General features: G+C 35.5%; 4 protein-coding genes and 1 long non-coding RNA gene across 6 annotated transcripts in view; 2 read left to right on the top strand and 3 right to left on the bottom strand.

Annotated features, from left to right (window-relative positions):
* Positions 1 to 30,087: 30,087 nt before the first annotated feature.
* Positions 30,088 to 58,035, top strand: LOC125645879 (von Willebrand factor D and EGF domain-containing protein-like). The gene is made up of 18 exons (XM_048871821.2): positions 30,088 to 30,290; positions 37,698 to 37,759; positions 38,078 to 39,034; positions 40,268 to 40,527; positions 41,572 to 41,658; positions 41,872 to 42,255; positions 44,093 to 44,245; positions 46,753 to 46,962; positions 47,809 to 48,017; positions 48,518 to 48,580; positions 48,809 to 49,076; positions 49,185 to 49,337; positions 50,396 to 50,579; positions 51,130 to 51,314; positions 52,813 to 53,070; positions 54,249 to 54,273; positions 54,573 to 54,669; positions 55,814 to 58,035. Exons 2-18 carry the CDS (start codon positions 37,708 to 37,710, stop codon positions 55,893 to 55,895), a joined length of 3,627 nt encoding a protein of 1,208 aa, XP_048727778.1. The 5' UTR covers positions 30,088 to 30,290; positions 37,698 to 37,707; the 3' UTR covers positions 55,896 to 58,035.
* LOC130046830 (uncharacterized) lies at positions 52,056 to 53,200 on the bottom strand. The gene is made up of 2 exons (XR_008795840.1): positions 53,092 to 53,200; positions 52,056 to 52,320 (listed from the first exon to the last, which is right to left on the bottom strand). It is a non-coding gene; the product is annotated as an uncharacterized LOC130046830 (long non-coding RNA).
* A 7,381-nt stretch (positions 58,036 to 65,416) lies between the features above and the next one.
* Positions 65,417 to 70,483, top strand: LOC125647976 (uncharacterized). The gene is made up of 2 exons (XM_048874857.2): positions 65,417 to 65,614; positions 68,222 to 70,483. Exons 1-2 carry the CDS (start codon positions 65,611 to 65,613, stop codon positions 69,166 to 69,168), a joined length of 951 nt encoding a protein of 316 aa, XP_048730814.2. The 5' UTR covers positions 65,417 to 65,610; the 3' UTR covers positions 69,169 to 70,483.
* Positions 70,484 to 74,232: 3,749 nt separating this feature from the next.
* LOC125645887 (kelch domain-containing protein 10-like) lies at positions 74,233 to 98,196 on the bottom strand. 2 transcript variants are annotated; one of them, XM_048871830.2, is made up of 13 exons: positions 97,240 to 97,723; positions 95,806 to 95,974; positions 95,367 to 95,552; positions 91,783 to 95,123; positions 89,058 to 89,188; positions 87,830 to 87,914; positions 86,455 to 86,609; positions 85,716 to 85,858; positions 84,412 to 84,496; positions 82,967 to 83,033; positions 82,115 to 82,162; positions 80,296 to 80,435; positions 74,233 to 78,259 (listed from the first exon to the last, which is right to left on the bottom strand). In XM_048871830.2, exons 4-13 carry the CDS (start codon positions 91,868 to 91,870, stop codon positions 78,056 to 78,058), a joined length of 1,146 nt encoding a protein of 381 aa, XP_048727787.2. In that variant the 5' UTR covers positions 91,871 to 95,123; positions 95,367 to 95,552; positions 95,806 to 95,974; positions 97,240 to 97,723; the 3' UTR covers positions 74,233 to 78,055. The 2 variants fall into 2 exon arrangements, with proteins under 2 accessions (XP_048727787.2, XP_055995815.1); XM_056139840.1 differs by lacking the exon at positions 74,233 to 78,259 and having other exon boundaries at positions 79,886 to 80,435; positions 97,240 to 98,196.
* Positions 98,197 to 116,449: 18,253 nt separating this feature from the next.
* The window catches only part of LOC125647934 (uncharacterized), a 17,226-nt gene continuing 9,613 nt past the window's right edge, over positions 116,450 to 124,062 (bottom strand). The window contains exons 3-4 of the mRNA XM_048874804.2: positions 121,445 to 121,627; positions 116,450 to 118,155 (exon numbers count right to left, since the gene is read on the bottom strand). Of these exons, the coding sequence (XP_048730761.1) occupies positions 117,950 to 118,155; positions 121,445 to 121,627 (389 nt within the window). The 3' untranslated portion in view covers positions 116,450 to 117,949. The remainder of the gene's footprint in view (positions 118,156 to 121,444; positions 121,628 to 124,062) is intronic.

The following is a 124,062-nucleotide window of genomic DNA, read 5'->3' as shown; positions in this document are numbered from 1 at the left end:
ATTTTAACTGTAGTTTTACGAAGTAATATAAAACTGAGTTTTCATTTGCGAAACCGAATAGTGAGGCACGGGTCATGTGTGTTCTCAAGTTTCCACAGATACATGTACATGTGAATTAGTTCGGTCATATTTAAATTTATAATGAGCGCATAGTTGCGCTGCGTTCTCAGGCAAATGGTCATTGAGTATTGGGTTAAATTACGTTATCATCAAAGAAGGATAACTGTTACAAAAAACATGCGCTCCGTTCAAATTGAAGACATATCTGGGGGTATAATTAAAGATATTGCCAATATATAAAGTGACGTAGTAATGGTAAATCTTTCCGCCATAGATTTATTCCTTTCTAAACCCTTTCAATTGAAAAGAGAGTGAAGAATAGTTTCCTTACCAGATCAAAACAAAAAGAACTTATTTGGGTAATAGAATAATAAAGTGGCCATGATCATGTTCAAAGTATGAAAGGATGTGTTGATCAGTATTGCATAAAACAGCTAGTCAATAAGACTTTTTTTCATGATAAATATCACATGACAATTGTACCGGTCACATTTGTCCTCTTCTGCGAAAAATATTGTCTTTGGGTATGGCAATTAGATTTTGGAACACAGTTCGCAGTTCACTATTCGTAATTCAATAGCGAATTGCATTTTAGAACGCAGTTCACAATTCAAATTTCTATATGCAAAAAACAACACCACACTGGAATTAAAAGGAAGGGGTGCCAGTTACCAAACCCAAACACTGTAAAGAAATGCTGATGGTAATCTCTTTAGTTACGGAGATCCGCCCCTCCAAGTTTTATGCATAACGCATTACACTTAGTGAATAAACATCGGGTTCGGAATTATCGAAGACCCCTACCCCGGGGACTGAGATTTTTGTGGTAGGGTATTAGTGGTCCTCTCCCACCACTGTGAAGAAATGGTGATGTTACTCCCCATAGCTACGGAGATCCGCCCCTCCAATTTTTATGCATAAGGCATTACACTTAGTGAATAAACATCGGGTTCGGAATCATCGAAGACCCCTACCAAGGGGACTGAAATTTTAGTGGTAGGGTATTAGTGGTCCTCTCCCACCATTGTGAAGAAATGGTGATGTTACTTTATCTAGTTACGGAGATCCACCCCTCCAAGTGTTATGCATATCGCATTATACTTGGTGAATAAACATCTGGTTTTGAATCATCGAAGACCCCTACCCAGGGGACTGACATTTTTATGGTAGCATATTAGTGGTTCTCTCCAACTACTGTGAAGAAATGGTGATGTTACTCTCTCGAGTTATGGAGATATGCCCCTCCAAGTTTTATGCATAATGCATTACACTTAGTGAATATACATCGGGTTTGGAATCATCGAAGACCCCTACCCAAACTAGAGAGAGTAACATCACCATTTCTTCACAGTGGTTGGAGAGGACCACTAATACCCTACCACAAAATTTCAGTCTCCTGGGTAGGGGTCTTCGATGATTCCGAACCCGATGTTTAATCACCAAGTGTAATGCGTTATGCATAAAAATTGGAGGGGCGGATCTCTGTAATTAGAGAGATTATTATCAACATTTCTTCACAGTGTTTGGGGTTGGTAACTGGCACCCCATACTTATAATTCCAGTGTGGTGTTGTTTTATGCATATAGAAATTTGAATTGCGAACTGCATTCTGGAATGCAGTTCACTATTGAATTGCGAATAGTGAACTGCGAACTGCGTTCCAAAATCTGAAAGCCCTTTGGGTATTAGGTTAGATGACGTTATCATCCAAGAAGAATAACTGTTATAAGAAACATGCGCTCTTTTCAAATGGAATACATGTCTGGGGTAAAACTAAAGATAATATCTACTTTAAGGCGTGTACTAATTTACCAGAGTCAATGATATACCCTCTCTGTGTCTCTTCAGGTTTCTCTGTGTATTGTTATTGTTCTGTGGTCCAGGAATGCCAGCCGTATCAGTATTGGATGAACAACAACAGACTCCGTAACAAAATCCCCCTCTCCGGGTCACTGTTGTTCTATGTACTAGTGTATGTACCTTATATATGTACTTCACAACACGCATTTCAATGACAAGTCTACATTTGCACCGTAAATTCATAACTCATTACCAGCAACACAATTAGTTTTATATACTAGTACCTTATATACTTCACAACGTGCATTTCAAGGGTAAGAATGTCAAAATAGTTCATCTGTGAACCTAGTTCGGTGCTTGGGTACTTGAGGTATTTCATTCCCGCTCGTCCCCTCTGATACTTTGTGATGAGAATAAGCTAAAGGTCCTTTAACAGTACCTGTATAGCATCTAAACACGTGACGAGAAACACCACAAGGACGGTGCCATATCAATTTCACACAGATATAATCATTTTAAGATATAACAGTTGTAATTTAATAGCAGAATCGTGGTTTATGGCATGTCGTTGTCTCTAAAAAGCATCGGTTTTATATAATGAGCGATGGAACCGCATCTCCATTACTGTTTGTCATTCAGATCTTGCTAATGTCTCCCGGGTACGGGTGTCTCCCGGGTACGGAATGTAAACGCATTTAATTTTACAGCAACTAGTTAAGTACAATAACGGTGGTCATAAAACGATGCGTTACGCAATTTCGAGAGATAGTTTTGAAGAAAAAAAACCAGGACTTTTCATGTCGTTTTCTGCCGAGCCCGTACTAACTACCTTGATAAATACATGCATGAAATTATTAGCATGTTACACCTTGTTGAGGGTTTCATAAAATAACCAACAAAAAGATAAAATAACCGCATGATTCAACATGAATCGCCTTTTAAATCCATTTTCCAAAAATCAACGAATTATGTCTGTAAATTGCACCAGTGACGTCATATAGCATCTGCTCAGTTTAATTATAAACTGTTGAGGAACGTTTCCTTCCTGCAGGAGCAGTACAGATGTCTGCCAGAACCAGTATGTAAAAAGAACAACAACCCCTTGCAACCGGACCTCTGTCAAAACCAAGAAATATGCCTTACTCTTAATTTTGTATTATTTATAGGAGTAACGAGATTGGTCAACGTTCGTTATATTCACCTTTTTTTTTATTTACAAGTAGTTGCACATTTCGATGACAGGAATCATGAAAGGACTTGGCAATAGTGGTTACTGACCACGATCCAAGTTGGTCTGATACAAAGAGAAAGCAAGATGAAAAATTCTGGAAGCACTGACTGAAGTTGGTTGACCCTCAATATATTAACAAACCTACTGACTTCACCAGGATGAATATAAGCTTAACCTTTACCAGGTTCTACAGTCTAGTCACTCGGTCGATCGTGCCTTCAACATATACGGCAGCTTTTTCTCCTGATTTGCTTGCATGTGTCTTGAAACGCTGAAATTAGTTTTACATGCTAGATTACCGGATGTCATTCTGGTTTACAGGATTACATTTCAGCTTGGTATAACCGTGTATCAGCTATATGACCGAATAATCAACCAATTCATTATCAGTACAACCAGAACTCCCTATATTCACCACAACACTCTCATCTTCACCACAACCCTCTCATCTTCACCAAACCTCATCTTCACTAGAACCCTATCATCTTCACCACAACCATCTCATCTTCACCAGAATTCTCTCATCTTCACCAAAACTCGCATCTTCACCAAAACTTTTTCATCTTCACCAGAACCCTCTTAGGGAAAGCTCCGACCCACGAAGAAATTCTAATGATCTCACGATCTGAAGAATTATTTTTTCATTGATGAAATAAAGACAAGTGAATTATTTTGCTTTTCAATCTGATTTCCGATCCTATTCTCGTTCCTAATTCTGTTTTGTCCTATTCCATTACACCAAGAAACTTTTGAAAACGACACAAAGTTTATTGTGCCCCGAATGTCAGGTTACACAGGTTTCAATATGAAGAGCGTATGTGCATACTGTTCCCTATCTATCACTTTAATTCCGTATCTTAGTTTCTCCATCTTTCTGCCTTATATAAATAACACGACAAATTAAAGAAATTGATATATAAATCTTGACAGTTTGAGAGTAATCTGATATTATCAGTTTCAAATCGACGATTACTTTATGACGCATGGCAACACACCATTGAGATATATCGTTACATTGTAATTGTCGTCATAAATATCCGAATAGTGTTTGGAAACTACACATTTAGTTGATAAGCGAGACTATTAAGTGATTTTCTATTTTAAGAGTAATTTTTACTCTTAATGCATTTTGAAGGACAGACAAAGCATTGCGTTGATATCATAATAGATCCCTTATAGTAATGGTGATCACAAATCATCAAAAATATTTTATTATTGCTAACCTGAGTAGATCTAGAAGGCTGTAAAAGTGAATTTTTTTTATTAGTTTACTTCGGGTGTTAGCTTATTTTTCTGTTAATGTAAAAAAAAAAAAAACCCAGATATTCTTAAAGGCATAGTTGATAGTGAAAACACAATTTGTTAAATATCCCGTTCGTTTCGCCTTAATGGCCATATCTCGCTTTTTCTGGAGTTTTGAGCCTAAGCGACACGTGGTTTGTAAATAATTAGAATTTCTTGCATTCACTTAAGTATCCAATGTATTGAAACGGGGAAAAGGCTTTTGGAATAAAAGTTTGATTGAGAGATGCCCCATTTGATGATCGTTTGGGTGCTATTGGGATGCTAGAAGCTGGGGTGTCTTAAAGCAATGTGGCAAGGCAGTTTGGAGTTCATATTAACACTGTATATACGTAAATATACGTTTGAGACGTTATCAGCAAACTGGTACAGTTCAGGACGCCTGCGTGTGACGTCATTTTAGCAAGACTACGTATAAATTATACATGTACAGACGTCACATGAGCGTTATCGATTCCAGTCGATACCTGGGTATAAAATTGCACGTGTATCGAGTCATTCTTTAATAAGATATTGAATGTCAAACATGGCTAGTGATGCAAAGGTATGCTTTTCATCTTAAGTTTAGTACCGCGCTATAACTCGGTACTTGTATTTAAAAGGTAAAACAGGCAAGGATATACACGGCGAGTTAGCCGATGTTTATGGGTCTTCTGCGCCATATTATGCTCAGGTTAAATTCTGTGTAGGGGAATTCGAACGCCGTAGAACGTCTTTAGAGTATGAAGCCAGGTCTGGACGCTCATTGGATGCCACGGACGAAGAAATATGTAAGACAGTTCGGAATCTGGTATACCCTGAATTCAGATGGAAGAAATAGCACAGGCATTACAGTCCCTGAAACGTTCTTCTTTCCCACTTGAACGGTGAACGAACGGTGAACGAACGCAGAGCGAACGGTGAACGAACGCAGCGCGAACGGTGAACGGAATTTGGTGAACGGTGAGCGAACACAGAGCGCAAAGTGAACGATGAACGAACGCTGAGCGCACGCTGAACGCAAAATGATCTATTTACTCGGAATGTTTCGGATTTTTCCTTGGGATTTTACTTATTTCATAATCAAGTAATAAAATACATGTACATGTATATTTCATCAATTAATAAAAAAAATAGATAAGCCGGAATCGTGATACAGCATATTTTACAGTTCTGGATATATTCAATGTAATATATTTTTGTACAAGTACCGAGTATACATGTATATATTTCACGAAATTATCGCAAATTGTACATTAATACTCGCAACAGTCATACACAAACAAAAGCAAATTTCGTATGTACATTGTGTATAACATTACATGTACAGATACATGTACATTTAATGCATGGGTATAATATATAAACAATGCATGTGAAAAGGAAAACACTATAGTCTACACGTGTAGTGACATCCAGAATTAACAGGTGTTCATGTAGGGCTTCAAACTTTCCGAGCTGTAATTAACAAACACCCCCGAAAGGAGTCAAGATAGATGCAGTAAACAAACAATACGGACGGTATAACCCGTGTCAACACCTCAACACTCCTAACAGTATTAAATATTCCTACTTACATTTTGTGTCATTCATTTGTCGCAGCTACATCGACCCGAGGAAATAATAAGTACAAAACTTTCTAGTTTTATTATTGATGTGACCATAGATTGCAGTTAGAACGTGCAATATTTGTATATATTTGATGTAGATTAAACTGTTTATTATACTGAACTACCCGTAGAATGTTTAAAGGCTAATGCAGAATCGTACCAGATAAACAATCACATCTTTGCACAAATGTTACAAGTTTCAAATTTGGCAAGAGTAGTCAATATCAATTTATTGACAATGTCTTTCATAGATATAGGCGTAAAAATAGCTATATCAGTTTGACATTCTGACACGTACATACGGTACAATGTACATTATGTAGCATCGTTTGTTTGTTTTTATTTTTCAAAGTAGGGGGGGGGGGGGGGTGACTTGTTTAAAACTCTTGTCAAGCAATGCAAAATAATTATAATAATTTGTGCCCGAACTTGTAAATGCTAAATCGTGAACACAGGGGAAGAGGTTTTCATTACCTGAAACTGCCTTATTTTTGTACTTGGGTTAAATTCATAACGACAAGCTCTTATATTCGTCTCTCATTTAGAATTGTTTTTAACAAAAGCTCAGATGAACCTTTCGGCATTTACAGTGGATAATCCTTACATTTTTTACTTCAAAATTAAATTTCTGATATAGTAAGAAAGTATCCTTCCACTCTTACGCACACGTTCAATTTTCATTTTCGCCTTGCTATCAAGATTGGTCCTTTTACTTTGGTGTTCCGAATGACAAAGAAAAAACTCAACGATGAACGAACGGTGAGCGCACGCTGAACGCTTTGTGAACGGTGAACGAACGGTGAACGCAAAACTGTGAACGGAGAGCGCACGGTGAACGCACGCTGAACGAACGGTGAACGCACGCTGAACGAACGGTGAGCGAACGGAAAAATGGTAAAGTAGAACGTTTCAGGGATTGTAGGCATTTCATATGGTAGCGTTTCAACAATCTTGCATAATCGTTTAGGTATGCGCAAGCTAACAGCCCGTAGGGTGCCAAATCCCTTAGCGATGAGCAAATGGCAACAAGAGCATCAGAATGCAGCGCCTTGTTGAATTGTTTAGGTCAAAACATGATTTTCTCTTGCGTTTAGTGACTAGATGAGACTTGGGTCCATTATTATGAGCCAGAGAATAAAGCTCGGAGTCGTCAGTGGGTAGGGCCTGGGTCCCCAAGGTCAAAAAAGCAACCATCTGCTGACAAGTGATGACCACAGTATTTTGGGACGCAAAAGGCGTTATTATGTTGGACTTTTTACCCAAGAGAAGTACTGTACAATAACTGCAGTGTACTATGCAAACTTGCTAGATCAGCTGAGAACCGCCATCCGTGAAAAACGCCGAGGTAAACTCTCTAAAGGTGTTTTGCTGCAACAGGACAACGCGAGTCCACACTTGCAAAGTTGCAATGGATGCTGTAGAGCGAAATGGGTATGAATTAATACCACGTCCTACCTATTCGCCTGACCTAGCTCCTATCGACTTCTTCCTATTCCCAAACTTGAAAAAGGATATTCGTGAACGTCATTTCCGGTCTGACGAAGAAGTCGTGACGCCAGTTGAGGAGTGGGTCAATGGAAAGGATCCTGACTTTTTCAGTTCTGGGCTGATGGCACTTGAACACCGTTGGTCTAAGAGCATCACACTCAGTGGCAGATCTAGACGGGGTTACGGGGGTTGCATCCCACCTTTGGATTCTCTAAGAGAGAGAGAGAGAGAGAGAGAGAGAGAGAGAGAGAGAGAGAGAGAGTTATTAAATCCTAGGCGATGGAAATTGTTTATTGTTTATACAAATGTGCGTCAACATTTCTATCAGGTGATGATAAATCATTTTATCTTTCATATAAATTGTATCTGTAATATTACATTTTAGTTTTTAAAAAATGAATTACTGGGAGTAAATCGGAATGCATCTTAAAACAGGATTCGTTTTAAAATCAAGAGTGACAGATCTACGTCTGATAATTATACAATAACATTAATCCAAATTTGAATTTAGAAATACAAATTGATAGCATTCCTGTTAAGTTGTCGTTTAACTATGTTAACGTACGTTATAACAACTCTCATTTCAGTGGCGGATTTAAGGAGGAGTGAGGGGCGCAGTCGCCCCCCCCCCCCCCTAAATTTTTCAAAATTAAGATAAATCGTGGTATCTTGTTTACACAAATGTACTAAACGATAAAAGAAGCAATAATTTCTTCCACTCCCGGAGAAATGAACGACAAACTCTTTTTGATTTCTTGAATTACTTCATTGGAAGAACTTAATTTTTTCCAAAAACCCTTAAAATTTGTGTCATTTTACTAATTTCACCTTATTAAGAATGATAGAAAATAGCAAAAATGACTTAAATAAGAGACATAGTTTAAGCCCTATAAAATCTGTAAAATCTAGGACCTTCCGGGGACTTAGCCCTGGACCCACTGGGAGCCTCAAGGTGACCCCCAAACCCCCTGCCTCATAAAGTGGCGCCTCCCGTAACCGCAATTCCTGGATCCGCCCCTGCATTTCCTCTTCACCCCCTTTGAAAAATTTCTAGACCCGCGCCTGACACTAGAGGGCAATTTCATCGAAAAAGAAGAGGTGGATCTCAACTGGAAATAAGTTAGGCTGGTTACTTATTGACTCGCCCTCGTATTATGATGATATAAGAGACATAGATACCATAATGTTATAAGAGACGTATAACTCATATTACAGACACTAAAACTACATATAGTACATGCAAACATAATAATCGTAGACACAGATTTATACAACGCAAACTAGATGAGATGTGTGAGGATAAGAAGTTCATGCCAACAAAATATAATCAGAAACAGAAGGACTAAGAAATGCCAAAGAGATGTTATTTAAGCTGCAAATTTAAATATAAAAGCTGCATATATATATAGAGTAACTTAAACTAGCATACTAATCAAAAGCAAATTAATAACCTTAAAAGCATTAAGAAAATTGTAATATTCGGCGGAGGGAACGTTATGGTCTGAGGTGGAATTACAACACATGGGAGGACCCCTTTGGTGCTAGTGGGGCCATATAATTTAACCGGCATACGTTACCGTGACGGATTATACGTCAGTACGTTATTTCATTCACTCACAACAACCAGCCTACCGTCATTCAGCAGCAGGACAACACACGACCGCACGCGTTGTTAGTGACCATCTACAGCAGCAAAACGTGAATGTGCTACCCTGGCCTCTGACCTATATCTTACGGGGCCCGTCTATCCTCCATGAATGATGAAAACAACATAATTCAACGTGATGCTTGAGACTATTGCTGCATATACCGGCATGCCTTCCGTCTGGATGTTCAAAATAAAATCTTGACACTGATAAAGATGATCGCAGTTTTCTTCCCTGATTCATTAGATAACTTCTTTAATTTCGATCACTCTACACAATGATATTATTGCGTCAGAATGGGGATACAGGAAAGAAAAGGCTTAATGTTTTTTGGTTTTTTTTACTGTTGAATGTTTACCTCACAAACTACCTTAGAAGACTTGTTATGTTTCCTTTATACAGTCCCTCTGTCCGTTGGCGTTCTTCCATCCAGTTTTGTGTCTGGGCCATATCAGAAGTTCACACTTTGTACATGTTTAACATCATTCTACGTTATGTTCCTGAGCCGGTGGTAACGGTCAATGTTACTTTTGTTGACACATAACGATTGATTGTATCTTGTTTAACGTCCCGATATAGGGCTTCAAATTTAGGCCTATACTTTAGAGTTCTTTAGCGTGCCACACCTACTGTGACACGGAACATCCGTTTTTAAGGTCACCTCCGAGGACCCGTGACATGTACACATGATGGAACTGTCACTACCTGTTTTTAACGACTTAGGTCTGTCGCGGCCGGGATTCGAACCCCGACCTTCCGCATACGGGGCAAACGCTCTACCTCTAGACCACCGTGGCGGTATCGGACATAACGAAACACGGAAGACAATTTCAAAGGGAGCAAAAATTAAAATTATTTCAATGCCTGCTGTAATATTACTTTAGTCATTCTCACAAATCTAGAAATAAACAGAGCGAATAATTTTAGCTTTTTGAATTAAAATAAGGAAATTTACACTCATTCATTTTGAAGCAAAATAGGGTAAAGATAGATACTGAAAGAATTGGGTGTACTTAACCTAGTCAACGTTGATATTGTCACTCAAGCTGCAAATGTACATTAAATTGGTCTAGTGATTCATTGGTCGTTCTTTCATAAAATAAGATGGAATTAATTATATGTCAATGTTGCTGCTGCGTAATTACCCTGCATGACGTTGTTCGATCGTTGTTTTCTGTAAAAGATACTGATCTCTGATACAATACGGAAATTTAAAACTTTGAACTTTGGAACTCTTCAAAAAACAGGGGGGAATTTATGAAAAGTATGCTTCACTTGAGCAACGCTTGTATACCAACTTAAGACGATTCATATCTGATATTTTAATTATCTGTATGATTTAAACATCATTTTTCAGAATGTTGTAAGCGAATATTAAAGTACCAAGATATGAGTCATATTGAATTTCTGATGTTTGGTGGTGGAAGGTAGCACAGCCATTTCAGAATGCAGCGTATTTTGTCTACCGTATGTGTGGGTAACTTTTCAGTTAGATTTTTTTCTGATCATTATAACAACCGACCACTATTGGTTGTTACGATAAGAAATCTAACAAACTGAATAGTTACCCACATACGGTAGACATTATCATATCATTAAAAAATTATACCTTAAGCATCAGTCTCAAGACATGTTTCAACCGGGGGTGGGGGGTCACAACGTACTTACCCAGTTAGTATCACGTGTATAATGCGAAGATCGATTAATTGGTCAATCACATTCATACATGTAGTAGTAGAGTAGTACAGATGAATAGAAGTGGAAATGTGAGGTGAAACAGATAAATCGAACTCGTCTGACTGTCTGACTCCCTCCTTTCAAAAACGAAGCTACGATCTTGTCTGATCTCACTATACATGTACATGATAGTTATGTGTGCTTGTTTGGTGAAAGCTCGTCAAAGTTAACACAGAAAACGAGATATATTTGGACACAGTAAATATTAAGAGAAGAAATAATGGTTTCAATATTCCGTATTCCAATGCAAATCCTGATTGTCTATATTGACGTTTTTCAGCGGAACGACTGGATAGTCATTTACTTCGGCTAGAGTGGTTTAGTCCATTGCCTTCACATCGTGACATCCTTAAGAGGTTCAGTCCATTGCCCTCACATCGTGACATCCTTAAGAGGTTTGGTCCATTGCCTTCACATCGTGACATCCTTAAGAGGTTTGGTCCATTGCCTTCACATCGTGACATCCTTAAGAGGTTCAGTCCATTGCCTTCACATCGTGACATCCTTAAGAGGTTTAGTCCATTGTTTTCACATCGTGACATCCTTGTTCCCAACTGCTCCTTTTAGTCTTTGTAGCGTTTTTCTCTTGTTCTTCGCTAACTTGCGCACCGCCTGGTGAAGATGATTTTTAGAATAAATAATAATGATAATTATTATCACTAATCTCATCATCATTATTAGTCATGCAAAGCAGGTAATTTTAATAAGATGATGCATAACTACGGAGTGCGTCGTCCGTCGTGCGTTAACAATTGAAAAGTTTTAAATTCTTCTTAATAACTACCATTCCAATTCTTTTCAAATTTGGTATGAAGCATCACTGGGACAAGGGGGACGTCATTTGTAAATTTCAGGACTCCAGCACCCCGGGGCCTTAGAGGCGGGAAAAAAACTGCCCAAAATTGACCAATTTTTAAAAATCCTCTTCTTTAGAAGCGCACATGTGTAAGGAAAACTAAATGCAAGTAATGTAGAACAGGAAAGTCTCTACCACAATTATAAATTTCATGATCCCCGGGGTAGGGGTTCTGACCCCAGGGCGGGGCCAAACTTGGCATATAGTGTTTATGTGTAAAATACTTAAATAACACCTTTTTTAGTGCTATTGATACTAAATTGAACGTAAATAGATATTTAGAAAGAACAGGTAGTTCTTTACAAAATCGCAAATTTGATGATCTCAGCGGTAGGGGTTTCTGGTATCATGGTGGGCCAAAATGGTCAGTTATTAAATGTGTGAACAATAGACATTTTTAACTTCTTAATAACTATCATGCCAATTCCTTTCAAACTTGGTATGAAACATTTAAAACAAGGGGAACATAAATTGTAAATTTCAGGATTCCTACACCCCTGGGGCCTTAGGGACGGAACAAAAACTGCCCAAAATTTACCAATTTTCAAAAATCTTCTCAAGGACTGCGCACATGTAATAAAAACTAAATGCATTGTGATGTAGAGCAAGAAAACCTCTACCAAAATTTAAATTTCATGATCCCCGGGGTAGAAGTTCTGACCCGAGGGTGATACCAAATTAGGTATATAGTGTTTATGTGTAAAACACTTAAATAACATCTTCTTCAGTGCTATTTATACTAAATAGAAACTAAATGGATAGAGCAGGTATTCTTTTACCAAAATTGTAAATTTGATGATCCCTAGAGTAGGGGTTCTGACGCCAGGGTGGGGCCAAACTTAGTATATAATAGTATTAATGTGTAAGTTTGCTGATACTGTATAAAATCTAAATGTATACTTAGGAATAGCAGAAAAGGATGTACAAAAAATGATGAATTTCACAACCCAAGGTTTTGACTTTAAGATGCATCCAAATTAGTCATATTTTTTTTATGTTTTAATGTTAATATACCTATTATGTAAAGCCTTTCATCAGTGTATGCACTTTTGAGGGCAGTAAAGTTTGAAGAACACATCTTGTTTTATACTGTTGCTGAACATTAGGATTTAGCTTAGATTTCAAACTGGAATTTTTTACTAGATTCCATAGCCCTTGGTAGTAGTGATACTAGTACTCAGTTAACCAATAAGGCCTGTGGGCCTCTTGTTGATAAATATCTCACAGACATTTTACGCCGAACATTACAATCTCTCAGACCAGGTGTTATATTGTGTTAGGGGCCGGGATGAATTTCTGATATGTCTATTTCAATATTCATATTTACGTAATGTTTTCTAAAGTTTGAAATGATCACAATTTACTATTCATAAAAGCATGTGTATGAGATTTGTCCATTTGTTCGGCTAAACCTGGATTCAGATTTTTTTTTTAAACATTAGATTATTCAGTCATAAATCGTATCTCTCTCTTTCGAATATCTTTAAGATACTCCAAACAGTTTTATAAACCAATTTCAGACTGAAACACGTCTCATAAACATATATATCTGTTGTTACTGGAAAATGTAATTCCCAATTTGACAGATCAATTAACTTTAATGTTTGAATTACAAATTTAATATGCAATAAAAAATGAGAGGGTGTATTAATGTTGTTTTGTTTGTTTGCTTTTAACTTATCTTCATTGATCTATTTGAAATAGCGACGATATGTAAATGAAATAGACAGAAAGGGAGGAGTAACAGTTCTTTACCCAAGTCCACTCCCTCCATACACAGTGGGAAAACAGCCATTAAATAGACGCGTATCTTCCCTGTTGAACCTGATTGGTTACTTTGACTACGTGATCGCTAGGGTCGATAATGAGCCGTGTTTGTAGGTGTCTGATAATTAGGTTTTATTAAAGTCACGCTGGAATGCGATTAATCTTAAAATGCGGATTTGTTTATGTGGAGAGCCTTAAGGAGAAAAATAATGCATTGGTGTATTTATTGTTTTGGTTATACACACAGCATGCTGTAACAAGCAGAATCACAGAATGTATTATTGAAACAAGTTCACATTCGACAGTTATTAGATTTGATATCGCTTGACATAAACAATTTTCATACTTATTATACATTTAGTATACGGGTTGAATACATCTTGTAAAGTTACGTTGTGTCACATGTTAAATTCTATTTTCCAATTTTTAATGCAATGCTTAACTAGGATAATTCTAACTAACACTGTTTGATTGTGTTCAGAATTACCTTGTAAATTGAAAAATGCAAAGTGTAACTACTGTCAATGGAATTTCCAGTAATTGAGGAATTCTTCTCATTCTCATCACAATGTTTTGCACTGGAATCTTTGTTATTCTTTATATATATATATATATATATATATATATATATATATATATATATATATATACATACACATGTATTCCAAAGCGCCTTCAGTCTACGGCTCTTCGGCGGAATTTAAAAAACAACAATTTTATATATATATATATATATATATATATATATATATATATATATATATATATATATATCCAATAATAAAAGTCAAGAAACACAAAACTCGAATAACATTTCACTGTTAGCGCTTTCGGCTTTAATGCCTCTTCAGACAGTCTGAAGAGGCATTAAAGCCGAAAGCGCTAACAGTGAAATGTTATTCGAGTTTTGTGTTTCTTGACTTTTATTATTGGATGTATTTACTGTATCAAATACCGAATTCTTTATTTACAAACTATATATATATATATATATATATATATATATATATATATATCAAATCGCCCGCTAGAAGTTTAAATATTCTAAACTACACTCGTAGTTAAAAAAAAAACCCCACGGATATTATAATATGACACAATTAAGAAACAAATTTGATCTGAATACTGACTTTAAAACAGCATTATGTAAAGGCATTTTCAAGAGAGTTTTCAAATAATATAAATGTATGAATTATTCATACATTGTATTTTTAGTAAAGTTACTAAGGTAATTTACATTGAAGTGGCTTATATTGATTTATGAAATGTTGAAGTATCATCATGATGGTATGCAGATGAAGCAAACATGAATATCATTTGATTTTAAAGGACACATCGCATGTTTTTAAACTTTTTAATTTTTTCAGCAAAATTAATTCATTTCATGCCTAAAACCACTTTACATGTGTTTTAAATGAAACAGTTTGCGTAGTTTTCGAGTTTGAAAGCGATGAAATTCAAATCTTGCGATATGCATATTTTCTTCGATATTTTACGCGCCATTATCTGTGACGTCATATGCGACCTCGAGCGAGAAGATTTGAAAACAGTTGATAGCTATTTCATAAACAGATTAGATTTAATTGACAAACAAACAATTATCACATTAACAGCTTGTAAATAACACTGCATTCGGGTGTTTTGTGCCGTTTAAGGACGTACTTGCTGTTAGTAGAGAGGATTTGGACTGTGTTTTTTTCAATTTTCGAAGGAAAGTATGAGGGACAAGACGTGAATATTTTTTGTCGGTACAACGACTTTGCCATAAAAACCCCAGTAGAATTTGTCCCTGTACTTTTTCAAACAAGCACTTGGACAAAGACGTAGATAAACTGCGAGAAAATTGTTCTATCGAAGCTACGCACTGTTACATATAGGCCTACGGCATATGCTTTCCGTTCTGCTATCGAATTCAATACACACTCGCACCAACTGACCTTCACATTGTAACAACATATAGGCAGAACTAGCAGTGTATACTAACTGATAGTTTTAAAAAAGAAATTTAAAGATAAAAGATAATTGAACTTTCAATTATAAATAATAAAATATAATATTTCCCGACTTTGAATTGAATTATAATGCTTTCATTTTTTTTAAGGAACGCGTACGTGTTTACAACAACAGCATGCCGCGCTCCCACTTCCTAAGTAACAACGTGTTGATAACAAAAAATAATGATTAGGCCTAATAAAATTGCTTTAATAAAATAATTTAAAAGTATTGTGATTTTCACGATAAGTTTGATCATTATTATTATTTTTTTTTTCCGAAATGCACCCGTGACAGTAGGCCTAGTTGTCAATGATACATAATCGTATCATAATTTAGGCCTATCTAACTTCTCCAAAAATAAATTTAATAATTATTGCACTGTTTATTTTAGAAAAGCAACAACGCTAATTACAGTTGTTTACAGAAATGGCATTACCAAATTGTGTTTAGACAGTGATCCCATGTAAACATTATTTACTCGCAAATTTATGCAGATTTCATACTCGCTTTTCTCGCTACATTTGGGTCGCTATTTGTATGCACTAGTGGCTAAAAGATATAAGACTCGGGAAATTTGTCAACATCGAAATAAAAGTTATCCATGGTAAATAAATTAGGCCCCTAAAACCCGAGTTTTTAAAAATATCTAACACTACTTTTACAACAAGTTGATCGACGAAGGTCGCATATGACGTCACTGTACCACGTGACTACCTATCTCATTAACTAGGCTTTTTGAAATCGGGGCTTAGATTTAAGTCCGTATTGTGGCTAATTATCGCAATACTTCAGCGAACGAACTATTACAATTAATTTCTATAAGCATAAGGAAGACAAAATGCCTATAATTCTGTATACTTTGAAAACACGAGATGTGCCCTTTAAGTTTCAATAAATTGCAGAAACCAAACATACTTCAAAAATGTGCTTGATGTGTCTTAAAGTTTATGAATATAATGCAATCTATGTCACATGATGATGGCGATATCATTTACTGGACTGGTTATACTGTGCATGTCCGCAACTCTGCATGATTTGAACGTCGTGGATTTTAAACAAAACAATAAACCAAAATATACATAAATACCGTATAAATAATTGTATATGTAGCTATAGAATATATATATAAAAAAAACTTTTTAATATATTCAGTTATCTACCGATAATTAATATCTGGAAACTCATGATGAGTTGCTTCTGTTTTATATACACTGCAATTAAGGAGAGTACTTTACTTGTGAAAACTTCGTATAAAATAACTGAAAACGTACAACATCTAAATCTGAACTCTGGATGAGCTCAGGTATTCTGCTATAGCAGACTGGCCTCTGTGTTTTGACAAGAGGCTGAATTTTCTTACAAACAGCACTACACGTACCATAATAGCGAGCGAAGCTCGCGTCGCGACGAGCTCACTCCAATGATTACGCAATTGAGTCACGTGGTTTGCTCTTCATCAGCTGAAAACAAACTCCACGTCGAGGCCTCATTACGTCACCTACGAATAAATGTAAGCAAACGAACTCTGGCGGAAGTTTGCAGCTGAAAAATGATGGGGACTACCCATAATGCTTCCGGAAAAATTTCACCGTCACTGCGGTATACTTCACTGACAACCCCGTAGATAAAACAAATAAATAGTTTGGAAAGTACCACAAATGATTTTAAATTCGAAACAAGCTTTCCCATACCTTCGTACGTTTTGTTGTGGATAATTTGATTGGTTTGAAAGGAAAAATATCGCAGCTAATGATGACGTCACGATGCACTGTTTACATCAGTGGTTATATTTCCCGCGTTTAATGAAATGCCTAAAGTCGTGTTGTAAGATGTCATGGGTCTTCTCTCGTCTCAATGGTCACAGCGTATACATATTATTATAACAGCTACTGAATAATAGTCAATATATGAAAGGTGAAGACAATGAACAGTGGTCAATCTTTTGCAGCTTGAATTTTTTTTCTAAATGTAGTTGATTTTGTACGTTACACAAGACAGTACAGCAGTAAGTAAAATGTTGTAAAACAATACTATTTAAAACCTTGATAAGTGCATTTGGTGGCATAAAATAACTCATTCTCTTAAGTACAGCAATTTTCTTACAATTTTCTTTGAAATAATCCCCACGTGTGCATCCCATGATAAAGTATTATCTATATAAACACCCAATAGTTTAGCCTGCTTCACAAATTCAATTTGTACACCATTAAAATCTATATTTAACATTCGACATTTCCGTAACCTTTGAGACGTGCCAATAAGCATACATTGTGATTTTTGAAGATTTATACCGAGATTATTTTTAAGCATCCATTCTGTACCCAAGTTAATGTGATTCAACAAGAGGTACTGTGAGCAATGCTCACAAAGAATACACCCCGCTTACCTCAATCTCCCAAAGGGTGTTGTTAATAGGTATAAATTACCTCTTTCCTGAGTATAAAAATATGGTATGCCTTTGTAGAAGAAAATGGAAGATATAGTCCGAACACAAATCCATGGCATAAACCTATAATTTTGACCTTGAAATCAAATGTCAAGGTCATAAAGAGGGCATGAATGTACATGACACATAGTCTCATGGTGATACATGTACACCCATGTCTTATGGTGTGATTATGTCAAAAACCTATAATCAATTTTGACCTTGAGGTCAAAGTTCAAGGTAATATAGAGGTCATGAGGGTACCTGACACATCGTCTCATGGTGATACACTCATGTGTCAAATATAGTATGCCTATGTCAAAGAACAAAGAAGTCATGGCCCTGACACGAATCCAGTGTGAAAACCTTTAATTTTGACCTTGAGATCAAGGTCATGAAGGTACATGACACATTGTCTTATGATGATACACTCATGTGTCAAATATGGTATGCCTATTTCAAAGAACAAAGAAGTTATGGCACAGACACGAATCCATTATAAAAAAAAAAAACCCTTTAATTTTGACCTTAAGGTCAAGGGTCAAGGTCATATAGAGGTCATGAAGGTGCTCGACACATCGTCTCATAGTGATCCACCTATGTGCCAAATATGGTATGCCCAAGTCAAAGAACAAAGAAGTTATGACCCGGACACGAATCTGCACAGACAGACAGACAGACGGACGGACGGACAAACAGAGTGACTCCTATATACCCCCCTGAACTTCGTTCGGGGGGTATAATGACATCAACAGATTTATCACTCACGTCCTGTGAAGTGTCGTCTGCATACATTGTAACTGAAGAGTGTTTAAAACATTTTGGATAATCTTTAATGTGCAAAATAAAAATAATGGTCCTAAAATTTACCCCTGAGGAACTCCTAAGGATATATTTTTTCTCTAGATAACACACCTCTCCAACTGACACATTGCTTACGATTTGTAAGATATGATTGAAACCATTTAAAAGTATTGTGACAAATTCCAAAAGACATAAGTTTATGTAAAAGTACTTCATGGTTGACTGTATCAAAGGCCTTATACAAGTCAATAAACAAACCCCTGTAAGCTTTCCATCGTCCATGTTTTTAACCATTTATCAGTAAGACCATTCAACTCTGTCTCATATGAATGGCTTGGCCTAAATCCAGATTGACTATCTGTAATTAATTTGTTTGTGGATAAATATTCATAAAAGGAATTGAAGACATGTCGTACAATAATCTTACTGACAACTGGTAAAATACAAACTGGTCTGTAATTATTTACCAAATGTCCATCACCTGCTTCGTACAACGGGACTACCATAGCTCTTTTCCAAGCATCCACAAATGGGCATGAGGATATGGCTTTGTTAAAAATAAAATGTATAATATCACCAATATGATTAAATGACAATTTTAAGAGTTTTACAGACAAACCATCAACACCTGTGGCTTTCGAAGATGCCATTTTGATAATTTCATTTGCAATCAATTCAATTGTAATTTCTGGAATTTTAAATGAACTGGCGGTTTTAGATGTTCCACATCCGGTAAAGAAGAATCAAAATGCTTTCCTATTCCATGTCCTACATTACAAAAGAAATCATTAAAACAGTTAGCCATTGATTCAAAAGAGGTAATGGCACCGTTGTCAGTTTGTAAATGTGTATATACTGTCAAATTCTGCTTCAATGGTTAAAATTGTATCTATTTGGACCACATATCCTTTGATCGAGTGGTACATTGATCAACTGCCTCCTCCACAAAGCCCCGTTTCGCTTCCCTGATCTTAAGATCGGATTAATAATTTTATTTTTCTTAAACTTATGGCAAGATACTGTTGTAACAAAATACACAGCTTTACAGAGATAAGACCACCGATGATCTGAAAGTCTGAATTGGGCACGTGACTGTCATTTGAAACGGCCGAGTGACTGTTGTTTGTAAATACCGATTTAGAATCAAATAAATCTGGCTGAAACAGGTGAAATAATATATGACATGTGGTACAGTCTCATAAATACAATGTACGTATAAGCGATGATTTAAGAGCGATTTTACAAGGAGGAAAATATTGTCTAAATTCGGACCATATAACTCTAATATTCATTTTCAATAAAATATCTGAGTACGAATCCGATGTGGAGGACTCTAAAGTGTCGTATATCTCGAGTTCACAGGGATATATCGAATCAACATATGAATGAAAATTATTATTGTTAATAGATAAAACTGTCGATATATAAATGTCGAGTTGAAGACCACAACTAGAATTTTTTTCTTCTCATGTAGAAACTTTAGAACAAACTCTGCTTCATAAGAATATAAAAACAAGTCAGCTAACAAAGGAGCACAATTCGTGACCATGGGAATTCCAATAGACTGTTGGAAGACCTGATCACCAAAGACTATGAAAATATTGTCATTGAGGAATTCCAGCACATTTTTTTTTTCAACTTCAGAGTAATTGTGCGAGGAATCAGAGTGGTGTTTAATAATAAAAAAAAATGTTTGATGACTGATCACCAGATACGAATATTTTCTTTTTTCCATTTTTGTTGACGAAGCAACTGTACATGATGTCAAACAGTCTAGTTTAAAATTTATCGTGAGAAATGGTTGTGTAAAGTGTTGAAAAGTAATACGTTTTGATGTTGTTGATTTGAGAAAAGCTTTTTTTTTTATTATTATTATTATTTTTTTTTTTTTAGAGTTTTTGGAATCCACGTATAATTTACACCACATCTGGCATATGTTGTGGCACAGTACGTTTGAAATTTCTCCTTCACAGCTGAATATTAAATTCTGGCGAAAAAAGAAACTGTGCATTATTAAATTTTATTAGCATAATTTTTCTATATTTATTGTTTATATTCATAAAATCTAAACAATCGATAACGGTGATGTTTTTTAACAATATCGGATAGTACCCGACTCAAATGTCACGTTTGATGCACTGTTGCCTTACGTCAACAGACTATTAGGTCCACATCATATTCGTACAAAATTTTACTCTGTTCCATTGAGAGTTTTACATACGTTATTTGAAGAAGCTACAGCTAGTCTATACTTGGATTTTTCAACACCAATATAGACTGAACTATATGATTATGGATGTTGCCTATCACAGGCTCTTTAAACCAGTACGGGTCATGGATGATATTCCTTCCAAATTATGCCGCCAGTTCCTTAAGCTCAAATTTACAAACAAAGGAATAGATGCCGTCAACATAAGGGTCAGTCGTGTATTCCAACTTATTTCAAATAAATTGTAAAACCTGCAGCTATACCTCTACTATTACATCCATTTTTTTAAAATTATAAACAAACTTTGCAGTGCCTAGATATAGACCATCTTACACGTAATCCACCGACGTGTTCTTGTTCTTCATCTTCTTTCAACTATAGTCCAGCTGGGCATGTCATTACTAGTGATGTTGATATAGTTGAAAATGGGGACCCCAAATTACTTATTCTAAAAGGTACTAAATACAGAGAACCTCAGTCTTTTAATTGGCGATAGAACTTCATCTCTATTATGAATTCTGTCGAAGATTATGCCAGACGATGGGCTAAATATGAAAAAAAGAACTTGATACATTGTCAGAATGGGTTAAAAGCATAATAGGAATATTAAAATCCCGCATTAAATATCTTAAAACAAAAGTACGTATCATCTATCCTTCTGTGTTTAGAAAACCAGAAGTGATAAAAGAATTAGATAGGTTACATGAGAGATATGTTTTGGTTCCAGCTGGCAAAGCTTGTAACAACATTGTCTTTGTTTGTAATGCTAATTATTACAACTGTATTTTAAACGAACTTGGCATTAATTCCACTTTTGGTAATCGTAATTATACTCCAACAGCCCTTTCAAAAGATGAATTTCTTCAAAACCATGCTTCAGTTTTAGACACATTTAATATCCCAGTCAATGGGTCGAATGAATATGAGTTACCGTACCTATACTGGATTCACAAACTACATACAAACCCTTACAAACAAAGATGCATTGCTGGCTCCAGTGAGTGCTCTACCAAACCCTATCTTTGCTCCTCACGAAAATATTAACAGTTGTGAAGGAGAAGCTTCAAACTTACTGTGCGACTATATATGCCAGACGTGGTGTTAATCAAATGTGGATTCTGAAAAATTCTAAAGAACTTTTAGTAAACTTGAAATCGCAAAACTTTTCTCAAATCAATAACATCAAAACCTATGACATTTCAACACTATGCACGACCATACGCATACTAAATTAAAGACTAGACTTTTTGACATCATAGACAGTTGCTTCTTAAACAAAAATGGAAAAAGGAAATATTCATATCTAGTGATCAGTCATCCAAAAACTCACTTTGTTAAAGATTACTCTGATTCCACGCACAAGTACTCTGAACCTGAAATTAAAAATATGCTAGAGTTTCTCATTGACAATATCTTCGTGGTCTTTGGTGATCAGATCTTCCAACAGTTTGTTAGGATTCCCATGGGCACGAATTGTGCTCCTTTGTTAGCTGACTTGTCTCTATGTTCATATGAAGCAGAATCTATTCAAAAACCTCTACGTGCTGCAATATCACAATTTATTTTTTTTATGAAACCCAAAAATTTATTTCGTATAAAATGGTAAAAAGAACAGGTTCGATGCCCAATCGAATCGATTGAGCCTTCTGTTTTCTTAACTTCTCTCTCTTTCTCTCTCAAATCCCAAATCCCTTCAGTTTATGCTTTGTTTCTTTCTTTTTTTCTTTTCTTTTCCTTCTCTTGATATATTATTAATGTGTATCTGATGTACCGGTATGTGCACAAAAAAACCCAAAAATTTAAAAAAGAACTTCTACGTGAGAAGAAAACATCTCTTGCTGTGGCCTTCAATTCGACATTTAGATATATCGACGACGTTTTGTCTATTAACAATAATAACTTTCATTCATATGTCGATTCGATATATCCCTGTGAACTCGAAATGAAAGACACCACAGAGTCGTCCACGTCTGCTTCATACTTAGATATTTTATTGAAAGTAGACATTAACGGCAAACTGACAACTCAACTGTGTGACAAACGGGATGATTTCAGCTTATCCATCGTCAACCTCCCATATTTATGTAGTAATATTCTATCATCACCTGCATATGGTGTTTATATCTCTCAACTGATTCAATTTGCAAGAGCTTGTTCTGTGTATAGTAAGTTTTTAAATCGAGGCAAGCTACTACAAACAAGTTGATGGTACAGGGGTTTCAACAGTCTCGATTGAAGTCACCATTTCGCAAATTCTATGGTCATTATAACGATCTACTTCGTCAATACAACCTATCATTGGGTCTAATGCTGTCTGACGTGTTTCATACCGATTGTTAGCTCGTTCTTGGCACACTGATTTTGACTACGGATAAATCCGTTTACCTGATCAGGATATAGGGCTCACGGCAGGTGTGACCGGTCAACAGGGGATGCTTACTCCTCCTAGGCACCTGATCCCACCTCTGGTGTGTCCAGGGGTCCGTGTTTGTCCAATTATCTATATTGTATTGCTTATAGGAGTTATGAGATTGATTACTGTTCGTTATCTTCACCTTTCACCAAAGCGTAGTGAATTATATACTATAATATAGTAAATGTGTACACTAAAGTGTAATGAATTTGTGTATTATAATATAGTAAATCTGTACACTAAAGTGCAGTGACTTTATGTATTATAATATAGTAAATCTGTACACTAAAGTGCAGTGAATTTGTGTATTATAATATAGTAAATCTGTACACTAAAGTGCAGTAACTTTGTGTATTATAATATAGTAAATATGTACACTCAAGTGCAGTGAATTTGTGTATTATAATATAGTAGATTTGTACATTAAAGTGTAGTGATATTGTGAATTATAATATAGTAAATTTGTAACCAAAGCGTAATGAATTTGTGTATTATAATATAGTAAATGTGTACACTAAAGCGTAATGAATTTGTGTATTATAATATAGTAAATGTGTACACTAAAGCGTAATGAATTTATGTATTATAATATAGTAAAACTGTACACTTTAAAAGTGTAGTGAATTTGTGTACTGTAATATAGTAAGTGTGTACACAAAAGTGTAGTATTGTTTGATTGTATCTTGTTTAATGTTCCTCTCGAGAATTTTTCACTCATATGGAGACGTCACCAATATCGGTGAAGAGCTTCAAATTACTTCAATGTTCGGCGCTTATGGTCATTGAGCAGTGAGGGTTCTATAGCGTGCCCCACCTATTTTGACACGAGACATCCGTTTTTAAGGTCATCTCCGAGGACCCGAGTCATTCACACCTGAAGCTAAACGTTTGGCGATGGAAATGTCACTACCTGTTTTAACAACTTAGGTTGTCGCGGCCGGGATTCGAACCCCAACCTTCCGCATGCGGGGCGAACACTCTACCACTAGACAACAGCGGCGACACCTAAAGGGTGGTAAATCTGTATACTAAAGTGTAGCAAATTTGTATACTAAATTATAGTAAATTGGACAAATATACACGAAACACGACAGGCAACCAAAAGAATATGGCAGTGAAACTTCTCCAAACCGGCCCCTCAGAAGACCGGTTCTCCCTGAATATCGGCCGATTTTCAAAGTCCCGGCAGGAATCCTAACATTTCCTTTCAAAGAAAGTCTGACACCCCTGAAAACCGGACGTCGGCCACTTTTTAAAGTACATTTGTTAACAAACATGTGTACTTTACCCTTATGATACCGGCCACTTTTTGAAGACTAGAAAATTTTGGCCAGAGGGTGATCACAATCGGCCAGATGTGCAAATTGACTGACCGACTGGCCAGGTGGGAAATAATCTACCGGAGGTGTGAAAAAACACAAGTGCCTCCCTAATTTCTATTGTTTACCTGTGCTAGCATGGGTATTAAAGACCCAAAAAAAAACACCGTACGGTTGCTCCACGGATCACTGAATGTGGGCGGAGCTTATCCATGGTCAATGTTATTTACCTGGAATTTACCTGGCCAAGAGATCGGTTGTTGTGTATATTTTTATGATATACACAGGAAATTTCTCAGGTTATTACAAATTATGCTTAGTGTCTTGATTTGTGCAAAAAAAAAAAAAAAAAAAAAAAAAAAAAATTCTACCTACATGCATACCGCATTTCTATTTCCCGTAAACCTTCAAACTTGGTCATATTCATGTATTGCAAATGACAGGTTTAACCCATTTCTAAACCTTTGCTTTTTAAAACTCCTAATTAAATTGTTATATATCGTATATAAATAATTTCCTAAATATAATATTACCCGGCGTTTCCGGGGACTCCCTGGTGTCCTGAGAGTTCGCGGTGTCGTGGGTGTAGTAGGAAAAAATATCCATGTTTCGAGAGAATGAATAAATCCAAGTAGATATGTGTACATGTACAACCAAATGAAGAATGATCAAGATACCCCTCAATATGGGCCGTCTGTAGGGTTTCTGTAGCTGTAGTGTTTGCGTAATGGTGGTATCCCAAACAGAAACTGACACGAAGTCTACCCCCCTCGCTCTCTCTCTCTTTAGGGTTTCTGTGGACGTAGTGTTTGTGTAACGATGGTATCCCAAACAGAAGCTGACAGAGGCTAGTCTAACCCCCCCCTTTCTCTCTCTCTCCCTTACTCTCAATCATTGACTAAATGAGTAATTATTGTCATACGTATGCAACACTATTGCCATGCCATATTATTTCATCTATATTATTGCTACAGTTTTACACATTTCTCTCTCTCTCTCTCTCTCTCTCTCTCTCTCTCTCTCTCTCTCTCTCTCTCTCTCTTTATAAATATAAAACTGTGATAAATTATAAATAGCTCAATAACTCTCTCTCTCTCTCTTTTATCTTTATAAATAGAAAACCGGGATAAATTATAAATAGAAATATCTAAATAACTCTCTCTCTCTCTCTCTCTCTCTCTCTCTCTCTCTCTCTCTCTCAATATAAAGCCGTGATAAATTATGAATAGAAATATCTCAGTAACTCTCTCTCTCTCTCTCTCTCTCTCAATATAAAGCCGTGATAAATTATAAATAGAAATATCTCAATAACTTATTTATGCTTTTTTACTATTGTTTGATTTCTGATTGTGTAATTTATAATCCATGTGGTATCTCAAACAGATTTTTTTTAACTACTGTAACAGTTTTACGCATGGGCAATATAACCATTATACATGTTGATGTGCTGCGCCAATAAAGAATTGTTCATGTTTTTATAAATATAAAGCCACAATAAATCAGTAATAGAAAATATTCCAATAACTTATGTTTGTTTGGTTGGTTTTTTTTTTTTTTATTATTGTTTGATTTCTGATTGTTTAATCTATAATACATGTATAAAGATGGAGAGAGAAAATACGATGATAAATTGCATTGTATAGGGGACGTTAGAAATTAAAATATTCTAGGTGCGAGTCAATGCTATCAAAACTCAGGTATACTGGGGCTTTCCTCGAGATCTGAAGACTGCCGGTCATCATTAGCCATGATTGTTATCAAAACATCTTTCTCAGGTAGCTGTAGACCATGGTCTCTGCAAACGTCAATCAACCTAAGCTCTATTGTTAAAAGTTTGATTGACCAGCGGCTTATCATTGATCGCAACACAGGTAAAATTTGGGGGCGTTAACTTAAAGTTGGGTCTTTAAGTGGCACTTGGCTAATCCAAGCGACCCTTCTAAATTCTGTACAAAGTGTAAAAAACAGTTAGGAACATATTGAATGAATAAGTATCAAACGCCATATTGTTGCACCATACTATGGCATGGATATAAGCGATAGTTGATAAAGAACACACCCATAACTGTTAATGATCATTATTAAATAATAAATTAATTTTCTTGGTTTCAGTAGACTTAAAATTCCTAAGAAATATTCAAATTACAATTTCATATTTACTACTGTACTTTTTAAAAACGTCAAAACAAAGTTAATGATATAAGCGATGAATGTAAACAGAGTGTTATATACACTCTGTTTACATTCATCGCTTATATCATTAACTAAGAGAAATTCCAATAATAATCTTCTGTGTTGTCTTTAAGTATCCTGTTATAGGTATTCGGTTTAAAATTAGATTACTTCTGTGAGAATTTATAATTACCTGCAGGTGGAAACGGACTAATTTCATCTCTACCGATAATATATCATATATCACCAGAACAAAGTGAACAGTACCTATTTTCACAATATTGAGATACCGTAAAATGTCTCTAAATGCTAAATTCTCGGTAAACCGGCCATCCCTATAAACCGGCCGTTTTTATCGGTCCGAGAGCCGGTCGGTTTAGAGAAGCTTTACTGTGGTAACTTTCTTGATACTTATTTCAATACCTGACAGCTGCTGACTCAGGTTTTAGTCTTTGACTGCTTAGAACAGTATTAATTTTGTCTCGGGTGATTGTTCATTTACAGGGGTCAATTTTCGTGGATTGCTATTATTATACAGTTTCATAGACAATCTTATATGTTGTTTTTTATTTGGGGGAGGGGGTGGGGGATACTGTGTGCATGTTGATAACGTTGTAACTATTAGGAGTTTCTATGACCGATAGACCGTTAATCTAAAATAGATGCCAAATCACTATGAAAGTAAATTACAGGTAGCATAGAAACACACCAGGTGTATGTCTATTTTAAGACCATGTCCAAAATTCGTATTCTTTTTCATGTACATCAAATTCAAAAACAAGTCAATGTGTGTTTGAAAATGAATAAGAATTGGGATTTTTTAAATAAAAGACATATTTCTATAGACAAGCATCTAAAAGCAATTATGTTTTTGAAGATTTAATGATAAAAGAATGTCATGAAAAAAAAGTAGTTTATATAATCATATGCAGGTGTGTCATTTACAAATGCATAAAGAAAAAAATGCTCTAATTTGTACGGCTCGATGAAAATTCTCAAAACGTAAACTCACTTTACTCCTGATAAATGATTATATACATACATGTAGATAACATATAATAGCATTTTACAAGCAAATAGCAAGATTCAAGTTTAAACTTTTGCACAATTATTTTAGGCACAATGAAGTTAAACAAGTGGAAACAAATATCATGAAATGAATACCTGGAAACAAAATGTCCCAGTGGCGGATTTAGAGGGGCGGGGCCCCTTTTTTTGACCAAAAATAAAACAAAGTAGAAGAACAACAGCAAAAGTAGAATATGCATACACACAAGTACATAAAGATAAACAGACAAATCATTTTTGTTGTTATTCATAGATTTTATTATGTATAAAGTATAGTAAAGAGTAACCCATACGCCTCAAAACCCTGCTCCCCCCCCCCTCGTTTTATCAAATCCTGGATCCACCGCTGAGTCTCTATGAATACATACTATGAAGAAAAACGTAATGAGGAAAAACAATCTTGAATCTAAATCTACAACATTAATGAGAGAAGAAAAAAAAAAAACGTTTTCGTAGGCGTACACCATAAACAGAGTGATGAAACACGTAACTTGTATAACCGTGTTTTGATAAAACAGGTAACTTATATAACCGTGTTTTCAATAATGTAATATTGATAGAGTAAAAGTACAAAAACTTTTTAAAATAATGCACTGAAAAAAAAACAACACACCAGTCCACAGATTATGAGTACTGATGTAGCATATATTTGTATCAGTTAGTTTTGTATATGTGTGATATTCCCAAACGATATCTAGATATCATTTCTTGCGTCTCATTCAAGCGATATCTAAATATCATTTATTGTGTACATTTGTCCCGTTTGAGAAGTTTTCGCTTTTAAGGTCATATTTCCTATTGTTGGGTAAGGAATAATCTCTACCTATCTTAAACGTATGATTTGAGCTTTTAGTTTCTACCCTATGTTCAATGCCGTAAGGAGTTGTAAATTGTTGGCTTTTAGATGCTATTCTGTTTGTTTTTTGGTTGTTTTTTTTGTGTGTTAGATATATTTTGAATCTTTCAAATAATTCCTGTTTCAAGCATGTCGCTACACATTGCAGTACATCCTGTTAAAAACGGGATTGTTTTGTTATGAAAAGTTAATTTTAGAACTTAGGGTCAGAGTGCAAATAAAATCGGTTAAATTTTAATTCTCCATGACATTTAAATCGTCGCGTGGAACAAAAAAACCCAACAACATAATTTCTTCGTCAATTCTTGACATTATACAAGCACAGATCTTGATGAATGAAGCATCTTCTTTAAAGCAATATTTTCCCTTATCAGTTTCAAATAACCAATTAAATTTTATAGATTAAGCAGTATAAGTTTCTGTTTGCGTGCAGATGTAAATGGTTGTCATGGAGTAAAATAAACAGGTGCGATGAAAATGGCGCCCATAGAAAATTCGAAGAGCAAATCAATATTTTACATTTCACTCGCAATTGAAACTATACACACACACACACACACACACACACACACACACACACACGTACGCATGCAGGAACATAGATACATACATACAATCCAAAAAGAAAGAGTTGATATCATATATCACACAGTAAAGATAATTCAAACTAAAAATGAAGGAAATTATGCGGTTCCAAAGTATAAACAATACCCTAGCGCCTTTGGGATTTTAACATCCATCCTCGGGTGAATACAAATTGAATTTGAAATTGTGCATAACTGTTTTATTGAATATACTTTAGAACTACATATTTTCCTTCTTTTTAATTTGAATTATATATATCTATCTCTTGATTTTATAATGCACTCGGTGATTATGTTACATTTCTTATAATCTTTTAATAAAACAGCTCATTGTTTAAAATTTCGAACTGAATTTTAAAGATTTTATTTGATATTTTAGTTTTCTAAGAAAATGACCAATCGTTCAAAATTTCAGACCGAATTTCAAGGAAAAAGTTCACATGTTTTATAAGTTGTCCGCACATTTTCCTCATCAACACATGCATTCACCTGAATGTACACACGTGAGCTAACCAAGTGCTCATATTTGATTTTACAATTCGAAATGCATGTATTTATATGTATCCGAAAATACAATTTCGAAATCAATTTTAAAATATAAGAATACAATGTTCGGTCAGATGCCCTGTCTGTCAAATTGAATCCAGAAGCGGCCATTCCATTGTCAAGCATATGTCACGATTAGACACGACTCCAATAAATACCAAAATTATTGTAATGTGATAGCGGAATGTCAAATCAACCGGTGTCAAATTTAGTAGTTATTTGTTTGTTTGTTTTGGGTTTTTTAGGATGGAGGGGAACATCAAAGAGAATATCCGAGATAGTGATCGGTATCAACCATTTTATGAGTTTACAGTTGCAAGTCAAAACCTTGGTGATGCTTGTTTTAAACTTCCTGGACGCTGCGAGTTAAAGGGACGCTTCAGTCGCTTAAGGACAAGACAGCGAACGTATCTGCCGAACAAGGTAAGCAACAAATTTCCCCTCTTTTTTCTGAAACTGATAGAATGGGGTGTGATTTTAAACATGTAATATCAGCTGGATTTTTTGTTTATAGATAACAATATCTGTCAACACATGATGCACTTTCTCAAATTGTATGGGACATTTGAACTTCGGGAATATTAGTAGATGGTTTTCCTTGGAAGGATTGATTAACGTATTTAATAAAGTTTTATTTGCCGGAAACATTTCAAGAAATAACTTTCAATCAGCTTACCAAATTGATATGATAACATGGCATGTTATACGTTTACAAGATGAGTATGAAAAAAAAATATGGATACTTTTAAAAAATACCTATTCATGCTCGCGGGTCTAGAGGAGGTTCGGGAGGGGGCGGACACACTCACTCACTCACTCGCACGTACACACACGCGCGCACACACACCCTGGAATTTGCAGATTACATATATGTACCATCAGGATTTATGGGGGAAAAGTTATTGCATTTATGTGTTAAGTAATGAGGACGGAACCAAATTACAGAATTATCATAAAATAATCATGTTCAGTGTACTATATGGATATATTGGAATTTCTACGTTGGGCATACTATTTTTTAAGAATCATTTTATCATTTGCTTCGCAAAAACACTTTGTTCTGCAGAATTATATCCCATTACCCTTAACGTACCAGGCTTGATGCATATTGACGACACATGGACCTACAATTCAAAACAATAAACTTAATTATATATATATATTAAAAACCATATTAGTTAATTTTATTTCCTTGGGAATAATAGCCACTTAAAAATAGAATATTATTGAATGCAATGGGATATTATCTGAAATATGGACAATATCCCTAACCTGTCAGAATGAACGATAGGGAGGGATTGAATGCAAGATACTTGTAAAATAGGCTTTGATATAAAAACATGAAGGTTTCTAAATGGTTTGTTTTACATAGCGTTGATACTCAATAAATGTTGCGGCCGAGTTTGACAATATCCTCAATCAGTCTTGGTTTTATTCATACTCGATTTTAGCCATAGATTAGGATTTAGGGTATCAGTAGTGACACTTTTCACTATTTTGCCAACAGCAAACTTCTGGACAATGTGAACCTTAGGCTGACGGTATTGTATGTTACTGGATTGCAATAAAGTTATTGGCTTTTATACATGATGGACTGTCACTACTTCGTTCATAATTAGAATTTGACCGAAAACGATATTGTTAAATAATTTATCAGGAGGGGGACTTTAGAAAATCTTTTCTAAATAAATTCACGAACAACTGTACCATAAAACATCAGCACACGAAGAAAAATTTACATTGAGGAATTCATATCAGGTGCCATTTGTCTCGGGGGTGTAGTTGAAAATTCAGCTTAAATTGCAGTATATGTCAGGTAGGTATTTCAACCCAAGACACAGTTTTGTACTGTTTTAATTATCATTGGTCAATAGCGCTATGGTGTTCATTTGAAGAGGTATGTTTTGTTTTCCTTGCCCAAAGTTCGATACCCCCTGAAAAAAACAACCTGGATCCGCGCATGATACTTACACAGAATTACGATGAAAAATGAGGTGGCGGCATTAAAATGATTCATTGAAACAGTAGCGCAAAGGACGCTAATTGTCATGAATGTCCAAACCCTTAGAACATAATCAATAGCTACTTTCAGTGACATACATGCTTCACTTGTCTGCAGTCACTTTAACTTCGCAGCCACGTAACTGTACATTCCTATCTGTGAAATTTTCGAAGTTTTCATTCAGGGTTAAAGGGGAATAGACACAATTTGAACTGAAAATTTTCAAGTTCTATTTTTCTATTGTAAATGATTACAATGCTTAACTATGGTATTTCTAATGGTCAGCAAAACTTTAAATGTCAGTTGTCGAGTTATACCAGTGAGTTACAGCACTCACAATTCTTTGTTATGTAAACAAGGTTCGTGCCATGTTTTTGTTTACATATAGATTCCTTAATAGAAAATACTATGTTTAAAACAAAATCAGATGTGAAAAACACTAGAAACTGTTTAACTGTTTTCAGAATTAACTAGCAAACTGATAAAATCGGCTTTAAGGCCAGATGATATAAACAAATTTTTCTACCTTTAGCACTGAAGAGTTCCCATGGTAAAAAATATTTTGGTTGGTTTTGGTTTTCTCATTTATAGTTGTTTGGAACTCTTCTGTGTTTTAAGAGCAAGAAAGGGGGTCAGTAAACAATTGTGGTGCCAGAATCATTCAAGAGGAGAAAATCAGGAAAAATTATTAGTAAAAAACGTCATCAAAGGTTACAGAATGCTAAGAAAGGTTATGCATTATCCCTTGGACGTAAGATAGTGAATGTTTATGCCAATAACAACGTGATGATCGAGGAGAAGTTGGATGAATCAAGGAAAAATTGTTCGTCTGGTGATAATTCACAAGAATGCCTAGGAAATGAAGACACGTATCCATCTGATGCATCAGAGAGTGAGGAATCGGAAGAAGAGCATGAGGAGATGATTTGTTGGAGAAGTGGGAGACGAGTTGTGGAACTTGGAATTCTAGTGGACAATTTGGAAAAAGGTTGTGCTGTGTGTGGTAAACCACTAGATTTAACAACGCATAAGACTTTGGGAGGACGAAAAACGGTATGGACTAGGATCATTGTTATATATAAGATGCCAACAGGAAGCATGCAGTCATCTTTCTCCTGTTTCTACTGGGAAACATTATAATGCAGAACCTAACGTAAAATGGCACATCAAAGAGATCCTGTATTAGACATTTCTTTATTTTTTTTCCAGAGATGAATAGCAAAGGAAAACCAAGAGTGACCAACCCCCCCCCCCCCCCCAAAAAAAAAAACCCCAGTAAAATCATAAATGCCATTGTAAATTATTTTCAGAAGTTGTAAAATTTTACTCTTATATTATTGGAGATAACTCTTCTTTGTCGTGAGAAAATCAGCCAATGTGATATTTACAATTTTGCTTCTACTCAGAAAATTCACCCCGTATGGTATATGATTTTTAAGTTTATATTAAACTTTAAACATTAAGTCAACATATTATGAAGTTTATTTTAATTTGTAAACCTTTACTGAGGGCGCAATGTCCATATTGGTAATTTTATTGAAGCAGCAATTGATCTTTTCCAAGTGTAAAATTTGTAATGCATTAATATTTTATATGTTATGTTGTAAATCTAATATCAGTACACTCTGTTCTCCCTGACAACCATTTTTTGAGATATAAAAAAGGAAAGCAGATGAATAATAAACTAATTTACCATGATAACTATTGTTTTGTACTTGTTTTGGAAATATGGAAAATATTTCACTCTCCAAGTCAAAGAGGAAAAGAATTCACTTTTATAAAACTTTTATAAAAGAATGACATCATATAAAGTCTTGTTTGTAAAGATAACAAAGAATTGTGATCTCTGTATCTCTCTTGTAACTCTACAATCTCTGCTGGCCATTAGGAATACCTCAGCTAAGCATTGTAAACATTACAAATGGAAAAATGGAATTTGAAACTTTTCGACTCAGATCGTTTCTCCAGCTATCCCAGATTACCATTGTTTTGTATTTGGCTTGCATAAAACGGTCCAAGACGAAGAAATTCAAGCGAGTGGGGTGGGATCAAAAAAGTTTTCTTATGATTATAAATTTGCTAATGATTTTAAAAAGACCGAAATGGATTCTATAAATGAACTATCTTAACTACAGTTGTTTTTATATTAATAGGTAACCTTCAGCTTGCGGTATTATATGTAGTTTTATAATAGTGACTATATGTATATGTAACTAGCTTGCTGTACTGGTACATTGTACAGGTGTACAGTGTATATGCTTTACAGTAATTCACATTGTACAGGTGTATATGCTTGACAGTAATTCACATTGTTAGCCCGGTTGAACTGACACAAAACGACAATTTATAGAAAGTCTTGCAATAACTCACATTGGTTATTCAAGGTTTTAAATAATCCTAGTAGCCAGGATTCGTCTCTGAAATACTCCGAAACATCGACACCATAGGTTTGACATGTATAGGCACATGTATGATATGTGTAATGGAATGTAATTGGTTTTGAAAATGTAATTAGGAGTGTTTTACAAATACGAGATTGAAACTATTCTTTCCATTGCCTACTGAAACGCTGAATTTGAGAATGCGTGCAAGGGTTTCAGTCAGTATTGGAAAGTGATATAAGGAATTGTGACTTGTTTATGAGGTCGATCTTTGGTTTTATTGCATCAACCACAGACATTGATTTCAATCGATATGGCGGGTTTTTTTGGTTTTTTTTGACAATTGTTGGAATATATTAGGGTGACATTTTTATTTCAATATTCGGATGTGAATTGTTTCCCCCACTGGAATAAGTTCTTTTTTGTCGCTGAACAGAAATAAAATTCAATTCGTATACACTATATATATATATATATATATATATATAGGAATGGAATTTTTCTCTTCCTGCGGAAAGAAGTGAACATTTATTATTTTCCATAAAATTAAAAATAATCATCTGCAGTAAATGAGATTAACTAACAATTGAGAATTTTTAAATCCATAAATCCTCATTCTTCAAGAAAAAGATATATCTAAACAGAAGTAACATCGTTCATTCAGAAGTTGAAAAATTACGTCGACATTCACACGCTCTGCCAAGCAACGAGGAAACGCTACACGGTGTCGAAAAACCACTCTAGAATGTATTTATCTAATCGTCCCTACTTCTCTACTGTATAATGGAAAAACTTCAGTACTCGTCAAATTTTCTGTAAGGCTATAACAAAGATCACTGCTTCCCTATGGAACTATTCGATCTACTGTTCCACACAAGAAGATATTGTCATTTTTTATATCTTTGGAAAGCGACGAAAATCGTGAAAAAAATTAGAGCTGCCATTTAGTGTTTACCAATGAAGTAGATAAAACACGTGTATCAAACAGGTATCATATCAAAGACGTGTGTCAAACAAATAACCCCGTGGGGATTCGGGTTAGAATAGGTCCTCGTTACCCTTGCGTGTCGTAAGAGAGGACTAAATGGAGCGGTCCTTCGGATGAAACCGCAAAAACCAAGGTCCCGTGTCACGGTAAATGCGGTGTGTTAAAGATCCCTCCCTGCCCAAAGGCCATAAGCGCCGAGTGCAGGCCTACATTTTGCAGCCCTTCACTGACAATGGTGACGTCTCCATATAATTGAAAAGTTATGGAGAGGGACGTTAAACAATATACAATCAATCAATCAAACAGGTTATATCAAATATGCTTATCAAACAGGTAATATACATTACATTTATGAGTGTAAAACAAGAGATAATCTTGCCACTTTGTTTAAGAAGTCACGACTTCAGTTCAAATCCAGATTTTGTCACAGATGTAGAACATCAGACCAGATGCAAGCCGTACGTAGATTTGGCTAATTATCTGAAGTCCACTCCCGGAAGTAGACATTTCACTACTGTGGACGTATTCAATTCCACGGAGTCATAATTTCGCGGGTTATAATTTTTGGTTTGGTTTCCGCTGAGTTGCATGTAGCTTACATAAAATTAACTGTATTCATTCTGTCCGCTGGTATTCCGTGGGGATAGGATAGGTAGAATAGGTCCTCAGTACCCCTTGATTGTCGCAAAAGGCGACTAAATGGGGCGGTCAATCGGATGAAACCGCAAAAACCGAGGCCCCGTGTCACAGCAGGTGTGGCACGATAAAGATTCCTTTCTGCTCAAAGGCCATTTTACAGCCCTTCACCGGCAATGGTGGCGTCTCCATATGAGTGAAAAAGTCTGGAGAGGGACGTTAAACAATATACAATTAATCAATCTGTCCGCTGGTATGAAATCACGGGGATTTATGTGACCGTGTATTTAGCGGAAATAAATACCGCTCGAAAAATGTATGATTACAGTATATTATCGTATACCAGTCTGATTGTCATCTTGACGAGCACGTGATATGTACGGGTGCATCACAGCACGTGCTCCCGTATTTCAGCCGTACATGACAGTTGTTGAATTATGATAGAAATAATTCGTACTGTATTGATTGTGAGCTTGAAATGTTTTGTAAACATTTATTACTCGTATAATATTCCAGTATTTTGCAACAGTCATTACATCAAAATAACACAGGTCTCCGTAGTCACAGAGATAAGGTCTACCTCAACTGTATTGCATATCGGATAGAATAACCTACTTTTGAATCAACTGTAATTAATTATTTTAATTAGATATTCCGTACACTCAATGCATCTCTTTTCTGTTGAGTACTTTTTGTTCTTAACATAGTTCGGGAATGAAGGCGATTAAGATCTTATAAGCCCCCAAAACAGATAATTATCGGAACGTTTAAATATTTGATAGAGGACGCTGCGAAATGCCTGTAATTTTCGTGCCACAATCCCCGTCCTATTCGGGCAGTCTATTCGAAATACACGCACAGGGGAATATCCAACATGATATTAAAGTTTGAAGTGATCATATTTCAAGCAATTTATTTCTAAAGTGAAATATAATCTGAATTTATTGCAAGCCTTACACAGAAAAAAAGAAGAATTTTTAAATTGTTGTATTGTTGTTGAAAAAGAGCCGTTGTACCGACATGATGATGTACAGGAGCGTACTACGACACCATTGAAACTGTTCCGCCCTCGATAAGATCCGTTCCACCTTCGGTAAGAACCGTTCCGCCCTCGGTAAGAACAGTTCCGTTCCCACATCAAGATGTTCCGTTCAAACCGTTCAGCGTATGTAAAATAAAAGTAATTACATGTGGAAAGCTCGCAATTCAACCAAATTTGCTTGAAATCATGAAATAAAATATTTATATTTTGGGTTTGGTAATAAAATGCTTTATTGCATCATTTAATTATTTGTTGAGTGTAATGGAGGACTGGTGTGGTGATTGTTTTACGTCTTTATCAGCATGTGTATTACGTGCTTCATTGAATTATTAATTACATTTTACGCCCAAAGTAATTTATTCGGATGAAAACAAAATCCCAACAAATAATTCTATTTAAGCTTACGATTAAAAATAAATGTGAAAGGATGAGGATGATGTTACAGACAAATGAAGTGCTGAATTATTCACATGTTATCGTATTTTCATCATTATTGCCAAGGACTCCCTTGTTTGCTAGGCAGGTGCGCTTTAATCAATCTACACCTCATTCAACAAAATGGTATTTATGTTTTCTCTATTGAAATACCACGCAGTAGGTAGTTTGCCATAAAATGCAATTTGTACAGATTTACCAAATTTTGCTGTGGGGCTTTGTTAGAAAAAAATGTTTGAAGTCATTTGAAAGAACTTACGATTTTACTTTCGTGTCAGATACATGTAACTTACGATTTTACTTTCGTGTCAGATACATGTAACTTACGATTTTACTTTCGTTTCAGGTCCAGAAAGATGACCCTTTATACATTCATTGGCGTTTTACTAGTTCTACACAATCAATTTGGTAATAAAGAATACTTCATAAATACATGTTTTAAAAATTCCCAGTAATTTTCATTGAAAACGAATAAAGCGTTCAGAATGGTGCAACCTTGCTTGTCAGTGTAAATGTACCTGTTCGCCATTTTACTTGATTGACAAGAGACTGTGGTTCTTATACCTTATAAAAGACAAAGCTAAAGGTGAAGGTCAAGCTTATTCACGTTTGCACTTGACCGTGATCAAGGATACAAGTTTTTACAAGCATATTTGTTTCGTTAAGTTATTACTGTAATTAGGAAATTGATTTGTTGTTGAATTCAGTTGTTGACGTTCTTATCAGGAAACACCTTGTCATCCACCACCACCGAAGAATATACCACCATGGAATCCACCACCGAAGAATATACCACCATGGAATCCACCACCATGGAATCCACCTCATCGCCCAGTACAACGACAGAGCCTCCCACATCTACCGAAGGAATAACTCAAACAACGCTAGGGACAACGACGACAGATACTCCGTCAACCACGACACACAGTACATTGACAACGACAGAAATTTCATCAACGATGGCAAGCGGAACAGAAACAACTTCGGTGCCATTGACGACTACAATAACTGTGCCTGACTCTACAACCTCAACTAGTGTGTCAACAACTGCAACAACACTCTATAACGAAATAACAACTTCATCTGAAACCACCACAAGCCAAACGCCACCTACATCATTAGACACAACAACCACATCAGGTATGGCGTCAGACACAACAACCACAACAGGTATGACGTCAGACACAACAACCGCTGTCAGCATCACAACGACATCGACGTCTACAACTTCATCTGAAACCACCACAAGCCAAACGCCACCTACATCATCAGACACAACAACCACATCAGGTATGGCGTCAGACACAACAACCACAGCAGGTATGACGTCAGACACAACAACCGCTGTCAGCATCACAACGACATCGACGCCTGCAGCTATGACTACAACAATGGGAACAAGTACAGACTTATCGGTTACAACATCATCTGTAGCTTCAGAAAATAGTCAAACAACAACCACGGGAGATAACCAGACGACAACAGCAGCCCCGACGTCTACATCGGAAATAAGCAGCACAACAATATCCATAACATCCAGTGATAACCCAACTACAACACAAATGGACTCCACAACCATCACAATCGAGGGTGATAACCAGACCACCGCAGTGACTAGCAGTGCATCTACTACGTCAGACGTGTCGACTTCCTCAACTCCGCCAGACACAACCACGGACTCTGGTAGGTTTTAACGAAGGAGTATGATAGGATCTGATAGGTTTTAACGACGGATTCTGGTAGGTTTTAACGACGAACTCTAGTAGGTTTTAACGACAGACTCTGGTAAGTTTTAACTACAGACTCTGATAAGTGTTAACGACGGACTCTGATAGATTTTAACGACAGACTCTGGTAAGTTTTAACTACAGACTCTGATAAGTTTTAACGACGGGCTCTGATAGGTTTTAACGAGGGGCTCTGGTGGGTTTTAACTACAGACTCTGGTAAGCTTTGATGGGTTTTAACGACAGATTCGTGTAGGTTTTAACGATAGACTCTGGTAGGTTTTAACGACGGGCTCTGATAGGTTTTACCGACAGACTCTGGTAAGTTTTAACTACAGACTCTGATAAGTTTTAACGACGGACTCTGATAGGTTTTAACGAGAGGCTCTGATGGGTTTTAACTACAAACTCTGGTAAGCTCTGATGGGTTTTAACGACATATTCTTGTAGGTTTTAACGATGGACTCTGGTAGGTTTTAACGACGGGCTCAGGTAGGTTTTTACGTCAGACTCTGGTAGGTTTTAACGACGGACTTTGATAGGTTTTACAAGTAACAACAAGCTCTGGTAAGTTTAATCGACGGAATCTAGAAGATTTTAAGAACGGGCTTCGGTAGATTTTAAAAACGGCCTCTGGTACATGAAGATTTTAATGACGGATGCAGTCAACTTTAACAACGGACTCTGGTAGTCTTTAGCGACGGACTGTATTAGATTTTGACATCGGACTTAGGTACGTTTTTTTACGTGTATTTTTATTGAGTAGACAGTGCTTGTTACACTCGAACAATCAGTAATACCGTGAACATATTTGTAAGGGCCCAATAAAAAAAATCTTCATTTTTCAATGCATCGCATTTAGTATGCAAAAACTTGAATAGATTAATGGAGAGGATGAATAAATTCTACACTGCAAAATCGAATATGGATAAAATAGGACAACGTTATCGAACGTGTATTGACATGTTTTACACTGGTTAGAAGAAACTAACTTCCATGCTGCCTTCGTTTGCAAGATACTGGGTATGTGCAAAATCGTACACTATTGGCGATAAACAATCTACAACAACAGTGCTAGTGCAAAAAAGCGCTAAAATAACATTAAGTCTAATATAGATTCGTCCCCTCTATATCAGTGTATATGGAACTTGGTGTATGATTTATTCTGCAATATTTTGATTTCTTAAAGTGGGCGTTCCCAGCAATGTGACTGTGAGTCCTTCAGTGGCCGCTGTCCTAGGGATGTCAATGGACAACACTAGCCAAGAACCTCACATGGTCTGTGTGTTTGCTGATCCAGGGGGAATGTTATTCTTCCTGGTCAAGTGGTATATCAACAACAACCTGCTGACGACCACCAACTACGGTGCAGTGACGTATAATAACGTCAACACTACAGCGGCGCTGCGGCCCAATCACTGGACATCAAATTATTCCATGAACATGAATGTAAAGGATTATTGCTACTTATGTACCTGTGATAGTACTAACATACATATGTAACATACTGTAAAATCACTATATAATATATTGTGACATCACTAAAATAGCATATTGTAGTGTAGCGGACATTGCAAGAGGGAACGTATACTGCCTCGCTAGTAAGCTAGCTTTTCTAATGATGTGGCAGAGTCTTTCTCTTGATCATGCAAGTTAAGCAATGGCAAGCGTGATCAGCACTTCGCTGGGTGACCGTTACGGGTTACAAATTGGTGACAGTATAGTGACTTTGATGTTTGGTGGGATACCTGCTTCAGGTAGAGTACGGACGTGGATTCGTTCGGGAAGACGGTTGTTGTCGTCGTGAACGGCGGACGCCGTTGCTGAGCAGGTGCGGAACACTCGATGAGAACTCGCACTAATAATAGCTTCGAGACGACGCTTTCCCAAGTGTGTGTGTGTGGGGGGGGGGGGGGGGGGGTGTAGTGGACAGTGCAAGAAGGAACTTATACTGCCTCGCTGGTGATCTACCTTTTTTAGTGATGTGGTAGAGTATCTCTCTTCATCACCTTATTAAGCAATGGCGAACGTGATCAGCACATGGCTGGGTGACCGCTACACGTTACAGGAGTATCACTAATATTACGCACGATATCTATTACATATATTAGGTACAATAAAATACTAATATCACATTATATACATTATAGCATACACAAATATTACTACTAATGCATACTACACTATCATCAATACATGTATATCACCAACATCACATTCTGTAACATCACTAAAAATTCTGGTATGTTCTTACCAAGTTGTTTACAAGGTGTGGTTAAATTCTGCCTCGATAGAAAGTTTCTTTCAATGGAAATTTGTTTTACCCGTAACAAGTTAAATTCACACTTTTTAATATCAACATCAGAATACCAAACGCAGTGATTGCGATTTCTTTCTGATAAGTTCCAATTGATAATGGTCATATTTTAATACAATGCAACACGTTATTCGTTGACTATTTTTGTACCTTATGCCAAGTTGTGAATATTTTAGGTGAATTGCTCTGTCAGTGCCCAATACTTGGTGGACAGTGGTCAAGGCCCAGAATCTCGAAGTCCAAGCTTCTTCGCTGGAGTTACGGTAAAAGGATATTTATACTCGCGTAACAGTTTCCGGTCAAGAATTAGGTCAAACGAAATACATTCTGTAATACATCAGATAATTCGTACAAATATCCATCGCATCATATGAAGCACGGTTGTGTTTCTTATGCATATTCAAATGAAATGTACGTATGTATGTATTTTATACAGAAAATATAATCATTGGTAAATTTAAAGTTGTTTACATCAGATAAGCGAATCGACCCTGAGTATCAATGAGGGGGAGACAACCCAGATAACGCTCACAAGCAGTGTACCGGTGGGCTGTTCTGCATCACTTACAGACGCTGAGAAAGAGACTCAATGCAAGGCTAATTTGCATATCATCACGAGTGAATGGAGCTGGTGCTGGAATGGCGTTAAATACCTGAGCACGGCCTTCCCTGACAACGGTTGTCACGTGTCCATTCCCTATAAGTATTGGGACCAGGCTGTGATCCTTAATGTCACTGGTTATGTAGATGCCGTGAAGAACTGGTGGGGGCGATATTCCAGCATCAAGTTCAAATCCACTACCAATCCTAGTGACGCATCTAACACATGGAACAATATGAATATCGATCACACGGTGTCTGTAAGTACTACGGTAGAGGGCGCTGTCATTTTATCATCTCACTTGTCGTATTGCGCAGCCAGCCATTGCAACTTACTTAATGGTGAAAACAATGGCATCTTTAAATACATATGCCTCAGCCGTTTACTAAATCCTCAAGCCTTACAACTGGAAGCTATGGACTTTATATTAAGGATGCTTGTTTCTTATCTATATGTCAGTGATGAGAGGGAATCCTAGTATCTCACACCTATTCAAACTAAAACACTGAATGGAAACAATCGTAGTGAATGAAGGGGGATCAAAATACGTAGTATGTCTTTTTCAATCTTTAAGTTTGAGGTATTATTAGATTTCAGATTTACAAAACAGATTTGAGTATTTCAATTCTTTATTCAAAACACAGAATTTTATAATTGCAACTGATTTTACTGTTTCGTTTGACCAATAAAACACGTAATCATGGTTAGGACGAGGCAGTTCAAGTGTTTGGTGTTTACAAGAGAAACGTAAACTTGCATGACTCATTTTGGGCGACCACAGATACTCAAAAACTGGTCCCCACAATTGCTTTTACTGAAATATCACGAGCTTTGCGTGAAACACTCTGTAACCAACCTCTCGATTAATCTGTTCACACGAAGCTGTGAGAAAATTATCTTGTTTTCCAGTCCTTCAGAAGGATACTTTATGAATTGAATTCGTGAGTATGGGCTGTGATCATTAACAGAACGGTTGATTGTAATGTTACAATCCAGGCGGTTTTGGTGTTTAACACTCAGCTCGATTTCTGTCTTAAAAAACTCAATGTGGGGTGTGACTGATTGTGTGTGTTCAAATGTGTGTGAGTGTATTTTATGTATGTGTACGGCACATTTGTGAATATATGCGCCTTGTGTGTGTATGTTCATATGTGTGTAAGTATGTTCTGTGTGTGTTTTCCATACTAGACATGTGTAGTAGTTGGGCATTCTGCCACTACTATTGATATGTTCTTTTTACTTCGCGTTGTGTTTTTTTTTAAATGATGATAAGTGTTATATAAAGTATTCAACCCTTTAGATATTTCCAGGTAAGTTTGAGTCCGCCTAGAGTGAGGCTAGCAATAAAATAATAAATAAATAAAGTTTTAAACCTTTAATAAAGTTCAACAATTGTATGATAAATACCAAAATAATAATCCCGGGGAATGAATGTGGCTTGAGAGAAAAATATAACTAAATAGGAAAAATAAAGAAACAATAATCAAAAATACAGGGTGAGGCAACTCCTGATATTTACCTTGTTGCAAGGAATGGCTCAGCAGAAGCCCCGAGCACGGTTGTGCTGGGGTTTAAATTCTATTCTTAACAAAAGAATGAAAGTAAAAGTTACCTGTAAAGTGATTTGATAATAAATCTAGAAGTAACCAATGAGAAGTTTTGTAATAAAATACGTTTGAAAATAAAAGATAACGCTCTTCCTGTTTCATGAAATAAACAACTCGAATACGAAGATAGGAATTTACGTAGACAAGTAAGTAGAAATGAAATGGAGATAATATAGACCGATACTACCACACATGTATATGTGCTCCGTGTGTGTGTATGTGTGCGACATTTAGGTATGTGTGTTTCTTGTGTGTGTTCTATGTAAGTGTGTCTGACTGTATGTCCCATGTGTAGATATATTTCGCATCACAGATGTGGTGCTTCTGTTGTCTATTCTATACCTCGTCAGAAGTTACATATACTACCAAACAGTTTCTAGAATTACGGACACGCCTCTTTCATGATTTAATTGAATTTCATGATGATGACATCATTATCAACATTTTCTCTGAACAAGCATTTCATGTTACTTCCAATGATTATTTCAGGTCACAGTGTGGGACACCAGCTCATACACTTCGGGAGGAGGGATATGTGGGGGATACAACGACCCTCATATGGTAACGTTTGACAGAAGATACTGGGAAAATCAGAGAGTGGGAGAATTCGTTATGTACCAGCACAAAACCAAACCTTTAGCGGTAAGATATCTAGTTCCTATGATTGCTGTGAAGTCATGCATGACATAGAAGTGAAAAATGAATCTTTATCACTTATAATGCCTGATACATACTGACCACAAAATGAAAGGAGTAAAATGCAATCTAATTAAAATTAGATCCTTTGATCCACTCACGTATATCGCTACATAATGTAGCGATATACGTGAGCGGATCAAAGGATCTAATTTTAATTAGATTGAGTAAAATGAGACAGAGGAGAATGACATTTAGAATGCATATTTCTACTTTCCTCTCAACTCGTATTGCCTACCACAATGTTCCTCTACGTTTGTGTGTGTGTGTGGGGGGGGGGGGATACAAATAATCTGAATGGGTTGAATTACCTTGTGTCTCAATGCGCATGTGCTCTTTGTATCCTTTCACGGACTTCACGTGGTGTCCCTACGTTCTATATACATTACACTGCCTCCACAAAGTGTTTCCCCAAGTTCTTTATGCATTACGCTGCCTTCACAAGGAGTTTCTCACATTCTGAATACATTGTACGGCCTTCACAGAGTTTCCCAAGTACTGTATACTTTATGTTGTTTTAATTTCTACGATGTCAAATTTTTACGATTTGTTGCAATCTCGATGGTTTCAATTTCACGTTATAGGGCAATTTGCTTTAAAACTTTTTGATTACGAAGGCATGAATTTAATTTTAATGTATTACTTACTATAAATTTCATTTCACAGGAAAACGGTACATCGTGAACATAGCGAGAATAAAACAATTGTTTTAATTTCCCAATCTATAGTACACTACAGACGTTCCCCGCATTATCTATACACTACACGGCCTTCACAAGGCACCCTTTACATTATATGTACATTAGACGGCCTTCACAAGGCGTTCTATACATTATCTACACACTACATGGCCTTCACAAGGCGTTATACACATTATATATACATACACGGCCTTCACAAGGTGTTCTATACATTATCTGTACACTACACGGCCTTCACAAGGTGTTCTATACATTATCTACACACTACATGGCCTTCACAAGGCGTTATACACATTATATATACACTACACGGCCTTCACAAGGTGTTCTATACATTATCTGTACACTACACGGCCTTCACAAGGTATTCTATACATTATCTGTACACTACACGGCCTTCACAAGGCGTTCCCCATCATTTCTAGGGGTTAGACTTGGGCATTACCTATACATTACACGGTCTTCGCAATATCAAGATAATGGTTATACAATATACAGAGTGCAGCATTAAGAATTTCATCCTCAATTAAGTACACAACTCGAGCAAGTTTCTCGCCACTCGTGTCAGTTCCTCGCCACTCATGTCAGTTCCTCCTCTCTTGTGTCAGTTTCCCCAGTCATATCAGTTCCCTTCATTCATGTCAGGAACTGACATGAGTGATGAGGAAACTGACACAAGTTGGGAGGAACTGATATGAATGAGGAGGAGCTGGCATGAGTGAGGAGGAACTGACATGAATGACACAAATGGGGAGGAATTGACACAAGTGGGGAGGTATCATGTCATTTCCTCGCCACTCATACCAATTTCTCTGCCACTTCTATCTGTTTCCTCCTCACTCGTATCAGTTCCTCCTCACTTATGTCAGCTCATCCCCATTCATGTCAGTTCCTCCCCATTTGTGTCAGTTTCCTCCTCACTCATGTCAATTCCTCCTCACTCATGTCAGTTCCTCCCCATTCATGTTAGTTTCCTCCTCACTCATATCAGTTCCTCCTCACTCGTGTCAATTCCTCCTCACTCGTGTCAATTCCTCCTCACTCATGTCAGTTTTCTCATCACTTGTGTCGATTCCTACCCATTCATGTCAATTCTTCCTCTTTCGTGTCAGTTTCCTCCTCACTCATGTCAGTTCCTTCCCACTCTTGTCAATTCTTCATGTTTTCTCCTCACTCGTGATTGTTAGCCAGCCATAAAAAGCACTACTTCTCGTTGATACAGGAGCAAACTGGTCTTTCCTTTGCCTCTACAGTCTACACGGTATACCTCTCTGTCCTTCTCACTTTGGAGACTGTGTTAACAGACCGCATGTGATGTGTCAAACTGGTGTTTAACACTAATAGATTGTACTTTGTACCATTACATATATCTCGCCGTGAATGTAGTCGTGTCAGTAAAATAACTCTTTTCAGAAACCGCACTCATATCAGTAAGTGCGCTTTTGTATCAGTGAGCACACTTGTGTATTCGTGAGTTAGGGTTAAGGTTAACCCTAACCCTAATAACCAATTGGGAATTCCCAAATTATTTTTGATCCGGTGTTGGAAAATCAAATGTTATATATTCACTGAGAACGCATTCTTTTTTTTTTCTTTTTTTCTTTTTTTTACTAGAGTTTGTTTGATATCAACCAATTAATAAGTTGGTAATTATTGAATCAGATAATACAATGATACATATCTAGTCGTTCTTCTGAAACTTACTGATTTATGAATACGCTAGTATGTAGCTTTCCATATTTTTTTCTGTAGGTTCACGCGCTCTATTCGACTTGCTACCCCTGGCGCGCGGCCTGTAACTGTGGGGTGGCCATTCGTTCCGGACAAAACCTGTACGTGGTCCGGACCTGCATAGAGGTATCCCAACAGAACATCAACCTCCTTAGTTACCCATATGAACGATACGACGGCTGTAGCCAAGAGGACGAGATCACAGTAGAAAAAATGGGCACGAATTACAGGGTGAGAAAATAATATGTAATAGAATTAGGTTGGTAATTTGCAATAGAGTTACGTTGGTAATTTGTAATAGAGTTAAGTTGATAATTTGATTGATTGATTGTATATTGTTCAACGTCCCTCTCGAGAATAGTTCACTCATATGGAGACGTCACCACTGCCGGTGAAAGGCTGCAAAAATTCGGCCTATGCTCGGCGCTTACGGCCTTTGAGCAGGGAGGGGTCTTTATCGTGCCACACGTGCTGTGACACTGGACCTCGGATTTTGCGGTCTCCTCCAAAGCCCCCCCCCCCCCCCCCCCCCCCCCACCATTTAGTCGCCTTCTACGACAAGCAAGGGGTACTGAGGACCTATTCTAACCCGGATCCCCACGGGATAGTTGATAATTTGTAATATAATTACGTTGGTAATTTGTTATAGAATTACGTTGATAATTTTCTTCGTAACTCTGGTGATTGTGAAATTACGACTTTATGTTGGGTTTGTTCTCTTGTTATAGATAAATTATTCTCAAAAATGCAATATTCCCTATCTCAAAATCTTGGTATCACTCACAAATGATGATTTTATCTTCGAAGACCAAATAATAATAATTATCATGATGACAAAATGTATTCAAATATAGACACGTGAAAATAATCGATGCAGTAGTTTGATGGATCCACATTTCTTAGACACTCTGTTATTGCTTCCTATACTCTTTAGCAGACCCATGCCTGTGAATTTTTTAAGTTTATGTATTTTGTTTATGAGGAAGAAGCAATATTCATGTAATTGCTGAAAATCGACAAACGAATATGTTTCCATGACAACAGATAAAATGACCTCCCTGTTCCGTTACATTTCAGGTGACCTTGCCGAGTGGTACGGAAGTCTCGTTTTCGTTTAGTACTTATTCCCATTGGATAAACTTCATACAGATCGTAGCGTCCTCGACTGACCTTCATAATACTGAGGGCATATGTGGTTCCTACGATAATGATAATACCAACGACTTTGTTCCAAAAAATAATGCTTCACATACACCTGATGAAAGGGCATTCGCTTTGTCATGGAGGTAAGAAATTCAGAAAATACACGTACAAATAGTTTTCATTTCATATCATTTCTTGACATTTGCATTTCCAATTCTTTACAAATTGTAGTGATAGTCATTTCGTCACGAATGCGTTGCAGTTGTGCACAATGTGCGTATGAATCTGGATAAATTATCAGTACATTTAGTACGTGCATTTTATCGGCTGAGAATTCCGACAAAAATGAAAGAGGAATGTAAATATAATAACTAAATGAATATCGGTTTTGAAACTACATGAGGCTATGAACTGCACCGCTTCACATCGGCTTTCAATGGCTCCCTACTTTTACTGTCTTTGTTTTTATGATTGGTCAATGAAATACACCGTATCCAAATGAAGAAAATAGGTAGATTAGATAAATATTGCATATTAGTTTGAGGAATGATTATATATATATATATATATATATATATATATATACATGTATATCCATGTATATATATGTTGTGCTTCAGATATATTATTTATTCTGCTTCAGGGTTGAAATAGGATCTACAGATAGCCTTTTTAAGAAAAACCCTGACGTCATTTATGGGTCATCGTAAGTAAAATCATTTACAAGCAATGATTTTCTCCTCAACGAATATGCTTTTTATATTTTTATTTTTAAATTACTCAAAATGTCGTTTTCCGGCTAGTTGACTTGTTTTTCTCTGTCAAACTATTGAAGTAATTTAGTAATTGATATGGATGTTCCATCTTGGTAGCTATGCTTCACAAAGAATTATCTTCAATTTCGTATTTTCTCAGAATGTACTCATTTCTTAAGGTCTGGTGGTAGTACACAGCAAACCACGGAACGGTACTGCACATGCTCCTCTTTCTATAATTATAATGATCAATACAACGTGCCATTTGACGCAAATTACGCCAAGTGCAACCTGGAGGCCCCAACGGAGCCTTGTTCGGACCGATCTGGTCAGACTGTTAACGTTTGTTCACTAAGCAGACGCAGGCGAAGCACTAACTCTGATGACATTATGGATGAGATAGAATTTAGCTATGACCCAAATTTCAATGTCAGCGCCGAATTTGAGGTAAGAGAGGAACATGTTATGTTATAGAACATATTCTTTAAAATGTTCTTATTCTACTAACCTCAAATCAAAAGATTTTCATCTAAAAATTTGCGTCTACTATTTAAGGTTGCCGAGTGGCCGTCGGGTAACTGGACCGAGGTAAATGCAACTATTTTCTGCAACCGATCTTTTACTGAGGATATTGCTGTAACAACCTGTATAGAAAAAGTGAACACAAGTGCTGCAGAATACATAGCCAGTTGTGTAGAAGACATCAAGGTACATTTAACATCGGTACTGAAGAATACAGTTTACATGTACATTTCTAAGTTTTAAGAACTTGTGCTCAATCCGTTTATAATAACATCCAGACAATAAAATATGTTCAAATCACATGTACATGTATATCTAATTAACCATTTCCCTAGAAGTATGTTGTTCAAAGTAACTTTACAATTTTCATATCAAGACAATTGTTGTCCACCAATGTACCAAATTTGTTGAAGCATTATCAAAGCAGTATTAGCTTTCATTTTGGTGTGGAGTATTGTGACTTATTATTTCACTGACAGAACAAATTAGGTTTATAAACTTTCGTTATTAATGTTTGTGTTAGAAAACCTATCCAGAGGCTCTGAATGAAGTAAAATTACACTACTGTCTTCCCGTCCAAAAATAAATTTTTATATAATGCCATATATTCCATAGAATGGATATCTTATTTTATAAATATTAATACTAGGATTCTTCCTCTCTTGATAAGAAAGCTACATATGAAGTATCAAATCAGTCCAGCAAAAATACGTTGCATATAGAGCATCTACAACCGCTGCACACATATACAAACCCATCCACCCACACATACATGTAGGAATTGGCCCGTGAATATGTCCACTTGAACTCATGCAATAAATTGAGAGGGGATAATACCCTCAAGTTGTGTATTTTACTGTTGATCCGGTAAAATAAGACTAAACAATGACGAACTAATCTAGTCAATATGGTTTATAAAAACATTAACAGCATTACAGTATAGACTAGACCGATTTTCTAGTTCTGCTTTCAGAGCAAACAACCTGTAGGTCTACTTACATGTATAATCACACATGAAATTTAAATTCAACTTGACACGTGGGTCCTTAGATTGATCACATGATTTACGTGTGATGACATTTTACACTAAACACATGCGAATCAACGTATCAAATGTGTTGTTTTCATAGCGATAAAAAAGCATTGGCAAAACGAAACTATAATATGGCTTCACTTAACAACTCGCGGAAACACCGCGTTTAATGTTGGGGTGTACATGTAAGTATTTTGTTACTCTGTTGCAGATGGTGGGGAATTCTGATTTTATTCAAGCCACGCTGGATACTCTGAAGAAAGAATGCATTACGACGGCCTCCCGAGACTCTAGTTTCAGCAACTCCACGACGGACGGCGGCGGAAGTATTCTTGATCTTCTGAGGTCGCTGGTCTGCCCCAACAACTGTTCCGGTCAAGGTGTCTGTGTCAATGGTAACTGTCACTTTGTAATGTTCTATGCATGCCCTATTAACGATCAATCCTGCACCATTATAATTCCAGTTATTCGGAGGTATCATGTTTGAAGAACACTAATAGGCACTCTGGAATATACTTACTTAAACTCAGTCAAGGGATCACTTCAAGGTCACATGGATTACTTAAAGGTCACAGAGGTCCAATGCAATGAACGGACCGTAATCGTTACTCTTCGGGCTTACGTTTGTCGGTTTGAGAATATTCCATTCTCATGTAATGCGCAATTCGGAAACTGATCCATGTTTAGAAATTTTCGATGCACAAACATTTGCTATATTGTATAATTCACCAGTCAATATGTTTGATTATTGAGTGAACCTTGTATCATATTGAACTACTACAGTAGCAATAATTGTTCTTTACTATTGACGATATCAAAGCTCTGTCATATCAATATACGATTTATTAAATCATTTACAGCCCCAGAATCAGATTTACTAGAAGTATATTATGTTACACATATATATACACTTTGTTGTCTTATTCTTTTATATACTTTATATAGAAACTTGCGATTGTAACACAAATTTCATCGGGGAGGATTGTTCTGTGGAATTATCTCAGCCACCAGGAAATATTTCTATACCCCAACAGGGGGCCTGCGACACGAGCGTGCGCGCGTGTCAGAAAACCAACATCGTGGGCACCTTCTACAGCGAGACCATCTACGCCAAATGCACCTATTTCAAGGTATACAGAAGTTAATCAGAAGCTGTATAAACCCATGTCGAGGCATTTAATCGCATGACGCAGAGACGAAATTAAAGCTAGCTATGGGTATTGCGTGCATACCCATTAATTCAAATTTACGCAATTCAAAATTCCCAGGAGTATTTAAAGTTTCAAATATTTAAGTAATTCCACGGAGTGCTATTGGTAGAATATTTAATGGAGCGTCATCAATTTAGATGTGATACCGATATCATTTACTGACAATTGACATGCAATGTAGTGGATACCAAACCTTAGTATGATTGATGGCTTTCACCTATTCAAGATAGATCAACACATTCTAATCATTTTTCAAGCGCCTTTCCGTGAATATAAACTCGAGGTTAAGGGAATGCATGCGCATGTACAGGTATGCAAAATTACGCAATATCTGACCGCACAATTTGTATCTTGTTTATTAATATTGACATCCATGTTACATTTCAATATTGACTTCAAGTCAGGTCACAATTCTGAAAAATTGAAAGATTTTTATCCATCAATTTATTTCATTGCATTGATACATGTATGCATTATAAGGCATACAATTCACATATTTTCCTCACATTTTTATACGAACCATTTGTTTCTATTCTTAAAGGGGAAGACAACCCAAAAAATGTTTACATGATAAATCATAGGACAAATTATATAATAAAAAATTGTCATACTATATTGTTGATATACGACCTAGATAAGTTTCAGTACTAATTTGAAAACGTTAAAAAATTTAATTCCCGTCATCAATAGAGGCTGCCATGATGTGGAACTCTTTTGTATTGAAGACCACAAAAATCAATCATTTTGACGTCACACTGTCTGTTCCGGTTTTGATGAGATTCTAAGGTCATCAAAGATGTGCATGCGGTAGATTTTACGAATAAATATGATGATGCCTTCTTGTCCAGCTGTTAATTACACTAATGCGAAGGGGTGATGTGAAAAAAGTTTTTTTTCCTCGAAATTCCTGGCTCAACCAAGTCATCTGAAAAGAAAAGACAATGTAAACTGTATATCCATCATTTGCGTAATGACAAGTTGAGGTTCGAGATATTTGTATGAAGAAACGTGTACCGTCTGCCTGGTCTGCGACTCGACTGAACGTCTTCTTTTCTCAATTTGTTCTTGCGAAAGAACGGACTCAAACCTATACGGCTCCAAACTTAACTGTTCGTGACATGTCATGTTTACAGTGCTGCTGATGTAATAAACCGGAACTGACGGTGTGGCATCATGAATGTGATGAAATAATCGAAACCGACGGTGTGACATCATGGATTAAACTTCAATAGCCGCTCTCTTAGCGGCGGGTAATTTGAAATATATGATTGATTTAATCGTTAAACAAGGATTGTTGTTGTTAAAGATTGTCATTTACTATATCAGTTAGTAATACTTTATTCATAAAGGCAACAATGTTGTAGAGGGTTGCCTTTCCCTTTAAAAGAAAATATAATTTCGAGTTTTTAATATTAAGGGAACATCCACCGGAAAAGTGTCATCAAATCACGAGGTATTGGCGGACGTGCAATACAGGCACATAAACCTCATCACAGTCACCATTCCATCGCCACCATCGGCGCGCCGGCGCAGACGTTCCGCCGGAAGTGACGCACACGGATGGAATATTACGTTGAGTTATGATAACACTACTTTTGGCGACGCAGCCGTCATTCTTCTGTTCGATAGCACCACAAAAACCTGTGATACTACAACGTTCATCTGCATCAGCAAGGTATACCCAATATCATCTTACCTCATTTATGGGCGACGCCATATTTACACCACGTGCCCGTCCTCCATTAGGGTGCTGACAACGCAGTATACTGCTTTATTCTAGCGTGTTGCCACGTCTAAAGTTTCCGGTGTTTCCGTAATAAAGCTAAGTAAAGGAAGGAAATCAAGTAAACCACAGTGAGAAATTACGCATTTTCAGAGGTTAATTTGGGGTAGGGGTACTTGATAAAAAAATCTTTCACTCACACCAGCTGTCAGCCTATATAATTACATGTAGAACATTTTAATTTACCTCTCAGATTTTATACTTTGTAGGCTGATACACATGATAAATGATCTGTATAGCTTATTCGGTCCAAGGTCACCAGACAAGATTCATCGTTTGCAACAGATAATAGATGATCGTTTTATCTAACATATTTCATAGTTTTGGAAGGCTATATACTTAAACAATGTACTACACATTACCCCTATATTGCTCAGTAGATCAGAATGTCTTTTGTCAAGGTCATCATCAGATCAGAAAGATTCACACCGTGTGTACTGGATAATCAGACAAGGTTCTGCTTCACTGACTTCATACTTTCACTATGCAGATTTAGTTCCTCGACATGTACAGTGGTGGATCTAGAGGGGATATGGGGATTCTAACCCCCCAACCCCCCTTCGATTGAACATTTTTAACAAGATTGGCCATTGTTTGTCATTCTGGGTCTCCAGCCCCCACCCCCAAGAAAGTTATCTGGATCCGTTTCTTGTGTAATACAGTATAGTGTTATGTTGTGAAAGGAAAATTTGAATATGTTTTACAAAACATATCGCTAAAAATTTTCCAAAGTATGTCGGTCGCTCTGCAGGCCTTTGTCTTGCGACTCGACTTCATGATCATACATGTTTTAATCCCTTCAGTCGAACATTTGAAATTCATACCAATTTGAATTTTAACAATTCCGAACAATGCATAGTAATTTCAAGTGTGGCTCACTTTCAGTGAATTACGCATGGAGTCATTAACGATCAAAGATCTACCAAATAGACATCCTGAACTTGTTTCTTCTCGTTATTCGTCTCCAGGCCCATAGGACTAGTGATTGTATTTCATTTGTTTAATGCAGGGAAAACATATTTCTTTATGTAAAATATTCATTTATATTTCTTTTTATAAATCAATTACAGGTTGCTGTTGCAGAAACAGAATCAGGTAAAAAAAATTCTTACATTTCCTTTGAAATAGAATGAAAACATTTCTTTGTAAGGATTTACTTTATATATTTGTATGTTCAAGATTGTTCACGAAGGCATTTTTCAATGACAAAAAGTCCCCTCTCCCCCAGAAAAGAGAAAGAAATCAAAACACTATACCAAACAATCTGTAAACTAAAACCTTTGCTTTCTTGTTTTAGATGGTGCTTTAAAAGTTATAATCATTCTGATTTCATCTAATAGATGGTAGGTTTAAAAAGTTGTAGTGTAATTTTCTACCCAACTCTTGTCCTGTAGATAACAATGCAGGGATCATCGCCGGAGCTGTAGTCGGGAGCGTGGTCGTCATTGCCGTCATTGTCGGTATTATCATTTACATCACGAAGTACAAAAAGTAAGTTAAATGACAAATACCATCATCTTACTAAACGTATGCAGAGGTTTTTAATTTGCTTAACATTGTCACAACGCACTAGACTCGTATGTGTAACAAATCTAATACTTTTCAACTTCGTACAATAGGATACGGAAAGTAAAGTTGATATAGCTTTACTTTAAGGGGGTGCTACATCGCCATGATCATAATGGCTGACTTCCTCTTAAAACATCAATGGAAATATAGATATCAGCAATATTTGTCAATTTGATATTTAATTACCTAACAGAGTAGCTCAGTACCTTAGCGTGTTGACTGCTGTATATCGTGGTTTCAAGTCCATCAGGGGGTTTCAATTTTTTCTGGGTTGCTTTCTACTAAATCTGCCTTTTTTGACGAAATAAAGTAAAGTTGAAAGTTTTCAATTTCAAAATATTGTTGTATATATCCTCCACTTTTCATCCATATCAAATTTCTCTGGTGTGGTATTCCACCTTAACATTGGTAAAGAGCACACTAGATCGCTGGAAGCTAAAACATTCTCAGCTAAACAATACCTCACCGATGTCAAATTTATTTAGTTCATCTTTACGTTTAATATTTTTATTACATGCACCTGATCCCACCTCTGGTATATACAGGGGTCAGTGTTTGTCCAACTCTCTATTTTGTAATGCTTATAAGACTCATGACATTGATCACTGTTCGGTATCTTCACCTTTCATGCAAGTTTAATTTCGCATTTTAAAGAATTTCAATTTACATTTTAAAGAATTTATGTTTCCTGAAACAAATTATAAAATAAAACAGCAAAGAGAAAAGAAAAAAAGGATATATAATATATATATATATATATATATATATATATATATATATATATATATAAATGACAGCGTGGCGAGAATTCCATCGTCGTGGAAAGCAAGTTTTTTGACTTGACTTGCCTAGATGGTCGAGCGGTCTAGCGCGCTGGTTACATGCTGCTAGATTTGGTTTCGCAGGTCGTGAGTTCAACCCCGGGTAGGGACGGAAGTGGGTATCCAAATAAAGTGAAATTTCCTGTGCTTTTTATATATATATATATATATAATATTAAAAAGCATGATGTCGCAATATTGTTTATTAATGCGAATCTGCATTTAGATATTATTTCTTTTCTTAGGATCAAAGGACGAGTGAGTTCCAGTGAAGTTGACTTGGGGAATCCAAAAGATTCTGTGCCATTAACTCGCCCCTCTTTATAGGAAGGATGTTACAAGCGTAACATGTGCGAATGGTTTAGATCCGTCCAGAAAATCGTAATACCAGCATTCAAATGAATATGCATTAATGTTTTATATCCGTCCACAAAATCATTATTCTAGTATCCAAATTAATATACTTGTATCAGTGTTTTATATCCGTCAAATTTCGTACCAATGATTTTGATTGATATCCGTCCTGAAAATATGTACAAATGTTTTAGATTTGTTTAGAAAAGTAATGTTCAAATATACATGCACCGGTTTTTTAGATTTACAATGTATCTACAAAATGTAATATTTAAATGTACATGTACCAATGTTTTACATGTAAATGTTCAAATGAACATGTACCAATGTTTTATATGTTCAAATGAATATGTACCAATGTTTTTGAGATCCGTTTAGAAAATGTAATATTCACATCAAAATCGCAACTCCTGGGTTCTTTCCAGCAAGCTGAATTTTCAGAAATTCCCGGAAAGAGTGGAGAAATTGCGATTGATTTAAATCAACGGGTATGAATATTTTAGATCCGCCCAGAAAAATGTAGTATTTAAAGATAACTAAAGATATAATCTTAATATGAGAATTAATAATGAGGAAAATAATTATGTTCTGTCTTCATCAAAGACCATGTCATTAACAATAAGTAGAAACTATACCATTTGCAACCATTCATTGAAACAGCCGCATTTGTACGAACAATACATTGATTTCTAAATATGTATGTGATTGTGAGTAATATGTTTTTCTATTAATAGTTTTACACCCAATAAGTTTTTTAACTCGACAACACTCACCAGGTGGCTATTGGTTTTAAAATCTTCATTTTATGTTTGACACATCAGTACACTCATATAATCCAAGGGCTCAAACAAGATTCTGATCAGAGGATTTCTGGCGCCATTGTGTATGTTAATAAAGAACACGTAATTAGAATTACCAGAGCTCCAGGGTTAGCAAACAGCAAACTTGTGTTGTAGTTTAGTTCGTAATCAATTCATATTGAACAATTCGTAATTAACGTATATCTTGAAGTACAGTTCGTAATCAATTTATGTTGAAGTACATTTAGTAAATCATTCAAACTTCAGTAACTTAATAACTAGTTAAGACTCATGACATTTTTAGGGATTCGACAGGGATCTTAGATTTTTCATAGGAATATGTTGGATACCTATTAAGGCATTTCTTTTCGAAATTGATATATTTATTATAATTCAATTTTAAATGCATATTGTTATTTAGACAAGTAAAATCATTTCCCCTGATTCCAAGTACAATCACTATACATAGAATTCGAAGTCTGGGGGAACACAGAAACAAAGGCTGAACACTGTGGTATACGAATCGTTTAAAAGTCATTCCCTGTACTGTAGCACAACAATGTATGTAGTGTGTCTGGTCTTCATGAAAATTACAGATATCCGTGTTTGCTGTGATATTTTATAAATGATAAGATTTCTAATCATTAATGATAGTATTCTTATGTACTTAGGACATATCTGATTTTCATTGTGCCAATATTCTACCGTCTCTGAGCGTGAAACTGTGATAGATTTTTTTTCTACATGTTTATACATCTGTACAATAGATCCATATTAACCTCACTGTTTGCGATTTAAAGCATTTCAAGTTTTCAGTTAAAAAAATATTCAGATCATAAACTTTTGTATGACGTCAGCAAATTAGAAAAATCATTTGAAATGTTGATATGACGAGATAACAACTGGTTATCTTGATCGACATGTTTTTACGAAACAGTACTAAAATACGAAAGTGTGGCGTAAACCACGTGTTACTACTTGAACCTCTCCGAAATACAAAGTTGGAGAGAAGATTCACGTTCCACGTTGGTCTTTGAACGCAAATAGGAGGGCGAATCTCCAGTAAAAAAGTGTTGTCTGGACATTGAAGCAAAGTGAAACACCAATCAACGTCAGCTGAAACCAGAAAATCAAGGACAGGTGACTAGGCGAAAAAAGAACACGTGACTAGGTGACGTCAAGGACTCATGACTAAACAAAATCAAGGATACGTGACTACGATGTTGTTTAAATAATTGCTGACAGAAGGGGGAAATCAATGTTTTTCTTATGAAACAAAATGTGGGGATTGGAAATAAAATGAGTGAATATAATTAATTGAATTATTTTATGTCTTACAGTTGCATTATACAAGTTTCAGTGGGAAAAGATGTTGGGGGAGTCTCCTCTTGGCGTCTTTTGGGGAAAAGATTTATTCTGTATCGTAATTGTGGTGACCAAAACTACGCCAATATCCATCAATCTGAATACAGATATCAAGTGACCTTCCAGCTCTCATGTTCCCCAACTCGTACACTCCACCCGTATCCTTATTTTTCACACGACTGGCATTCAAAAATGTGCTAAAGTTCCTCACTGACAAAATCTTCGTAGTCTTTGCTGATCAAGTCTTCCAACTACATGTTGGAATTCCCATGGAATATTTTATGTTTTTATGATGCAGAATTGTTAAAAAATGTCTGTGTCCTTCAGCTTGACTATTAGATATATCGACGTTTTTTCTATTAACAATAATCATTTTCATTCATATCCCAGTGAAATCGAAATAAAAGACAGAGTCCTCCACGTCTGCTTCGCTCTTAGATATTCGATTGAACATACATGTACATGTAGATGCTAACGGCGAACAAACAATCCATCTTTATGACAAGCGGTGTGATTTCGATTTCACCATCGTCAACTTCGCATATTTACATGTATGTAGCAATATTTCATTATCACCTGCATATGGTGTTTAGGTCTCTCAACTGATTCGAAACGCAAGAGCTTATTCTGTGTATGATCAGTTTTTAAATCGAGGTAGGCTACTGACAAACAAATTGATGTTACAGGAATTTCAGGTCTTGTTTAAAGTCAGCATTTCGCAAATTCTATGGTCATTATAACAATCTAGTTTGCCAATATAACCTGTGATTGGGCCAAATGCTGGCTTACGTGTTTTATTTCAATTGTTAGATCGTTCTTTACATACCTATATTTTGACTACGGATTACTCCGTTTACCTGACCAAGATATAGGACTCACGGCGGATGTGACCGGTTGAAAGGGGATGCTTGCTCCCCAAGGAACCTGATCCCACCCCTGATATATCCAGAGGTCGTGATTGCCCAACTCTCTTTTTGTATACCTTTTGTGTACCTTTAGGGAGTTATGAGGTTAATCACTGAACGTTTATCTGAGAATGTTTGACTACAAACTTCCTCATCCTCGTGTTCGTTGTCTTCAACTTTTCATTCAAACTCCCCAATCAGCATGAGAATGTTTATCTGTCTATAAAATTCCTTACGCTACATATTGTACAAATTGTGAGACTGTTATCTGTCTACAAACTTCCATACATTACATGTTGTACAAATTGTGAGAATGATATCTGACTACAAACTTCCTTATACTAAATACTGAACACAAAGTGAGAATGTTTATCTGACTACAAACTTCCTTATACTAAATACTGAACACAAAGTGAGAATGTTTAACTGACTACAAACTTCCTTATACTAAATACTGAACACAAAGTGAGAATGTTTAACTGACTACAAACTTCCTTATACTAAATACTGAACACAAAGTGAGAATGTTTAACTGACTACAAACTTCCATATACTAAATACTGAACACAAAGTGAGAATGTTTAACTGACTACAAACTTCCTTATACTGAACACAAAGTGAGAATGTTTATCTGACTACAAACTTCCTTATACTAAATACTGGACACAAAGTGAGAATGTTTAACTGACTACAAACTTCCTTATACTAAATACTGAACACAAAGTGAGAATGTTTATCTGACTACAAACTTCCTTATACTAAATACTGAACACAAAGTGAGAATGTTTATCTGTCTACAAACTTCCATACATTACATATTGTACAAATTGTGAGAATGTTATCTGTCTACAAACTTCCATACATTACATGTTGTACAAATTGTGAGAATGTTATCTGACTACAAACTTCCTTATACTAAATACTGAACACAAAGTGAGAATGTTTATCTGACTACAAACTTCCTTATACTAAATACTGGACACAAAGTGAGAATGTTTAACTGACTACAAACTTCCTTATACTAAATACTGAACACAAAGTGAGAATGTTTATCTGACTACAAACTTCCTTATACTAAATACTGAACACAAAGTGAGAATGTTTATCTGACTACAAACTTCCTTATACTAAATACTGAACACAAAGTGAGAATGTTATCTGACTACAAACTTCCTTATACTAAATACTGAACACAAAGTGAGAATGTTTATCTGACTACAAACTTCCGTATACCGTAATACATACTGTATACATGGCGAGAGTGTTTTTCTGACTACAAACTTTAATTACACTAGACTCTGTACATAACGTGAGGCTGTTTAACTGATTAAAACCTTCCTGATAATGCATACTGCACGAAACATGAGAACGTTTATTTATCTACAAACTTCCTTATATCAGGTACTGTACAAAACGTGAGAATGTTTAACTGACTACAAACTTCCTTATACTAAACACTGAACACAAAGAGAGAATGTTTATCTGACTACAATTTTTTCTGGTACCGTATAAGTTTTACATACTGTACATAGAATGTTTACCTGACTACAGGTAAGTCGATATAAAATCAGCCACATCTCCATCTATATTTAATTGTCTATATACAAATAACACAGTCGGTTACAACACCAACAGTGGCTTATTCATGAAAAAAAAAATTCTTACGATTGAGATGAAATTCTTAAGGTAGCTCCATCCTCAAGTGATTTATCAATAGTAATGGTTGAAAGAAGAAAAAACTATTTATTTCTACTCAATATAGTTAAATTTAATCAATAACCAAGAGAATGTGTATGTTGCCACCTTTTTAAAAATGTCAGACATACAAAAACAAAAGGATATGTCAACATCAGAAAATCACACATTTTTGTTACACAGAACATCGTCAAAACCGCTTTCAACTCAATTGGATCCCGACTGATTTTATGACACGTGAACTAAGAAGGTCTGCTTTGATAGCAACCGTAAATCTGATTGAAAATAGTCAAAAAACACAGGAGAGTATTGACGGGATCTATGATAATTTATGTGAAGTAATTTCTAACGAAATGGAAACCGTGATTCCCAAAGTTAAACCTAAAAGCAAGAATAAACGTTTTAAAACTAACAAACCATACTGGACGGAACAATTATCAGACCTATGGGGTGCCACGCGGGAAACAGAAAATAACTTCATACGGTATAAAGGGGATAGGAAAGTCAAATCGACCCTTAGACGGGAATATATCAAAGCACGAGATACATTTGATAAAGCTCTTAGACGAGCTGAACGCGCCTACAAGAAATCAATTGCTAATTATATTGAAGATATGAGCTCTACAAATCCAAACGATTTCTGGAACAAAATTCGAACTCTTGGTCCTAGAAATAAACAAAATATACCAATGGAGGTTTTGGAGGATGATAGAAATGTTTTATCCAACGAACGGAATGTCCTGTAAAGATGGAGAACTGATTTTGAATACAATGGAAGTGGAATAAGCGAATTTGATAACATTCGAAATCCGATAAATATACAGTGTACATTTTAAATTAAGAAAACTATATGGAAGAACAATTCTACAAGTGTAACGAAGAAATAAATCATGGCATATCTCTTCAGGAAATATCCGATACAATGATGCGTGCAAAATCTAAATCTGCATGTGAGTTCGACGAAATTCCTTACAGTGTTTGTTTTGAAATATCCAATAGTCATCGACACGTTACATGTACGACATGTTTTCCAGCACATTTTTGACACAAACAATATTCCCTCGATTTGGCGTAAAGCAATAATTTGTCCTATTCTTAAGGATTCTTCATCAGACAAACGTCTTCCAATGAATTACCGTGTTGTGAGTCTGCTGTCTTGTATCAGCTAACTTTACAGTTCCCTTATGAACAAAAGCATTGTGAGTTATCTAGAGAATAACGATATTTTAGCAGATAAACAAAACGGGTTTAGAGAGGAAAGATCGTGTGAAGATTATTTATTCACTTTGAGTAGTTTAGTCCAAAACAATCAAAATCTCTATGTTGCATTTATTAATCTTTAAAAGTGTTCGATTTTGTCGATAGAGATAGGATGTTATATAAATTTTTGTTACATAACATAGATGATAAACTGTATAATTCAATAAAAAATATTTATCAAAGCTCAAAATGGAAAACTTGTAAATTGGTTTAGCTATAAAACTGGGTGTTAAACAAGGAGATAATTTATCTCCTACCTTATTTTCAATTTTTATAAACGATTTGGTACAGGATATTAACGATCTTGATTTGTTACTAAAAATATTTAACCGTAAGCTGTCTATCTTATTACATGCAGATGACATTGTTTTAAAAACCAAGTCTCCAGAAGATTAGCAAAGTTTGTTAAATAAACTACATAACAGGTGTAGACGTTGGAAGGTACTTATCAATACAAACAAATCTAAATGTATACGTTTTCGCAAAAATAGCCGGTCCAGAGCAACCGATTTTGAATTCATTATAGGATTGAATAAGTTAGAAGCAGTTGATGATTATAAATATCTGGGAATAATGTTTACTTATACTGGTAATCTCATGAAAAATGCAGCGAATCTTGCTAAAACAGGGGGCGTGCTCTTGGGAAAAATCATATCCACAATTCATACTAATAAAGACTTTAGGTTTTGGGCTTATGAGAAAGTATTTTACTCCTGTGTAATACCTGTCTTGGACTATACATCTGGTGTCTGGGATTTCAAAAACTTTCAATCAATAGAAAATATTCAAAACAGGGTTATTCGGTATTTTATTGGGGTACATCGTTTTTCACCTACATTGTCTGTTTACGGAGACACTGGATAGATATCCAGTCAATATATACGTTGGATAAATGTTATCCCATATTGAAATATAGTATTGTTCTTTGTCAAAGAGCGTATTATAAGAAATGCATTTCAATTTGATTACAATAGACCGATCGACAAAGGATACTTACTCCTCCTAGGCACCTGATCCCACCTCTGGTGTGCCCAGGGGTCCGTGTTTGCCCAACTATCTATTTTGTATTGCTTATAGGAGTTATGAGATTGATCACTGTTCGTTATCTTCACCTTGCATGTTGAAACAATTAGAGCAGTTATTTGAAAGAAATATTTCATAATTTAGAGTTAGACTATCATTTTGAGTAAAAGCTATCGGTAGATATAAATATGGTTCAATCAAAAATACACTTTTATTATTCAAGCCTTTAGGGCAATGAAATTTTGAATATTCCCAAATTGCGTACTTACATGTACGTATACGTATCTTTTAAAACGACTTTGGTAGCGAAAATGATGTAGTTCTGGATATGCCTAAATATTTACGTTCAGTTTTGTCGCAATTTAGATGTGGAATTTTACCATTACGAATAGAGACTGGTAGATATCATGGAGAATCTGTTGAAGAACGAATTTGTACCCTTTGTTCCGAAAATAGTGTAGTAGTTCATTTTCTATTGCACTGTGCCCTTTATACTACGAGTATCGATCAAAACTTTTTTGAAATCACTGGATTTAACCAAATGTTATCAAGGTCAGATATGGATGTATTATGCATGCTAATTTCAAATTATCCTCGCCAGGTTGCAAAGTGTTTGTATTCTTCGTTAAAGTATAGACAGTTATTTTCAAAAATTAAGAATGTAAATTATGTGTATTAATGTCTATACATACATATGGTTATATACTTTCCCCAATATCTCATAAAACACACTGATGAACTTGGTACTGCAGGTATTTACATGTATTTAAAACATGTATGTATATTTTCATGTATTTCTCTTTATTTCTTAACGCTGTGCTTCGTTTTTTTTTTTTCCTTCATGCGTTGCATTTAAGTTTTGTGTTTAAAGTGGCATATAGACCCGATGAACCGTGTTTGATTTATTTTTATACTGTCTGTTAACATAATGTCTTTGAATATACACATGTCACTATAAATAAATCAACAACTACTACTACAGAAAATAAGATGTCTTGAATCGTTGTCGTGATGGTGAAATAATACATGCAGTCAAGAAAATTAAGAATAACGAAGCTCCATGGTACGGTGAAGTGCTCAATGAACATATCTCCACAACATTTTCTATTTTCTACCATGATTGTATAAAAATCTGTTTTTGATAAAGGTTTCATCCCGGGTGAACGGTTAGTAGGAATCATAAAGCCTGTATATAAGAACAAAGTGACCCAACACTACCTGAAAATCATAGACCAATAACATTGTTAAGCTGCCTTGGCAAACTTTTTACTTGCATATTATGCAATCGATTAAGAAATTAATCTTATAAATGAAAGTCAAGTAGCACTGTCGGTTACAACACCAACTGTGGTCTTATTCATAAAAAATCTTACGATAGAGATGGAAATTTTAATGTGGTTTTAGAAAAACAATATTCAACTATATTTGTAACACCAGTCTCATTGTACGGTTGTGAAATATGGGGCTAAGAAAATTTAGAACTTATTGAACGTATTCACTTAAAATGTTTGAAATTTATTTTAAGTTTAAAAAGTTGTACTCCTTCATATATAATTCATGGTGAGGCAGGTCGATTCCCTTCTTATGTCAATGTTTATTTTAGAATGGTTTCACATTGGGCAAAATTGTGTATATTTTATATATAAGTATTAACTAACGCGATATAATAATGAGACTTTCAAGAACCCACGGATCGAGTGTATTCAAAACATTTTTTGATTTTTGTGGATTTTCTTAAACACAGACTGAAAGATCAATTTATGCAGAAATGGACATGGTCGACTGATATTGATAGTTCATCCAAGGGTCATACATATAAAAAATTAATAATTTTTGGATATGAGGAATACTTATAAGTATTTTATCTGCTAAATTTAGAAAAATATTTGTTAAAATTAGAACTTTAAATCACCGTCTACCAATAGAGACTGGTAGGTGGTTGGGTATACCATTTGATGACTGCATGATGCTATACTTTCTGTAATTCAAGACAATTAGCAGATGAAATGCTCTTTAGTTTAGAATATACATAAAGCTTTTTCAAATGTAAGGAACAAATTTTTAGACACGAAATTCTGTTACAGATAACATTCTTTTAAATTTTTGTGAATTGATGTTATCTTTGAAGCCGAAAACTTTGGAAAAAATTTGCATGTTTATATTAAATTATAATCAATCTGTCCTTGATTAATATTATACATCTCGTGTACTTATGTCTTTTTTTTCAAGCATAATTTATATTGTATCTAATTACAAATTCATAAATTCTACCTCATGTACCAATGTATAAGTTGGTTGAATTGAAACTGGGGGTTAATTAGGTCGGAATCTGAATTTCAAGCACCTGCTTACATGTATGTTCGAGGTAAAGAAACCCACATGCCTTGAAATGACTCTGTGTTGCTTTTTTTGAGTGAGTAGTGTATAGTAAAAGCTGCGCATTTTTTTTATAAGAATATATAGAGCAGAAGTGGTAAACAGTGCAGGGATATCCTGTTACGAGCGATGCCTTCAAATAAACACCGACACTTAGGATGTGGCCCAGTGATGGCTGACTCTCCGTAGCTTGTACACTTGAAGACGGTAGACGAGCCGGGATAGACGATCTTCTGCATGAATTCATAGGATTATACAAGGATCATGAGTAAGTATGGATGTCGAGAGATTTGTTTTACATGTGTGCATGTTTATCACAGGTTATATCTGAAGTATGTATCCAAAGGATTTGGTGTTGTAAAGAAACCCCCTGCGTCTTGGAATCCGAGGATTAGTGGAAGAACTTGACATTGGATTGTGATTGGAATGACATGTATAAGCTTTAATTCCTAAGTTCTTGTGACAGTGAGATCGTGTGTAAAAGAATTTCTTTGACGATTGATACAACGTGTAAGTCACGTCATTATAAGATATAATTCTGTACAACTTCGTGGTGAGGCTATTTATAGAAACACTCTACATACATGTGTGCTTAGCGGTCTAAAATAACCGACACCGACCTTTATGAAATGTTTTTATACCCGTGATACATCCAAGCTTATTCTCTTTAGAGAAGTCAAGAGGCATAGCCTTCATCGACTTCTCTTCACAAGCATTCATATTTTGAGTCTGGAAAACGTGTAATTGCCGGAGTCGATGACGGTTTATGCTTCGATCGACATTTAGACTCGAATGCCTGGATTTATGCAATAGACAAGTTGTTTTCAAACATTTAGCAGTAATGCACAAAACTTTTACAAGGAAATCAACACTTACTTGTTTTTAATCCATTTTCAACATGTCCCCTGTCCCGAGCTGTAACAATAGGGTACCAGTTAAGAGAAAAGCAGGCTGATGTAATCAAAATTGTGATTTAAACCCGGGACAGGGGCGTGTTGAAAATGGATTAAAAGCAAGTAAGTTTTGATTTCCTTGTGACAGTTTTGTGCATTGCTGTTAAACGTTTGAAAACAACTTGTCTATTGCGTAAATTCAGGCACATCTGAGTCCAAACGTCGGTCGAAGTATAAACCGTCACCGACTCACCGGTATTTACACGTTTTCCAGAATCAAAATATGAATGCTTGTGAAGAGAAGTCGATGAAAGCTATGCCTCTCGACTTCTCTAAAGAGAATAATCCAAGCTCAACAAAATCTTATCTATTTAACAAATATGGAGAAATTTTCTTGGTTGGTGATTAATGGTGACAAACCAGTAATTAAGTGAATATCTTGTTAAAATTTTCAGAAAAAGAGGCGATGCTTTAGAACTGCAAAACTCCATCTAGTTTATTATTGATATGTTGGCATAACACAGATAAGTTCCTATTACTTTTGTATTAACATATCCGATTTGAAAATCATACACTGTATATTGTATCTACATGTACAGTAGTTTATAGCTTGGCTCACTACACGCTGAAATAATTTCTCAAATCAGTACGAATTGATTTAATCATAAAAGATATGATGATGTATAATAAAATATACGCCAAAAACGCAGAAGATAAGCAAATTTGATAAAAATATGATTTTCAAAGAAATTATCTCAGTACATATGAACAAAATACTCTGGCGGATTTGAACTCGAGATCTGTGGTTCACCAGTTCAATGCTTTAACCACTGAGTTACGATAGACAAACGAGTCGATCGATACAAATCGTTCTGAAAATTCTTTTTTTTTTTAAACTGTCTTAACTGTTACGCCATCTGGGCCAAAAATTAGAATAAACTTATCTTATGAAATATAATGTAACATCTACAAGTTCCCGGTCTCCATTATCAACAGTTAAGACATCTTATTTCAATGTGTAGACAGCCTATGTGGTTCAGATACATGTAGGCTTCCACACCAGAATATATATCAAATGTATTATGAAAATAGGCTCACCAAGAAGGTCGACTGGGCTCATATTTGAAATAGTATTAATATCGTTATGACTTACCGGTAATTGACTTGTTATAACCAAATACTAACTCGTCATAACGACTGAAATGAGGCAAAAATATTCTATAGAACAAATTTTCTATATATTGCTTTGATTTAAAAAAACAAACCCAAAAAGAATATGACAAGTGGGGGGATACCCTCTATTGATATTTTTCTTAGCCTGGTGGAGCGCGATCTCTTCTGATTCAGGTATTCAAATCGTACATGTATACGTTTCTTCGGAATTAATGTTTTCGTTTCTGTGAGATTGATGTGAATGTATTTTCAAAATATTTCCAGTGAGCTTAATTTAGGATTGAAGTAATTGCTGATATTACCCTTCAACTCCAAACATACATTTACTTATAATATATGTCCTTTAAAATCAAAATTATCCTGCGTCAAATTGTTTTGCTAAGTTTGCCAAATCTTCTGTCCCGAAGGGGTGTACAAAATCCATATCAATAGTGTGGTCCGATAAAAAAAAAATGAATTTCTTTCATCTTCTTTGACGTTGTTTTCTTCACAGGCACTTGAAATATGGCTATTCCCCCCCCCCCCCTTGATAAATGTTTGTAGCAATAATGTCTCTGAAATGTGTAAATTCACTGTCTATCTCACCCCTCTTTCGATAGGGAATTCACATATTTCAGAGAAATTATTGCTACAAAATAATTATTAAAAAGGGGGTAGTAATATCCATACATCAGGTGCTTTTGGTTTTCTTTTGTAATCTGTATCATGTGTATGGTACACGGTTATTGATCTCCTGTTGATACATACATTGTAAGTTTATTATTTTGTTTTCTATGTTTTATTCCGACTTTTCATATTTTCTCCATCAGGAATGGCTATGATGTATTCCCGAGGGGTGAAACTCGTCTTTGTGTGTGTGTGCGGAACAGCCATGGTAATGTTTGTCGGAACTTCATGGATGAACAGTCACAAAGAGGAAAGAGCAGTCATCGATCAATGCGGGACAAATTTTACAGAGCTGTCCAAATTAGATTCTGTGAAGTCATTACTACCAAAAGCTTCCCTCAAATACATGTATAAGGCCAATGGCTGCAATTTTGTACCGAGGCCTTATAAAAAACTGACGGCCAAAGAAAATCATCGTAAGAACAGATGTGTAGAGAATTTCAAATTGGACCATGCTCGTGGTAATGGACAATTCTGGGAGGGGGAAACACAGTACATACGTCATACACATCACAAATATTTGACGTCAGACAGTATAGTTCTTGATATTGGCGGAAACAAAGGCGAGGATGCTGAGGCCATGATACAAGCTTATCATCCGGGCATTTATATCATCCTAGAACCAATCAATTCTTTCTTTACAGCGCTGGTCAAAAAGTTCAAAAACAACAAAAAGGTGACATTATACAACTTTGGAATTGCCGCGAAAAATGACGTATTCAACGTAAATATCGTTGGGCATGGTGGAGATGCGACTTCCGTTTTCGCCTCAAACAAGGGAGGTAAATGTGAGTTGAAGGTCTACAATACAACTGATTTCCTTTATCGCCTAGGTGGTCCGTGTATAGACATAGACTTAATAACCATTAACTGCGAGGGATGTGAGTTTGAGATTCTAGAGACGCTTCTGTCCAGTGGTCTAATATCGCGATTCAAACACGTCCAGTTTGCCACACACCCCAATCTAAAACACTTACAGCGACCTGTCGAGCGGTACTGTGAAATTCAGCAGAAACTGGCTAGAACCCATGTCCTAACGTATCAATACAAGTTTTGCTGGGAGACATGGAGAAGGAGGAGCCGTGCATAATTATCATATGACAGTGTGTAAACAAGTTCACGGCGAGTCTCTCATTTGGTGCGGTTCAGTAATGAATCTTAATGAAGAATGGCTGGGCAGGTCATTCATGAGACATACGGGTTTCGTGTGATCCTTTCATGTTTAACTGAACCCGATATGATGGGACCTTATTGTCCTAACAGTGAACAATATCGTCGTTCATAGACATGAAAGGGATAGGGGTAGTTTTCTACTTCATATACATGTACTAATGAAGGGCGAATGTGATAAGGCGCTTTAATGAATGACAGACGGTTTTGGGGTAAGAGAGTTGTCTGGCTTTATGCGAATATGGACTGGTTGTAAGAGTGCAAACCTTCCGACACCGAAATGCGTTGTATAATTACTCCAAGATCATTTTGTTTATATTACAAATCAGTAGAACGCTCATTAAGGAGGTATACTACTCAGAAAAATTTGATATGGATGAAACGTGGAGAATATGTACAACAATATTTTGAAAATTCAAATTCACTTTATTTAATCAGAAAATGCAGTTTTAATAGAAAGTAATTTTGAAAAAAATTACCCCCCCCCCCTCCGACGGTTCAGCAGTCGACACGCTTTTTTCTCCTTTCTTGTACATGTATTGATTAATATTTAAACCAAAGACATAACACAGACTAATCATCAGTTATATTATACACTGTACTAAAAACACTATGTATCTAAAATGTGAACAGTATCCCTCTGTTTCTTTCGATGGAGGATTTCTATGTTTAAAAAAAAACTAACTTACTGAGTTACAAAGCTGTGCAATTAAATCGAACAGGAGTAGACAAATATTGCTGATATGCATATTTTCATGCATGTTTCAAAAGGAAGTCGGCCATTATGACGATGTAGTACACCTCATTAAATCCCGTGATGTGTGTTCATGTTGCAGATGTGCGTGATACAAATGTATTTAAAATACCCGGTGATTTTAGGCTAGTGTGATGTTGTAAGAGCATTCATTCATAATCATTCTCTTTTATCTTTTTGTATCAGTCGTTGATATCAGCCGTAAAGGATATTCGAGAATTTTAACTGCATCAAGCGTATATTATGTGTTAAAAATGGCTTTCTGTAAACAATTGTTAACAGAATTAAAACAAAAAAAAATCATATACTGTATTTAAAACGTCAAGCACCTGTAAATACATTTTACATATTTTTCTGTAGATTGTTTTGGTATTTACATGCATGAATTTGTGTTGACTACCTTTCGAACAATATTATGTGACGTAACAGCGTTTTATCATCGTCTGTTTCTCTATCTTATACATTAAAATAGCTTACTGTTTCATTATTGTTTATGAGAGAAAGGAGCTTGATATTGATGTCATTTTTATTCCCCACTAAAGAAAAGTCCCTTATAATGATTACAAGTCTAGTATTACAGTATATTAATATCCCTAATCATCATCACAAGTCTAGTATTACAGTATTTTAACTTTCCTTTATAATCATTACAAGTCTAGTATTACAGTATTTTAACTTTCCTTTATAATCATTACAAGTCTGGTATTACAGTATTTCAACTTTCCCTTATAATGAGTAAAAGTCAGGTATTATTTTAATTTTCCCTTATAAAGATTACAAGTTTGGTATTACAGTATTTTAACTTTCCCTTATAATGATTGCAAGTCTAGTATTACAGTATTTTATCTTTCCCTTATAATGATTACAAGTCTGGTATTGCAGTATTTTAATTTTCCCTTATAATGATTACAAGTCTAGTATTACAATATTTTAATTTTCCCTTATAATCATTACAAGTCTAGTATTACAGTACAGTGTATATTAATTACCCCTTATAATGATTACAAGTCTGGTATTACAGTATTTTAACTTTCCCTAATCATCATCACAAGTCTAGTATTACAGTATTTTAACTTTCCTTTATAATCATTACAAGTCTAGTATTACAGTATTTTAATTTTCCCTTATAATCATTACAAGTCTAGTATTACAGTACAGTGTATATTAATTACCCCTTATAATGATTACAAGTCTGGTATTACAGTATTTTAACTTTCCCTTATAATCATTACAAGTCTAGTATTACAGTATATTAACTTTCCCTTATAATCATTACAAGTCTAGTATTACAGTACAGTGTATATTAATTACCCCTTATAATCATTACAAGTCTAATATTACAGTATTTTAACTTTCCCTTATAATCATTACAAGTCTAGTATTACAGTATTTTAACTTGCCCTTATAATCATTACAAGTCTAGTATTACACATCGTCACAAACCACGGCCAATATGTACCATACTCCCCCATCTGGACTTCGGACCGTGCCTTGAGACGAAGATTATTACAGTATTCTCCTTATAATGATTGCAAGTATGGCATTACAGTATTATTTTATTTGTCCTTATGATGATTACAAGAACAGTATTTTCACTGATAGATATATTAAAGGTTTGTCAGCAAGTAAACTCATCATAGTGTTTTCAATGATAGTGATATACAAACGTACACAAGGGTTGTCACCTCCATCTCGTTATGTTCACTGATTTTGAAGGGTAGTATTTCTTTCACATACTGTACCGGAAGCTCGTAGTATTTACGTGTAGATATTTTGCAGCTGATCTATGCTGGATTAAATATCTTACTTCGTCCTTGAATACGATTTGAACCTGTGACTTACCACACAACGACTAGTTGAGAGTAACATCTCTAGCCACTGCGCCAGTGATGGAGACCACAGCGGAGAACAGGTATACTGACTATATCGTCATAATGGCTGACTTCCTGTAAAACAACATGGATGAAACTATGAATATTAGCAATATTACATGTACGATAGGGATTAATATCCGTGCATGCGGGTCCCGTTAAAGGACCCAGTCCCAATTCAAAATTGACTATTTTTAGTCGAGTTGCGTAACAAATCTCGGCTTTTAAATTGGCAAAGGATGGGCGTCCAGTCAGCGTCCACAATTAGCTTGCCCGGTCTCTAACTTTCATACATTTTGGTGCATCTTTGTGAGACTTGCATAACATGATCACACCCAAAAGAGGAAGGTTCCTATTTATTTTCTGGTCAAAGGGTCAAGGTCACTTTGTCACTAAATGCCATAGAGTTGAGCTTGTCCGGTCTCTAACTTTCATACTACTTGCTGTATCTTTGTCAGACTTGCATATTTTGATCACATCCAAAAGAGGAAGGTTCCTATTTATTTTGAGGTCAAAGTCTCTTTTTCACTATTTACTGTAGATTTGAACTCTAACTTTTAAACATGTACTTATCAGACTTTTGTTTCACTATTTACTGTAGGTTTGAACTCTAACTTTTAAACATGTACTTATCAGCCTTCTGTTTCACTATTTACTGTAGATTTGAACTCTAACTTTTAAACATGTACTTATCAGACTTCTGTTTCACTATTTACTGTAGATTTGAACTCTAACTTTTAAACATGAACTTATCAGACTTCAAATCCTGATAACATTCAAGATTCATGTTGCTTTTGAAAATCCAAAAGTCAAGGTCATTATCACACTAAATACCTATTGTGGCCATTCAAAGCTTCATACTTATAAACTGTATTAAATACGTGCAGGTTTGTACTTCGTGAATGCAAGCGTGCATAATTTCCCAAACCTGGAACTCGGCCATACGCATCTTTGATGCGTTTTAGCGATTTTTTTATGTTTATGCAACGTACATGTACATCTTGGGAATGATTTTATATAATTATCTAATATGATGCATAAAGTTTGCCGATGTAAATGAAATTTAAACACATAATGACATACCTCAAGCCCCCTATTTTATTTACAAAATACCACCGACTTTTATTTATATCCAACATAAAATTTTGAGCATAAATGTATGTACCTTTTATCATGATCTATAAATAACTGCATTTTGTTTTTCTACCTACAATGCACTGTTTTATTATTTTGGTCTAAGCAATTTTCCCAAAATAGCAGTTTTTCGACGTAAAATTCTCAAATGAAACGGTACCGGAACCTGTATCAAGAAGGGTCAATTAAGCCCTGCCCGGAGAGTAGGCTTAAATTGAAAATATTCGAGTAGTTATTTTGGGACTTGCAAACAATATCCACTGAATCAAACTCGCAACATTGCATCATGGACAAAGTTTGCTCAGAAACATCGAGTTGCTTAGAATTATATGAATTTCGACAAATAAATAGCCATTTTAAATCTCAATTTATGGTCACTTATCCTGTAGCGACTTCGAGTCATCCAAAGAGGCTATCAGACTCAGTATCAGCCAGTACAGCAATGTTGACCCCTTGTTCTGCTGCAGCTTTTGTGGGCAACCACTGAGCCACGCGATAAACCCCAACCTTAGTGCAAGAAAACAATTCTACACTTGTACGAGTGTGGCCTGGAGATTAGGCTGTTCGCTGGCCGAAATCTCCATTCCGCTACAGCGTCAAATCTATAGTGATTGTTCCTTTACCTAACATCCTGCCCAGTTGAAAAATGACCCCAGGGGTCAATGGCTGTTTGATCAATTCAAGAACGTTGAAAATTGACCCTGGCCGTTAATTAACTTCCCTCCCAAGCTTGAAATTTGGACCCTTGGAGATCATTTCTGGTAGGGTCAAATTTCAATATTGAAAAATGACTCTCATTACTGGTCCTAGTATACAACATGTTTTCTAAATGACTCTCATTACTGGTCCTTGTATACAACATGTTTTCTAAATGACTCTCATTACTGGTACTGGTATACAACATGTTTTCTAAATGACTCTCATTACTGGTCCTAGTATACAACATGTTTTCTAAATGACTCTCATTACTGGTCCTTGTATACAACATGTTTTCTAAATGACTCCCATTACTGGTACTAGTATACAACATTTGTTCTGTGCAGTCTATATCTCGGACGGATGAAAATATAAATATCAGCAATATTTGCCTATTTGCCTGATTTCTCTGGTGTAGCATACATCCTTGAACATTTACATCCTTAAACATTTACATCATGTATGTGACATATACTTGAAGCAATACTACCTTAGTATCTGTGAAAGGAAGTGAAACAACAAACAAACGTATGTTAACAAGAAACTTTAATAGAGATTAGCAATGTGTTTGAAGTTACATTGTAATATTGGAACATTAAGTAAATTATAGACCATTCCCAGGTTTAATATCATAATATGTTCCCTAAATGTGAGTAATAAAAATAAGTAATCGAAGATTACAAAATTGAGCTTCAAATTATTACTTGACCTTTGAACTTTAAAAATGTGAAATAACTTTTTAAAAAAATAATAATAAAATATTCAGTGCTTTCATTTCTATTGCCCTTAACTCTTTAAAAAATATGTACATGCGTAATTATAGCTGAATATCAATTGTGAGAAAATTTATCATTTTTAACTTGTTTTAACTTTTCATAATAACCAAATATAAATTTAATATAAAAAGAAAGCAATAACCACTGACCCACAGATCTTGGATATCAGGGCTTTAAAACTATTATAATGGTCACTGAAAAAAAATTATTTAATGGATTTGCATAAAATGTGATAGGAAGACACAAGCACACATGATATCACAGCAAAATGGATGTAAAACTTCTCAGGAAAAAAAACCCACCTACCACACACAACCACACATGGTTTTCAAACTTATAGTTTTCATGAACAACAATCAGTGAAACTTTATTTCATACATGCTATGAATGAATTTTTTTTTACCACAGGGATATAAAAAAAATTCACTTAGACCTCACTCTCCAGTCACAAAATTCACTCTAAGCCATTATAATAGATATAATGAGAAAAGATGTACTTCTGAACTAAAATTTGTGTCACCGTCCTAATATTTCTACTGTGTAACCTAGGCGGGAGTGTGTTATAGTTATACATGTACAAACGAAATTAAGCACAAGCATGGGAGTCTGTGTTGTACTGCATGCATACTTATCTAAGTGGGATTCAAATCTTAACAACTTTGGCAGTGAAGCAAGGGTGCTAATCTCTAGTTGTGTTACACTAGGAAAATTTTCTATCTCTCCATAGCATATATCATACATAGAAGAAACCATGGTTACATCAAACAGAGTATCAACTCTGACAGTGCCAAATCTTAAATACACTAAAATAAGCAGTACTAGTACAGTATTTGTTCTCTATGAAAACCCAGGTTTATGATGTATCAAACACTTGTATATCTATTTTCTGTATAAAACAGGAGTTACTGAGCATGGATTTAAACACGTGTTAAGATAACACAGTATCAACAAAACAGAACAATTCATACATGATTAAACTGTTATAAAATAAACTACTGGCTTCGGCTGAGTCAACAATGACTAATTAGAATACATATTCATAAAATCACAATCCTAAAGTGAACAAGTCGACCCCCATTTCTGTCTATCACTTCAATTTTACACTTTGGACCGCTATTTCTAATAAAACCAAGTACTGTGCAAGTCTAAAAAGACAACACACTGATTCAATTATATTTCCACAAACTTTCTCCAGAAATTAAGGTGAACTTGCCACAACATGAGGTATTAAACAAACTGTAAATAACACACTCTCTTATAACATGCCAAGATACACAGTAAAATTATACAATCTAATAAATCCACAAAAATACAAATCGTGTATCCATAGTAAAACCTACACTACAGCCTGACTAGGAACGGAGTACTAAATCTAAAACATATACCTCTCGGACTCTGTACATCAAACTTGTATATTTAATTTTTTATTTATATATACACATATAGACATTAATGCACCAATTAATACCATATTTTTCTTGGATTATTCTCTTGTATGACATATACAGAAACTAAATTTAATTGTTAAACCAGAATATTGACAAAGTCTATATATAGCCATAACTCTCACTTAAGAAAATTTTCAGTGAAATCCTGCACTCAATTTAAAAGAAATATCCATTTCTTTTCAAAGACTGAACAATTAATAATTACATCTGATCAAAAGACTGACAAATCACAACTAAACAAACTGAACATGTGTCACCCATGAGAGCATTGGTGACCATTCCAAGTAGATGTGAACAATGTGCATATGAATCTTGAACAATATAGTACATCTATTTCAATGGCTGGGAATGCCAACAGAAATGAAAGTAGAATGTAAATATAAAAAATAAATTTCACTTGAAAATACACATGAGAATATGAACTTTGGCGCTTTACGGCAGTATACTTCAATGAAGTGTGTTACTTAGCACTTCATGAAGTATACCGCCAGAAAGTGTTGAAGTTCAAAGCTTCACTTACTTTCAAAAATGAGATTTACTTCTTAATTATCAACAACACAGTCCAACATTCTAGAGATATATTAATGTTGGACATCATTAGTAAAGTCAGGTGTTAATGTACTTCAATTTGTGAAACAATTCTGAAGACCTGAACGAATTAAAATTTTGTGTCAGACCATGCATTCAAGACCTTGGGGTTAATAAGAAATGAAAATTTAGCCTAAACCATGATATGTGTTCAAGTCACTGAGAGAAAAATTGCACTTAGAACATGGAGACACAGGACTGAGGAACAACACAACAATGTCTATACACTGAAAAAAAACACACCCGAATTCTACAGTCATCTGAACATCACAAAACAATTTCCTGCCTTACGTACATGTCACAGTTGTAAATGCAATCTGTCAAATTATTTGGTGCGAATACAATGTCAGAAATGAAAATCAGCAAATTGTTTGCTCCAGGATTATAGAAACATAGTCATTTACACCCAATAATGACAACAGTACAGGAATTTCTAGGTCTATCCTTACAAATGCGTGCTATTTCTGTGAGAAATTGAACCAATGCAATACAAAGAAACACATACAAAAAAGATTCATTCTAATGCATTTATCGAAAATTACCGTATTTACAGAATTCGGATTTAGCCATTCAAAACTGGATTTCTGTGCTCTAAAAGCAGACGATTTCTAATTTGTAAATGGTATACTGACTTAACACTACAATCAAAACAAATAAACAGAAATCTTGCCTACAATCAAACATACCAAAACGTTTTGAAATTTGAATTAAACTTGACCGTAACAATCAAAGATATCCAAGAAAGTAAAATGAAATCTGTTAATTAAAACGCTATCGCTTTTTCTAAAACAACTTGAATAAATTTCCAGTACAATGTGACCAGACCCTAACATTAGAATCAGTCATTATACTTTGCAATTAAATCTTTACAATAGCAGATCCAGGATTTTCCAAAGGAAGCTACAGGGAGGGGTGGGGGAGGAGCTATGACAGAATGAGTGTCAGAGGCACATTCCCATAGGGATAAGAAAGGGACAAAGCTTGTCATTATACATGTATTAATCATACATGTAATACTAAACTATTTTTTTTCTCTAAAATCAAACCCAACATTCATTTTTGGTTCAAATCTCATATCTCATGAAAATTGTACCAAAAAATTAACAATTAAATGTAGTTTTTGTACAACAGTCACTCACTTAGTATTAGCAAAATTAGTCACAGTATAAATAAAAATATATCATGATCCACTGACATAGGTTAATTAATCATCAAATTGCTTTCTCTAACAAACATAGGTCTGCAATAGTTAGGTCAAAAGGTTAACATCAAATAACAAACATAACTGCATATGGTACATGTATACCAAAACTAAAATCCATAACAATATACACAAAGAATGCCACACAAATGATACAAAAAACAGGGTGAAATTAAGTGAGATGGTGAACATTTTGAAATCCTACATGAAGCACAATAAAGTATTTGAGTTTGACAAGTTTTCCAACTGATGTGACTATGGCAGTTTTAGATTGGGTGATGCTTCTGGAAAGATTAGCATCAGTGGAAGTTGTAAACAGCAGGCTATGTCTGTCTCGGGTCAAGAAAGCCTTTCGACAAATTGCATAGGAAGATATGTGGAAAGAACTGATGTCTTGTTTAAGTTGTCTGCATCTAGGCAGGACACAATTTTTTCCCAACAGATTTCTTGTAGAGTGGGTGTGGTTAACCAGATTCTTTGTAAACAGTTTGTGCGGACTTTGTCAATCTTAGACACACCCCCAAACACATACATACAGCCTTCCTGAAAAATACAAAAAAGAAAATGAATAAAGTTTCATGCACATTTTGAATAAAGCCGCATTCTAAACTCTGATGAGAGAATTAAGAGATGAATTCATATTTGTTGCTAGCACCCTCGGGCAATAGCATATGAGGGCTGTTCGATATGTAATGTGTATTGTATGATATCTCAAAAGCATTCGACTCAAATAGTGAAATGAACATTACATCCCTTCAAAGTATTCTCCACGGTTTGAAATACATAATTTCAATATCTGAACCCAATTCTGAAATGCATCACGGTACACTGATTTAGGTAGACCTCTGAGGCACTGACTGATGGCTGAGCCAAGGGCTTGTCAGGACTTGTAATGACAACCAGATACAAATCGACTATCTGCCATCACTTTCAATTATTTCCCTGACTTTTAAGACATTTGTCTTGCCTGTTACAGTCACAGGTCAGTCAGATTTTGCTGCATCTTCGACGGACCCAGTGCAAGTAAGAAATTTCTTTCTCCACCTACAAACTGTCTCATAAGATACCTTATCAGACCCATAAATTTCCCCCGATTCAGTGAAAATCTGCATTACCGAATGACTGAGTTTTGTGCGAACATTTATATAAGCTCTAATTTCTTCAACATTCTCAACCCCTTTCCCAACCATTTTTACAACAGTGGTCAACGACTGGCTCTATTGAAATGACTATAAGTTTAAAGCTATGTGAAGCTTAAGGTTCGTGTTTATAACGTTGGAAAGGTTTTGAATAGAGCTATTCAAGAGTATTATCGTCCACGAAATCATGCAAAGTGTTATCGCGCTGTGGTACAATACACATTACATATCGAACAGCCCTCATATACGTTTTTGCAGCTAATGCGCATGCTTGGAGGAGCATAATGCGGCATTCTGGGAGTTATATAGAACAGTACTTTTGAATTTTATTTTACAGCTAAATCCCTGATGATGAAAACTTTTTACACAAGTAATAAAAATGTGTTAACAATTTACCTGTTAGCAATCTGATTTTATTTTGCCAGCTAATTATATCTAATTATAGTACATGGGTTCCACGTATTGATATTGTCACATGTAGTCTGGTCCCCGCCCCCACCACTTATTGATCACTCGTTTTGTGGTCCCCAAAACAAGTGATAAATAAGTGGCGGGGGCGGACCAGACTATGTTACACGTAGCCTAAAATATCTTTATTTGTTTAACATGATAAAGTCATTGATAAAGCTAACACTTCAAGTTTAATGTTTTAGATACCACGCTGGGCACTTGTATATTAAGAACCGGTTTGGACACCAAGAAAAGGTCGAAGATTGAAAACACTGTTTTAGGATAAATACATAATATTTAATCTCAGCGATCGTTTCGTACAGGTATTTGGCTTTGCTGGTCATATTCAAGACCTGGTTGTGGATGATGTAGTTTCCCTGGATGATTTTCCTTTTCCGTGAATGTGAATGACTTCCCATTTGCCATTAACCAATTTCTATCCTTTGTACATATATTACAATGGAGGCTAATTATATACACTATCCTGACATCTAAAATTGGCATACATTAAACATATTTCTTAACATGCTTGGCATACACCTTTTTAAGGTGAGAACCTTGTAAATTGAAAGAACTTGTGTTCAAACCATTTGTATGATATGCACTTTTAATAAAAAAAAAATATTCAAATCGATCAATCAAAATCATAGTCTTAATATCAACTTTCTGTATACTCAGCTGAAGTGCTCAAGCAGGAAAAATGGACACAAGCTGATCATCTAATGAAATGTAAAGGCTCTGTATAGAGGTTGGGAGTTTAATATCAAAATCAATTTAGCAGACAAAAAAGTAGTAAAGATAATGCACAGCATGCTCAAACATAGAGCAAAATCTGTGTGCACATGGAGCAGAATCCAAGTCCACATGGAGTGGAGTCCACGTCCATATGAAGTGGAGTCCACGTCTGCATGGAGCAGAATCCAAATCCCCATGGAGTAGAGTTTCCACGGAGTCGAGTCCAAGTGAAGCGGAGTCTTTAGAGATCATTACCTGTGTAACATCAGCAGAATGGAAATATACAGGAACTTGTAGAGAGGTTGGTAGCTTTGTCCATGTGTACGTCTGCAGAGAAAACTTCCATATATCTCCAAATATCGTGTGTGTGTCAAAGCCCCCGCACACGTATACATCTAATAAAATGAAAGTTACAATCAACAACACAGTCTGGGGTCGCTGCAATAACGGTATGACTTTAATATTTTTGGGGTGGAAATTTCAGAATGCTTAAAGGAAGTGAACATGAAAAAAATAAATGTTGCATAATAAACTTAAAAGACCTCCTGAAACTACACTCTAAATTAAAGGTTTATGGAGGCAATCCATTATTTCCCAGCATGCATCTGTGCTCTGACGTAGATGAGACGCATTGCTGTTGTTGACTGGCTGGGTCACTGTTATACAGCAGAAGAAGTTTATGGATTCACATTAGAATTGATGGATAAGCTTTTGGAGCAAAAAGAATCGAAATCAAATTTAATTACAATGCATGAAGAAAACACTCCCACAAAATATCTCCAGCTCCTCCAACTTCTGAACTTGCTCAGAAGCACTGTATATTTCAAGATTCCAAATCAATTAATTTTATTAGATTTTAAAATATTTGGAGATAATTAAGGTGACTGTGTCATATAAAAGTACTGCAATATAGGTATGTAATTTACATATTTTATAATAAATTGATGTACATGGACCACAGATAAATTTTGGAAATGCAATTATATTATTGATTTACATTTAAAAAAAATACTTATTCAGAATCTGTATTAGAGTCTGAGGTTTCAAGAAATCCTTCATAATTGCAGTGCTCTTTAGGAAATGTTCCCTTAATTTATGTCACAACAACTGAACAAGGTAAAACTACTCTGATTTAATATCCCCCAAGAGGCTGACTGCCTGTGACTAGTTGATAAACTGTCTGTAGGCCATAAATCTTGATAGCATGTCTGTAACAGAGTTGTTTACTGTATTCTATCATGTGTGTGTGTAATTGGAAATGTTTACACACAAATGCCATGTTGTGTTTAGATTTTAATACATGTGAATACAGAAGGTATTTTTCATTTTCATGTTTTTCTTACTTGTTTAACAAGTTGTTATCCAAGTCCTCTGAGACCCTTCCTCTCTGGATACATAAATCCATGGATAAATTTAAGCTGAATCAATTATAACAGGACTTAGACACACTGTGTCAAAATATGGGTGTAGAGAACTGCACTCTATTAGTGTATACATGTATCTATTTAATCTGACACAAAATGTTTAAACTCGCAACAACAAAGACACCCTTTGAATGTACATCGCTACAATTTCCATATGCAGAACAATAAAGAAAAATTCTTCTCTCATTAAAATCAACTGCTGGTGAAGAAGTATTATTCTGAGAAACAATTTCTTCCTCTGTAACATCAGGTTTAAACTGATATCCATATTTAATTCCCTTTCTGCTAATGACATTTTAACGTTGATGCTTACAATGTACCAAAAATACACAATGTGTCCTACTGACATCAGCATCAGTGCTGCCCTCTAGTGGATGCTAAGAGATAACCCAGTAGGGAAGTAATGATATTTTCAATATGGCAGCTCCCAAGGATTGAAAAGACTAGTATGCTGTTAATCTTTGAGAAATATCGCCCTACTGAAGAAAGCTACATCTTAATGATTTTCAGAATTCATTATATACATCAAAATGACAATTTTAACCCTTTGTCACATTTTCATGTTCACTTCCTTTAAATTCCAGGGTGGGCTGTATCATTGTAGGGTTTCAGTTGAAATAACTTTCTTAAACAAACATGAATATCTTTACCTTGCTTAAATTTCACACAGCTGTGACATTTTCTTAGAGCTGGAAAACCTGAGGAAAAATAAAATCCTTGTTTACCTGGTATATTTAATCTTTTAGTTATCATCAAAGTCACATTTCTCCTTATCTCACACCCCTCCCCCCACCCCAAACACCACCTCACCCTACAATTCTTCAATGAAAGCTGATCACATCAAGGATGAAGTATTTTTACATATTGGTAGATAATAAATCATTATTTGTGTCCGGTGATTTCTTTTCAAACTCCATACATCTGCTATTAATGAAATCGAGAAAGAGTACTCAAACTATAGAAATTGTACTCAAACTATAGAAATTGTACACAAACTATAGAAATTGTACTCAAACTATAGACATTGGTCTGAATTTGAAATACAGTTGAACATCATTATCTCGAACATCAGTATCTCATATACCATAGATAATATGGTGAGGTGTTTCAAAAATCCCAACTACATTTTTAAAAATGTTTTTTAACCTCTATATCTTGAACCCTTGGATATCTCGTATCTTTTTTTTTTTTTTTTTTTTATCTCAGCCTCCTAAATTTTGAGATAATGAGGTTTGACTGGACAACGAATAAAGACGACTTGCATGTACTATACAGAAGTAGAATTTTTAGCAAGGATATAATTTGGCATTATTAGCATCAGTGTAGAGATTGCTAAATTTGAATCTTGCTAATATTTATCCAATATCTGAGGTAATAACTACATATACATGTATCTTTCTTGGAATGATAAAATTAGCTCTTGTTCAATATAAATACCTATCATTTATGGACAAACTGCTAAATTCGTGTCTTGTTAGAAATACCCCTTATACTGTAGTTACCATGCTTGGGATCTGGAATGGACTTTATATTCTCCCACTGACAGGTTGGAATGTGAAACGCTGGAACCTAAATATACATAAAACAAGAGGCCTATTAGCCACATCGGTCACCGGAGCAGCAGTTCCTAGCAATAAACAAGCTTGAGCAAAACTATCATTATACAAGCAGCTTGGTTCAGAAAAAAAACCTTTTCAAAGGTAATGACTAAAAATTCACCAATTTTCAAACTTAATTATTCTAAATTTGACTACAAATTCATTAATTATCATATGCCCTTGTAGACAGATATGACCTTTTATATCAACAAATTTCATCTAAAGGATGTTTTGTGCCAAGTTTGGTTCCCTATATATTCGCATATAAAATTTTATCTCCTAATCCCTTCCTAACCCCATGGGTCATGATTTTTACAAACTTCAATCTCCATTTTGTCAGAAAGTTTTCATGTAAATTTCAGCTCTTCTGGCCCAGTGGTTCTTGAGAAGATTTTAAATGACCCCACTCTATTTTAGCATTTTTGTGATTATCTCCCCTTTGAAGGGGGCATGGCCCTTCAATTCAACAAACCTGAATCCTCTTCACCGAAGGATAATTTGTTCCAAGTTTGATTGAAATTGGCCCAGTGGTTCTGGAGAAGATTTTCCTATAGATCAGCATGTAAAACTTTGACCCCCTTATGTGGTACCACCCTACCCCCAGGGGTCATGATCTGAACAAATTTGAATCTACTCTAAATTATGAAGCTTTCACTTAAATCTCCACTCATATGGCCTGGTGGTTCTTGATAAAAGATTTTTAAAGATATCCCCTATCTATTTGGATGTACAATTTGATCCCCTATTGTGGCCCCACCCTACCACCAGAGGTCATGATTTTAAAAAACTTGAATCTCCACTATTTCAGGAAGCTTTCATGTAAATTTCAGCTCTTCCGGCCCAGTGGTTCTTGAGAAGAAGATTTTTAAATGGCCCCACCCTAAGTTTGTGCCTTTGTAATTATCTCCCCTTTGAAGGAAGCATGGCCCTTCACTTGAACAAACTTGATCCCCTTCACCCAAGGATGTTTTGTGCCAAGTTGGGTTGAAATTGGCCGTGTGGTTCTGGAGAAGAAGATGAAAATGTGAAAAGTTAACACTGACGCGGCCGACAGTTAACGGACAAATTTTGATCAGAAAAGCTCACTTAATCCTTTGGCTCAGGCGAGCTAAAAATCATACACACACATCATTTATCTAAACTATGGTTCAATATAATTACCAATTCATAACATACATTTAAGGATATTTATAGAATCATAATTTATACCAAAGTTCAAAGTCAATATCTAATTCTAATAATTACTGCAATGATAATTCTTGGACATAGTGAACCCATGCCTTTAAAGTATGTGTTATATTTTGCATTTTTGTGTGAATTAATTATTACATCTTAAATCTCAATCTTACAAATTCAAATCCAAATGTTGAAGATGCAGTTCCTCCACCAAAAACAAACAACCGATTGTCATCACTGGCCACTTCATGTCGATACCTAATTTAAAACAAGGCAAGTTTAAAACTAAACCTGTCCTCATCAAACTTATAAACCCCCTAAAGGGCTCATTAAAAGTGGTTCATGTTCAAAATACAGTATGTATATCTGAATGTCACATTCATACCAACTTTTAGAATCCTCACATTACATAATTATATATCAGACTATGATTATCATTGACCTTTGGCTTTGGTCACATGACCCTAGGTCAGGGTCACGACCCATCATCTGGCTACAAGCAATAATTGTACGAAGTTAGAGATTCCAATGTTTTCCTCATTGCCAAGTTATGGTCTGGACAAAAATTTCAAAATTCCTTTCACAAGTGATGTTCATTTTGGCTAAATGACCTTGTATCAAGTATCAAGGTTGTGACACCCCATCTTACCATGAGCAACCTTTGAGCTTCTAATGTCTTTGAATTACAAACTTATGAGACACACATTTCAAAATATTTTTACCTTTGACGTTGACCTAAAACAATTTACTCTGGTTGTGTCATGTTCTACTGAACCATAAGCAATAAATATTAAGTATAAACTTCTGATGTCTCTCCAATACACAAATATACATGTAGTCCAGACAAATATTTTAGACTCTTCTTTACAAGTGACCCTGGATAATGACCTTAAATCACAGCACACTATCTGAACATAAAGCAACATTTGTGTCAAAAATGCCTCTATTGTAATTCCTAAGAAAAAGTTATTGCCAGGACAAAAATAATGGAATGGATTATGGATGACAGACAATTTGAAAGTAAACTGTAATAGCACACCAATAAACTATTAATTTTTATGATGAATAATGGTAAACAACAATTCCTCGTTTCCTAAGCAATAATCTCCTTTCTCCTGTATACAATTGGTTCCATCGAATATGTGTTGGTAGGGTTCTGCATTACATAATCAACCAGTAAATTTGATCAATTTCTACACAAATAGCATCTGATGATCTACAAGTTTAATTAAATGATATTCTGGTAGAGAAGATCTGGTGGTTCCAGGAATTTTGAAAGTGGGGTACTAAATTTCTTTCGTTTGTGACATACACATGTGAAAAGAGAGATGACTTTTCATAATTCTACGATTGGATTTAAGGAGCCGCTGCCAAAGTCTGCAGATTTAACCCAACTGTTTCTTCTACTTATTGTTCAAAGTGCTCACAATATTAAATAAAACTTCATTAAGAATCTCCAAACAAAGCCTTCTATTACCTGCTCTCCGGGACAAAGTTGGATTGAATGGGTAACTCTTCCCAGGTCAGAGTTTGAAGGTCAAGTCTGTGAATGTGAAGGTCGTATGTGTACCCTGATGTTCCTCCACATACATACAAGTGTTTTCCGATTTTTGTAAGAGTCTGTTGATTAGACAAGTGATACAATTGAATAAAAAATGTTTAACAAAAAAATCATGAACAAAATTCTTAGATTACTCCAAGTAATATCTTACCAGAAATCAACACCGGCATTATTTGTTATATGGAATCTTGGTAATAGCTTGGAAGAATATAAACGATAGGGAATGTGAGTCCATATACCCTAGCTGCCAAGAATAAATATAATGAATACGTCCTAATGGAAGCTTTTCGTATCCCATCTATTCTTGGCAGGGTACATATCCTCACTTTCCCGGTTAATCGTCCAATCAAATGCCTAGATTTTTGTCAGCAGTATGACAATATAACACATTCTAGACACTGACAAATAATTTTATCCCTATTTATGTGTATGTAAATATACAAATACATTTTGTGCAGTTGTGGTTAATTGTCACCGCGAGAAAACCATAAATTACATACGATACAAACACAAGGTTAACAATTGTTTTCGAGGGCTGACATTACATGCTGTACTTCCAATGTTACATGTGAATCAAGCAAAAAAAAAACAACAAAAAAACAAGTAACCCTGGATTTGACACAGTAGGATTTGATTGACCAGCTGGACTACTCACATGGCCGTATTTCTTCTGTGGACACTGTCCAGAACACTTCATGTGTCTCCACTTTAGTGTGTCTAAATTACAGATATTTAGCTGGTTACTGCTATTAGAACCAAACGGAACTCCTGTCCCTCCGAAACAGAGCAGGTTCCTGCCAGCTCGCAGCACTGAAGTAAGACATGATAACCTAGCTGTCAACAACATCTTTCTCTTACAGATTATGTTAAGTACCCAGCATTCAGGGAGAAAGGAAACATAAGAAATGGTTCTCATATCACATTATGCCATTGCTCACGCATCCTGATATATTGACAGCGCGATGCTACCATTAGGACAAATTTAGGATTACAATTTCAAATGCATTTCTGTAGTTTGGTTATAATAAACAATTTATTGCATGAATCTTCGGGAGATCTGAAGACCCAAGAATGTACTCCTCCTCCCTCGGGCATTACTCTCAGGGAATACGATTTTTCTTGGGTGAATGGATATCCACATCTCCCTCACTACCACTCAATAAGTGTATGTAATCATACCTCTACTGAATATGCAGTATTTTCCCACTGGTAGACTACTCTCTGTAAAACTGTGCAATTACCTGGGACTAGTCTCGCATTGATATTCTTAACCAATCAAAATAATCCGTAAGTGGAGTATTCCAAGAATTGCAAGATCTGTGATGTAACGTTTTTAGCAGATGTCATAACAAATCGATTGTAATGATAGTGAAACTGAGGTTTAGTGTTCTCACTGAACAAGAACTACAGTCGATTATCGACAAGAACTCGGGTCTTAATGCAAAAGCTGTCATTCAGACAACAAAAAACTTACTTAAATTTATATCAGTAAACAGAATTTATTAAGTCAGAGTGATAAGGCTAGTGTTAAAATATGATCATTTCAAATAGTTTCTTTAAATTCTTTGGTATATTGAAACAGTTACAGAATGTGTGATTTGGGAAATAACAAATTTATGGACTACCTTTTAAAATTCTAGCTTCACTTAGCAACAGTATCAACCAGTGTGAGTTACTGTATCACAATATGAAGTTAGAATCAGTCATTATATTTATCATTAAACAGTGTGCATTACCATGGTTACTGTATCACAATATGAAACAAGCATCTGTCACTATATATAGCACATAACGATACATTTTCCTGAAACTAAAAGATAGGTCTCGGATTAATATAAATAAGGCGCAAAATTTACACTTCCTCACAGCATGAACAGCGTATTTCAGCCTAGTATATAATAACGCAAGCTCTTCTCAACAAATAAATTATGTTCTCAAGTCGTGAGTAATAATGTTTACAAACAAGAGGTCTAGAGAGACTGCGTTTTGATCATGGTAAAATACTTCTGGTAAATGAATAGAAGAATTACCTGCGTGTGATGCCAGCTCTATCGGCATGTTACCATCTGTGGGAACCAGTGACCACTCTCTTCTGGCAAAGTTGAATTTCCATAACTGTAGATTAAAGTGATACCGGCAGATTTAATGTCAGTAACATCACAACCGAACACTGACTGATACACAACGTGTCGTACTGGAACATTACTGCGAGAATTCTGCATACAGAAAAACATGCTTATAGCAGACACACTTAAATAAACGAATTCATGCTTATTGTGAAGTGACATTTAATCCACTATGAGAGAAAAATATTAACACAGGCTTTATTCTACATAATGAAGTTCGGATGTAACAAACTGTTTTTCGCTGACCCTAGAGGTTCACTATAATTACTGTACAACAGAAATCATAGTCGAATAATAAAGTAGCATGAAGGACTATACAAAGTCTCTATTTCCACCAAAATTAACAGTCATGATTTTGATTTCATGGTAAATGCACACTGTGGAAGATTCAGTTGATACATGAATTCAAATATCATCCAAACAATGATAAGTAGGAACTAGGAATCATGACACAAGATATTCTAAGTATAGTGATATATATATATTATTACTACAGTAACTTGATCCGAAGAGTCGGATCACGTCGAGTTGACAGGCGCGGATCATCAGATCACACGAGACGCGAAGCGTCGAGTTTGATCTGATGATCCGCGCCTGTCAACGAGACGTGATCCAACTCTTCGGATCAAGTTAATGTAGTAATGATAAATTTATTATATACCCCCTTCTGCATTTTAAATCCACATTTATAAGATGGTAAATGTAATCCAAATTATCAAAAACAGACATACCATGAAATTATGTTTTGTGTACGTAGTTTTGTTTTGTGACACGGCCAATATTTTAAGCAAAAAACATTGCGTTGATGCATTGTGACGTCATTGTGACGGCATCAGTTTCAGAGGATACTGATACGGAATCAGAAAACCAGTGTGGTGATCCGGAAAACCGGATCACATGCTGTGAAATCCACAGTATCAACGAACGATACATTGATGGGTATATAATAAAGAATGGATATTTTTCGTTATAGCAAATTGTAATGGACAGTAATATAGTAATACATGTACCTCTGATTCTTCCCTTACATAAATAATAATTTGAAAATTCTGAGATTTATGCAATATCTGATACCGACCTCTTTTCCTGGCTGTTTTGTATGCCACACGTCTAGATCGTAAATGATACCTACCTCTTTAAACAATGGATAGTAAGTGTCCTCAGTGTTGGGAATGTCTAGGAATTTGGGATTGTATCCTCCGAGTACATAAAGGTTACTGTCATCTGTCACCACTCGATGACCGCTTCTTGGAAACAGATAACCTGATAAAGATCACACCATAGTTATGGTAATCATCAGAAAACCTTAATAATAATTACAATAACATTATTTAGAAATCCTTATAATTACCCTAATCTGCAAACCTAATGCTGATCACATCATAACTACTGTAAAGCTGCTGGTGTCTTTCTCCATTAAGTAAAGAATCGTTATCAAATACAATTAGATTATTGTTCTAATGGAACTGATACCCCTCCCCATGCAGCTTATATCTAATGGGGTAGATCTTAAACATATATTTTGATATGTGTTGTGGAAAACTAGTCATATGAACTTCAATATGCACTATATAACTCTTTGGTTGTAAACACTTTAGTATAGGCCCATGGATTTATGACTCATTGCTCTTGAGTTTTTATCTAAATGGCCAGTTTATGGAATTCTAACGTGAATGAGTGAAAAGCAGATAGAGAAAGTGACCAACTAATTGTTCCAATAACAGATTAATGCATGATTAATTAAATTTAATTGATTGTTTTATATCCTGTCGATTTTTCACTCATATTGAGACGTCACCAGTTGCAGGTGAAGTACCACAAATTTAGACCCATGCTTAGTACTCAGAGCTGTAGCAGTGAGGGCTTTTTATTGTGCCTACACCTGCTGCCACACAGGACCTGTTTTTATGATCATATTCGAAAGACCTCTAAATGCCAAGCATTTGGCAAAGGAGCAGTCACTACCTATTCTAACTTCTTAGGTTTGATGCAGCCATGGCACGAGCGGGTCACTCAAAACTCACCACCTTCTGGATACAAAGCGAATGCTCTACCACTGAGCTACCATGACTGTATGCATGAAAAGACACACAGACATGAATGACACCAATACACCCAAGGGATCCCCCAAAAGTTGTGTGAGGGTGGATAAAAGCAGAATGTAGAGAAATACCATCGTAACAATAAAAACAAAATTGGACATAACTTTCTTGAAATTGAACAAATCAATCTAAAATGTTGTATAGGACTATATGTTATAGCATACAAGATTTCCACAGAATTCAGTACAAAGTACGTTATGTTTCTATAAAAGATGAAATGTTTTGTAAGTTTAATGATTATCAATATATGCATGTGACTGCTAAATAACAAATGTGTCATTTGTCTAGACTTGTCGTTTGATACAAGCTCTGTTTATATACACACTGCAAACCCATGTAATCCTACTCGTATTTATCCTGGTACAAGAGACAGACCTTAATTCCTGTTGTGTTCATCAGTTTTGTCCTGTTCATTCATAATTCACTAAACATCTGTCATCATGAATGACTAAAGACAGTCTATGCGAAAGACATCGGACCGTCGGACCTGACCGATGTGCAGTGCCTCAGGTCCGACGCATCATTTTTTACACCGGACCGGAATGTCCGATGTCTCAGTGTCCAGTTTTGAGCTTTACTATTTTGATGCGGAGTCATTTAAATGTTTGTTATAAGTAAAAAATAGCACACAAATCCAAATACGTAAATGAATGTGATTAAAACCGCATGGACTGTCTAGAGTATTATACGGGAGGGATCCCTAGTATAGTATTACTACATGTAGTATAATAAATAAGATTCCTTGGTTTTGCATTTTCACGTGTTTCACTTTTTTACATTAGGTTTTTCAGTCTGACAAAATTTGGTTCGGTCCGGTGTGTTCATTGATTACACAGGACCAAATGTTCTGTGTGGTCCAAAAAACTTTCGCATAGACTGTAAAGACAATACTGAGTTCAATAAGATCATACAAGGATATCATGATGTTTTAACTCTCTGTAATGTGCATGGCTTGTGTGATGAAATGTGTAAACTGAAGTTTCACATCATTCTCCTTTTTTCCATGAAGATATGAGTGTTTAATGGTATTCTTTTTTATATCAGTGGTGTTTTTTTTTTTGGTTTTTTTTTTTTTTAATATTGTTCTGTCAACCACAATCACATCTAATACTAATTGTGAGGTTGTAAGAGTATTTTTTTTTTTAAAATCATATATATGTGTATTGCAGTACAGTCACACACAAAATATATAGCTAAGAAAAATATGTTTGGCACTGGCATTACTTTATCTTATATCTGAAACCAAAAAAAAAAATGCTCTCCATCTTATTGGATTAAAAAAAACCACACCAATAAAATGTAGCTTTATGACACTGACAGTCAACATTTCCATCAAAACTGAAATTCATCTGCTGTGTTTGAAATACAAGCTCCACACAATAGACTCCTGAAGCAGGCAGCCTTATCAAGACTATAAATAGAACACATTAATGGTATATGCCCCGACAGAAGAACACTGAGACACGGTTAGCAGTTCCACAGCTATAAGTATATACAAGACTGACAAACTCAGGAAATCATCATCAGTTGATTATTATGTCATCCCAGAAGGGTGTTATGTTACAGGATGCAACATCTTAATTGTCAGCGTGGAGAGCTCCACCCCCCGAGATTGTTCTAAATAAAGCCTACCCTTACATCGCCCTCGAGAAGCCCCGCAGTGATTGCACAATCAAATCAGCTGTTGTTGCTTTCAAATACTTCCCTTGAATTTGCAATCTTTATATATCGTGAGCATAATTGAAAAGTATATACCTAGATTGCTCATGTCAATATTTTCTGTGGATTCGTCATCCTGTTCCGCAGATCCAAATTTTTCTACGACCAGCCCCCTAACTGCCATTTTTTCTGTTTATCTGTCACAGAAAACATCCATCTAACCGTGACTAAAGCATCCCAATAACCGAGGTTTCAGTCATCTTTTCGCTGATTGGGTGAATTTGCGAAAACTAGCCAATCAAATGACTCCTACTATGCATGCACGACACGATGAGAATCGAGGTCGACGAGTTGCCTGACTGACAGTGTCTCGAGTGTGCGTATTCTTATATTGCACTTGTGCTCTTTAATGTTCACGATTAAGTTAATTTAACAAATTACATTCCCGAGTAAACGGGTTAGAAGAGTGTCCCTGAGTCCATAGGGGCCTGTCACGAAATATTTGCATTCTTTTAGGCCTATAATCCCTCTCAACCTTATTATCCAGTAGTGCATGTACATGTATACAGTCTATATCATAGAGAGAGGGAAGGACCATAAATGCAAAAGAAATTAGAATGCAAATATTTCGTCACAGGCCTTTGTGCTGTGTGTTGAGTGGATGCCCCCGCAGTGGTATTTCACGGGAATAGCATCATGCAATAGATGACCCAAAAAAAAAAAAATTACATTTAGATCTATATCTCCTTTAATTTACTTCATTTTTTTTCAGCTCTCCATCGGCATCCTTTCCATTTGATATTATACCCGTATACAACTTAACGAAACTTCTTTTTTTCTTTCTCTAAAATTCTATTTCTAACATGAACTGATGAAGGTGATGTACATGTAATAGTACAGTCAGTTCATTCCTTTCACAACTCCTGTGAAATTATCAACTCTTCAGAATTTGACTTTGCAACATTAGTAAGGCTTCTTGAGTGCTGTACATAAATGCTCGGTGCAGTGTAATTCACACGATATTATGTCACAATAATTATGGGATTTTTTTCCAAATTAGGGCCCAAACGGGCCTAACACTGAACATACATGTATATGAAGCATATACAATTACATATGTACATACACAGTACTGTAAACAGAAAGTTTAAATGCCCGCCATGCTTATGTTATCTGTTCACTTTTATACACCTCAGTGTAACATAGACTTGCGTGGAATTTTCCAGTGGAAACCAACAAGGTCCATTAAACCTTGCATGCCTAATTTGAGTAATTTAATCTCGTATTAAATATATGTAGAATATAGGTACACTACACTACAAGTGTGAATTATAGTAAAAATGCAAAGGGCGGCAAGAGGTGATCCACTTCTATCCAGTGCAAACAATTTTGACTCCATATTGTGGCCCTAACCTAGCCCCAATGGATCATGACATAGCTGAATTTGAATTCGCACAACACGAATATGCATCAACACCAATATGCTAACGCGACCTTGCTGCTCTGGTTAGACAAAGATCACGTGGTCATACATCATATTATGGAATGAAAGATCTCGCCATTTAGAAATCTATATACCAAATATGAAAGCTCTATCTTAGATATCCCGTGGTGATCCGGGTTAGAATAGGTCCTCAGTACACATTGCTTGTCGTAAGAGGCGACTAAATGGGACGGTCCTTCGGATGAAACAGCAAAAACCGAGGTCCCGTGTCACAGCAGGTGTGGCATGATAAAGATCCCTCCCTGCTCAAAGGCCATAAGCGCCGGACATCGGTCGTAAACTCAAACGTAGGCGTAAACGTAACGCGAGTTTTTTGTTTTACTAACAGTCGTAACGTACGTTAACGTGGACAACTCCGAGAAAATGTACGAGAGCTTAAGAGTTACGATAAAATGTTTAACTTCCTCACTCAGTTGACTAGATTTTCGACCCATGGTAATATTCTGCTTGTTTAAATTCACTATAAGGAAGTTTCAGACGAATGTCATAATCGCCATCTTCATTTAAATGTTCTGTAACGTGTAGCGGTCACCCAGCCAAGTGCTTATCACGCTTGCCGTTGCTTAACTTTCGCGATCAAGAGAGGGACTCTACCACATCACTAGAAAAGCTAGCTCTTTAGCGATTCAGTATAAGTTCCCTCTTATACTGTCCGCTACACCTTCCCCCACTCGGGGAAGCTTCGTCCCGGCGCTTAGCGTGAGTCCTCTCTAAGTGTTTGGCACCTGCTCAGTAACAGCATCGCCGTTCCCGACGGCAACCACCGTCGTCTCCAGACGAATCCACGTCCGCACCCAGGGCTCCAAAGAGACTTTATCTGAAGCAGGCCTCCCGCCAAACACCAGAGTCACTACGCTGCCACCAATTGGTCATCCAGCCAAGTGCTGATCACGCTCCCGTTGCTTAACCCTTTCTCTACCGGCACATTTTGGAGGTTTTTAAAGACTAAATGACAGTATTTTTAAATCGATTTAAATCTGCATGGATCACGATTTGGAGTAGGCATACAACATATAATTTTGTTAGGAATTGGACAGGGAACAATTTCTTATAAAAGTTGTCAATGTATCCCATGACCTCAAAGAGGTCTACGGGGTCAAAGGTCATATAAGTGCACATTTTTGCAATCTTTTCTCTCTGAAATATATATATTACGACCCCTCTCACTAGATTAGAGTCAAAAATAGGAAATTCTAAATGTATGAGCTAATGTGCCTGTTAAAATACTACAATAACAACACAATCAAACTAATCAATTTTACTGACAAACAAATAATTTTGGTTGCTAAGTAACAACACTCATAGTACAATTTTGACCATAATTTGCCTTTCTGCATCCATTCGACACAATTTAAACGTAATTACATTCCATGATGATTAGTAAATGTCACATTATTCTAAAAATATAATCTTTAAATAGATCTTTTAAAATCATTTTAAAAGGTTTTTAACAAAAATATGATGAAGAGAATTAAGGTCAAAGGACATCAAATGGAAACTTCGTACTTTATATACTTGTCCATCATTTTCTAATAATATGACGTTTTGCCATTATGTTCCATTAAATAGAATAAGTATTGCAACATTAAAACAAAGATCTTTCAATTACTGTTAATCTAAAATAATTTATTTTTTTATTCAATTATATTTGGTTGCTCAGCAACAACATCTTATCAAATGTTATAAAAAAGTACTAACCATTTTTCCTCTCCAAGTTCAACATATACGAATGTTCAAGTACTTACTTTCAATCACTAGATTTAAATGTACTTGCATCATATTTAACAAAAATGTTCTTATATTCAACCTCTTGAAACCTATTTCTAGACATAATTCTTGATAATGAGTTGTTCCGACAGTGGCATGCGTTGACCAATATCTGTCTATCGACTGGAACTTCACAGCAGGCATATATAAGATAATGCACAAAAATCTGGAAAAAAAAAAGTAACTCAATTGGCTCTGTAAATGTTTCCGATAATCAAGGCCCTCTGAAAAGTATGCATTTAATTACTTATGAAATTTTATCAGAGGTAATTGTTGTACACATTTAATAAATGAGTTAGATTCACAGCCAGATTAATTTTGGTAAAGGTAATCTTTTTACTGTGCATTTTATTATTCTTTTTAAACTGGAAATCACTGCCACAATATCGGTTTTTAAAACTAGTAATACCTGTACAGTTCCTCTTCAGTGAGAGGCTGCAAACTTCCTTGGGAAGTATATGGCAACCCTCCCCCGTAGATATGACCATCTCAGCATAATGGTTGGTGGCAACACAAATGGAGAAAACCAAATCTTCTGTCAAAGACAGCTTCATAAAATCTGCAGTTCTCCGAATACCGTAATAGGGTCCCATATCTGAAAGAAAATTGCAAATAAAATCAGTATTGGCCACCATACCTTAAAACGTGTCATACCTTATAATTTTTTTGTATGTATGCGATCCCTAGTTATGCAGCAAAAACAACAACAACAAAACAGTAAAATGGTACACACATATCAGTGTACCATAATGCCATGATTCCATTTGTGAATGTATTATCTGGATTTATTTGAATGTTAACCAAATTTATACTGATTTAACCCTATATTCAACATCAAAGAGTCATACCAACTGAAAGCCAGGTTGTCACCCCGAATGAAATGACACAGTTCTTGGATCAGGTGTCCCTGTGTCCTCCACATCAGCATCCTTCCAATGCATGTCTGGATTTGCCAGTAGACTGTCGCTAGTGGATGATACCTGGGAACTTCCCACTAAATATTGGGATGTCAATACCCTTTTTAAAGAAGAAAAGAAATTACAATTAAAAATTGTTGGTTTATGTTTAAAAAGCAAAATATAAGTTTCACGGTAGCATGGAACAGTTTCGCACTTAAATTTATTTACTCAAATTTATTTAAAGATAAGGTAAGGGATTGCATACATGTGTTAGAAATGAATCGAATATTTTATTATACATTGCGAGAGTAGCAGAGTGGGTAATGAAAAAAATATATGTATCATGTAGGTGTCTGCATTATGCCTAGCATATACATGAGAGCAAATACTGAAGAAATTCAGGTTAAAACCTATAGGGTCCAGCAAAAATACTGAAACTCTGAGGGAAAGTGAATGACCCCAGATATAAAAGTTGAATTGAATTCAGTTATCTGGTGGCACCCAGTTTTTTTATTGGTGGAAGAGAGAACCTAGATACCTGGGGAGAGACCACCGACCTTTCGTAAGTAAACTGGGAAAACTTTCTCACTTACCGGCGCGAACGGGATTCGAACCCGCGCCTAGAGAGGTGAGAGGCCGTGTGATTTTGAGCGCGATGCTTTAACCACTCGGCCACGGAGGAAGCCGGCAATAAGGGGACACGTGCCCATTAGCTCATAGCATACAAGTACCAGCATGTATGGATCACATGTCATTTATGGTCATAAGCTTCTAAGTGTATATAAAATACATGCATTTGGATAAAAGAGAAATCAATATAATTTTTCATTAGCCTGTCATAATCAGACTTTGATTGATGTTAAACCAACCCCCCAACCCCTATTTTGGCCCAAACACACATTTTGTTTTTATTTTTGTTACAGAATAAAGAAAATAATTCAAATTATGATAATAAATTCTATTATTACAATAATGCAAAGTGTGTTTTCCTAACAGATTGTGTTTTCTTTTCATAGAAAGATAATTTTTTTTATAAACATGGAAAAAACTTGGAAAATAGCCTTCTCACCAGCGGTCATGAATGCCCGGTCTGATTAAAACCACCCCATCCCATTATAAACTAAATCCATCCCCTTCTTACACTCGCGCGTCAGGTAAGGAGATAATTCTGGGAAAAGGGGGGGGGGGTGATCAAACTGATTAATGCCGGACCCGGACAGGGTGTTATTCACTTGGTTTAAATATCATAAAATATAAATATTTTCTTTCATGAAACGACAAATTATGGCATCAAATCGCGGTTAACTAATCGTGAATTTTTCATAACATGACAAAACCGCATTTTTTTCTTTTTAGTCAGCCTATGTGACTACATCAACTTACATGTACGTATTTATACTAAATGCATGATCGTTTGGGTCATCCTGCAACAGGAGATCCAGGGCATCTTCTTCTTCTGACATCAGGTCGTTTTAAAGATGTAAAATACAAGCGATCGCTGTGACAATCACGGTGAAGCTGTGTTGTTTTCGTTGAAACGGAAACACGTGTGTTCTCTGTGCACACTTTCAGAAAACCCCGCGAGGCCCGCGATCCGGATCACGGAAAAATAAAAGTATACGGGCTATATATAGGCGAACTTCTTTTTTGTTTTCTTTCTTTGGCAGAGAAAAAAATTATTACTATTCCGAACAAATATAACGTTTATATCTGAATTTGAAGTACTTTATCTTTTTTTAAATTCATTCTGCCGATGTAACATTCTCAATAGGTGTTTTATGAAGTTACATGTAGGTTGTGTAACTGTTTATATACCAATATTGGTTTTATGCTTTTTTTAAAAAGCAGAGATACCTGGCTGATTATTTCATACAGGTATGTATGTTGTTTTAGTGTATCAAAAGGTGCTGAATTTACTAATAGAGGACAATACAAATAGTTTTCACCACTTTATTGTGCGACGCGCGTCGATTGCTGTTAGCGACGTCGATTTGTCGCTAATTTTTAAGAAAACCGCGCAGCATGTCCCAATTTCATTTTATCGTAATATAAAAACTACCGAGAATTATAATATGAATAAGGGTCCATCAAAAAGAAGATGTCCTCTACTTTTACAGGCTGTATTTACTTTTCCCTATTTCCATATATAAATATAGATAAAACGCCGATCTGTTTAAACATTGAGAAATAAAATCGTAAAAAAACGTACATGTGCAAAAAATTGCTATTTTCTTATAACTTTCCCAGGCATTAAAAATAATTTTTATATGTACTGAAAGCAGGGAATATATGCTTTTCAAAAATATAAAAAACATTGCATTCATAGGGAAAATAAAAAAAATCATAGCAGGGGGGAAATGGCCTTGCGACAAAGCGTTGCGTCATATTTAGACGAAGTCATCTTTCATTTTAAATGCTTTAATTCTATGGCTTTATTTACTCAATTGATTTTTACATAGTTAAAAAATATAGAAAATTTCCAAAAATATGATATATAAAACATATATATTACGTCCGTAGTTTCAAAGATTTATAGACACTCCTTTTGCGTAGCTCTGTTTTTACGCGCTATCGGTCATATTGACCGATACGGTAGAGAAAGGGTTAACTTGCATGATAGAGAGAGGGACTCTACCATATCACCAGAAAAGCTAGCTCTCTAGCGAGGCAGTATAAGTTCCCTCTAATACTGTCCGCTACAGTTCTAATGTACAGGCATCTTCACAAGTCTAGGGTTATTGATTCGTTACCTCGCACTAAGCTTAGGGGATTCCGAATTTAGCTCTACTGATTGTATAATATCCAAAGAATACCTAAAAACCCCGATCTAAAACTAAAATTTCATCACTTTTTTGTCCAATTTCTAATCCCATAACCCTCGCCTAATAATGTATGGTCCTAGAACTTCAACTATGTGTCCGTCTGAAGCTACGATAAGCTTTGGCTTGACCAACGGGTGACCTTTATGTACGCTGTATGATTTGCTTTATAAATTGTATTTCGAACTTTTTTAAATATATATATATCTGTTATGTGTGTGTGATAATATATTTACTGTTATTTACATTGAACAAAGTTTTTAAAAATCTGCCAGATAAATATGTTCTTAGTTTGGTGAGTAAAATGCCAATGACAGTTCTTACAGAGTGAATTATATTGCGGAAGCCGTAAGGAAACGAACAAAGAGTATCAAACTGCGAACGAATTATGCCCGTAAGAGTTGTATAGACGTCGCGCACGGTACTGGTGTTACTTTCATACGTGCATTAGAAAATGTTTCCGCTATGTTTACACAGTTGTATATTTTGTGGATTATTAAAGTCTTATACATCAATGGCAAGGAAAATATATAAATAATGATAATAGCTTATATAAAATATAATTTACACGCATTTCATAAATACACGCAGATGTCGTCATTTTTCGTTGTCCCGCGTTACATGAAATACGCATACGCTTTATCCACAGATTAATAAAATGATTGATTTTGTCCCAAATAACGTAAGAATTGGTGTATGATTGTGACGTCCTTATCTAAAAACCATAAACCAATTACTTTAAACGTTTAGTTCATAGAATTGATATAGCGACCTTAAAAATGGCAAATACAGTGTCTGTCAGTGGTGTCCCGTGTTTGTAGATAGACTGCAAATGCAAATCATCATGACCAGTAGCACGCCTAATACAGGGGGAAGTTGACTATCCTTGTTACATTTATAATGACATGTATCGTAGAGCACAATGTATACCAGTATTATAAAATTTTGAGTATATCCATGAAGTAGATTGATTTTATCGGTGTCCAGTGAAATGTCCTTATTCTACAAATACCGAGCTTTTTAAACAATTCTACCATTTTATGTCTTATTTCTAAGCATTATCCCAACGCGAATATTTTAATGAATATAACTTACAGAAAGTACATAAAATTTACTATATAGAATATACAACATTTCATTTTATCCCTCGTCCATTTAGGAAAAGGAAAAGATACTTAATGTCCAAATAAATGTCCCATGTGATTTTGTCGCGCAATGACGCGACGTCAATGTACACAACCTACATCTAGCTAAAACGTAAAATGTTGCTTTTATTATTTTTGAATGATCTAAATTAAAATGATTTTTAAAAATAGTATACAAGGTATTTAAGCTATAGCATGTGTATCTCATAGATATGTTTTGCTCTAGATCTGGTACATATACTTTAATTGACTTTATCAAATGACAATTGTACAGACTACATTTTGTTGCATGTACTACTGTATGTCATCGTCGCAAACCACGGGTTATTGTTTCATTCTATTTCACAAACGTTTGTGAAATAGAATGAAACAATAACCCGTGGTTTGCGACGATGTACTGTATGTATGCATATAAAAATTCAGCATTGAACAGATACACTTACGGTGTGTAAAACGTTGCAATATTATACAAATCTTGATTTATATACGAAACTCTTTAATCATATTCGATAATCTTGTTATTCATATATGAGAAAATTTTAATTATATTCGATAATCTTAATATTTATATGCGAAAATTTTGATTTATATTCGATAATCTTGTTATTTATTTACATTTGGTAACCTTGTTATTTATATTCGATAATTATATAAATCTCGATTTATATTCCATAATATTTGATTCGTATTTGATAATGTTGATGTACACATGCTAGATGTACGCATGGATTTAGTCATTATTGATTGTAGGTGAAATGCATAATTTCAAAAATTGATAAAAGAATTAGCTTCATTGACCATGACCTGACCTCGGATGTCTTAAATTTAACTAGAGGAGCTACTCTGCTAAAATTAAACTTTAATAAATATACAGCACTACCAGCCGTGAGACATTTGGCCTGAATTGAATAGTTGACCTTGCCCTAATATGCTGAATAAACCCAGTAGCTATGTCGAAGCTTGGGTGGCTGCCCTGTAATCCCCCATAGGCTGCTTAGCTAGCTGGATTAACAAGAGTGATACAAATTTGAATATTTATTAATCGTAATCAGGAACAGGGTGCAAATTTACATATATGGCGGAAAGGGTCGCGTGCAATTTTTTGTGGGGAACTGGGGAGGCGGCCAGTTTGACTACCAACGTAGGGGCAACACAGGGGGCCCTATGTGGACATAGGTGCCTGGACCTGAACGGGTGGTCACGTTCTAAGGGGGAAGAGATCTCTGCGCATCTCACCTGTCTCCTGCGTGCTACCTGGTTTAAAGAGCAAGTACAGAGCAAACTGTGGACCCTCCTACAGTTTCCAACATGCACCAGCCTGTAGCATTCCCTAGGAGGTGGATGTGAGCACAGGCACCAGAACGGTGGATATATATAGCGTGTTAGATCTTATGTACCCCCCCCCCCCTTCCAATGAATGAAAGATATATACATAAGTCACATATTAAATGAATTGAATGTCAAAATCTTGTTAGAGTATCAGTGACGTGTTGAACAACCTCACTGTTGTATTTAGGACCCAGGTGATCTCTGGTGGGTGTGAGCGATTGCCCCTGGAATATTTCGCCCACATGCGTTGGTACTCCAGAAGAGTAGAGGAAGCCCCCCTCTCTCTCTCTCTCTCTCTCTCTCTCTCTTAGAGTAAAATAAAATAAATTCGCACATGAATATCAAGATTTCTCACATATAAATCAAAATTTCCGTCCGCATATAGATATCAAGATTATCGAATACAAATCAAGATTTCCGCATATGAATAACAATATCATTAGATCAAAAGTTCAACATCTGACTAAAAAATCTAAAGTCACACGGTTTTCACGAGACCACCCCCTCAAAACTAAATATGATATATATTGAAACTAACCGATTTGCAAGTAAAACATACGAGTATAAATAACACTCTGTATACCTTTTCTACTGTTTATTCAGAAATGAAAGTGAACATTAAAACGTTAAAATGTAATATTATTTGGAAGTTTTTAACTCTCACTTCAACTCACCGTGGTTATTATTATTATTCATTTATAAAGCGCAAAACTACATATACTTTCTATGCGCTGGTTGTTGTTTTTTCCCCACTAGAGCGTGATCGATGTAGATCGATGACAGAAACGTACGGGAGTTTTTAACCCCCCCCCCCTCCCCTCTTCCGTGTTTGGCATTAATAAAAAGTATTAAAGAGAGCAATGATTATTAAACATAGAGACTTGAGCAAGTCTATATATATCCTAGAAAAAACCAAAACTGATTTTTTTTTTACTGTGTTCAAATTTCTCAGAGGTCATATTCATAAGAATTGCAAGCCTTATTTCATGGGATGGTTACCTGTAAAATGCGAAACGAAATCGAAAGGAAACGAAATCTACCGAAGCAAAATGAAACCTACCGAAACGGGTACCCTTATTTCATACGACATGCCTGCTGTTGTAGGCACGGTGAAATACATGTAAATACAGTACGTATACTTTGGAGTATTTCTAAGAATTCATAATTTTTATGAATGTACACTATACACGTACAAAGATTTATTTTCAATTTTTAAACATTAAATCATGCATGTGCTTTAGTTATGATATTACAGCTTGGAGATAATGAATTTGTTTAAAATGTGACGTTGCTTTGCCACAATTTATGACGTTACAAGTGTAACGTAAAGTGACACCAGTACCGTGCGCTTAGTGATAATCTTCATCACTGAGAGAGTCCGAAGTTTCCTGCATTGTGAGAGCTGTTGTAAAAGTTCAGCTAAAGACAAAGATGTTTTGCCACGTTTTAAACGAAATGAATATTTGTGAAATTCTGAGAATTTTATACTATAAATTATTGTCAGCAAAATGTACTGGACAAGACCGGGCTTTGTAAAAAAAAATATAACATTATGTTTAAGGAATACATCTCTGCGCGCAGAGTTTTTCTTCTCATACCACAAATGTTACAGGGGTTCCAACAGTCTTGTTTCAAGTCAGCAATTTGCAAATTCTATGGTCGTTATAACGATCTACAGTAATTTGCCAATACAACCCATCATTGGGTCAAATGCTGTCTATCGTGTTTCATACCGATTGTTATGCCGTTCTTGGCACGCTGGTTTTGACTACGGATAACTCCGTTTACCTGATCAAGATATAGGGCTCACAGCAGGTGTGACCGGTCGACAGGGGATGCTTACTCCTCCTAGGCACCTGATTCCACCTCTGGTATATCCAGGGGTCCGTGTTTGGCCAACTCTCTATTTTGTATTGTTTATAAGAGTTATATGAAATTGATCACTGTTCGTTATCTTCACCTTTCATTGATCACTGTTTGTTATATTTACCTTTCATCTACTAGATTTTGTACGCAAATAAAACACAGCTACCTCCAATTTCTCTTCTTGTTTTTCACTAGTACAACTGAACTGATCACAGCGGTACTTTTGATGACCTTTGTCACAAATACAATCATCTTAAAAATAATATTAAACATGTTTTCCAACAACCTCTCAAAAGCTTCCCTATAAGATGCATACTTTACACCCTTAAGGTGGCCCACTACGCCCTGAAATATTTTCTCAGATCAGTACGAATTAATTTAATCATAAAACGATATGATAAGAATATATGCCAAAGAGGCAGAAAATATGCGGATAAAAACATGGTTTTTAAAAACATTATTTCAATACATATGAACAAAAGACTGGCGGATTTGAACTCGAGATCTGGGGTTCACCAGCCCAATGCTTTAACTACTTTGCTACGATGATAGACAAACAAATCGATCGATACAAACGATTTCACAAAACATTTAAATCGCCATCTTGTGACGAAGTGTCATAAAGAGTATAAGCTTTATTGTAGTGAGCTACCTTAAGAAAGCGGCGAGATTTACACGATACTCTTTTTTGACCAACAACACACTGGTAGAACTTGTCCATCAGGAAAATAAAATTTAATGTCATATAATTATCAAGTTGACAAAATTACTGACTTAATTCCTTACCTGTAAAAGTTATTGCAGTGGCGTAGCTAGGTTTGAAATACATATATTTGTAAGCTGGGAAAATGTTACGAAAAATGTCTTCAGCTTCGGGGGGGGGGGGGGGGGGGGGTGTTACGAAAAATGTCCTCAGCTTTAGAGAGGGGGGGGGGGCTGCCGCAGCTCATGCAGAAGCTTAGGATGTTTTTCGTAATATGTAATAAAAAATTAACGAAAATATTTTTATGCACGTGCTTACAGTGCTACAATGTAGCTACACCACTGTATTGTACCATAGTTTGACGTGCTTTCTTTTGTTAAAAGTGTGGAGTATCTGTACATATCATATGGGGTAACTATATAAACAATACTGTGGAATAATAGCAAATCCCCAAGTACCCTTCTACCCAATGAAAAAATGCATGAAATGTAAACAAAGCATGTACCACCTTAAAAAGAAATGTAAAATAACTCTCCCTTTATGACAAAACCCCAATAAAAGTAGATAAATGGAAAAATTTTAATTTAACGAGATAATCTTTCAGATCACGTCAAGTTTTTAACCGATGGAAGCCGATGTAAACAGTTGGCAATACCGATTGGCCTGACGAGTGTTTCGAGCACAAGCGTGACACAAATTATCTTTTGATATTCAGCAGGTAATAGACCATGGGCTAGTAGAGGTAATGGGGGACCCCCCTAGGGATTTTTGCAAACAAGTATTTTTTGAAAGTACATAGTCCCTAGATTATAAATCAGGTTGTTTGACATTTCTACGTGAGGGCGTTTACATTTGCAAAGAAGTATTTTTTGAACGAATATAACCCTTTGTTTATATATAAAGTTGTTTGACATAAATATGTGAGGGCATTTACGAGTTTTGGGGCTAAAACATGATTTTTTTCTTTAAAAATCGACGAAAAATAGAAAACTCCTTCAGATCCTATATAGATGACATGGACATTTGAAAACAATTATTTTCTGAAAGTCGGTAACCCTTTAACTATAAATCAGACTGTTAACATTGAGACCTTTTAGATTTTGGGGGCAAAACCCCAAAATTCGTAAAGTTAAATAGCCGAAAACTGGAAAAAAAACTCTTCACATCATTGACATTTACAAACAAGTATTATGTGAACTTATGTAACCCTTTGATTGACAAGATGTTTTATATAAATAATTGGGGATGTTTACGACTTCTGGGGCTAAAACAGGATTTTTTTCTTAAAAAATCGCCGAAAAATGGAAAAGTTCTTCACATCATTTATAATAATATGGACCTTTGAAAACCATTATTTTTTGAAACCCTTGAATTGTGAAAAAGGGGACCTTTCCAAGTTTTGGGGCAAACTCATGAAAATTGGAATTAAAGTATTATATTGTTTAAAAATGGAAAAACTTCGAGAATCTTACAAACACGATATGGATATTTGCAAAAATGTATTTTGCATTAAAGAACTTAACCCCTTGTTTATATATCAAGTTGTTTGACATTAAGGCGAGGTATATGAATTACTGAGTTATTAGTAAGAGATAATCTTGCATGCAACATGCAATATTAATCCAGACTTTGTAATCGCATTGCAAATAGTTTCAAACTCTTGAGTCTGAGTAACTTCTACAACCGGCCGCGACAAACTAAGTTGTTAAAACAGGTAGTGACAGTTCCATCGCCAAACACTCGGCATCAGGTGTGGATGTCACGAATCTTCGGAGATGACCTTAAATACGGATGTCCCGTGTCGCAGTAGGTGTGTCACGCTAAAGAACCCTCACTGCTAAATGGCCGTAAGTGCCGAGTAAAGGCCTAAATTTGAAGCCCTTTACCGGTCTTGGTGATGTCTCCATATCAGTGAAAAACTTCTCAAGAGGGACGTTAAGCAAGATACAATCAATTAATCTACAGTGACATAACATGTTTGATAGTGTAATTAACTTAGTACTTCTCGTCAGATGGTGCATAGTCATTTTAAACGTGAGGTGCTTATGTAATATTTGCCATCCATAGCTGAGACGCATATGTCCTGAGAGTACGATTTGGGAAACCTTTTTGCCATTGAAAATAAGATGGATTGTATGATACGACTTGAGAGAGACATGCAATGAGATATTATATACATATGTATTCAGAGATGATGGAAAGGTGGCCATGGTCAGTTATTGCATGGCAATTTTGTGGCAGTCAGAAATCTGCCTTTTGATTATCATGGCAGATTCTTTAACTTAAAAGGGCTAACGCAAATGCAGACTCAGTTCAGTAGCAACACATGCAGATCATATAATTTCGCCTTTGGAGTTTTCCGAAATTCAATTTTGCTACCAAAATTTCTTTGTGTTTTTTTATTTAGGTTTCAAGTTTTGTAATCACTGTTAAATGAATCGGTATAAATGACAAGTATCTCTCTGAGCTTTGTCATACTTTCAACCACATAATTCTACACGATATTTATCTCCATATATTCAGACAAAGTCAAATGCCTTTCCATGTTGCTCAAGAATTATATAAATTTTAGGTTCTGACTTGTTTAGATCATCGGATTTAGTGTACGTTTTTCTACAGGTTGGATACCCCCCCCCCCCCCCCTTTAGCAACCAAATCAATATACTGAACTTTACTTATAGTTGTCCCTTGGGTATCTGGGTTAGAAGGGATAGGTCCTCAGTACCTTTTGCTTTTCGTAAGAGGTCGAATAATGGGACAAGAAAACCATTGTCCCGTGGGAATCCAGATTAGAATAGGTCCTCAGTACCCCTTTGCTTATTGTAAAAGGTGACTAAATGGGGCGGCCTTTTGGATGAGATCGCAAAAACCGAGCTCTCGTTTTATCAGCAGGTGTGGCATGATAAAGATCCCTCCCTGCTCAATGGTCGTAAGCGCCGAGCAAATAGGCTTGAATTTTGAAGCTTTTCATTGGACTAAAACCCGGTCTTCGGTCTCGGTCCCGTGACTAAAACCCGGTCTTCGGTCCCGGTCCCAGGTTTTTTTATTCGATAAAAACAGAATACATCAGAATATTTTAGCCCCAATTTCTCGTTAATTTAGATATGACATATCATGCCTGCATTCTGATAGTTGATTGATGATATTATTGTCGTCTTTCGTAAAATAATATGTGAAAACTCCGGGACCGGTGGGACCGAGAAGTAAAAACAGTGCTAAAAGCCGGTCCCGGTCACGATGTTTTTTATTTTTCTAAATAGTCGCTTTAATCTACTTTTTTTTATGAGAAAAAGGTAAGAGTGTTATATTCAATGACATTCCTTTGTATACACATGTATGTTTCTGATTTATTGTATGTTTGTGTTTTATTCCAATTTTCCTTTTTAATGTCAAAATCGAACTCAACTACGTGATTTCTCCCTCCCAAATGAACGCGTTACAATACATTTTCATAAAAAGATAAGGATGTAGAAGAGAAATGATATATATGTACTTATCCTGGTATATTTGTTTGTAATTTACTGTTGGATGTAGTATTTACAAAGTCTTTTTTATATTTCATTTAGGTCAAACACCTGACCACACGATTGATAAAATTTTCAAATTCAATGTTGGTGTGTTCCGAACCGGGTCTCTGTATATGTACATGTATTCTCTCTCTCTCTCTCTCTCTCTCTCTCTCTCTCTCTCTCTCTCTCTCTCTCTCTCTCTCTCATTTAGGAGTGTATCGTGAGAATCGCATTAATTTTTTAAATTGTGATGTTATATTAGTTGTTTTAATCAGGGAAGAAAAACCTCTATGTAAACATTAGAATAAAACGTGCAAGATATGAGTCCAGAATGTACGATGTATGAAGTACTTAAAAAAATTATGTTCATTAGTGAAATGGGAAAAAACAAAACAAATATTGTTCTTAAATTTTATTACGATTATTGAAACATGATGAATAATTGTTGCTGATAGCGAAACAAAATTAATGTGCACTCTAGTAAACAACCCCTCCCCCGCCCCTTTCCAGAAAGATTCTGAATACAAGAATGATGCTTTTGAAAAGCAAATGTTATACCCCCGTAATCGGATATTTGGGGCGCAATTATATAGTTTTTGGTCCGTCCGTCTGTTTGTCAGCAAAAACTTGAACCTTCGGCATAACTTTTGAATGCATGTTGATAGGGTTTTCATATTTCACATGTGTACTCCTTGTGACAAGACCTTTCTTTACATGCAATTCTTCACCTTTTAAATTTGACCTACTTTTGAAAATCTTTAGCTTTTGCCATAACTCTTGAATGGTTAGTAAAAATACACGAGGGTATAAAATGCTTCACGCAGGCATACTTTTCATGAAGCGCTAACAGTAGGCCTATTTGTATTTTCAAAACTGAAATTTATTTCTTAAATAAATTTACATGTATGTCTTGCATATTTATAAATGTAGATTTCATTGTTTGTAAATTTATCAGTTTATGTCAAATTTATGCACTTTGAAATATAAGATATTTTTAAAATAGGAAACCAACAGTTTTTGTGCAGCATAATTAATACATATATGTTTGCACATATACGTATATAACTATTCACAATAAATATAGTTACTACATAATATTTCAGTAAAACATACCATAGGTTATTTGAAGATCATCTAAAGTCAGAGGGTATCTTCTGTATAAGTATACAGAATCTGAGAATTTTTGGTGAGCATGTACTCTATGTATGACACACTTTTATAGATACTATAAATATATTAGGTGGACTTTTTTAAAAGCATTGTATCTAAAAGAACCACAACTGAAAAAAAAAACAAAAAAACTAAGTATGAAATAAGAAAGGAACAAATATTTTATAGTTATTATTTATTGGTTATATACAACTATACCCATATAAAGAGATCGGGTTCGGAATACCAAACATGAATCTTTGAAAACTGATTTTGACAGGAATAGAAGAAATAAAATAAATGAACAAATAAACTAACTGTAAATTACAAACAAATACACCAGGATAAGTACATATATATTATCTTCCTTCTACATCCTTATCTTCTGATGAAAAGGTAGTGTAACGCGATCATTTGGGACAAAATGTCACTTACATGTACATGTAGTTGAGTTCGATTCTGACATAAATACATGTATAAAGAATATTGGAATAAAAAGACTATACACACAATAAATCAGAAATATATGTATATTAAGGGATGCCATTGAGTATCACGTCCTTATATTTTTTATGAAAAGGTAGATTAAAGCGGCTATTGAGGAAAAATGTCGAGACCGGGACCGGCTTTTAGCACTGTTTTTATTTCTCGGTCCCACCGGTCCCGGAGTTTTCACATATTATTTTACAAAAGAAGAAACTAATATGATCAATTTACTATCAGAATGCAGGCATGAGATGTCATACCTACATGTAAGTTATTGAGAAATGGGGCTCAAATATCCTGATATATTCTGTTTTTATTGAATAAAAGTATCTGGGACCGGGACCGAAGACCGGGTTTTAGTCACGGGATCGAGACCGAAGACCGGGACCGAGACCGGGTTTTAGTCAGTACCGGTCAATACAGGTAAATGAGGTAGAAAGAAAACATAGTTTTTGTAGATTTTTATGAATTGCATCACCGACACAAGATTGTCCGGTATTGCCTTTTGGCTATAATTTTCTATATTGCCAAAAAGAATTATAATAGAAAGGAGAAATATGGACAACCTTGTGTTCTATGTAAACAAAGGCGTTAAAAACCGGTCATTCGATGAATATATCAATAAAGATTTAACGAAAACGGACAACCCCGACTTAATTTTAACAAAATTTTCAGTAAAATAGAATTACCAAACTTGTAAGTTGAGGTATTAATGAACATTTTGAGGCATTGTTAATGGCAAAATTAAAACTTTGATGTTTTACTAAATCATTTGGGGCCATATGTCACAGATAAAGTTGGGAGGTCCTTTCCACTTCTCTGGCCCAGATTTTAAAAGATTTTCCCTTTAAACATGTATTCAGATATAAAACTTTGATACCCTATTGTGACCCCCCCCCCCCCCGAGACCTTGATTTGGACAAATGTGAGTCTGCACTATGTCAGAAAGCTTTCGTGTAAATTTGAACTTTCCAGGCACAGTCGTTCTTGAGAAGATTTTTAAATGACCCCATTCTATTTTTATGATCATCTCCCATTTGAAGGGACATGGCCCTTCATTTGAACAAACTTGAATCCCCTCTACTCAAGATCCAGTGGGGATACGGGTTAAAGTAGGCCATCAGTACCCCTTGCTTATCGTAAGAGGCGACAAAATGGGGTGGCCCTTCGGATGATACCGCAAAAACCGAGGTCCCATGGCACAGCATCTTCGCTAGCCAAGGGTGAAAAAGAAACACTGTGGAGCGTCACCCTTGGCTAGCGAAGATGGTGGCACAACAGGTGTGGCAAGATAAAGATCCCTCTCCACTCAAAGGCTGTAAGCACCGAGTATAGACCTAGATTTTACAGCCCTACACAAGGAATGGTGACGTCTCCATATGAGTGTTTAAAATCTATAGTTGGACTTGTAACAATATGTATACACCCAACCAAACCTTTACCCAAGGTTGCTTTTTGCCAAATTTGGTTGAAATTGACCCAGCGGTTCTAAAAAATGTGGAAAGTTTACAGACGGACAACAGTTGGTCAGAAAAGCTCGCGTATATACAAGTGTACGACCGGGCTATACATGTAAATTGGGAGGGGGTGCTATTATTACCAATTATAATGATATGGACATGCAAATGTATGTAAGTAAATATATTCAAAATATAGAAATGCTCTTAAAACTGGCTTAAAGAATTAATATGACAGTCCATTTTAGTGTAATCAAATAAAGAGCGAATAGACGAAACAATCGCGTCTTCTCCGATCTCTCAGGCAAGCTCGGGAAAGACGCCTCGAGGTCTTATCAGCTCCGCTTCATAAACATAAATATGAAGTGGTTGTTTCTCGACTAACTTAACTCTGCAACTTTTATAAATACGTCTACATGCAGGGGCGGATCCAGGAATTGCGGTTTAGGGGGGGGTACAGTATTATGAGGCAGGGGGGTCTGGGCGGCTGCCTTGAGGACCCCAGTGGGTCCAACTCTGGATTTTACAGATTTTACAGGGCTTCAATTATGTCTCCTATGTAGTCATTTTTACTGTTTTATGTCATTTTAAATGAGGTGAAATTGATAAAATGACGCAAATTTTAAGAGTTTTTGGGAAAAAATCTAAGTTCTTCCAATAAAAGTAATTGAATGGATAAAATATTTTGTCATTTATTTCTCTGTAGACTTCTGGAATTTGTTTATCATATTGACTTGAATTCTCATTCCCATTAATTGCCAAAGTAATATACTGTATTCATAGGTCAGGATTCATGTTTATCAATATACATACATACATGTACAAATACAATGACATAATACTGCGTCTAGAAATTGTTTTGTTAAATGAAATTTGATGCTATTTCATGCACAAAATCGTGTGAAAGTTTCTTTAATTTGGAATTAAACTTTAATAATTATTTCTTGATCTTAGCCTTTATTTCTTACTTCTTTCTATAAATATGCTGTGAGATTAAATGAATCTGTCCGAAATACCATTTTATCACAGTGATATACTGTAATTTGCATACCAATGATGATGAATTTAATGGTTATATATACTCAAATTGCATATCCGAATCATATCGTAAGTTTCATACTGCGAGGGTAGGACCATTGGGCTTGGTCAGTTAATGCATCGGGGGAGAGGGATCACGAGCCAAAAGTAGGCCACTGTGGCCCCTTTTTCGAATTTTATGGTTACATGTACATGGATCATATCTTCCGATGTGCAAGGCCTCGAGAACCATTGCTAGTGACCATACCTGCATACAGACGTATCATGTGCCCTAGCAGTGTATTTTTATTTCTGGGGAATACCGTAGTACATGCACACAGACACTCGACGTTTTAAATATCTATTTAAAAAAATTGTCTTTCTGTTAACATAATATATTATGTTTACAAGAAGACAATTTATTTTTTATTATAGATATTTAAAACGTCCAGTGCCTGTGAAATTATAAATGTGAGAGAATTAATCCATTGCGTGTACATGTATTTGATGAAGGCTAGTGACGTCGACGTATAGTTAGTTGTCTCAAAGCTCAGTTTCACATTGTATCCACGATGTATACACACAACGGGCGCTTTTCGTTGAAACGGACACTTACAGAAAAGAAACGGAACTTTTCGGATGAAACAGGTGTTTCTGTATAACATGCTCGGAAAGTTATCTCTGTTTATACATAAATCTTTAACAAACTCATGATTGATACTTTTCATGGAATGTACCTTACAGTAACTCGGATTCGTTTTCATTTTATAACGATATCCTCTTAATAGTAAATATAATTTTGATTTCGCACACCTGACACACCGGCATTGTCTCGCATTTTGGACGAAATTTGCAATAAATTGGCATTTTTTGTAGCTTCGACAGGCGTATTATATGGAAATAAAGATATATCGATATGTACACTTGCAATATTTTTGCCGAATATTGTTTTAAAGCCACCACACGTTATTTATTGACAGTTATAAAAGAACGGATACTTAATGATTTTGGGCACAAGGCACTTTCAGATCTTCATTTACTGTATGTTAGAATGCTTTACTTTTTAAAAACTTATCATTTCTGGTTTTATTTTCGTATGTAAACTAGGTACTACATGAAGGTAAAATGTGCACACTGTCAGAAAAGATACTCAACATTTTCCTTATATACTAATTTAGTACAAGTTTGTAATTTTATGCAAATAATGACATGCATTTCTGGATAGATTTTTGTCTCATCTGAACAGAAGAGAGAAAATCTAGTTTCTACCAATTTGCCACTTATAGCGGCATCCTAAAGAGAATTTTTCCGTTGGAAACTTATCATCTTTAGTTGACTTTAGGAGAGTTACAAATTCTACAAGAAATCCCGGCCCTCCTTCTGTGAACGATAAACTACACCAGGTATCATATATTTAATATTCCTGACTGTTTGCATGGTCATACCGAGCTGGCTGCAATAATGTTACCCTCTCTGATTTTTGTTTTTAGTGAGAGGGCTACAACTCCTTAGGATCTCCGTAATGGTGCAAATGCGGGAGTGATTCACTCCCGCAACATTTGCGCTCATTCTAAACATTTCCTGACTTTCTTTACGTAAATAAAATGATATTCTATGTTTCTTAGTCAATATATAAATTTACAACCTGCAACTTAAGATTTGTGAGGCTCTATTCTACCGTTTTCAACAATTTCGATAAATTCCAATTTCTCGATTCATATTTGTGCGCCATGTTTGGTGTACTGAAGTTTCAACTTCCGATTGTCAAGTCATTTGCTTATGCCATATAAGGTAGTATTTACATCAATGGACAAGAATGGAGGCAAAAGCTATTTCGTCGGTATTGAAAAGGTTTGAATTTAATATCAAGTTAAAAACCGAACAGCAGAGTGTAAATTCTTTCTACAACAATGTTTTCCTTTCTTTGTCGAAGTGGCTCGAGTAACTACATTTTCGCGCTGATTGTCAATGTTTAGGTTTTTCATTAGATCCACCTACGAGATCTCGCGATAACAAACATGGCGGAGCAGACAAAGAATTTTGCATGCTGTACATTGTATTTAATGAAAAACACCTTTATTAGACATGCCCGAGCACAAAGTTGGTACTCCTTTTGGTGTAAACAACATTTGGGACTAATACACAGAGTTTATTATCGGTTATTCATAAAATTATTTTGCACCATTACGGAGATCCTATGGAATTGTAGCCCTATCCCGAATTCGTCAAAATTAAAAAAAAATGGATAGGGCTACATTATTGCAGCTAATACCGAGCGTGATCAAATAGGCATTGTTTTCCATTTTTTACTTGGTGTGTTACAGCTTTGCTTCGCAAGAGTCGTACATGTGTCATACTCTCTTTTGGAGTTTTTATATTACATGTATTTGTGTTGTCATCGTATATTAATTTGCTAGGCTTTTAAACCATAATGACGACTTTATTTTCATTTTTGTAATAATATACAAATACATGTATATATAGTTTTCAAAGTCAAAACAAAACATGAATAGCACCAAAGTCTGAAAAGGTGCAGTTCCACATGGTTTGTGTAATGTTTAGAAAAAGACCAAAGCCTAAAAGGGTTTGTTTTCACTGCAAAGTTTTGAAATTCAACAACAGTGCTAAGTTTCTAGTATTCCCAAGAAAATATCTACGTTTATCTTGTATCGTGCTATCATCAATTTAAACTAAATATCTTCATTTTATGTGGTCTTCTTGTACGTGACTGCACTTTTGGTCAAATCATAATGTGCAGTATAGGCGAAAATAACAAATGCATCTCGATAAACAATACCTTCCTAATGTATAGGGCAATATACCACTGATATCCCATGCAAGTTGAATTCTAAAAAAATAAATACCGCTCTCTTTTTCGACGAGAGTCGTCATTTGTTAGAGACTCCACTTAAACTTAATCTCTTTAAAATACACCGAGGAGGAAAAAATGAAGGAGATGGAGAAGAAAAAGAAGAGAATGGAGAGAAAAGGAGGAGGAAGAGGGAGAAAGGATGAGGAGGAGGAAGAGAGAGAAAGGAGGAGGAGGAGGAATAAGAAAAGGAGAATTAAAAGAAGAGGAGGAGAAATAGGAGAAAGAAAAAGCAAAGGAGGATGAAAAGAAGAGGGTGGGGAGGAGGGGAAGGAAGAAGATGATAAGGCAAAGCAGAGTGAAGGATAGAAAGAAAGAGAAAGGAGAAGGATGTTGTTGGTGTTGATGAACACGATGACAGTATCATGGACTCAGCTGCCTTGGGATAAATTCTGAAGATCAGTGGCAGGCGAAGCGAGTTACATGCAGTTCATGCACTCTATACAGCGATTCATGTACTCTATACAGCGGTTCATACACTCTCTACAGCGGTTCATACCCTCCTTACAGTGCTAATGTACTCTATACAACAGTTCATACCCTCTATACAGTGGTCCATGTACTCTATACAGCGGCTAATGTACTCTATACAGCGGTTCATGTACTCTATACAGCGGTTCATGTACTCTATACAGCGGTTCATACCCTCCTTACAGCGCTAATGTACTCTATACAGCGGCTAATGTACTCTATACAGCGATTCATGTACTCTATACAGCGGTTCATACCCTCTTTATAGCGCTAATGTACTCTATACAACGGTTCATACCCTCTATACAGCGGTTCATAAACTCTATACAGCGGTTCATGTACTCTATACAGCGGCTGATGTACTCTATACAGCGGTTCATACACTCTCTACAGCGGTTCATACCCTCCTTACAGCGGTTCATGTACTCTATACAGTGGTTCACACACTCTATACAGTGGTTCATAAACTCTATACAGCGGTTCATGTACTCTATACAGCGGCTGATGTACATGTACTCTATACAGCGAGATCGGGATGTCGTGCGAAGTATTTGAGAAAGGGTTCTAATTAAAAGTTTAGCCAATCTCCTGCTGAAATAATCAAATTGATATTACAATGTTATTAGATGCCTCTCAAATTATTCAATTTACAAATAAATGAAGATATAAATACCTCTACCACTTTATTGATGATTAAGTTATTGCTATTAACTAGGCCTAGTGGGGAAAAAAACCCAAACAAAACAAAACTATTTCTTAGTACTAATGTATAGATCTCAATCAAGGAATTTTATTTCTTCCATTCATTTTTAAGCATACTTGAATAATATATCTGTGTGCCTAGTGTTTATTTCTCTCAACATATTGAATGGCATTGAGTTGCCCGAATTACAGAATTATGACGCTGCTAATTAATGATGCATGTACCCGTATTATTAGTCGGACGTCTTTCAATTCTCAAAGGAACAAAGTAATTATTTTTTTCTATAATAGTTAAATATTTTATAGCCAATCCATATCCCCAACATTTTTCAATAGTATTTGTTTACATTGCTTAAATGATATTTGTTAAAGTGATTTTAAGAAAAAGAAAAAAAAACATTTGGCTACACTTAACTTTTGTACCGTTATGAGCCAATATTGATTTTAAAAGTCCTCTGAATGAATATCTCGAGAAAAATGAATTAATTATACAATTTTAAAACGTTTCCTTCAAAATTGCATTTTATAAAAAGAAAAATGTGATATATAACAAATGTGAGTAAGCATTAGTTTAATCTGAATACGAGTTCAGTGATCGAATCATGAAAAAATATACGAAAATCCCGGTCTACTCTGTCAGTCAATTACAGAGAAACAATCATTTGAAAAATGATATTGATAGTGGGAATAAAAAATAATGTTGATCGTCGGGATTAAAAAAGTTGTGGGGATAAAAAAAAGTTGATGGTGGGTTGGTTGAACACCCCACTTTAGAATGTTTCACTCATATGGAGACGTCACCATTGCTGGCGAAGGTGATCATTCTCATAACTCCAATAAGGAATACGAAGTAAAGAGTTGGGCAAACACGGACCCCTGGACACTCCAGAGGTGGGATGCCTAGGAGGAGTAAGCGTCTCCTGTCGACCGCCATACCCGCCATGACTACAGCAGCTGTGACACGGGGGCTCAGTTGTTGCGGTCTCAAAGGACCGCCGGCATTTAGTAGCTTCTTACGACAAGCAAGGGGTACTGAGGACCTATTCGAACCCGGACAAAAATGATGTTGATATTGGGGATAAAAATTATTTTTAAGTAAAACTTCTCGAAATGCTTGTTATAAGCATGCTGCCCTCGATGAGGCTTGTTTTTTGCTCAAACAGAGTACAAGTTTTATGTTAACTAAAATTGTCATTTAATGAAAAAAATGACGATTTAAGAGTGTAGTATAAAAAACTGGGAGGCCAATTACAATACATATTATACAATAACCATCTGGGCCAAACTGGTCTTATTGCAAACATATTACATAATCATCACAAACATGAAAGGAAAGTGTGCCTCCCAGTACTAGATTATAAAACCGACGCAAAAAAGGTGGCCAAAAATTCTGCCAAACATAAATACATGATATTAACTAAAAAAAAAAAAAAAACCAGCTGGGGTAGAGTTAAAAAAAAAAAATAAAATAAAATAATAACAGCAGCCACTCTGGACAAAAAATCAAAAGATAATGAAAATACTGGTCAATGATTGGCTAGCAGAAAAATCACAAGGATCACCGGGGGCCCCCGACGAGAAACACACTGCATTGAGGTGACAAAACATAAGGGGCTCAAAATGGGATAAAGTATACATAAATGTCATACTTCAACGAACTTTATTTAAAACAATTCATTAATATAAATTTATATTGATTGTGGAAATAGAAAATAATGTGGATTGTGGAGATAAAAAAAAAAACAATATTGATTTTGAAGATAAAAATAATGTTGATTGTGGAGACAAAAATAATGTTGATTTTGGGGATAAAAATGATGTTAATTGTGGAGATAAAAATAATGTTGATTGTGGGGATCAAGATGTTTGGATTCAGACTGGTATCATCTGTTATGATTTTTTGTAAAGATAAAAGGGAAAATATCTGTACAGAGATTAAGGATTTCCATTATATGTGGTTTATTCAAGGTATCATGGCAGTTTTGAGATACTTTGGAATATTTCGAAACCCAGCTGTGTGACTTAATGTAGTTCCTGGTATCTGACAATCAAAAAAGAAAGGAAAATTGGGGAAAAAAGAAAAACAATAAAATTCGACAAGGAAACCACCCACTCTTCTGCACTCGTGTCCTATGGGTGAACTCTGGTCTACCTATTATTTTTTTTTAAATGGATGAATATATCGCTGGTAAGTACTACACTGAAATCTCGTGTGGGATTGTTTGTTTTACGTCCCGTCGAGAATTTTTCACTCTCATTGAGGGGGATCATTGTCATTACTAGGGGGTATGAAGGAACAGGCTTTTAAGAGATGGAACAGTTTATGTATACTACAAAGATGAATATAATCCTTCAGACTGGTTAATTAATCAAGCATATGCGTGGAAAATGTTTTTGTTATATTATGTCACTTCAGTAGATGAAGTGCCGAACACGAATGTTATTTGTTTATTTTTTTATTTGTTGTGTTCTTGTTTTGGATTTTTCTTTTGTTTTTGGTTACATATTTATCTTTTTTTCTCTCCATTTTTACCCCACCCCCCCACCCCCCGCTGCACATCAACGGTCAGCTTATGTACAGAAGAAATGTCTCTCGTCTGAGCACAAAATGTCATCCAGTCCACCATCAGGGCACCAGGAGTCCAACTTAATGTCTATCCCTACACATGGAAAGTCCCGGTCCGGCTGACTTGGACACCAGTTGTTAGAAATAGAGGAACCGGATTCCCATTCGTAACGATTGGTTCCTACTCTTCTGGCAAAACAGTGTATCCAAACTACAATAGCGACAAGCGATTAATTACATAGTTACAGACAGAAATTACATAGTCATAGACAGAAATTGCATAGTTATAGACAGAGATTACATAGTTATAGACAGCAATTACATAGTTATAGACAGAAATTACATAGTTATAGACAGAAATTACCTAGTTATAGACAGAAATTACATAGTTATAGACAGACATTACCTAGTTATAGACAGAAATTACATTGTTATAGACAGAAATTACATTGTTATAGACAGACATTACCTAGTTATAGACAGAAATTACATAGTTATAGACAGACATTACCTAGTTATAGACAGAAATTACATAGTCACAGACAGACATTACCTAGTTACAGACAGAAATTACATAGTTATAGACAGAAATTACATAGTTATAGACAGAAATTACATAGTCACAGACAGACATTACCTAGTTACAGACAGAAATTACATAGTTATAGACAGACATTACATAGTTATAGACAGAAATTACATAGTTACAGACAGAAATTACATAGTTATAGACAGAAATTACCTAGTTATAGACAGAAATTACATAGTTATAGACAGACATTACCTAGTTATAGACAGAAATTACATTGTTATAGACAGAAATTACATTGTTATAGACAGACATTACCTAGTTATAGACAGAAATTACATAGTTATAGACAGACATTACCTAGTTATAGACAGAAATTACATAGTCACAGACAGACATTACCTAGTTACAGACAGAAATTACATAGTTATAGACAGAAATTACATAGTTATAGACAGAAATTACATAGTCACAGACAGACATTACCTAGTTACAGACAGAAATTACATAGTTATAGACATACATTACATAGTTATAGACAGAAATTACATAGTTACAGACAGAAATTACATAGTTATAGACAGAAATTACCTAGTTATAGACAGAAATTACATAGTTATAGACAGACATTACTTAGTTACAGACAGACATTACATAGTTATAGACAGAAATTACATAGTTATAGACAGGAATTACATAGTTATAGACAGAAATTACATAGTTACAGACAGACATTACCTAGTTACAGACAAAAATTACATAGCTATAGACAGAAATTACATAGGTATGGACAGAAATTACCTAGTTATAGAGAGAAATTACATAGTTATAGACAAAAATTACATAGGTATACACAGAAATTACATAGGTATAGACAGAAACTACCTAGTTACAGACATAAATTACCTAGTTATAGACAGACATTACATAGTTACAGACAGAAATTACATGGTTACAGACAGACATTACATAGTTATAGACAGAAATTACATAGTTACAGACAGAAATTACATAGTTATAGACAGAAATTACATAGTTATGGACAGAAATTACATAGTTACAGACAGAAATTACATAGTTACAGACAGAAATTACATAGTTAGACAGAAATTACATAGTTATACACAGAAATTACATAGGTATGGACAGAAATTACATAGGTATGGACAGAAATTACATAGTTATACATAGAAATTACATAGTTTAGACAGAAATTACATAGTTACAGGCAGAAATTACATAGTTATAGACAGAAATTACATAGTTATACATAGAAATTACATAGTTATACATAGAAATTACCTAGTTATACATAGAAATTACCTAGTTATAGACAGAAATTACATAGTTATAGACAGAAATTACATAGGTATAGACAGAAATTACATAGTTACAGACAGAAATTACATAGTTATGAACAGAAATTACATAGTTATAGACAGAAATTACATAGTTATACACAGAAATTACATAGGTATAGACAGAAATTACATAGTTACAGACAAAAATTACGTAGTTATAGACAGAAATTACATAGGTATAGACAGAAATTACATAGTTATACACAGAAATTACATAGTTATAGACAGAAATTACATAGTTACAGACAGAAATTACATAGTTAGACAGAAATTACATGGTTATAGACAGAAATTACATAGTTATAGACAGACATTACATAGTTATAGACGGAAATTACATAGTTATAGACAGAAATTACATAGTTACAGACAAAAATTACGTAGTTACAGACAGAAATTACATAGATATAGACAGAAATTACATAGTTATGGACAGAAATTACATAGTTACAGACAGAAATTACATAGTTATAGACAGAAATTACCTAGTTACAGACAAAAATTACATAGTTATAGACAGAAATTACATAGTTATACACAGAAATTACATAGGTATAGACAGAAATTACATAGTTACAGACAGAAATTACATAGTTATGAACAGAAATTACATAGTTATAGACAGAAATTACATAGGTATACACAGAAATTACATAGGTATAGACAGAAATTACATAGTTACAGACAAAAACTACGTAGTTATAGACAGAAATTACATAGGTATGGACAGAAATTACATAGTTATACACAGAAATTACATAGTTATAGACAGAAATTACATAGTTACAGACAGAAATTACATAGTTAGACAGAAATTACATGGTTACAGACAGAAATTACATAGTTATAGACAGACATTACATAGTTATAGACGGAAATTACATAGTTATAGACAGAAATTACATAGTTACAGACAGATATTACATGGTTACAGACAGACATTACCTAGTTGTAGACAGAAATTACATAGTTATAGACAGAGAAAAGACAAGAAACGAATGACGTAATTTATCATAACGTTACAGGCGGAAAAAACAACCCAAGAAAGGTAACGAATGACTTGATTGATTATAAGGATACCGACCGACAGACAAAACCAGAAAAGCAACAAATTACATGATTCATTATAAAGTTATAGACAGATAAAAGTAACGATTGATTGATTGTAAATTGTTTATAACGTCCCTCTCGAGAATATTTCACTCGTATGAATACGTCACCACTGCCGGTGAAGGACCTATGCTCTGCGGCATTTATGTCCTTTGAGCAAGGAGGGACCTTTATCGTGCCACACCTTCTGTGACATAGGACCTCGGTTTTTGCGGTCTCATCCGAAGGACCACACCATTTAGTCTCCTCTTACGACAAGCAAGGTGTACTGAGGACCTATTCTAACCCGACATCCCCACAGGGTAAAAAAAAGTTACGAATGACAAGTGACATTACAAGAAAAGTAACGAAATACAAGCGTTACGGACAGAAAAAACAAACAGCGGTGAAAAATCACGGTATGAAAAGTTAGATTTGTGCAACTTGAAAACCAAGATACATATGGCATTGCATGACCAGTAGTCAATTTCTAAATCACATGTAAGCTTTCTGTTACTTACAATATCCCATCATACTCATCAACTTTTTCACAAACTGGTATTTCGTGTCGGTCTCCATGCTAATCAGGCTCTTGGAATGGGCGTAACAAGTGGCGTTGGCATCAGCATAGCTGAGACTCGAGGGGTGGATCCAGATACACTGTAGAATTTCAGGAAACCATTCATCCAATCCGGCAACACAATCTCAATTCAAAGAAATATTGATGATATACACTTCCTGTCACGTGTTGTGGTTTAATCAAGGTATACATTGTATCCACATTTCCATTGTTTTTCTCTTTAAAATATTTCCGCATGAACGCGCTGCAGTTGTAAACAATGGGCTTACCAATACAAAACTACTTGATAAATATAGTACGCTTTTTAAAGGACAGGGAATTCTGAAGGAAATGAACGTAGAACGTAAAAAAAACAAGAGATGTTTGTAAAACACATGCCCCCATGGTGCAAAATTGAAAAGGGTTATATATACACATTTAATTGATAGTAGTATCATCAATTCAAAATATTGAGCAGGCAATATCTTCCTATGTCAAGAGTGAATTGATCATGTGACCTAAAAATCAATAGGGGTCATTTACTCCTTATGCTGTACCAGTGTACCAAGTTTGGTGTCAATCAAGCAATTAATTCATAAAATATAGGAGACAGCATATTACTATGTCCAGTTCAACAATTGACTTTTGACCTCAAAATCAATATGGGTCATCTTCTCCTGAAGATGTACCAGTGTACTAAGTTTGATGTCTGTCAAGCAAATTAAGGGTTATCAAGATATTGCGTGGACAGTCTATTACTATGTTCAGTTTGACCTTTGACCATGTGACCTCAAAATCAATAGGAGTCATTTCCTCCTGAATATACACCACTGTACTAAGATTGATGTCTGTCAAGCAAAGGGTTCTCAAGATATTGAGCGGAAAGTATATTCCAATGTCCAGGTTGACCCTTGACCTTTGACCACCTGACTTCAAAATCAATAGGGGTCATCTTCTCCTGAATACGTACCAGTGTACCAAGTTTGATGTCTGTCAAGCAAAGGGTTCTCAAGATATTGAGCAGACAGTATATTCCAATGTCCAGTTTGACCCTTGACCTTTGATCATGTGACCTCAAAATCAATAGGAGTCATCTTTTCCTGAAGATATACCAGTGTACTAAGTTTGATGTCTGTCAAGCAAAGGGTTCTCAAGATATTGAGTGGGCAGTATATTCTTATGTCCAGTTTGGCCCTTGACCTTTGACCATGTGACCTTAAAATCAATAGGAGTCATCTTCTCCTGAAGTTGTATCAGTGTACCAGGTTTGATGTCTGTCAAGCAAAGGGTTCTCAAGATATTGAATGGTCATTATATTCCTATGCCCAGTTTGACCCTTGACCTTTGACCATATGACCCCAAAATCAATAGGGGTCATTTTGATGTACTAGTGTGCCAAGTTTGATGTCTGTCAAGCAAAGGGTTCTCTAGACATTGAATGGTCATTATATTCCTATGCCCAGTTTGATCCTTAACCTTTGACCATATGACCTCAAAATCAATAGGGGTCATCTGCTCCTTAGGATGTACCAGTGTGTTAAGTTTGATGTTTTTCAAGCAAAGGGTTCTCAAGATATTGAGCGGACATTATATTCCTATGTCCAGAATAGATTGACCCTTGACCTTTTGACCTGAAAACACTAGGGGTCCTCTTCTACTCATAACCAACCCACATATGAAATATCATTATCATCAAGTGAATGGTTCTCAAGATATTGAGCAGACAACACATGGTCTACGGACCGACCGACAGACCGACCGACCGATAGTTGCAAAACAATATGCCCCCTCTTTTTTAAAGGGGGGCATAAAACATGCATAAGAAATAAACTTCATTTTTGAAAATATAGAGAGTACATGCCTGTATACTTTTCAGGATATGCAAATCCGCTTCATGAAGTTTACTGGCGTGAAACGTTGCAGACCATACTCTCATATGCTTTCAAAACTGGAATTTATTTCTTTTAAAAATAAATGTCTTAAGTTGTTTGTATTCTTGAGGTAGGAAAAGGATAGAATATTATACCCTCACCTTACCTATTACATCTACATATCCTAAAACAGACTGACTGAGAGTAAGGAGGAGTCACCCTAAAACTCTCCCTATGTTGATGTTCTACATAACGTAATCACTTTTAAAAAATGTTTATTCAATACATTTGTATTTTGTGATACATTTGGAAACATTTCTTATCTATAAGAATACTAGGCTCTCGCCCCATGTGGAATTTACTGACCATGTATAAACCATATTAGATCAACTACAACCAGGTAACGGTATAATGCATCTTACCGACTGCCTTTTTCAAATAGCATAAATTATAGAGAAATTATATACAATTATTTCTTGCCTACTCGGAAAACAGTTTAAACTATTGTCTCGAGTTAGTGGCGAAGACCCGGGAAACTGTTATCATGGGGCCGTAGACCGAGGACAACAGTTTCCCAGGTCTTCACCACTACCGAGGGGCAATAGTTTGGACTTCTTCCCTAGTAGGCATGAAATAATTGTTTTTTTACCTAATCTGCTAATCGTGCAATAGTTTCTCACGTCACTGGGAAACTGTTCGTCACGTGATC

Source organism: Ostrea edulis, chromosome 6 (assembly GCF_947568905.1).
Source record: "Ostrea edulis chromosome 6, xbOstEdul1.1, whole genome shotgun sequence".
In the NCBI taxonomy this organism is placed as follows: Eukaryota; Metazoa; Mollusca; class Bivalvia; order Ostreida; family Ostreidae; genus Ostrea; species Ostrea edulis.
The sequence above is the reverse complement of the archived record's forward strand: the minus strand, read 5'-3'. Positions and strand labels throughout refer to the sequence as shown.

Coding starts and splice junctions, on each gene's coding strand:
- LOC125645887 (XM_056139840.1), bottom strand. CDS start 91,870: ATGGCAGTTAGGGGGCTGGTCGTAGAAAAATTTGGATCTGCGGAACAG. Junction 87,915..89,057: donor ACTATCCATTGTTTAAAGAG/GTAGGTATCATT, acceptor TTTAATCTACAG/TTATGGAAATTCAACTTTGC. Junction 82,163..82,966: donor CATTCCAGATCCCAAGCATG/GTAACTACAGTA, acceptor ATTTTTCCTCAG/GTTTTCCAGCTCTAAGAAAA.
- LOC125645879 (XM_048871821.2), top strand. CDS start 37,708: ATGACCCTTTATACATTCATTGGCGTTTTACTAGTTCTACACAATCAA. Junction 44,246..46,752: donor ACAAAACCAAACCTTTAGCG/GTAAGATATCTA, acceptor TTTTTTCTGTAG/GTTCACGCGCTCTATTCGAC. Junction 46,963..47,808: donor AAATGGGCACGAATTACAGG/GTGAGAAAATAA, acceptor GTTACATTTCAG/GTGACCTTGCCGAGTGGTAC.